General features: G+C 37.9%; 3 protein-coding genes across 7 annotated transcripts; all 3 read right to left on the bottom strand.

Moving 5' to 3' along the window:
• Nucleotides 1-48,587: 48,587 nt before the first annotated feature.
• Vgll1 (vestigial like family member 1) lies at nucleotides 48,588-70,400 on the bottom strand. 2 transcript variants are annotated; one of them, XM_046468161.2, is made up of 5 exons: nucleotides 70,253-70,400; nucleotides 66,165-66,450; nucleotides 54,842-55,261; nucleotides 52,970-53,029; nucleotides 48,588-50,123 (listed from the first exon to the last, which is right to left on the bottom strand). In XM_046468161.2, exons 2-5 carry the CDS (start codon nucleotides 66,427-66,429, stop codon nucleotides 50,080-50,082), a joined length of 789 nt encoding a protein of 262 aa, XP_046324117.1. In that variant the 5' UTR covers nucleotides 66,430-66,450; nucleotides 70,253-70,400; the 3' UTR covers nucleotides 48,588-50,079. The 2 variants fall into 2 exon arrangements, with proteins under 2 accessions (XP_046324117.1, XP_046324118.1); XM_046468162.2 differs by having other exon boundaries at nucleotides 66,216-66,450.
• A 21,785-nt stretch (nucleotides 70,401-92,185) lies between these two features.
• Htatsf1 (HIV-1 Tat specific factor 1) lies at nucleotides 92,186-109,133 on the bottom strand. Of its 4 annotated transcripts, none has more exons than XM_046468151.1 (10): nucleotides 109,016-109,133; nucleotides 108,485-108,702; nucleotides 106,856-107,036; nucleotides 106,444-106,491; nucleotides 105,456-105,610; nucleotides 103,153-103,316; nucleotides 101,550-101,649; nucleotides 95,891-95,980; nucleotides 94,870-95,007; nucleotides 92,186-94,329 (listed from the first exon to the last, which is right to left on the bottom strand). In XM_046468151.1, exons 2-10 carry the CDS (start codon nucleotides 108,668-108,670, stop codon nucleotides 93,076-93,078), a joined length of 2,316 nt encoding a protein of 771 aa, XP_046324107.1. In that variant the 5' UTR covers nucleotides 108,671-108,702; nucleotides 109,016-109,133; the 3' UTR covers nucleotides 92,186-93,075. The 4 variants fall into 4 exon arrangements, with proteins under 4 accessions (XP_046324107.1, XP_046324109.1, XP_046324106.1 ...); XM_046468153.2 differs by having other exon boundaries at nucleotides 108,485-108,679; nucleotides 108,926-109,121; XM_046468150.2 differs by having other exon boundaries at nucleotides 108,926-109,077.
• Nucleotides 109,134-113,683: 4,550 nt separating this feature from the next.
• Nucleotides 113,684-118,269, bottom strand: Brs3 (bombesin receptor subtype 3). The gene is made up of 3 exons (XM_046468122.2): nucleotides 117,836-118,269; nucleotides 115,920-116,271; nucleotides 113,684-114,402 (listed from the first exon to the last, which is right to left on the bottom strand). Exons 1-3 carry the CDS (start codon nucleotides 118,267-118,269, stop codon nucleotides 113,983-113,985), a joined length of 1,206 nt encoding a protein of 401 aa, XP_046324078.1. The 3' UTR covers nucleotides 113,684-113,982.
• Nucleotides 118,270-144,179: the final 25,910 nt, after the last annotated feature.

Genomic DNA, 144,179 nt, shown 5'->3' with positions numbered 1-144,179 from the left:
TCTCCAGAACAACTAAGGGGCCCAAACTTTTATCATGATAACATTTTGATTTTTCATTACCCTTACCTTACTTGAGACCTTTGACGTACTTTTCCCCAGAAACACCAGTATGTTTTCCTTATTTCAAAGATAAAATCAGTGGCTTTGTTCTTCTTTAGCTCTGCAGTTACAAATCTTCACTGTGAATGAAGTCCTGCAAATTTCCTAGGTGGTCCCTTCTTCTGGTCACAAGATGGGGACACTTTGGAATTTGTAGTTTCTTCAGAGAATCCACCATTGGCTGGTTGTGAGCTGCAGGATTCATAAGGGTTCTCACCAATGGCCATGAGAGTAAGATGGACATACGTTCTCCTTGAATTGTGTCAATAATTGGTAAATATTTTCTTCATGATATTTGATTTGCTCTTACTCAAATTGATGATATCAGCTATATTTTCCTTGAAATTACAATGATCACCTGGTTGACATTCACAGAACCCAGTTGGTATGAAAATATGTACCTTGGCAGAGGCTAGGAAGGGTGGCAATACCAAGACCTCTTGAGAATGGAGCAGTTCAATCCAGTAAAAGTCTGGGGCCAAGAAGGTTCCAGTCATTATAAGTACTAATAAGAAGCTGTCAACAATTCTAAACTTCGTATTTTCCAAGAAACTGAGAGTTTACAAATAGCAATCAAAAGCATTCCACTTGGATTCTGCTATTGCCTACATTGCCTTCATAATATGAATTTTGTAAATAAAAATAATAATTTTGGTTTATCTGCTTTGATCTAAGAAGAAAAATTTAGAGTGTCTAACATCTTAAAAAACACCTATTTTGTGGGCCACCATAATGATGCTGGTGTTATATCCTAATATACTGGGTTGGATAGTGTTCTCCCAAAACACATGTCCTCTCAAAAACCTCAGAACACAATTTTATTTGGAAATGGGTCATTGCAGTTCTAATTAGTTAAATTAAGATGATATATATTGGATTAAAGTGGGCCCTAAATCCAATGACTGATATCCTTATAAGAAAGTCATGTAAAGACACAGAAACATACACAAATTCCCCTTAGCACCTACAAAGGAATTATACTTTGATTTCTGACTCCTGATCTCCAGAACTGTAAGATAACCAATTTCTGTTGTTGCAAGTCACCCAGTTTGTGGTAATTTGTTAACTGCAGCTTTAGGAATCTAATGCAAAAGGTGAGATCTTTTGGGGGAGAATACAAATGCCATTTCAACATTACCCAGATACCTTTCCTGCACTCATCTGATATTTGGCCTTTAATAATTTGACCTTCAATACTTCTGTAGACCACCAAACATTCATTATCCATTGAGGGCCTCCCAGCTAGGCAACTTTGTTTTGGAATTTCTATTGATTCTATAACTGTCCAGAGTTCCATGGACAGTCTGATTTCTACAACTCCTCCAAGTAGAGGATCATACTCCCTTGATGTCCTGGTCATTACATGTGCATAAGACAAAGAAGTAGAACAATGTCAAGGAACCTTGCATTCTTATTGCACGTGTCTCAGAATAAACAAAGCCATTTGTTCAGCTGGAACTTCAATATCCTCTTCTGCTGCTCCACTCATACTGTTGAGATTGATTTATCCCTTACACAAGTAACCCTATGTCTCCTCCAAATTAAAGCAAAACTGTAGCCTTCCTGGTGGGGGAGATTACTCAATTGCCATTACATTTTTTTTTAAAGACATCATGAGGATCCACACCCAGATTCACCCTCTAAAAAATTATGAGGACTGAAATTAAGAATAACAGGATGTGATATTCAATTAAAGAGATGAATTTTAGCATAATACCATCATGCTTTGTTGATTGATTTATATATACATATATATATATATATATATATATACATATATATATATTTTTTTTTGAATGATGAAGAAGGAAGAGTTTAAAAAAGGCTAAGACTTTGAGTTTCCTTAGCTAAGGTGCCTGAGATGACAGTGATATGTTCAGACATGAACTGTACAAGAGGAGGAGCAAGTAGTTGGGAAGGACCAGAGATGTATTTAGAATGTCTTGGTTTTCAATTAAGCACATATTTAATAAAGCACATAGTTCCTTGCTTTCTTCATTTTGTTGCAAACACAACGATGGTACTACTTTCAAAAGAACTTTGTGAAATCTATAAAAAAATTTCACAGGAATTATTTTTGACACTTCAGATCTAAAATGTATAGTGAATGTTTGTCTAGTTGATTTTGTTAGAGCTGCTGAGTCTGCAAAATCCAGACTTTATTTTTTTTTTTTAATTTTTATGTTTTGCTTTTAAATGTATCACTGAATGACTATATGATCCCCGGAGGGAGAAAGTGCACAGTGGAAAGTAACTGCCACTCACTCTGGAGGCAGCAAATGCTCTGGCCATAGCATTGGGATGATTCAAGTTCAAAACCCAGTGTTGGCAAAAGTCTATGTTACTTCACATCTCTCAGCCTCAGTTTCACCATATGTCAACTGGAAATGATGTATTATTGACCTTATTACATTATTATGAGAATTTAGTATAATTATAGTGGGTTGAAATTTATCAGGGCCCTAAGCAACTTAGTCAGACGCTGTCTCAAAATACCAATAAATAAATAAATAAAAAGGCTGGGGATGTGGCTCAGTGGTTAAACACCCTTGGGTTCAATCCCCAGTACCACCACCACCACCACCAATAATAATAATAATAATAGGTTCAACCTTCTGAAATTCTCATTTCTGTATATAAAAGCCAATTGAATATCAGCAAATTTTTATGCTTTGACCTACACATATGAAACACAGTACACTTAATAAACCTCAGAAACAATTATGCAGGAGATGTGGGTTACATTTCCAGCTCTGTGGAACAGTGTGTTATTCCAGTCCTCTGGATCCAAACCATTTGTTCTAGCCCTGAAGAAGGTTGAACTACCCTCAAGACTCTTTCATGCTTTCACTTAAGGACGTTAATTTCCTCTAACACAGAGTGTGGATTCGTGCCTTGAGAGATCTTTGTCTTGTTAATTGCTGTTTCCTTAGTGCTTAGTACAGTCAGTGCCTTGCACCTAGGAAGGGCTCCCTTAAGTCTTTGAGGGTGAATGACCAAATGCAGGCAAAGTCCAGAAGCAAGGCAATTCGTCTTGATAACTTGGGTACATTTTGGCCTTTCCTCCCCGCCAACCTGTTGAGATCAAGTTGAGATGAAGTGTTCTAGATTGTCAACAGTGAATACTGATTGACTTCTCAAGATGATTACTCCTTCTCCACCTCATTTTCGTTTAGGAGATACCCAGAGTTTTTATTTCCACAGAGGGGTCAGGTGCTCAACTTCTTTCCTGACTTAAGTATTTAAAGGGAAAGGTTGAAATGATGATTGAATCACTGGTTGGAAATGTGAAGATGGCGTGCCATCAAGTCTTTTGAAAAAAATTGTAGGAAAAAAGAGAATTTCCTATAAAGATAGGAAAATAATTTTTTTTTATGTGTAGAAAAAAAGATAGCGTTTTTAAGAAAAAATCTGAGTTACATTTTGAGAACAATTTAAATGTTATTTTCATAGTACTACATTTTTAGAAAGGTTATAAAATATTTTGACAAGCATTCAGTTTCTACATTTCCTTGGGGGAAGAGGCTGATAGTAAAATATTGAATTCAAAATAAGAAATGAGTATTCTTGCTATCGCACAGATCCCCAAACCATTATTTGGCATGTTTTGACTCACTAGGCTATTAAAGAATTAAACATAACAGAAGCTTTTTTAAAAATGACATCTGTTGATTTTTTAGCACAATAAAAATGTTTAAAAAAATTTCAGATTATATAGATTTTAGTTCAAATATAATTCCTTTATAAATCAAACAGAAAACAAACCAGTTTTGGATCTATTATCCTACAGCAGTGGACTACCATTTGAATTGTTTTGTATTTATTTCTATGAGTAATACGGGGCAGGACAACTTCCTAAATCCAGATTGAAATCAGATAGTACAATGGGAGAGGGGAGAAGAAGGTAATAGAAGATGTTACCAGGCAGGGACCAGGACTCATCTATCCCCTTCCTCCCCCAGAACCACCATCTGCAAACATTAGTTTAAAAGGATTTTCAAGGACAGATAGCATTTTTGTTCATTTACTGACATGATTTATTTTTAAAATATTTTAAAATTTATATATAATATTGTAATTATTTATAAGGCACAATATTGTAATTCAATGTACATGTAAAATGTGTAATGATCAAATTAGGGTAATAAGCATTTCCATCTCCTTGAATATTATCATTTCTATGTGTTAGGAACCCTCAAACTCTTCTCTAGTTATTTTGAAATGCACAATGAATTATTCTAGATCAGAGTTGCCCTACTGGGCTTCACTACTCCAATTATATTTTGATACCCATTTTCCACTCTCTGGCTCTCTCCTTTTTCCTTCCTTTCCTAGCCTCTAATGACCTGTATTGTACTCTCCTTTTCTATATGATCAACTCTTTTTGGCTTTCACTAATGAGTGAAAATGTGAGGATTTTGTCGTTCTCTTCCTGGTTTATTTTACTTAACATAATTTCATTCAGTTCCATCCATGTTGTCACAAATGACAGGATCTCATCCTTTTTATAACTGAATACTGTTGTGTTGTACATATGTACACTTTTTTTTTTTTTGGTAAGCAGCAAAGAGGTGTTTATTGCGAGCTAGCTCAGTCCTCTGCGTGCACACAGCAACTGGTGACACTGAGAGGCCCCGAGCCCAGGGTTTGCAGCAGTTTTGTACACTCTTTGGAGAAGGCAGGGACCCCCACATACATCATAGCATCTCTTAGCAAATCATCACACACCGGGGGAAAATCATAAAACAACTCTGAAACATGATTAGCACATTCACTGGTGGGAACAAGTTGGGTAAAGAGAGGTATGTATACTTTTTATCCATTCATGCATTGATGGACACCTCAGTTGATTCCATATTTTGGTGATAGTGTATAGTGCGACAATAAACATTGAGAATGCAGATTTTTTTGATGTAATGGTCTTATTTCTTTTAGATATATTCCTAGTAGTATGGTTGCTGGATCACACAGTAGTTCTATTTTTATTTTTTTGAGGAACTCCAAACTGTTTTCTTCAATGGCTATACTAATTACATTCCTACCAACTGTGTATAAAGTTTCCCTTTTCTCCCCACCCTTGCCAACCCTTGTCAACATTTTTAAAAAATCTTTTTGATAATAGTCATTTTTATTGGACTGGGGGTAATATATTATTCTTGTTTTGATTTGTAGGAACAACTTTTTTGGGGGTACTAGGGATTGAACCCAGAGATACTTAACCACTGAGCTACATTCCTTACCCTGTTTACTTTTTTTTTAATTTTTTTATTGTTGGTTGTTCAAAACATTACATAGTTCTTGATATATCATATTTCACACTTTGATTCAAGTGGGTTATGAACTCCCATTTTTTTTAAAAAAGTTTTTGAAATACAGTCTTCCTAAGTTGATTAGGGCCTCACCAAGTTGCTGAGGCTGGCCTTGAACTTGCAATCCTCCTGCTTCAACCTCCCAAGTTGTTGGAACTGCAGGCATGCACCACTACACCTGTCATGTTGAACATTTTTTTGTATACTCCTTGGCTATTTGTATATCTTCTTTTGAGAAATGACACTTCAGATCATTTGTCAATTTTTATTTTTTTTTGTTTTGCTATTGAATTGTCTGAGTTATTTATGTATTCTGGATACTAACCCCTTATAACATGAATAATATGAATAGTTTACAAATATTTTTCTCAATCTGTAATCTGTCTCTTGACTCTATTACTTGCTCCTTCGCTGTGCAGAAGCTTCTTAGTTTGATATAATTCCATTTCAGTTTTGTTTTTGTTTCCTATGCTTTTTAGGTCTTATCCAAAAAATCTTTTATCCCAATGTCTTGAAGTGTTTGCCCTATGTCCAGAAGTATAATAGACTCAGGTCTTACATTTGGGTCCTTGATCCATTTTGAGCTGATTTTTCTATAAGATATGCCAGTAATGAAATGCTGAAATGAAATTTAAAAGTAATACCATTCACACTATCTACCCCAAATTAAAGTATCTAGGAATAAATTTAATCAAGGAAATGAAAAATCTCTACAATGAAAATTACAAAACACTGATGAAATAAATATAGAGAGCACAAAAATGAAAAAGACATCCTATGTTGATTGATTGGCAGAATTGATATTATCAAAATATCTACACTGCCCCAAATGATATACAGATTCATTGAAATCCATCATCAAAATACCAATTGCATCCTTAACATAACTAGAAAAACTAATCAGAGAATTCATATGGAAGCAAAAAAGACCCAGAATAGCCAAAGGGATTCTGAATGATCACAAAGCTGGAGGCATCAAAATCCTAACTTCAAAGCATACTAGAAAGCTATGGTAATCAAATAACGTGGCATAAAAATAGATGAATAGACCAATGGGATATGATAGAAAATCCAGAAATTAACACTATATTAATATGCAACTGATTTTCAACCAAGGCACCACCCAAAACACACATTGGAAAAGGACAGTCACTTCAACAAATGGTTTTGAGAAAATCAAGGGTAGTTTGGATGGAAGAAAGAATTTACCGAAAGATGAGAATAGTTGAGGGATGGGGAAGGAACAGTCAGTACTCAGGAGCTGGAGTTAACAGTGCATGTGTTGATTAAGTGTATTTATAGGTCTCAGAGTTTTGCCTTTTAACTGTGGTTGTGCCTTCTCTTCCATCTTACTGAGTGGCAGCCTGTAGATTTGCTCTTTGTTGATAGGGATATAGAGGCCCAATCCAGACACAGTCGAGTGCTTACTCTTGGACTTTCTCACCTCCAAGTTTTCCTTTCTAGCAGAGCCTTGATTCTCTCCAGCCATTATCATCACTGGTTCATTCTCCTTGGCATCTTTTTTTTCTTTTCTTTTTTCTTTCTTCCTTTCCTTTCTTTTTTTTTTGTAGTTGTAGATGGATACAATAGCTTTATTTATCTATCTATCTATTTATTTATTTATTTTTATGTGGTGCTGAGGATCAAACCCAGTGCCTCACACATGCCGGGCAGGAACTCTACCACTGAGCCACAACCCCAGCCCATCTTCTTGCCATCTTTATGGAGGCTGTGTGCCTCTTTGTGGGCAAATGAGACAATAAAAGTCCACTGGGGAGCTTATGGGAAATATTTTTCTCTTTAATCATAGAGAGAGGCAATGAAATTCTCTTCTCTTCACCCATTTCCTGCTCTTCAAAGTCCTCAGGTGATATGATGCTTGGAGCTGTCAAGTACCCTTTAGACCCCAAGGAAGATATTGCCAACCCATGGAAGTGGGCAGAGTGGAAAGATATAACTGGGGACTTAAGCTGTGGTCCCTTCCCTGGAGGGTGCCTATTTTGGACTTTGTATTACAAGAGAAAATGTATGCATTGTTGAAAGTAGGAACCAGGCAGAGTAGTGCACACCTGTAATTTCAGCGGTTCTGTAAGCTGAGGCAGAAGGATCACAAGTTAAAAGCCAGCCTCAGCAACTTAGTGAGGCCCTAAGTAACTTAGAGAGAACCTGTCTCTAAATAAAATATTTTTAAAAGAGCTGGGGATGTTTCTCAGTGGTTAAGCACCTCTAGGTTCAATCCGGGGCACCAAAACATAAAAATAAAATTGAATTAAAAAAATAATGTAGGGCTGGGGCTGTGGCTCAGTGGTAGAGCACTTGCCTAGCATGTGTGAGGCACTGGGTTCAATCCTCAGCACCACATAAAAATAAATAAAATAAAGATCCATCAACATCTAAAAAATAAAAAATAATAATGTAGTGTTGAATCAGTTACTATATTATTTGCAAAAAAAAAAAAAAAAAAAACAGCCTAATTGCTACAGAATACAAGTAAACTAAATAGCACTTCCAGGAGCACTGGGGTTGTTGTCAGCACAAGGGCTAGATTTGGAGTGAATATGGAGTTTGGAGTTCAATAGACCCATGTTTGAATCACTAGCTTTCTGTGCTGACAAGTTATTTCACATCTCTGTGCCTCTTCTATCCTCTGTAAAATGGGAATGACACAAGTACCTACCTCCTGCAATTGTTGTGCTGGTTAAAAGAGACCATGTAATGTGCCTGATAAATAATGGATGTTATCTCTCTTCTTCTCTGACTTTGCTTCCGCTGCAGTCTTCTTTTTTTATTTTTAAAAAATGCATTGATTTTTAGAAACTTAACTTTAAATTTTTTTTTTTTTTTTTTTAAAGAGAGAGTGGGGGGAGAGAGAGAGAGAGAGAGAGAGAGAGAGAGAATTTTTTAATATTTATTTTTTAGTTCTCGGCTGACACAACATCTTTGTTTGTACGTGGTGCTGAGGATCGAACCCGGGCCGCACGCATGCCAGGCGAGCGCGCTACCGCTTGAGCCACATCCCCAGCCCCAACTTTAAATTTTTAATGAAGCATTTTAATGCAGTGAAAAATTTAAAACCTATTTAATTTTTTTTTACAAAAAACCATATAATCTTTTGAAACCATATAATCTTTTAACTTTGTTTTCCTTTAGATCCATATTAGTGGTTGGATGTTGATGGCAAAAAAAATAGTTGCAATTTCAGGATCCCTAGAGAATTTATTTGATTGTATTGTAAATGTTTTTCCATATTTAGAAAGCACCTTTTCTTTGAACCCCCCCCCCCAAACAGTAGATTGCTTAAGACTTTAGTAACTGGAAGAGCAACTACCGAAGATCTATAATTCTCTTGCTCTGAGAAACAATGAGACTTCCTGAAATTTGATATATCATCTCAAAAATCTTTAAGTGTTTCTTAAAAGTAATCCTTAAATTTCTGTTTTTAATGCTATTTTCAGACACAACAAAAGCAGATAAAAATAGAGTGGCTCAGTTTTTCCTACCTGTAGAAATTGGAAAACAAAATGACGTTTCCATAACAGTAACTAATAAAGTTGTCATAATAGTTCTACAGCACAAATGCTAACAACTTCACAAAAGGTTAAATACTGCTTTGAGCTGGACCCTGTGCTAGTTCTTTCCAGTCATCATCTCATTAAATCATGTCAAGACCCCATGTGTTACACTCTTTTTTAAAATAGTTTTATAGTTTTCAGGTTGTGTTTATTTTTATTTATTTATTTTGTAGTTGTAGATGGACAGGATGTCTTTATTTTGTTTGTTTATGTGTGGTGCTGAAGATTGAGCCCAGTGCCTCACACATGCTAGGCAAGCTCTCTGCCACTGAGCCCCAGCCCTATCCCCGCCCCATGTGTTACAATCTTATTCCCATTTGAGAGAAAAGAAGATTGAGAATTGAGAAGTTCAGTAATCTAGCCAAGTTCACTCAGTGAATTAAAGTGATACAACTGGTATTCAACCCAAGTTCTATTAGACTTGGGAGCCCATGCTAGTTAATTTCTACACTGGACTGCTTCCTAAAGGATCTGCTAAAACTTTCTGAGTTGACACACTTTCCTATACAACTGGACCTAAACATATATCGGTCATTCATTATAATGCTAGTTGCATTTATTGAGTGATAACATTTAATTATCAGAACAACTCTGAAAAATAGATATTATTGCTGTTACTATTATTTCAACTTAGAGATGAAGAAAGTGAGGGACTCTTGTGGGCTGGAATTTCTCTGGGTCTGCACAATTTGTATTGAATATTCAAAGTCATGAAAGTGTTGCTCCGAAGCCCATGTCCATTTTATTTTACTATGTAACTTCCTGTTATAACAAAAGTGAAGCAACAGGAAAGCTGTTGCACATATTTTAAGTGCTTCCAGGGCAATGCATTTCTTTAGCCCTTGAACAACTAGAATCATACTAGGTACTTAACTAGTACTCTATAAAAATTGATTAATTGACTGATTGATAACAAGTAATAATATCTTACTTGCATACATTTCTTCCAAAGAAATATTCAAGGGCCTGACAATGACATAAGTCAGATCATGATTTCCAAAATACACATATATATGCACAATGTTTGCAGGATGATTTCACAACAATGACAATTTCATCAGTTTGTGGAAGTCTCAAGGACACAATTGTCAAAATGAAAGCTGGTCACATCATTTTTAAAAAGGCAAATATAGTAGTAGTTTTCCAAGAAGAAAATCAAAAAGGCTGGAGACCTGACTTTCCTTTAGAAAACTGAGAATTAGATATGAATCAAAATAGCTTGTAGAACTAAAATTTTATGTGTCAATCATCATAACCCTCAAGCAGATATATATATATATATATATATATATATATATATATATATATATATATATATATATAAAATCTTGAAATTCATGGCACTTTATATACTCATTGTCCGAAAGGGATAGAACAAATGAGGGTAGAGTTAATGTGTATTTCATTAGCAAAATAAAGTCCAGTGTTTAAAAAACGCATTGTTATTTTATTTATATAATTTCAGATTGGAAGCTGTGGGAAAACTGTGGGAACTGTGGGAAACTAGTGTGTTAGAAGAAATCAGGAGAATTGGAATCTAGTTCTGACTATGTTGCTAACTTACTGTGTGACTTGGGGAGCATACTATTCTTTTCCGTCTTTGAAGCTGCATTTCCCCAACTATGCAAAGAAAGTTTGATAAAATGATCTGAAAAGTCCCTTTCATGTACAAGTACCGGAGGATATCAACCCATTGTTTTTCTTTCGATTTCCAGGTCATTGCCATGGGAGAAAATGGATGTTCTTGAGAAAAGTCCCTTTGATAGAAGAAATTCTGTCTTGAGCTGAAAGAACTTAGAGACTATAAGGCTCTGCATTCATTTCCAGAGCTAATAGCATGCTCCATGGGTATATCAGTCAAGATTCTTGTGATTTCCAGTGACTGAAACTAGACTGGAACTTTGCTTAGGACAAACAAAAAAGGAAAAAAAAGAAAAAGGAGACTTATTCTTCCACACAATCAAGCCATGGGAAGAACAAGGACAACTGAACAAAAGATGCAAGTAACTGAAAGGATTCTCTGTTGTTCGTTTTTCTCTCTCCCTCCCTCTTTCCTTCTTCCTTCCAGTCCTCTTCTTTTTCTGTCTCTCATCTTTGCTTCTGAGTATCAGCTTCATTGTCTTGGACTTCTTCCACACAGCTGCACTCATGGCAGCTGGTTAGATCTGTACTCGTACTTCCCAGAGTTGCTGACAAGGAGGAATTTCTACTTACTCCTTTTAATCACAAGTATTAAAAGTCCCTGGAAGGAATCTGATTCACCCAGCTTGTATCAGGTGCCCAATCACTGTGTCCAGGCATCAGATTTCTGTAAGAACATAGCAACATAGCAGTTGTCTTTCAAAGGGTCATTTCCCACAAGGAGAGTGTTTAGATTAGACTAGATCTGAGTGCGGTGGTGCATACTTGTAATCCCATCAGTTCAGGAGGTTGAGGCAGGAGGATCATGAGTTCAAAGGTAGCCTCAGCAACAGTGAGGCTCTAAGCAACTCAGTGAGACCCTATCTCTAAATAAAATATGAAAAATAGCTGGAGATGGGGCTTAGTGGTTAAGTGCCTCTGGGTTCAATCCCTGGTACAAGAGAGAGAGAGAGAGAGAGAGAGAGAGAGAGAGAGATTAGATAACCACTGCAGTGTGATTTTATTGTGTGTGATAGAAGACTGCTGAGCACACTCACAATGGCCACAAAAGACTCTATGGCATTTTTGCAATCAGGAGAGTCTTGGAAAATCAAATATTTTTATGTTGAATCCAAAAGACCAAAGGGTTGAATATATTCTATTACTCTCATTTCTATAATGCAGATTCCCTGTGGTTTGGCAAGAGACATCTATTTTCTATGTCACTCGAGGAGTAAGCAACAGAAACTTCATTCCTTTTTATTATTCATAACAATACCTGATACTTACATACTATGGCATTTTCATCAAAGCATCTTAGAATATACAATTAACAAGTATTAGTCAATTTTCAGATGGGAAGTCACAGATGCTGAGAAGACAAAGCCAGGCACCGTGAGTCTGCCTGGGATGATAAACTTCTGGAAAGTACCTTTTCTAACCCTGGCCTAGTCAGTCAGCCAGAGTTCCAGGGTGAAATACCCTCCAGTCCAGAAACCTGGTTCCAGTGAAGGTATGTTTACCATGTACTTTAAGGGGTCTTAGCACTTCTAGGGTCATAGATTGATTAGAATCTAATGAAAGATTAGGGGCCTCATCCCCTAAAGGTATGCATGATCATACATGCAAAGCACACCCATATCTTGCCCATAACTTCGCTTACCATGTCATGGAAGCTCTAAAGCCCATTCATGAAATCATTCACTCAGTACCCTAAGGGAATTAGAGGTCAGAAGCCGACACTGTGTTGTTAGGTGCTGGAGACAGGATAGTGTTATTTTGAAGTCCTAACACCCAGTTATCTCAAAATGTAACCTTATTTGGAAATAAGATCTTTAAAGAGGCAACCAATTTAGAATTAGGTTATAGAGAAAGCTCTATGTCAACATAGCAAATGTTCTTGTTAAAAGAAGAGATTTAGAATCAGAGGCTCACATACAAGGAGGCACCTGTAAACACAAAAGCATGGATCAAGGGGATACATCCACAAGCCATGAAACCCCAAAGATGGCCAGCAAACCATTAGAAGCTAGTATAGATGCAGGGGACAGATTCTTCCTTAGAGCCCTCGGAAGGAACCAAACCCTCTGACACTTTAATCTTGGACTTCTGGACTCTGAAACCATGAACAATGCATTTCTGTTGTTTAAGCTACCCAGTATGTGGCATTTGTTGACAAAATAACACAAACAGTAAACAGAGAAAAATTAAGTTCTATCCTTATGGAGCATGTACTTTTGCAAGGAAGAGAAATAATTGAAAGGTACAAAACTGTATGCTGTGTATTTTGCGAGCAAGACTCCAAAGGTTGATGGGAATATATAGAGGAGACCTAATTTAATATAAGATCAGAAAAAATACGTAAAAAATATCAAGGATGAGCAGAAGTAACACATATCACAAGGGTGATGGGGTAGGAAGTGGGTTATGAGAGGAGAAAATATCCATATGCAAAGGCTTAGAGGTGAGAAAAAGCATGATGCATCTCAGGAACAGAAAGAAGCTCACTATGACTGAGTCTAATGTGTAAAGAAGAGAAAGGTCAGAGAAGAGGATGTACATGTGGAGTTAGATTTTGGAGAGTCTTATAGACCAAATTAAAGTACTCAGACTCTAGTGTAAGCACAATAAGAATCCACTAAAGAGTTTAAAGCAGTGGACTCAAGATCATATTTATATTTGAGAAAGATGATAATGGATACAGGGTAGAGGATGGATTTGAGAACACCAAAAGTGGAAAGAGAGACCAAGTTAAGAGACTATTATGGTAGTACAGGGACAAATTTTGATGGCTTGGATCAAAGTGGAAGTGGTGAGTGTAGAGATAAGTAAATGGATTTGAGGAATAAGTTTGAGTCAGATCCAATAGAATGGGAGGATTTGGGGTTGAGGAAGAGATGGGAATGTAGATGATTTTTAGATTTGGGGTTTGGACAAGTGAGTGGATGGAAAAAATAAGCAAGACTGGAGAGGAACAACTTTGGGGAGAACTCTCTTTTGCAGGTAGGCACTGGAGGCCCATAGACACCAAGTTAAGAACTTCTGCTGTATGAAATAAGGGAAGGGAAAACACTGAGAACTTAAGCAGACTGAATGAGCTGAATTAATTGTCGGATTTGAAAGATTACTCCAGCAGCTGACTAAGGGTAGATTAGAAGTGAGAATTTACACCAGGCCCAGTGGTGCATCCCTGTGATACCAGAGGTTCAGGAGGCTAAGGCAGGAGGACCATGAGTTCAAAGCCAGTCTCAAAAAAAGCTTCACACTCAGCAAGTCAGTGTGACCCTGTCTCTAAATAAAATACAAAATAGGGCTGGGGATGTGGCTCAGTGGTTAAGTGCCTGTGAGTTCAAGCCCCGGTAGCATGCCCCTCCTCGCAAAAAAGAAGTGGGAAATTAGAGACCAAGATCCAACTTTAGAAAACTGTTGCAACAGTATAATTTAAAAAAAAATACGAGCATCTGAAATAGAGCAGTGCTCGTGAGAACGTAGAGAAAGGGGACATATTTGAAAACTCTTGAGAAAGTAAAAATGACAGAATTTATTGATATTTTAGAAAGGGGAGTGATGGGAGCTGGAGTCTAGGATGATTCATATATTTCTTAAGCATGGAGACAGAATCTGTTGAATTATAAAATTCAGAAGAAGATCTTAGTGGTAGGGATATAATAAATTATGTTTGGGATACATTATGGGATTAATAGGACCCTCAGGTAGAGTAGTTGGAAATATCTGTGCCTCAAGTCCATCAATATACAAATAGGGGGACTGGGGATGTGGCTCAAGCGGTAGCGCGCTCGCCTGGCATGTGCGCGGCCCGGGTTCGATCCTCAGCACCACATACAAAGATGTTGTGTCCGGCGAAAACTAAAAAATAAATATTAAAATTCTCTCTCTCGCTCTCTCTCTCTCTCAAAAAAAAACCAAAACAAAACATACAAATAGACTCTAATGCCTCCTACCTTAAAACACATACTTTTTGATCTTACATACCTTTCCAGCCACTTCCTCTCAAAGAATTTCCTGCACCTTATTTACTTTTTAATTTCCCATTCATTATTTTTAAATATCAATTTTATTGAGATATAATTTGCACAACATGTAATTCACCTATTTAAAGTGTACAGTGGTTTTATGATATCACAGAACTGTGCAACTATTGCTACATCAATTTAGAAGCATTTCTCCCATTTCCAAACTACCCTTTAACTATCATCCCTATCCCCTCAACACTCCCACAAACCCTCAGCAACCACCAATTTACTTTCTGTCTCTATAGAATTACTGACTCTGTACAGTTTTTTATATATGGAATTGTATAATATGTGCTCTTTTGCAACTATCTTCTTTCACTTAGTATAATGTTTTAACGTTCTTCAATTTTGCAGCATTTATCACTGTGATTCTTTTTTGTGGTGGAATAATATTACATTATATTACTATGCCCCATTTTGTTGATTCATTCATCAGTTGACCCGCCTTCACTCTTCAACCTTTTCCAACTGGCTTTTATCTTCACCAAGCCACTATAAATGCATTTGTCAAAGTCACCAATGACTTCTACATTGCTTATATTTTATTTATTTATTTATTTATTTATTTGTTACTGGGGTTTGAACTCAGGGGCACTCAACTACTGAAACACATCCCCAGCTCTATGCTTTTGCTGAGGCTGGCTTTGAACTTGCAATCCTCCTGTCTCAGCTTCCCAAGTCGCTGGGATTACAGGCGTGCACCACTGTGCCTGGCTGCACATTGCTTATTTTAATACTTCTCTATTTTATATTATTCAGCCTTGTGAAGATTCAACATGTCTAACCACTCATTCTTCCCTGAAATACTTTCCTCTATGGGTTTCAGTGATACCATATTTTTCCTACACAACCATTGGCTCATTTCAATTTCTTTGCTGGTTTCTCCCCTTCTATCCCACCTCTAAATATTGAAGTGCTCTAGATTTTGATCTAGAATAATGCCTATTCCCATTAAATGATTTCCTCCAATTCAATGGCATCATCTATTATCTATGTATACTGATAGCTCCAAAGTTTTTATCTTCAGTCTAGATCCCTTCTTTGAGCTCCACATTCATGTATTCTACCTCCCACTTAACTGCTTCCCTTAAACGTATAATAGACACCTCAAATTTAATAAGACCAAAGCAAAACATCTAGCTCCCTACCTCCTACACCACTTTCACAAACCTGTTCCCCCTGAGTCTTCTTCCCCTCAATGAATTGTTCAATAGTGGCTCAAATAAAAACCTAGAATTCACTCTTAACTCTCCCCTTTTTCTTCATCTATTTTACCCAATTCTTGAAACATTTCAATGGAATTTATCTACAAATTATATCTGAATTTGGCCGTCTATTACTACCTCCACCATTACCCATCTAATTTAAGTCTGATGCAGAGAGACTAGTGATCTCTTGCTTGGACCACTAGAATATCATCCTCACTTCTCTCCCTGATTCTTCTTTTGGCCCCATTTTATTCCATTCTGTACATAACAGCCAGAGTGATCATTCTAAAATATAAATCAAAGCATGTGTTTCAAAATCCTTTTAAAAATACTCCTTGCTACATAAATGGAATCTTCTAGACTACAATTCAAAGTTCTGAGTATAATTTATAAAGCCCTATGAGACCAGCTCTTGTCTAATTTCATCTGCTACTTGCCACCTTGCTCATGGTATTATAGCCTCACTGATTTGTTGTTCTGAAGCACATGTGGTATATTAGCATTTCAGGGCCTTTGCACTTCTATTTCTTTGCCTCAGAGGCTATTCTCCCAGATGTATAGCTAGATTATTATTGTATCATCTCAGCTCAAATGTTACACTCTTTTGAGGTGTCCTTCTCTGACTACTCTACTTAAAATCAAACCCACCATTTTGTTCATAATAGTGAAATGATTCAAATAATTTTCTTAAAATGGAAAGTTATATTGCATTGCTCCTCTTAGGTCATCAGGAAGATTATCCTTTAAAATTTTTGGAATTAAATGTATTTGTTTAAAATAAATATCCCAGTTGAATTAGCATCATAGCATGAAATTGACGGAGGAAAGAACTTTTTCCAGAGAAAACTCTGCAAAAAAGTCTCTTAGTAAAGAAAAGGAATATGCATATTTTTAGAAAGGTATAATTTATAGCATAGACCGTTTTAAGTAGAAAATATAAAAACATCATTATTGACCATTGTAAAAGCATTGTCTTTAGTGTACATAATGTACCAAAATATTGGTCACTGTAGTAACATAACAGTGGTTTAGAGCTACATCTATATTTTCTTGGAAAGTTCTGGTTCCGTAGAAACCCCTGGGATTTCATAACAGTTTGGAACACTATAATCAGCTTCCTTTAGAGATCGCTAAAATTTTCAAAGATGACCTAAACTCAGAGCAGATGCCAATAGCATGATAGCTTCCAAGGGTTAAGAAAACTTATTTTTTTCATTGGAACTAAAGTCTACATGTATAGGTCAGAACATGCAAACTAAATCTAAACCAGGCAACTACCCTCTAAAATATAAGATTTAAATAAAATTAAGAGTCTACTTATATAATAAAATTCATAAGATATAATTTTAAAAATTACCTGTCTTACCAAAAGCCAGGAAAATCACTGCCTGAGAAAAAATAATCAACTGACTACAATACTGGGATGAATCATAAGTTGGAATTATCTGATAAAGGTTTTAAATCACATGTCATAAAAATGCTTCAACAATCTATTATAAATCCTATTGAATTTATTGACTTTTTTTGATATTAGGCAGGTATGGTGCAGCTGGAGGAGGTGGACTGTGGAAGGTGTGCCTTAGGAGTTTACATTTTGTGAGCTGAGCTTAGCCTCTCTGCTTCCTGGTGCAATGTCTTGAGCTGCTTTCCTCGGCCACACTCATCTGCCATGATGTTCCGCCTCACCTCAAGCATAGAGCAATGGAGTCTGCTGTCTATGGACTGAGACCTCTGAAACCATGAGTCCCAAAATAAACTTTTCTTCCTCTAAAATTGTTCTGGTCAGCTCTTTTGGTCACAGCAGTGGCGAAAGGCAGTTCTCTAAACACAAAGGAAATTTTAAAAGAAGAAGTCATGGACCTTCTGGAAGTAAAGAAGAATAATGGAATGGTTTCAAATAGAAGTAAATATAATAGACTATCTTTCATCTCGTGAGTTTCTTTAATCATATTTTATAGTTGAAACAAATGTCATAACACTATCTAATGTGGAGTTCCATGATTATAGAGAAAATATTTAAGATAATTATATTTTAAACATGGGGATGGCAAAGGGACCTAAATGGATTTAAGTTCCATCTTTCACTCAAAGTGGTAAAATGTTAAATGTAGGTTGTGATATTATGTCTCTGTGTGGTAATACCTGTAATAACCACTAAGAAAACTATTTGAAGCAATATACTCAAAAGTTTTATAAATAAATAAAATGGAACTCTAAAAATTATCTGAGCACCATATAAGAAAGCAAGAAAAAAGAAACAGAAAATAAACAAAAATAAATATTAAAATGGAAGATGTAAACTCTGGAAACTCAATAATTACTTTAAATGTAAATTGTCTAAATTCATCAGTTAAAAGATATTGGAAAAGTACATTTAAAAAATGTGACCTAATCATATACTGTCTATAAGCAAAATATTTCAAAAATAACAAGATAGTTTGAAAGTAAATGGGTAGAAAAAGACCATGCAAGCAATCAATACAAAACAACAATGACAATGTTAATATCAGTTAAAGTAGGCTTCAGAGCAAAGAAAATTACCAAAGCCAGAGAGGGATGATACATAATGATAAAATAATCCATTTCAAAGACACCAAAGATAAAACTGGAAAATGTGTGAGCAAAACCTACAGAGTGAAAAGGAGAAATAAATCCACAATAATACTGGGAGACTCCAACACCTTACTCTTAGTTATTGATAAGAGTTGTTAGATAGAGAATCAGGAAGGATATATCAGAACTTAACACAAGCAACCACCAGGATTTAATAGGTTTACATAGAATGTTTCACCCAAACACAATGGAATACTCAGTTTTTTCAAGTGCTCATTCATTAATATAACTATGTCCTAGATCCTAAAATAAACTATAACAAATTTTTTTACAAAATGTAAGTCATACAAAATGTGTTATTTAGCCAAGATGGAATCAAATTAGAAATCAATAGCAGAAAGATAAAAGGGGAGTGTCCAAACACTTGGAAACTAAATACACACTTAATTATCTATAAGACAAAGAGACAGTCTCAAAGGAAATTTAAAAATACATAGGACTGAACGAAAATGAGAATTCATCATATTGAAATATATGTGGAGATACTTAAACAGTGCTTAGAGAGAAATTTATAACAGTGAATACTTACATTAGAAAATGGGGAAAATCTCAAATCAATAAGCTCACACATTTGTACCACGAAAAAGAACACAATAAATCCAAAGAAAGCAGAAGGAAGGAAATAATAAAGATGAGGACAGAAATCAATGACACTGAAAACATGGAATCAACAGGGAAAAAAGAATAGAATAAAAAGCTGGTTCTGTGAAATAGCTCAATAAAATTTATAAATCATTAGGAAGTTTGACAAAGGGAAAAAGAGAGAATACAAATCACTAATATGAAGAACAAAATAAGGATATCATAGCAGATCCTGCAACCAATAAAAGGATAAAAAAGGAACACTATAAACAACTTTATGTTCATAAATTTGTATTCAGGAACCTGTACAGAAATGTTCAAAACATTTTTATTTGTAACAACCCCAAACTAGAAAATATCCAAGTGCCCTTCAATGGGTAAATGGTTAAACAAACCATGGCACATGTGTACCATAGAATCTTACTCAACAAAACAAAGGAATGGACTGCCAATCTACGCAACAACTTGGATGAATGTCAAGGGAATTATGGTGAGGGAGGGGGAAAAGGTTTTAAAATTATACAGACTGTATGGGTCCAGTTATATAGCATTCTCAAAATGGAAAAACTATAATGATGAAGGGCAAATATTTTTTCTCAGGGATAAGAAAGAGTGGCTTGGTATGGTTTTCCAAAGGTAACACAAGAGAGTTTCATGGTGATGGTACAATTAAGTATCTTGATTGTGGTGGTGATGATTATACATATCTTCATCACGCGATAAAATTGGAAAGACACAACACACACACACACACACACACACACACACACTGGCATATAATTGGCAGAATTTGAGTAGTCTCATTTGCTCATCTATAAAGTGGGGGTCATATCATGCCTACCCCAGAGGGTTGTTGGAATGAAATATGAGATAAAAAATGCTTGGCAGGTCACCTCCTGACTTACTGTTAATGGTAGTTATTATTACTAACACCTACCTTTAGTGGCAGGCAGCCAATGTCTAGAACCTATGGTTTTAGACTTCACTCCTTATTAAAATTGTGAATGAGTTTTGTCCTTTCTATCTGTACCATCTTAAAAGATTTTGAGAAAATCTCCAGGTTTCAAATAAACCTTTACTTATGTGGGGTCTACACTGTGGTTTTGACTGAGTTTCATGCTGAGATATGGGTTCAGTCAAAGGTAGCGTTCAAAGTGAAATTTCAAGGGGAAGGGCTTTTATGCAACTACAATGGAAGAAGATTCGCAAAATGGAAACTGCAGAGTTTGCACAAATCTTAGGTCAGTTTGCTTTCTTAGGCCAGAAAACTCTGTCTACACTGGTGCAACCATAAGACCAAAGGAGAGAAGTGGGTGTGAGAACAGAAGAGGCCCCTTCCTGTATCCAGTAGCTACCCTGGGTACAAAGGAGAGATGGGTTTAAGAAAGGTAAGGCAGGATCCTGTCCAGCAGCTGTATCTTTTGATGTATCAAGTCACCTTCAGGTGATTTCTCCTTGTCAGAGGCACAGTGAGGCTGTGGGTAGGCAAAGGTCAATGCAGATGCCTTTCCCTAACTCTCAGATGGGAAGTAGCTGTGGAAACACAAGCATAATTACATTTCATGAATATATGATTATGTCAAAACAAGCCCCAATATTATGTATGACTATAATGCACTAATAAAAATGCCAAAAAAGCACATGAAATCTTCTGTGTAAAGTAGAAAACATGAGCCAACAGGGTAATCACTTCTATAGCAGTGGGAAAATAATTGGTCTTGAAGATAGAGCATTATAACTCAATAATGTCTTGTTTACATGCTTATATAATCAGCACTCCCACAATATTTTAATCTTATCCTACTCGTGACTAAGGTCACACGTTTACCAATGAAAGTGACTTTCCAGGGTGTCTTCTGAGTACATGTGTCCAGATGTTATGCATCTTTTAAAAGTCATGCTAAATAACAATTTTGTCAGGAGTAGCCAAGAAATAAACCCCTGGGAACATGGAAGCTGGGAACATCTGTTCAGGGAAAAAACTGAGCATGCGGGTCCAAGGAACCTGCAAGTATAAAATAGTTTTGGAGGGCTAATTTTCTACATTTTTTCTCAGTTTTTGTGCAGATTTTGTGCTGCATTGCCTGATAAGGAAATTAGGAAGAAAGGAACGTATCAAATAATGTCTCCTTCAACCCATCTAAAGGCATCCTCCTGAGTTTTTCCAAATATACTTCTCCAGGGAAGTCTTCTCTGACCTTTCTTCCAGTCCCATTAGGGAAAAGCCCACTTTCATCTCCCTGCTGCTCACCCCTTGCCTTCAAAGTGAACATTACACTTAAAATTAAATTACAAGTTGTGTAATTAATAGCTAGACATGGTGACAAACACCATGTAATCTCAGTGGTTTGGGAGGCTGAGACAGGAGGATTGCGAGTGAGATCCTGTCTCTAAATAAAATACTAAATAGTGCTCGGGATGTGGTTCAGTGGTCAAATGCCCCTGAGTTCAATCCCTGATTACACCCTCCCCAAAGTGTGTAATTAATATTTTTGTGTTCATATTTTTTTCTGTTAGATGGTACATCCTATGAGAACAGGACTATGTCCACTTTAGTTGCTGCTTACCAGGGACTCCTAGCTCAGAACTTCAATTTCCCCACCCATCCTTTATCTGAACTTACTTGATGGGTTTCTGTTATTTGTAAACATGAAACTTCAGTAGAAGGCAAAGGAATAACTGAAAATTCAAAGTCTCTGAAAAGTTCAGTCCAAGTTTCTCCCCAAGAGTTTACCTGCAAACAGATTATTTCTGGGTCCACATTTCAACCTTGACTGCTTGGATGACTAGATCTGCACCCTCTTCTTAGTGTTCATTCTAGTTTCATTTTTAGGTTGCTAATCTGACCTTTAGGGTATTTTTAAAGGCAATGAATGCAAAGAGAAAGTAGGTATTTTCCCCAAGAGTTATTACAAAAGTGAGACCGCATCATTTCTTAGATTCTCTGTACATAGGGACCTGTCAGCAGTTCAAGTTCCCAGTTCCTCACACTTATGCCAAAAAGTAATCCATCCTTATTCCACCATAAGTTTTTCTAGGAAATATTAGGCTGTGGTATTTATCGAGCATTTATTATTCTCTTAATGATGTGGTTTATGGCTTGTCCACTAAGCCCAAACATTTAGCAAACACCCCTAGACTTTTTTATTTGTTCTTTTTTAGATATACATAACATTAGAATGTATTTTGAAATAGCATACATACATGGAGTATAACTTCCTATTCTTATGGTTGTACATGAGTGGAATTACACTGGTCATGTATTCATATATGAACATAGGTCAGTTATGTCCAATTCAGTCTGCTGTCTTTCCTATTCCCATCCCCCTCCCTTCCCTTCATTCCTCTCTGTCTAATCCAGTGAATTTCTTCCTGCACCCCCCTCACTTATTGTGTATTCATCCACATATCAGGGAGAACATTCAGCCTTTGGTTTTGGGGGGATGGGCTTATTTCACTTAGCATGATAGTCTCCAGTTCCATCCATTTACCAGCAAATGCCATAATTTTTTCTCTTTTAATGCTGAGTAATATTCCATTGTGTATATATATATATATATATATATATATATATATATCACATTTTCTCTATCTATTCATCTGTTGAAGGGCACCTTGGTTGGTTCCATAGCTTGACTATTGTGAATTGAGCTGCTGAACATTGATGTGGCTGCATCACTGTAGTATGCTGATATTAAGTCCTTTGGGTATATACTAAGGAGTTGGATAACTGGGTCAAATGGTGGTTCCATTCCAAGTTTTCTGAGGAATCTCATACTATTTTCTAGAGTGGTTACACCAATTTACAATCCCACCAGCAATGTAAGAGTGTACCTTTCCCCCCACATCCTCACCAAAATTTATTGTTACTTGTATTCTTGATAATTGGCATTCTGACCCCTAGACTTTTGAATATAGGATTCAGTAGTCCCCCCTCCAAATGAACTCTTTCTTTCATTTAGTTCATAATTAAACAAATGCACTCCATTTTTCTTCTCCCCCAGTCCCCACACCTACAGTATTCAGGCAGACCTTGGAAGCCCTCATCAGCACTGTTGGAAAGCAAATCCCCATACTTAGTGGGAGGCTTCAACAAAAACTAAGCCCCTCACCTACTCACAAGGCAAGATTTCAAGGACTATATAAGTTCTCAAATAGAGTGAGGCACTTCTTGAAAATTCCTTTCAAAAGCACTGATTACTCTAATGCTTAATATGTTGGCAATGTATTTTAATATATAAGCAGACATTACTTTTCTATCTCTATTTTCAAGAGACGCTACTTCTAGGTCTTTCTTTCTTTCTTTTTTCTTTTTTTTTTTTTTTTTTGGTATCAGGGATTGAACCCAGGCATGCTTAACCACTGAATCACATCCCCAGCCATTTTTTTGTATTTCATTTAGAGACAGGGTCTCACTGAGTTGCTTAGTGCCTTGCTAAGTTGCTGAGGCTGGCTTTGAACTTGTGATCCTCCTGCCTCAGCCTCCTCAATCCTAGTCCTCTTTTGATCTTAGCATGAGATGCCACATCCCCTACTCCCACATTCTCTTCCAATACATCAGCACAGTATTCTCTTCTGTGTTTCTGTCACAGCCTTAGAAGACCACTTAAGCTATTGGTCCTTGCACATTCTTCTACCTATTTCCCACTAGACTGAGAGTCCCTGAGAGAAAAGACTACATCTTTTATATTCAATCAATTCTGCCCTATGCTGCTTCTGGGCCTTAACTCCTAATTACCTGTCAGAATTTTGCTCAATCACTTCCCCTTATGTGAAGCCTTTCTCAATGCTTTCCCACACTGCTTCACCCTAAACTAAAATCCCATAGCTATGTGGTCCACTGCATTTACTGTAATCATCTATTTGGTAGTCTATCTCTAGTGGTGTGCTGGTAAATGTTTAATAACTGGTTTTATGAAAGGAAAAATAGCTTCCTAGTTCGTACTGATTGCCAATTTCCATGACCTCACCATAGCTAATTTCAATATAATGACATGAGGTCACACAACATTGAGTTGAAGAGAAGTGGCCAAGCAGCAGCACATTATTATATTGTATAGAATTTCCATCATATTGGTTCAATAAATGCAGATAACCTCAAAAGCACAGATAGTCATTAAAGGCAGCAAAATAATTAGGCATTGAGAAATTTTGAGTATTTGTGAACTCTGTTTTAAATATATTTTATTTATCTGCCAGTTTATTTAGTTGTCCCTCAAAATCCAGAACAAATTGGTTCTAGGTCTCCCCTCAGATAACAAAAGTTGAAGATGCTCAAGTCCCTTATATAAAATGATATAGTATTTGCATATAACCTATGCATACCCTCCTATATACTGTAAATCATCTCTAGATTATTATTTTTTTACAGTGCTGATGATTGAATACAGGGTCTTGCATATACTACACAAGTGCTCTACTACTGAGCTATGCCCCCAGTCCCTAGGTTACTTATCATAGCTAATACAATGTAAATTATATGTGAATAGCTGGGTTTTTTTGCATTGCTTGGGGACTAATTACAAGAAAAAAAATCTGTATATGTTCAGTAAAGGTGCTTTTTTTTTTTTTTGCCAAACATGGTGGTGCATGCCTGTAATCCCAGCTGCTCAGGAGACTGAGGCAGGAAGATTGTGAGATCAAAGCCAGCCTCAGCATCAGTGAGGTGCTAAGCAACTCAGTGAGACCCTATCTCTAAATAAAACACAAAATATTGCTGTGGATGTGGCTCAGTGGTCAAGTACCCCTGAATTCAATCCCCAGTACCCCCCGCCCAAAAATGCAATTTTTAAAAAAAGTATTTTTGATTCACAATTGGTTAAATGCACAGTTTGTGGAACCCAGAGATACAGAAGACTGATGGTATAACTTATTTTTTTTAAAAAAAACTATGTGTTTAACAACTGGTTTGTAAGATTTCTAATCATCTACCAACTTTCATCAGCCTGTAGGCCCTGACTCTATCACACTACTCTCCCTCAGTAGACTGTGAACTTGAGAACTGAGATAGCCTTTCTCGCTCCTCTCTGCACCTCCAGCATCTGGCACAGAGGAGGCACTTGCTAATGTTCATTGGAAGCAGCCAGGCATATCCATCGTTTTGTTCTCAGTTTTAAAAGGCTTGAGAATCCAGTGTGTTTTTAACCACAAAGGCCACTTGGTAAATACTCTACAGGAAGTCACACAAACCTCAGCTAAGAACAAGGTCAGATCTCCACTATATATTGCACTTCACTTCTAGCTTCCTCCATGTTAAGCTAATGTGCCACTCCCCACTGAGAAACTGAATGAGGCTCTGCTATGTGCCATCCTCCCCTTTAGAGACTAGAGCCAGCTTTTCTCCTGAAGAAGCAAGCAACATAGTACAGGTTCTTAATGCCAAATTCACAACAAATTCCATGCAGAAAAAGAGAATTCTTGTCTATCCAAGCCTTACATACCCAATTATGCCAAGATCCATTAGAGCTAACTAGATTCCAGCCCAATAGGAGTGTTTGAATATTTTCCGAAGGTTTCTTGTAATGATTTTGATTGCCCTGGAGCACCAGGTTAGTCACCAAGAGGATAGAACCACAGTCACATTATGTTTGAGGCCAAATCCCAACCATAGTGAGCCTACCTTTCAGCTATAGGAGGGACTCCTGGAAGAGAATTCTAGTACTCATAACAGCTGATAAATGCAATAAGTTCTTCCTACTTCTGTGTCCAGATCATGTGAGGTTATCCTCGTAGAATAATTAATAAGGCCTCACATAAAGTACTCAACATCATTTGTCAGTTTGCTGGGGTTCTTGCCAATCCAATAAGACAAGACTGTGGTTGGGATCGAAAGGTTCTGCTTCATAAAGCATTGGGGAAAATTTCAGGGTTCTCTAAGAAATCACAGTTGGGGGAAACGTCTTCCCTCAGTGACTATTTTACTTCTTGCGTAGATGATGCCATTCAAACTGGCAGGAGATGTGGCTTTCTCAATGAGTGTGCCCAAGTTACCTTGAAACACTCCATTGAGAAGAATGGCAGGAGGTGATTCCACAGGCTCAGCTTTGTCCTTCTCTGACATCCATTCAGAGAATTGAAATCCATTGGCTTTTCAGGGTAATGGGTGACACTATCCACAAGTCCCCTACAAACCTTCAATGAGTTGACATTTCAAATCATTTGATAAATCAAAGTGACAAAGATACCGTAAATTGCTGAGTAGGGAAGATGATTATGGAGAGTGAAAAAGACATTTTCATTTTCTTGCTGATGAGCAAAATAAGCAAATTTTGAAAAGGAAGTGGGACACTTCGTGAGGGGAACCTTCTCAGAGAGAGGGCTTGCAGTGGTATCTGTCTTGGCCAGTAATATACTGGTGGGAAAATGTTTCAAAACTATCCATACTGTGTACCCTAAAAACCTCTTATTGAAAACAAGAGACCTCCTGATTTGGTAATCCCTGACCCTGGAATACAAGCTGTCAATTTCACCTAAAGAAGTGTATCCAGTTTTCTGTAAGTGAAACTTGAACTTTGGTCCTCCATGGCTGTTCACCTTGATCTTTTCCCACAAAAGACCATTGGTAGAAACACAAGCTTAGGTGCTATTCTATTTGTTTGCAGAAACATCCTAAGTCTACTTTCAAGATGCTTCATTGAAAATGTGTTTCAAAGACTTGGTGAATGGTGGTGGGGGTGGGAGCAAGCAAACAAACAAAAAACCTAATCTGATCTGCAATTTAAGGTCACAATTTGGAAAATATAGTTGTGAGACCTAATTCAGGAAGGAAGCTCTTTTTCAAGTTAATCAATACTAATTATAAAATAGGTGATAGCAGGCATTGTGAGGAACTAAAAAGCAGGGGGTGGGGGCGATGCTACTTCATAATTTAGTCACCCTTGATTGGAAAGTGGGCGTTGTAAGATTTTGCACCAAACCCCAGCGAGTCACTCTGTAATGTGGGTTTCTCTCACTTTGGGCTTTCAGTTTGAACACAGAAAGAGCAAGCCAAAAATAAGAGCCAACAGGGACGATTTTAAAAGGCCAGCCTGCACAAAAAGAGTTCTAGGCTCTTTTGCCGATGAAGGTGGCATAATGAATATAAACTCTCAAAGCCAGAAGGGAAGAAAACACAGGGAGAGGGCTAGCTGTTGTTCTCAAATATTGTCCTTAGAGTAGTCTCTAAGATCCTGGGCAAAAGAAGGAGTGAGGGAGAGCACTAAAACCACTCTAAGACCAAGTCATAACATCACCATTGTGAAGTTTCTAGAACCAAGTCAGGGAAGTGTGTTCGGGGCTTAGAAAGGAGACCTAAGGCAGTGGTCTCAATCCTTCCAATATATTATAATCAGCTGGTGCACTTTTAAAAACCTTGATGCCAGAGAAGTTCTCCAAACAAATTAAATCATAATGTCTGGAAGTGAGCTCAGGAATAAGCAGTTTATTTATTAAATTTAATTAAGTAACTTCATTGATTGATTTACTTATAGTTGTTGGTATTTTTAAAAAATTCCCTAGGTAATTCCAATGCGTAGCCAAGGTTAAGAACCATGAATTAAAAAACAATAAAGCATACCAGAAATGATAAAGGACCCTCATGTCTATATAGCCTTGTGTTTCTTCAAACAGTTCTTTCTCTTATAGCTAACATGCAATAATACACTAAGTATTAGTGCTAGTATTTTTCTTAATTTAATAAGACTACTGTAACAATATCATAGAGTAGGAGGCTTATAAACAAAATACATTTATTTCTCACAGTTCTGGATGCTGTGAAGCCCAAAATCAAAGTGTCAGCAGATTCATTGTCTGATGAGGTGCTACTTCCTAGTTCATAGACAGCTACTTTCTCAAGGGTCTTCCCCTGGCAGAAGGCACAATTGAGCTCTCTGGGAACTCTTTTACTAGGGCACTTATTCCATTCATGAGGGCTGCACTCTTATGACCTAATAACCTTCCAAAAATCTCACATCCTAATATACCATCTTGAAGATTAGGTTTCATCATATGAATTTTTTGGCAGACAAGCATTCAGTCTTTGGCAATGTTACTACGTCATTTTAGCATTGAGATAAATATAGAGAAAACACCTAATCAAGGATTCAAGGCTGGGCCTTGATATAGACATTCTAAGTGAAGACCTTCTTAGAGATATGGGCTTCTGAGAGCTCATGCATGGGCTTTCCACTTGGTGTGGCTGGCTTATAAGTTGCTACCAGGTGATCAAGATGGAGTTAAGATATGAGAGTCACGTAGGCAGGTTTAGACTGATCAGAGCAAGACTTCTCTGAGATTCAAGGTTAAGATAAGTCAGAGAGATATACATATGGAAGCCCCACTGATGAGATGGAAACTGGCATGGGCTCAAGGAGGGAGAATTTTTCAATCTGCCCCACACTAGAATCCTTTATTCAACTTCAAGTGGTACCTCCCTTTTGCAGTTTTAGGAGAAGGATCTACTATGTTCTGTGCTTCATATTAGGTCCTACTTTATTTCATGCTTAGTGTACTGTAGTCAAGGGTCATCTTCTTTGGTTGAGCTCAAAGTCTGGTGGCACCTTAAGATTTTCCTGTCTGGGGGAATCTGTGTAATGGTGTGACCAGGCCATTTCTGCACATTTGAAGTCCTTGTCTACTCTGGCCCAGTTGCCTTCAGGGTCTCACTGTTTGTTAAGATAGCACCTAACAAAATGCTGTGTTGCAACTCTTCTGGGGCCTTTCATTCATGCAGTAGCACTTCATACAATGCATGATAAAATTTCAGATGGTGGTGATAAATGAAGAAACCAGCTAAGTTGGGAAGAGTGTCTCAGTCTTCTGGGGAAGACAATTCCAACAGGGCTGAAGGAGTACACAGGCCAAAAAAGAAACGATAAGGGAAGAGTTTCTCAAGGATCACCCTAAGTAAAGTAGAGCTGGGAAAGAAATCCAAGACAGAGGAGACAGGGAAGGAAAAATAGATTTCTGTTGGAGATAATGCATAAATTAGTGTGGCTAGGGGGTAAATATGAGGCAGGGTCGGGTATGAGATGTACATGAAGAAGTAAGCAGTGTTCAGATGATGAAGGACCCATGGACCATGATAGGGAGTTTTAACTTTATTTTATGACACTTTAGAGCAATTAAAGCAGTGTCTCTGGTTTTGGCTACACATTGGAATCACCTAGAGCACTTTCAGAATACTGATGCCTGGACACCACCTCCAGAGATTCTGATTTAACTGGCTTGGGGTACAGACTGGGCATCAGGATATTTGAAATCTGTCCAAGTGTTTATTCTAGGCGAGCACGCCTACCGCTTGAGCCACATCCCCAGCCCTAAGTGTTTATTCTAGACAGCCAAGGTTGAGAGTCACTGCAGACCAATGATATTTTCAAGTGCCTGTTTTAGAAAGCTCACTCTGATAACAGAGGAACAGACAGAGGCAAGAATAAGTTTGGAGGCTATTGCAATAGTTTAGGTGAGAAATGATGTAGAACTGTCCAATAGCAGCAGTGATAGGACTAGAGAACAAGGAATGGTTTTCAGAGGTGTTTAGTATGTTAAATTGGCAAGACTTGGGTCATTGATTAACTGTGTACTGAGGGAAAGATGGAATTAAGAATGACTCTCAAAGAAAATTAAACCTTCATACATTGCTGTGAAGTTATAAAATGGTGCATTAACTTTGGAAAATAGTTTAGCAGTCATCTCTCATCTTGAAAATGCCTGCATTCTCCCTTGAACGGGCATTACTTGCTTTACTCTTATAGGCCTCTTTCTTAATATTACCCTCATTCTTCCTTGGATATGTATCTACTTTCCCAAATAAACTATCTATGCCTTTGAAAAAAAGAACAGTTTAATGGTTCCTCACAAGTTTAAACCGATTTACCAAGTAACCCAGCAACTTCAATCCTAAGTGTACACTCAAGGGAATTGAAAACATATGACCACACAAAAACTTGACTGTAGATATTCACAGCAGCATTATTCATAATAGCCAAAAACTAGAAATAACCCAAATGCCTGTCAAATGATAAATGGATAAACAGAATGTGGTATGTTTATATAATGGAATTTTCCAGCCATAAAGAAATGAAGAAGAAGGGTATGGTGGTGCATGCTTCTAATTCCAGGGACATGGGAGATTGAGGCAAGAGGATCACAAATACAAAAGCAGCCTTGATAGCTTAGTGAGAACTTGTATCAAAATAAAAAATAAAAAGGGTTAGGGATGTGGCTCAGTGGCAAAGCATCCCTAGGTTTAATTTCAAGGACAAAAGCAAGAAGATGAGGAGGAGGAGGAAGAGGAGGAGGAGGAAGAGGAGGAAAAATGAAAAAGAAGAAGAGGAGGAGGAGTAAGAAAGGATTTGCATACTATAACCTGGATGAACTTGTAAATATTAATGCTAAGTGAAAGAATCCAGTCACAAATCATTCCATAAAGTGTGATTATATTTATATTGAAATATCCAGAATAAGTAAATCCTACCAGACAGACAGAATGCACATTAGTTGTTTCTAGGGACTGGTGGAGGGATAGAGAAAGATTGCTAAATGATAAGATGAATATTTTTGTAAGTGAAAAAGTGTTCTAAACCTGAGTTTGGGGGCCTCTTGGGAAACTAAGTGAATTTACTAAAAAGCGCTAAATTGTACATGGTAAAAGGGTAACTATTATGGTATGTGAATTATGTCTCAATAAAACATGGAATTTATTTCCAAGTTCTTATCTTGCTTGGCTGGGTTAATGATGTTGTCATTAAACGATTCAGAAAATGCAGGAGTAGGAACATACTTGGCAGGGACTGATGATTGAGGGGCCTCTGGGAACTGGTGGCCAGTAGACAGGTGGATGATGAGTCTGGAGTCTAAAGAGAGATCTTGAGAACAGACAGAGATTTTGGAGCCATCAATGTAGAGATAGATGGCCATTAATGTTAATGGAAAGGATGTGATCACTTGGGAGAAGGATATAGTGTGTGAGGATAGTAGGCCAAAGAAAGATCCCTAGGGAACACTAATATTTAAGGGGTGATTAAGAAAGAAGAGCTCACAAAGGAGTTAAAAGAGAACATATCAGGAATATTTAAGGAGAAGCAGCAAAGGAGGAGAAGGAGATTTTTACAGGATCCCAGAAAGCTGTGACAGAGAGAAGATCCAATTTATTTTTTAAATTTTAATTTGTTCTAAACATGTATACATGACAGTAGAATGCATTTTGACACATTGTACACAAATGGAGCACAATGTCTCATTCATCCTGCTGTAGAGAAGGTCCGATTTAAATACTATTATAGGGGCTGGGGATGTGGCTCAAGCGGTAGCACACTCGCCTGGCTGCATGCGGCCCGGGTTCGATCCTCAGCACCACATACAAACAAAGATGTTGTGTCCGCCGAAAACTAAAAAATAAATATTAAAAATTCTCTCTCTCTCTTTAAAAATAAATAAATAAATACTATTATATAATTAAATCTCTGCCTACAAGCCCACACTGACCCTGTTTTGAAGATATTGGTAAGATGAATTTTGTTCAATGATAAATCCTCTATGACAGACTCAAAGTCTGGACCCTCTGACAGTTTCCTTCTGCCTTTTGTCCCTTCTGAGGCAAAGATCAGCTCTCCAGGGCAGAATGACTTCCTTCACTCTCTGTAGCCCCATTACTTCTGTACTCTAGGAGACAAGAAGAAGGGGTTCTGTCCCTGGAGGACTGAAAAATGAATGGACTCTACATAGAAAGCCAAAGGGTTTTTCCTGTTCACCAAGGAAGAGTAACCAATCAGATGGGACTTCTGCGGCACTCAGTGCCTTCCTTAAATTTACAGCACACTTCCTCTTCACACTTGCCCATAGTTGTTCTGCCTCATGGGTTGACAGTGACGTTAAAGCTGACATTTATTTATTGTATTGATGTTATGACTGGTATAGACTTTTACTCCTCAAAATAAACTTACAAGTTAAGTACTGTTAATTCTTCCCATTTAAAGATCAGGAAAATGAGTCACAGGAAAGTTAAGTAATTTGCCTGATGCTAGACAGTGGCAGGGCTTGGGTTTGGACCCAGGCATCTTGACTCTAGGAGCACTTGATCTTAACTGTTATCCTACTGACCTCTCAATAAGCAGACAAAGCAATGTAGTATGACATAGAGGGAGAGAACTGTTAAGTCACACCAAGTCCATGCCTCTGTAATCTAGAAACTAGCTGTGTTCCATTTGGCAACTTATGCAACCTTTCCTGGGTCTCAGTTTCCTAATCTATAACATGAAGCTATTAATATTAATCTGCCCCACAAACCTCACAGGTTTTTTGTGATGATCAAATGAGATGTGTACCAAGTGAACAGTTAAAATGATAAAGTTCTGTACTTGTTTTCCCAGAATCTCACTTGGCAGTTGACATGGAGTAGGAACTCAGTACAGTTGCACCTCCATATCACTGGGTTCTGTACCCTCAAATTCAACCAACTCTAGATGAAAAATACTTGGGAAAAATTGCAAACATGCTGAATACATACAGACTTTTTTCCAATAATTATTCCATATACGATATAGTATAACAACTATTTACACAGCACACATCATATTGGGTATTATAAGTAATCTAGAGATGAGTAAAGTATACAGAGGATGTACATTGGTTCTATGCAAATGTTCCATCTTTTTATATAAGGGTCTTAAGCATCCTCAGATTTTCGTATTCAGAGAGGGTTCTGGAATCAATCCCCTGTGGATACCAAGGGACAAATGTACTGTTGATTGAGACAGTACATGGATGCTTTTCCATTTTCTCTTTCAATACTTTATAGCAATTCTTTGACAATTTATCTTCCACATTAGACTGAGCTTTCCAAGGATAAGGACCAGGTCTTGTCATCTCTGTCTTCACAGCACCTAGCTCAGAACTTGATACTAAAAGAGCACTCAATAAATAGTACTATGTAGTGGTAGTGATAATGAAAGCCACAGTAGTAGGACAAGCCCAGCCACAGCACTTTGAATGAGCCACTTTCTTGGCAACTACAGCAATGGCCTGCGACCAGCAGAGAGCAGCAGAGACCCCAAGCATAAACCTGCCTGTAAACAAGCCCCTGGGATGGGGCCACATCTCCTTTCTTCTCTGAACCTTGCACAGCAAGTGGTCTATCTCTAAAGGGATGGAAATTGAGCGTGGTTTAACTAAAATGTGCTTCCTCAACACTTAAGCAATTTGCAAATTTCAGACCAAAACTAGGGCAACAGGAGCTATTTGAGTCACTAAGATCATTCCCAGTGTTAACTAACCTACAGCATCCATGAGGTCTGAAACTGTCCTGGGAAGGACAGTATAAAGGGTGGTTACTACTTCCTGTATAAGGAGTTAAATGCAACTGACAAAGGGGCTTATTGAATGTTGAAAGAATTCCTGGTAAAAGCTAGTGACTTCTGCTTTTTTTTTCCCCAACAGTGATTGCAAAGGTTCCATAAAGAACTGTCCAGCTACATATTATTTTGATGTTCTACAGCTTGGTAAAGAGCCAAATGAAAACTCCATATCTCTGGGCCAGGAGTCATTAAATGAGTTGAATGGATGGCAATTATTTTAGCTACCAGTGGGAACAAGGGCCTAGCATACTGGTCAAGTGGCCTGTTTACTTCTACTAACTGATGGGCCAACTTTATTATTTTTTCCATTAAACACCAAAGTGCGGTTGGAACTAATGGCCTTTTAAGGGAAGGCAAAAGCTTTTCTATTTATTTATATTATTCTTTGACTGTTACAGGTTTCTACCTTAATACCCCTTAATTACTCCACAGCAATCAAGTATAGGGGTTGAGAGTATGGGCTTTGGAGTCAGACAAAATCAGTCTTGAATCTCGGCTCGACAACTAACTGGCTGTATGGGCTGGACCAATTACCAAACCACTCCAACCTTTCATTTACTTATCTGTAAAACAGCACACTGATTATTATATTATTATAATGGTTATTGCAAAGGCTTGATGAGATGAGGCATCTCCAGCACTTAGCCTGGAGCCTGGTCCATGATGAACGCTCAGCAAAAAGTAGCCTTTCTTACTCAAACATTTTAAAAATTCTAAACACACACAGTTATGAATTCACTTTAAGGAGAGTTAATGGCAATGATAAGATTTTTTAAATAAGTCTTGATAAAGAAATGAGGTACATAGAGATGAGGTAATTGTCCAAAGTCAGAAAGGGACTGGAGATGCACATTAAGCCTTCATTTGTCCAAGTCCCAACATTAACCACAAGAAAATTAAGGCTCCTCCTGGCAACTTTGTTCTTTTTTTTTTTTTGGTACCAGGGATTGAACTCAGGGGCACTCGACCACTGAGCCACATCTCCAGCCCTATTTTGTATTTTATTTAGAGACAGGGTCTCACTGAGTTGGTTAGTGACTCACCATTGATTTGGTTGGCTTTGAACTCATGATCCTCCTACTTTAGCCTCCTGAGCTACTGGGATGTGCCCAGCCCACAATTTTGGTTTTGAGAAGCAATCTACTCTTCCCCTCCAGCTTTAGGTCTCTCTCAGAGCCCTGGTGTCAGGAAGTGTCTTGACACGCCCCTACCTTCTGCTTGAAGGTCTGTCCATGGTCCCACTCCTCTAACGGAGGCTTGCTCTCCAGAAGCTGAGTTATTTGCCTGTGGTCACACAGTTGGTTGAGCAAGGAGACTAGAGAAATAATGTTAAAACCATTATTCCTTAAAGTCAAACTTGTACTTCTGGAACATAGAGTAAAATTAATATTGTATGCATTAAGTTATTCATAAACATGGTATTACAGATGCAGTGATAGTCAGGAGAGGATTCAGATTGTAGTCTAGTAGGAAAGACAGACAAGGAAATGGTCAGCTGGGATGAACATTCTATAACTGCTTTTGGGACATGGTGTCAGGGTAACAGGAAGAGCCCAGGGAACTATGGGAGCTCAGAAGAGGAGAGCTAATTCAGCTTTGGTGTGTGGAGAAGTAGGATCTATAAAGTTCATTTTCTTCTCTTAGCTAAGCATAATATCAATTTACTAGTGGCATAAATGCTATCTTCACTTATTTATTTATTGAACAAAAATTTGCTGAACTAGGACACCATGATAGGAAGGATAGAAAACAGACATGCAGGGCTGGGGCTGAGGTTCAGCGGTAGAGCGCTCACCTAGCACGTGCAGGGCCCTGGGTTGTATCCTCAGCACCACATAAAAATAAATAGATAAAATAAAGGTATTGTGTCCTTCTACAACTAAAAAATACATTAAAAAAAGAAAGAAAACAGACATGCTTCATACATGGGTATTGCCCCTGTGAAATCTGGCTCTTTCCTTTAGGAAGTGGGAGAGAGTGATCCTTTTCAATGTGTTCAGAATTACAAACTCCATTAGCTTCAGGTAACAGGTAACAATAAGGCTGAAGAATTCACTGGTTGAGTTTTTTCTGCCTGATTAATATATCCATTAAGTATTTGTTATTTTTGTGTCATGAAGTATGTTGATTTATGAACAGGATAATGTTCCTGAATTTCTGGAACCTCCTGCATGATTATATGTTATGGGATTAGCTAATGGAATATTTTTATACATATATATGGACCTTTTTAAAAATATTTTTTAGTTGTCAATGGACCTTTATTTTATTTATATGCAATGCTGAGAATTGAACCCAGTGCCTCAGACATCCTAGGCAAGCACTATACCACTGAGCTACAACCCCAGTCCACTATATATGAATATTTATTAGAGCATTATATTTATACGCAGTACTTGGGTTTATTTTGACAAAATCACACATACAAGGAATTTGATTTCATTCCTTTCCTCCTCCCTCACCCTATTCTCCCTCCTCTACTCTACTGACCTTCCCTTCACTCCTTTATTTATTTATTTTTGATTGGTACTTTCTACATATACATAAAGGCAAAATTTCCTGTGGTATATTTATATATATGTTATACATAACATGATTTTAAATCAATTCTGCATTCCCTCTGCTTTCCCTTCATTCTTTCCTCCCTCTCTCTCAATCTCCTTCTGCTCCACTGATCTTACTTATATTTTTATGATATCTGATTCCCTCCTCTGCTGCCTTCTTTCCCTTGTTTTGCTGTAGCTTCCACATAGGAGAGAAAACATTCAACTCTGAGTCTGGCTTATTTCACCTAGCGTAATTTTCTTCACTTCCATCCACTTACCAGCAAATGCCATTATTTCATTCTTTATGACTAAGTAAAATTCCATTGAGTATGTACACCACATTTTGTTGATCCATTCATCTATTGATGGGCATCTGGGTTGATTCTATAAATTGGCTATTGTGAATTGTGTTGCTATAAACATGGAAGTGACTGTATTACTACAGTATCCTGATTTTAGTTCTTGTAGATGAATACCAAGGAGTAGGACAACTGGTCATATGGTGCTTCTACCCCTTGTTTTTTGAGGAATTTCCACACTGATTTCCAGAGTGATTATGCTAATTTGCAATTCCACCAACAACGTGTAAGTGTACCTTTTTTGCCCACATCCTTACTGGCATTTATTATTATTCATGTTCTTGATAATTGCCATTCTGACTGGAGGGAGATGAAATTTCAGTGTAGTTTTGATTTACATCAGGGGATTGCTAGAGATGTTGAAACTTTTTCATATATGGGTTGGTCATTGGTGTTTCTTCTTTTGAGAAATTTCTATTAATTCTTTTGCCCATTTATTGATTGGGTCATTTGGTTTTTATTTTGGTGTTGAGTTTTTTGAGTTCTTTATGCATTCTGGATACTAATCCACTATCAAGGGAGTAGCTGGCAAAGATTTTTTTCCCATTCTATAAGCTTATTCTTCATTCTTAATCTTTTACTTTGCTGTGCAGAAGCTTTTTAATTGGATGGAATTCCACTTATGATGCTTGGTTTTATTTCTTGAGCTTCAAGTGTCTTGTGGAGGAAGTAAGTGCCTGAACCTATATGATGGAGTGTTGACCTTCCGTTTTCTTCTAGCAGTTGCAAGGTTTTTGGTCTAACTCCTAAGTCTTTGAACCATTTGGTTTGACTTTTGTGCAAGGTGAGAGAGGAATCTAATTGCATTCTTCTACATATAGATATCCAGTTTTCCCTGAACCATTTGTTAAAAGGCTGTCTTTTCTCCAATATACATTTTTGGCACATTTGTGAAGTATCATTTGGCTGGAAGTATGTGGATTTTTCTCTGTGTCTTCTATTCTAACCTATTGGTCTTTGTGTCTACTTTGATGACAATACCATACTGGTTTTGCTACTATACCTCTGTACTATAATTTAAGATAAGGTATTGTGATGTTTCCTGAATTATTATTATTAAGAATTGCTTTGTGGGCTGGAGTTGTAGCTCAACGGTAGAGTGCTTGCTTTGCACATGTGAGGCATTGGGTTTGATTCTCAGCACTACCTATAAATAAGAAAATAAAATAAAGGTCCAACTTAAAAAAAATTTAAAAAGAATTGCTTTGGCTATCTGGGTCTCTTATTCTTCCAAATTAATTTAAAAACAGTTTTTTCTAGTTCTGTGAAGAATGTCATTGTTATTTTGATGAGGATTGCACTGAATCTGTATATTGCTTTCAGTAGTGTGGCCATTTTGACATTATTAATTCTGCCTATCTAAGAATATGCGAAGTCCTCTTCAATTTTTTTCTTCAAAGTTAAATAGTTTTAATTGCAGAGTTTTTGTTTGTTTGTTTGTTGCCTCCTTGGTTAGATTAACTATCAGGCATTTTATTTTATTTTATTTCATTGAGGTTATTGTGAAAGGGATGTTTTCCTGATTTCTTTATCAACTGAATCACTGTTGGAGTATAGAAAAGCTACCGATTTTTGAGTGTTGATCTTGTATCCTGTTGCTTTGCTGTATTCATTTGTCAACTCTAGAATTCTCCTGGTGGAATGTTTTGGGTCTTCTAGATATAGTTTCATGTCATCAACAATCAGAGATAGTTGCTAATGGAATTTTGAAGACTGACTATCCTTCACCTTTTGAGGATGAAATCAAACTCAATGTCAATGATGCAAGCAAACATGTTAGTACTGGAATTTTCTTTACCTGTCATGGTACAGAGTGCTTAGAAAATGATAAATTGTTTTTCTAGAGATCTGAAATATTTTCAGCTGTGCTTCTGGGTAAATAATGAGGAAATGTTCAAATGGTGTGCTTATTATACATTCCAGAATGTTGTATCATGGCCCTGCTTGAATATAGTTTCCTATACTTTTTTATTGGTTTGGGGAAGCATCACTACTTCCATCTATGTTTCCATTTACTTGTTCTCATGTTCATCTTTTACCGTCTCTGTCCAGATCTTTCCAAGTGTCTCCTGAATGTTTTATCCTGGAACTTCCAACCATGCATTTTCTCATATCTTTGCATCTATAATAGAAACCTGGGTTTATGAACCTTAAAGATCAGGAAACAGTCATGATTCTGATTTTCCAATGAAATACAACAGTGCTCCCAGCTAGGTCTTCATGGGTCATTTGGGGAAAAATGACAATTGGCTCAAACAGTGACTGATTCTACTCTGGGTAGATATTGGCCTTCCTGCTTGGTGAGTTATCTAGAAACTGCTCAGAGGAACTGCTCCAAGTCCTGTTGGAATTTAACCCTTTGCTAATGAATTTAATAGGCCATAGGTATTCACTCCTCTATCTAGAGAGAAATCTACAAAGCTTTTTAGCATTGAAAGGTGGATTAGTCAGCCTTCAGTTGTTGTGACAAAGTACCCGACATAAAGAATTTAAAAGAAGGGGGAAAGGTTCATTTTGGCTCACAGTTTCAGGGATTTCAGTCTATGGTAATTTGACTTCATTGTTTTTTGGCCTGTGAAAAAGACAGATCATCATGGCATGGAGCATGTGGTAGAACAAAGCTGCTTACTTCATGGCAGCCAGGAAAGGGATCGGGAATAGGGGTCTCAATGTCCCTTTCAAGGGCATACTCCCAATGATCTAACTTCTTTTAACTATGCCCCACTTCCTAAAGGTTCTACCACTTCCCAGTAATGGCACAGGCTGGCAACCCTTTGTCATAATGGGCCTTTGAGGACATTCCAGATCCAATGACAGCAGAAGGCTTTAATGACCACCTCCCGAGAAGGGCTGCACTAAATCACAGTTTTCAGCTCCAGGTCAAGGAACTAATTCAATTTCAATTCTCTCAGCTAGTCTTGAATTCTCTCATTCATTCTCTGGAAAAGCTGAAGAATATCCTTTCAAATTGGAAGACTTCAGTAATTCAGTCTTCATTGACTGAAATTACCTCTTTATTTTGGCTCTTTGCAGCTACAGTAGAGTGGAAAGAATGTTGACTTTTAAGTCAGTTCAACCAGGACTAGAGTTGAGACTGCACTACTTCCTAGCTGTGTGATGTTACACAAGTAATTTAGCCTCAATCTCTCATTAGGAAAATGAAAACAATAATAGCTCCTAACTAACAAGGTTATTGTGAAGGCTAATGAAATAATGCATGTAAAGTAATATGGTATGACCAACTGTTCCAGTTTGCCTGGGAATGGGTTTTCCTGGGACATGAGACCTTAACTGCTAAAACCAGGGCAGTCAAGGGAAATCAGGATTGTTGGTTACTACAGATGAATGTGAGCAAGATGTTCCCCTTTCTCTTTGTTACCAGTAAGATAGTCAACATTCCCAGGACAGGAGACCTTCCAAGTATACATGTGATCTACATCTCTTCCTTGATCCAAGCAATCTATTTCACTTGTATTAAAATCAAGGATTCAGCCAGGCATGGTAGCACATGCCTGTAATCCTAGCTACTCGGGATTATGAGACAGGACAATGGCAAATTTGAGGCTAGCCTCAGCAACTGAGTGAAGCCTGGTCTCAAAATAGAATTTAGAAAGGGCTAGGGGTATAGCTTAACTATTACTGTTAGTCTTTTATCTTTTGAGGAAAAAACTCATTATTAACTCATTGGTAATGAGTTAATAATTATAATTATTTTAATTAATAATTAATAAAATAATATCATCTTAAACAATAATATAAATTATAATATTTTTATATAATATAATATTATACAATATTATATAGTATAAATAAAATTATAAATAATAATAAATAAAACAATAAATATTATAATGATATTAATTATAATAATTAATAAAACTCATTATTAATATTGAGAAATATTAATATTGAGAAAATATTAATGTTATTATGTGTTTCCTTAAATTTCAATAATGACAGATCTAATGGTAGGATATACAATGACATTAAAGGAGATTCAGTATTTGTTGAGTGCCTATTCTGTGAAAGATACTATGGTAAACATCAGGAAAAGAATAATGTACTGGAGGAAATGAAATAATAAAATTATATTGTCTATTTTTGAGTAAACTTCTTCACAGTACTGGGTTGAACACAGGGCCTTCCTTGCATATGCTAGGAAAGGACTCTACCACTGAGCTACAATCCCCAGTGCTTTGGTAAATGTTTTAATGAAGTTTAACATACATATAGGAAAGGCACAAATCTTTAGTGGACAGCTTAATTGTTAGAAACAGAAAACACAGGTGTAAACATCAACCAAATCAGAATATAGAACATTACAAGCACCATTATCCTACACCCCCACTTAGCCACTACCCACTGTCCCCAAGGGAAACCTTGATTTTTGTTTTTATCTTTATTAATATCCATCCCTGTACTCCCTTTTGGTTTACCTTGTTGTTCTTTTTCTAGTTTTTCAAGTTGAGAATTTAGGGGCTGGTGTTGTGGCTCAGTGGTAGAGCGCTTGCCTGACACATGCGAGGCCCTGGGCTTGATCCTCAGCACCACATGTAAATAAATAAAATAAAGATATTGTGTCTAACTATAACTAAAAAAAAGAGAGAATTTAATTCATTTATTTTTATTTGTTTATTTCCATTGTTGTAGATAGTTAAAGCTATGAATTTTCCTCTGGCCACTGCTTTAAATGTATCTCAATGACTCTGATGCATAGTATTTTCATCACAATTATTTTCAGGAAATCTATAGTTATGATTTTTCCCCTTTCACCCCAAAATTGTTTAATATGAATTTTAAATTTTTTTCAGATGGAAGAGATTTTCATTTTTGTCTTTGTTTTCAAGTTTTAGTTTCATTCCAGAAAAAACCTTGACATTTGAGATCATAGATTTGTACTGTTTTTCAACTCTATACAAGTGGAACCCTGATGCATTCCTTTCCGAACTCGAAAACATTTCTCTTTTCAGAAAAGATAAAATATTATCAAGGTATCAAGCTCTTCTGATCTAAAATTGGAGATCGTCCTACTATAATTTCAAAATTCTGGATGTTATTGAGGTTTAGCTAGTTGGGTGGACATATCACCACTGCAACAAGATTTTAGAACACAAAAAACAAAATTTCACAATTGGGAAATTTTGGCGATATGTCTAAATTATCTTCCTTGAATATGCCTTTTCTGTCATTAGCTTAGCTGGAAGTAAACTAACAGGAAAAAGAGAATGTAATGCTATTTTATCAAGATGTTATTCTAATGTGTTTCATTTTCCAATTTCACAAATAACATATTTTAGAGTTTTTCAAATTAATACTCTGTCATTGTCTTCACAACATGACAAAACCATTATCAGAAAACTATGTTTTTGTACCATCTAGTGGTGTGTCCAAATATAGCTGACATGTAAATGTTTTTGAACAAAACAAATCTTTGAGGGCTCAAGTCATTTGGATTGTTTCACAATTAGATCATAGGTGCCAGGAGATGGTCAATGCCTTTACTCTTCACTATTACTATGAGTTCTGTGGCTTAGTTTCTCACCTGTCATGAATACAATAGATTTAGGTAAACAATCTGAACATTCTCTGTCTGCATTGGCTACAAGGGTAAAAGCAAGTCATAAATTTAACAGTGTTAGAATGAAGAAAATAGCATGCTCATCACCTCTCTCTCACTTTCATTTTTCTTTCTTGAACATTATCCAGAAATCTCCAGAACTCTCTAATAGGGTTTGTTTTTAATTTAAAGCATCAGTTTAAAAAGCACATAGCATAAAACTTATATTCTTTACCATTTTAAGTGTAAAGTTCAGGAGCATTAAGTATATTCACATTATTATACAATAGATCTCTAGAACTTTTTCATCTTGCAGTACTGAAACTCTAGACCCATTGAATATTACTTCCAGATTTCCCCCTCTGTCTTCCAATAGGATGTATCATAGAATCATTCATATACATTCCTTTATGTTCAGTGTTTTAACTAAAAGAAATTACCACAAAAATAAACTGCTTTTTCCCTGCCCACTACCATAGGAACAAAAGAATAATTCTGAAATAGTGATTTTTTTCTTAACTAAATCTCAGAATTCCTCTTTTCACATTTGCAATGATTCTTGCTCACAGGAGCTTGGGAGAGAAATTTTGAAATTATCACATGCAGGATTCTGTAAATTTCAGGGTCATATCAGGAGAATTCAAGACCCATCAGGGAAATGTTGCAGAGATCTCAACAGGCTAATGGAGAGAATACTACCCTTACAAAGGAAGTGCTGGTTTGGAATTCTGGCTCTTTCAAGTTTTGAACTATGTTTTGAGGGAACCTCTCTCAGTCTCAGTTTCCTCATCTGCAAGATGAAAAAAAATAACCCCTATATATTGTGAAGATAAAATGAACAAGTTATGCATCATAACTAGTACATAGTAGGTGCTCACTAAATGTTACTTTTTCTTCCCCTCTTTCCATTTTCACAGTATGTATGCATCTTCTTGAATCTCAGTTTACTGATCAAGGTCACTGTGAGGCTCAAATTATGACAATGTATGTAAAAGTACTTCAGAATAAACAATGAATATTTAAATTCTTTTTATTTTTTGGTACTAGGGATTGAACCCATGGGTGCACATCCATTCAACCACATCCCCAGCCCTTATTTTTTGACTTTAATGTTTTTTTCAGACAGGGTCTTGCTAAGTTGCATGGTGTCTCACTAAGTTGCTGAGGCTGGCTTTGAACTCCTGCCTCAGCCTTTTGAGCCACTGGGATTACAGGCATGCACCACTGTGCCAGGCTGAATTCATTTTTATTTCTGTAGACATTGTGACTAAACAGTAAAGAAAATAATCACTGAATACACGTAACTAGTGTTCTCCCAATGAAAGTTATTACATTTGCCTGATAAGCAATGATTTGTCCCAGATCACTTAAATAATTTATCTCTTTGAAAAGAGGGACCTGGCCTGGGTAATCTCTTGCGGCTGTATCTGCCCCCAGGTGCTGTATGATTCACTTGTAGTCTTATGAAACAAACAGGAGAAGAAAGGAGAGATAATCTGGGTTATTAGAGACGTTTCAAAAGAACAGTTTCTATTGATACTGTTGTGTGCGTCATGACCATCATGGCTTCAGAGATAGCTACTGTTTTTTTTTTGAAGATTTTCTGTTTAAGATATATCAAGACTTTGGAACCAACCCAGATGCCCTTCAATAGACGAATGGATTAAAAAAATGTGGCATTTATACACAATGGAGTATTACTCTGCATTAAAAAATGACAAAATCATAGAATTTGCAGGGAAATGGATGGCACTAGAGCAGATTATGCTAAGTGAAGCTAGCCAATCCCTAAAAAGCAAATGCCAAATGTCTCCTTTGATATAAGGAGAGTAACTAAGAACAGAGTAGGGACGAAGAGCATGAGAAGAAGATTAACATTAAACAGAGATGAGAGGTGGGAGGGAAAGGGAGAGAAAAGGGAAATTGCATGGAAATGGAAGGAGACCCTCAGGGTTATACAAAAGAACATACAAGAGGAAATGAGGGGAAAGGGAAAAATAATACAAGGGGGAGAAATGAAGGTCAATAGAGGGGGTAGAGAGAGAAGAGGGGAGGGGAGGGGAGGGGAGGGGGGATAGTAGAGGATAGGAAAGGTAGCAGAACATGACAGTCACAAGTATGGCAATATGTAAATCAATGGATGTGTGATTGATGTGATTCTGCAATCTGTATATGGGCTAAAAATGGGAGTTCATAACCCACTTGAAGCAAAGTGTGAAAGATGATATATCAAGAACTATGTAATGTTTTGAACAACCAACAATAAAAAAAAATAAAATATAAAAAAAAGGAAAAGCAAATAAAATTTATCTCAACCCAATAAAGATTCAGAATATTTGAGAAACACTAAAAAAAAAAAGATATATATTAAAGTGGTTTTCTTGTGAAAGCAACACAGGCATGTAAGGACTGAAATATCACAGAAGGACATAATGTGAAAAATAACATTTCTCTGATTACCACTACCACATACACATATATACACACACATACAAATTGTCCTCAGGCACACCCCCCAAGGAAACCACTGCTAATACGTTGTTGGCAATTATCCCAGACATTAATTATGCATTCCCTATGCATGGGAAAATGCACATACATACAGTTTATTAATATTTTATTAAGAATTTTTGCATCTGTGTTCATCAGGGATATTGTAGTTTTCTTTCCTGCTGTGTATTTATGTGGTTTGGATATCAGCATTATACTGGCTTCCTAGAATCTATTTGGGAGTGTTCCATCCCATTCTATTTGATGGAATAATTCGAGAAAGACTGGCATTTGTTCTTCTTTAAAGGTGTGGTAAAACTTGGCTGAGAATCTGGTCCTGGGCTTTTCTTTGTTGGAAGAATTTTAATAGTTACTTCAATCTTATTGCTTGATATTGGTCTGCTTAGGTTTTCTATATCATCCTGGTGCAATTTCGGCAGTTCATATGTGTCTAGAAATTTGTCAATATCTTCTAGATTTTTCAGTTTATTGGAGTATAACTTTTTAAAAAATAGTTTCTAATGATCTCTGGATTTCAGAGGCGTCTGTGGTGATATCTCCTATTTCATCTCTAATTTTGCTGATTTGGGTCTTTTTCTTTTGGTTAATTTGGATAAGGATTTATCAATTTTGTTTATCTTTTCAAAGAACCAACTCTTTGTTTTATTAATCTGGTGTATTATTTCTTTAAATTCTCATTTTTACTCATTTGGGCTCCAATCTTAATTATTTCCTATCTTCTACTTATTTTGGAATTAATTTGTGTTGTGGTATAGATATGAGATGTCCCTCAAAAGCTCGTGTGTGTCACAATGTAAAAAAGTTTAAAGGTGAAATGACTGGCTTATGAGAGCCTTAACTTAATCAGTGAATTAATCCACTGATATGCATTAACTGAGTAGTAATTGTAGGCAGGTAGAGTGTGTCTGAAGGAGGTAAGCTACTGGGGTCAGGCCTTTGGGGCTTATATCTTGTTCCTAGGAGAGCAGAGTCCTCTCTCTGCTTCCTGATTGCCAAGTCTTGAGCTGCTTTCCTCCTTCACACTCATCTGCCATGATGTTCTGCCTCATCTCTGGCCCAGAGCAGTGGAGTTGGCCATCTTTGGACTAAATCTCTGAAACCATGGTAACCAAATAAACTTTTCCTCCTTTAAAGTTGATTTTTCAGGTCTTTTGGTCACAGTGATGAAAATGTTTACTGAAACAGATTGTCCTTTCCTAGGGTCTTAAGGTGTAGCATTAGATTATTTACTAAGATAGCACAGATAACTAGAGGCATAGCTAGGATAAGAACCCAGGTGACTTAATTCTCAGTCCAGACTTGCATTAAGAAAGTCTTCTCATTTGGAAATATTGGTGAAAGGTGACAATTTTTAACCAAAAGAGTAACTGTAAATGCTGTAATAAACTAAATAGGTTAATTTGCTCCTGAGCATGCAAAATCATTAAAATGAACAATAAAATAACCAAATTTATCTTTGAGAACACTGTTCAGAAATTATTATAAACTTATAAAGAAATAGTGATAAAATAATAATTCTTAGGAAAATGCTACAGCCTAGTTCATCTCTTTAATCACCACTAATCTACAAAACTTCACAGTAACACTATTTTCAGAGGCTTGAATGCAACTTAAAATTTATTAATATATTTACATAATTTATAGTCTTTAAGCAATGGTCTCATAAATATGGACTGTAAGTTTACACATTCTTATTTTCCCTAAATAAAAAAAATTGACAGGATTTACATTAATTTCTTTACCCTCTCTTTCTTCTTTCTCATTTTTAAACTTCTGTTAATCCCTTTAGACCATATACAATTCATTTATTTCAGGAAGCTTCTCTAGGACTATCACAGTGATGCCAACAATGTGCTACATGCATGACAGGGTTAAAAGCAACCCAGGGTGAGCCAGTGACCACTGCTTTGGTGTTAGCTTTCTGTGTGTAGCTGAGGCTAACATATTCCATGGAAAGTGCTTTAGAGACAGCAAAGATGAATCTATCTCCATCTGTCCTAGACATAACCCATTTCAGCTTCAAACGGTAACTGCCATCCCTCCACTTGCAATATCCTAAAATTGCCTCCAACAATGGTAACAGGAAACCAAGGAAATAACAATATCCAGTTTTTTTCCCCTCAACGACCTGAAAGTTCTGAGTGTGGTGGCATTCACCTGTAATCCCCAGCCACTTGGGAGGTTGATGCAAGTTCAAGGCCAGCCTCAGCAAGTTAGCATGACCCTGAATCCAAAAAAAAAAAAATGCTGGGAATGCAGCTCAGTAGTTAAATGTCCCTGGTTCAATCCCCTGTATCAAAAATAAATAAGTAAGTAAATAAATAAATAAATAAATAAGAGAATAACAAAACACACAAGTGCTAACTTTCCCTTTACAAATGAGTAAGACACTACTTTAAAACCCTACCCATTGCAGGAACTGGAATGGACTAATGCATTATTACTTTATATCTTGAAAATACAAATGGTTTACAGAATTATTTTCAATTAATTATGTTAAGCTATACAAATAATTAGGGAAAGGTCAGCATTTATTATGTATCTGGGAGAAAAAAAATAACTGTTTAGTTAGCATTTATTTGTGGAGGGGTGGTTTTATTTTCAAGATTACTCATGATATTGGTTTTTAGAATAGAAAAATATTTGAATGCAAGCTTCAGTTATATCTGCAAACAACGTTTATTTGGAATTTTTAAAAATAGTCTTTACAAGAAGAGCAAATTGTCACCTGCTGTGTTGTCAGAGACAGGCATCATTAAAGCCCATTTGAAGCAATTTCAATTCTTCCAGATTGTAAATGTCAGGAACAGAAGTGGGAGGTAAGGACCAAGGCAGCTTTTGAGTAAGCCAATCAGGTCATTTGTCAGTTTCTCAAAACTATAAAGAGTGATGTGAATGAGGTTTATGGATTCTATAACCATTGGACCTTGATTTTCTGATGGGAAAAAAATGTCCCCGCCCCCCGCCACGTTCCACTCATCTAGCATTTCACAAAATCATCAACTAGAGTGTAGATGAGACAACTCACTTGGGCCAGCTACCTTACTTCTGTATGTAAAAGGTGGCACATATCTTGTGGAATGGTAGGAATATTTTTTAATTGTAAAATTCCAAAGTGGATTAAAGAAATGCTTTTTAATAAAGTTAGCTCATGGAAATAAAGCAGGAAAGCAAAATCAGGATGAATACAGGAAGATAGAAACCTAAGTCTGAGATTAAGTAGCAGTTAATCTAAGCAAGTATTTATCTGTATATGTCAGAGGAGTGGGGGATCTCTTAGCAAAAGGAGGAATTTTCTTCCTTTTACTGAAGGAGGAAAACTGACCACTGCTTTCAGCTTTATTCAAAAGAGAACTTCTAAGGATTTGTAGGTAAATGTCATCAGATCATCCAGTCTACCTAAGATACTAGCTCTTCGTGAATCATTTCTTGTTTTCCCTAAACAGCACATTAAGAATTCAATTTTGAGCTGAGTACAGTGGTGTAGCCTATAATCCCAGTGCTCAGGAGGCTGAAGCAGGAAGATCTCAAAGTCACCCTCAGCAATTTAGCCAGGCTCTAAGCAAGACCCTGTCTCAAAGTAAACAATGAAAAGGGCTGGGGATGCACATCAGTGGTTAAGTGTCTCTGGGTTTAATCCCTGGTACAAAAAATAAAGTTCAATTCTGATGATACATGTTATCTTCTAACAGATGAATCTTTATAGAATGAGCCAAGATAAACACATACATGTGTAATTATTAATCACAAGTACTAGAATTAGCTTCCACCCCCCAATTTTCCCAATCACCACCTAAAAAAGAACGAAACTTTTGAAGGTACCTAACTTTGTGGGAAAATCTACTGGCTAGGTCTTTTATCCTCTGCCTAAATGTAGGAAACATGTGCAATGCACTGGGAAAAAAACTGTTGTTGAGATAGAAGAATTGCTGTATTACTGCCTCAAATCAACAATGCACTCAGAAAAGTTGTGGTCTTTATTTACACAGCATATGGGAGCAACAAGTATCTAAGGGGCATATTGATATTAACCCTTGATAAGTATCTTATGGTGGAGAGAAAAGAGCATTGTGTTCAGACACCTGGATTTCAGTGTTGGTTCTGTTACTGACTATGTGAATTGGGTCAGGTCATTTACATTTTCTAAGCTTCAGTATCTACCTATATTAAATGAATATAATATTGTTAATCTAAAGGTTGCTGGAAATTTTGAATGAGTGTGAAAAAACTTAGAAACCAGAACAGGGTAATCTGTAAAAGTATAGCTTTATTATTATTCACCCTTTTAGCTATTACCCAAGAGCAAGTGGGGCACAAATGGAGAACATTTATGGCAGGGGATTCTAGGACTGTCACAGGGCAAACATCCAGCTCATACTAGACACAAGGCTGTCTACCAGATTGGCAATTATCATTTTATCTGGAACAATTTACAGGAAGGTTCTGCTGCTATGTCTTGGACCAAGTCTTGCCTTGCTCCTCCAACTTGACTAAAGATGTTGCGAGTATCCATGTGGTGTCAGATGCCAGAGTCCTCAACATCAGAGCCAAGGAAGACAGAAATTTACATACTGTATCCAAAAAACATTCTTGCTACAGCAACAGCAAATTCTGTTCCACTAACAGGCTCAATGTGGGACAGGGAAATTCTCTCAATTTCCAATAAGTTAGGTTCTTGGACTTCCCAACAATTCCATTTGGAATCTTTTTTTTTTTTTTGGAATTGAGGAACCAAATTTTCTAAGTGAAACCGTTTCATTCATCAAGTCCAGATGGGGAATTCTAAGCTTTTTTCCAGACTTTGGACCAGTAGAAAGCCCATAGCCTCAGCCCATTCTTGGTAGGTCTTGCCCACCTCATTTTCATTCTGCTTTTGGTAGAGGAAGGGGTGAGGTTGGCCGCAGTCTAGTGAAGACTGGAAAGCTACAGGCTGTTCTTGACACATTAATTCAGTTGGGATCATGGGACAAACCTATTGTTATGGTTTTGATTTGGTGTCCCCTGAAAGCTCACATGTGAGACAGCGCAAGAAGGTTTGGAGGAGAAATGACTGAGTTATAGCCTTAACCTTACCAATGAGTTAATCCCTGGTAGGATTAACTAAAGTGGTAGGGTGTGGCTGGAGGAGGTGGGAATTAGGTTGTGGCTTTGGTGTATATATTTATATCTGGCAAGTGGAGTCTCTCTGCTTCTTAATCTCCATGATGTAAGCTGCTTCCCACTGCCACACACTCCTCCATGATGTTCAGCCTCATCTTAGGCCCCAAGAAATGGAGCCAGCCTTCTATAGACTAAGACCTCTGAAACCATGAGTCCTCAAATAAACTTTTCCTCCTCTATAGTTGGTCTGGTCAGATCCTTTAGTCACAGCAGCGAGAAAGCTGACTAAACCACCCATAGAATAAATATCATGTGGTCAGCCTTGGTTCAAAGGTTACTGCTGGGGAGAATCAGGATGCTGTGATCTCTAAGTGCAGTGGGTATGAACAAGCAGGCGGGCCTCTGTGCCCTCCACCCTGGAACAGCTCTTCAACATGCTGGGAAATCACTTAGCAAGTTTGGAAAACCCTCTTATAGGACATAGTTACCAAGGAAGAGAAATGCACAATCTTAGGGAGGGCAGAAATGTTCTTTAGGGGCAGAAAAAGAAAAGGACAGTGAGGTCTCTAGACCCTGTGGATTCACAGTAGAAAATCATAAGCAGGTTTAGAAAGAATATTTCTCTTCTTCAAACCGCAGTTAATAATAGTACAGATCTTTTCTTCTCTCTGGAGATTGGCTTCCTGAAAAACAGGATAAGCATGATGAAAAAGAGGATACCTGTGAGGTCAGATGAGCCCAGGTTTGAGTCCTGGACTCAGCACTGCCTAGCTGTGTGACCTTAGGCCAGTTACCAAGCCTATCTGAGTCCTACTGCCCTCATGTTAAATGGAGATATTAATAACAACTTCCTAAGATTCTGGTGAGAATTGAGTCAAATGTATATGAAGCTCCCCGCTGGCACATATATGTTCAATAAATCATTATTATTTTGTTTAAGGAAGCAGTGTCTCTAAATGTGATAGAGTTGATTTATTGTGTGGTCAAGCTGCACCTTAGCTTAGTGGGTAATATCAGGCACTTTGAAGTCAGAGAAAACTGCCACTTACTCACTGGGACAAGTTACTTAACCTTCTAAAACTTCAATTTTCCCATCTGTCAATGTAGATAAAAATAGAGCCTGTACTGTAGGTGGCAACTGGGTCTCTTATTCTTTCTTCCTTTTCTTTTTTGAATTTTTATTTAAACTGATTGATTGATAGATTATTTGATCAATGCTGAGGGCCTTCAGCATCAATGGGACAGGCCCTGTGCATGATAGGCATGCTCCACATGGCTTCTACCTCATAGGTACATGAGGGGGTTAAGTCCATATGGGAGGGACAGGAGAGACTCTGCCTTTCTTCTTTTGCAGCATATTTATCTGGAGCCTCACATTGGAAATCTTTTGGAACTACAAAAATTCCTACTGAAAGGTTCATACAGGTCACTTCAAACTGAAGTTAATAAAAATACAGAAAGAGTACAATACAAGCCAATGCGACTGTGTCTCATGCCAGATCTACTCCCACAGGAAGAGGGGAGCACAATTCATGCAGATAACAAGCTTCTAGTGGATGTTAGCATTAGGCAAGATTGGGAGACTGATGTCATGCTTAAGAGCACTGGTTTTGCTGGGGTTTGTGGTCTAGGAAACTCTCCCTCTCCCCTCCCTATTCCTTGCAGCCTCCCTCTGCCCAGAGCAATAGTGGTAGGCTGTTGACATAACCAAATACCCTTTCCCTGCTTTCTCTCAAATCCTCTTTGCAAGGGAAGGTCATCCCCATACCCCTTTCCCAAGTAATATTGCTCTTTGTTCTTTTGCTTGCTTTCGGAGCTTTCTGCAGTCCTCTTCCTTTACGCTAGAACACTGTCCTAGCCACAGATGGATAGTAAACCCATGTAGAGTGAATTAGTCTCACCAGTAACTAATTTTTACTATTATGCAATATATTTAAATTGGAATTGCTTTGAGGATTGTATGACACTGTGAGAGCAAAGAGATAATATTACACCTGTCACTTGCTTCTATGTAATCTAAAGGCAAGTCTTTTCACCTCTTTGAGACTCAGTTTTTTCATCTATTAAATGGAGATATTCATTCATTCAACCATTATTTACTGAATATCGGTTGTGTGATTTACCTAGGATATACTCATATACATATCACAAGTTTGTGGTGGAAACTAAGCAGGGTGAGGTGTGTGGTATCTGGCTCACAGTCAATACCCAAAAAATGTTGTTCTTTGGGGCCTATGAACAATGGAATGCATCATTACATTATCAGCAATTTCACAACTTCTAATAAAATAATATAGGAACTATTAACAAGTACTTAGGAGATATCACAATCCTGACTTTCATAAATTAGATATCATTCCCTTGGGCCTGGAATCAGCTATGAGCCTTCCATGTAGCCCTTAATGTATCTCCTCATCTAGGCACAGCCAGTTAACCACTGAGGTTGATAGGTGGATTTGTTTTATATAACAGCCTCAAACACATGAAGTTTTACTATTTGGATGGGAATTTTCTTGCTATTTCCTTTTTAAATATTCTTTTATTGTTTCTAGCATTCATTCATTCATTCATTCAGCAAATACATATGGACTTCTGTGTCAAGCATTCCTGTAGGTATTGGGGATATGACAGTTCACCCCTCAAAGTCTCAGTCCTTGTTAAACTGACATTGAAGTGGAATATTATATATCACCCTCAACCCCTCTTCACACTGAACTGTAAAATGCCTGAAACCAGGGCTTTCGTGGTGCTTCTTCCTGTTGGTCCTCTCTGAAACACATAGCATAGAACATAGTTTGGGATACCAGGATGCCTTCCAAAAAGCCTACACATTTTGATGGCTTACTATGTGCCAGACTTTATTTTAAGCATTTGCATAGACTATTCCATTTAATGCTCATAGAAACTTCATGAGGTAAGCAATAGTTTGATGCCTATTTTCCAAATATGACAACTGAGGCATAGGGAGCTTAATAAATGTGACTGAGTTCCTGAGGCTAAAGTAATGAAGCTGGAATTTGAACCCTAAACCTAGATCATGCAGATCCTCTTTTCATTCCACCCAGATTGTTCTCATTTTGAAGTTCCTATGGATTTCATTTTCAAATTGAGTGTGGAACCCAGACTCTTTGTCTTGGGCCTGAGTCACATTTTCCTGATCACAGAGTCCTGGGGTGCCCCTATGTGCTAAGCTAAAAGCCGAACATCTGGGACAAAGCAAGCTAATCCTCATGGATTTGTTCATTATTGTGAGTCACCTTGGTTACCTCAGGTAAGTTGGGCTCAGAGACAAGGACTCAATAAAATCGCTTCTCTAGCAAAATGAGAAAATATACAAGAAATTTGACAAGATCTGAATTACTTGAGTTCCTTGAAACTACAATGAAATCAATTCTATCCATCGAAATCCCAAATAATAGAAATAAGATGCCTGTCAGCTGCTAGAGGCCCTAATGTTTATAATATAATCTCCTCAGATTTGTTCTCAGGATACAGAACCCAGCTATCAAAGGCTGAACTGGATACCTACTTTCATTTGCAAGGTTGGGACTGGAAGGTCCATGACTTGGGGAGACATATATTTTCTTACCTGAAAAAAATAAAAAAGCATGATTAACAATGAAATCTCCAGGGCTGGGTTAAAAACTGCCCAGCAGCTACCCAGGGGCACCAGATTGTCTCTCAGTGTATGGACATCTGGCCTATTTTCTCCTAATAGATACTAAAAATCAAAGGAGCTTGTTTTCTTAAGGCCCCTTAGAACTTGTTCCCATCTTACAGACAGTGTTCCTAATTAAAGGTCACTTTCTCAACAGTTCCTGGTCAGTCAGCAATGAATATGACTGATTGTCAACATTAGTAAGAATGTGTGAAGATCTCACAACAGTTGAGACTTTGATGATAAACCTTTGTTCATGAATTTTTGTCTAGAGGTTTCAGGACTAGGATAATGCCTGTATTATCAGTTTGTTTGCCAGGATGTGCCTGGCTTATAGTATAGGCTCACTAAATATTTGCTGAATTGGATCTGAAGTGTACATAGTCATTATGTTTGAAAGATGATGATTTGAGCCATGTGTGTTCTAACCAACTGTTGAATAAGGGCTCTGCTATGTGTATGCACAGGCATATATACAAACACAGTTGGTCTGACTTTCCCTCTGAATTCAGGAGGAGAATATTTTGCAAAAGAGTATAGGGTGGGAATTTTCACTGGTATCCCAAGCATGACATTTTTATGATTTACTCTCTGCATGCATTGCTAATCAAACTTTAGAAATGACACAATGGTATTTTAACAGGACATTTGTTGTGAAATATTAGGATGGAACACAGTCCTGAACTTAGGCGGACCATGCTAAACAGGCCCTTTGTGTACTATATCTTTAGTTCACAGTAAAAACTGCTTCCAGTAATATCTCTCAGGCATAGAACCATAGATATGTACAGACCAGGGAATTGCAAAAGAAAATTAATCCAGAGAACAGAATGCAGACTTGGTCACATGAATGTATAATATATATATATATATATATATATATATATATATATATATATATATATATATATATTATACTCTATTACAAGTATTTCACATGAAAGGCAAATCTTTCAAGCAGAGTAGATTACATTTTTACTGAAAGCATGGTTTATGCCAGTTCTTCCCTGTCCTTCTACAAAGCAGAAAGTCCTGTTTCTTATGGGTATTTCACATCTAGTAGACCCCAATTAAATATTTGTTGGGTGAGCGAGTGAATGATAAACTGAGTGATTCTTAAGGGAGTTTTCAGTTCAGGGGAGAGGTGACTATCAGGGGGCAATGACCCAAGGGAAACTGAGCAAGAGCAAGCCAGTGTAAAGGAGGAAGCCACAGCCAGCCATCTCCAGACAGCAATGGGGCTGCCTCTCCAGTTGCTTTGAATTTTAATGTGTGGAGCAGATGGTTGGTATAGATTGCCCTTGTTTTTGCCCAGGAGCCTGGCATCATTGCTAGTTGTCAACCTGTTTGGAGCATAACGTTTGAGCCTGTAGGTACGTCACAGAGCTCTGTTTTGCAAACAGATTATTTAATGGCTCCCAATGAGGTAGATGTGGGACCCTCCAATTTTAGGCAGCAGTCCATCATTTTTCTAGGATAAGGCCAAGTCAACAGTCTGGGTGAGTATTGAGGACCAAACCCATCTGGCTGGCCATCTATGTAACCCTTTAACCATTAAACTGTGAGTGTTAATGAAGCCTAGTGAAAATATATAGAACATTTACACAAAACATTCCACCCCCTCAGCAGAAGCCCTATGTCCAGAATGGCAGCAATTAGTCTTAGCGCCCATCTAATGCCAACTCACTCCTGACCACAACCCCTCAGAGGAAATCCTCCAATTATCTCTAAGCATTTCCTTACAGTGGACTGATCTGGAAGGTAGGTTGAAAAGCAATCCTGTGCTTCCGGCTATCTGGACAGGGTTGCGATCCTCTCTCGTGGCAAATTTCTGAGGACAGTTTAGACATCTGTCTTGCTGGAGGAGACCTAGGAGAGGCTCACATTTCCCATCAGCCCGGGGCTCTGGAACCAGGTGCCCATCCGGAAAGACATGAGAGTAGCCAGGCTCCAGGGACCTGGGGCTGGCTAGGGAGGGAAAATGCCACAGATCCCGAGGCTGAACAGAGTGGGTCTCAGGCAGAGACAGTGGATACTGATTCATAGCCAAGGGACCAGACATATTCAAGCTGCTGTTGTTGGCACTATTTGCACGCGACATTTCCAGTTGTGACTTTGTCCAAGGAGAAGAGAAACGCCACTGATTTGGAGGCATGTCACTATCTGGAAGGAAAGATTTAGGAGACATGTCAGGTGTTTACTTATAATTTTCGAAATGGAAGTAGCTTTTTTTCAGGTTAATTCATACTATATTTGTTAACTTGAAGAAAATAAAGAAAAAGTAAAATACACACACATTAATCATAGTATTCATAAACAGCCATTGTCCTCCTTTAGTTGTACTTCTTTCTAGGATTTGTTTCTATTCATATATGCATTCTCTTCACAACATGTATCATTATTAAAGCTGATTTTGCTTCATCAATATATACAAATATCCTCCCATAGCAATGAACTGAGCCAAACACCAACTTTTTAAATGGGTATACACTATTCCTATAGGAGAGAATAATGGATTAACAGATGTCATATTTGTGGGCAATTCAGTTGCTTCTGTTTTTTAAGTTATAGTAATAACATGGCAGTGAGCAACTCTGTACACACATCTTTATCCCCTTGTCAAATTACCCCCTTAATAAAACTTTTCTAGAAGCAAAAGTGGTTAATTTGTGTTTGGTTGCTGATATTGTTTAGCTCTATTTCATAGCTACTGTTCTAAATACACCTAATAGGAGGACTCCATAGAACATTAAAAAGGGTTTCACACTTGCTTGTTGTTATTCAACAGGCAACAGTTGGTCATTACAAGGTTTGTTTGTGTGTTTTTTGTTTTTTCAGAGAAATCTGAGGCACAGAGATGTTAAGAGACTGAACCAAGGGGGCAAAAAGCAGATTAGCCCAGTAGGGAACTGAACTGTAGAAATGAGTGATGGGTAAAAAAAGTAGTTGCTTGGACCTCATCTTTAAAAGCAGAATTATTAGGGAAAATCAGTTTCTTCTTGCTCACTCTGTGTGGACACACTAGAAGGGAACAAAGTCTCCTTTAGTTCCATAGACACTATGTTAATTGTGCCTATCATAACTAATAGCTAAATCTGCTATCTCCAAGATAGCTTCCAACATGGATACATGTTTTCTCCATTCTCAACACCCACTCAGACAAAAGGGGAGGAGGGAAATAACTCTGCCAGATGGTGTTAAAATCCTGGAGCCTCTCATCTATCCAAGATATTGGAGGAGGGGGACATGAGTATGGAGACAAAGGAAGATTGGCTGACAGGAGATCCTGAGACACTGGGCCCTTTTCCCTCCATGGGCACCTCTCCCAGCTCTCCTTAATGTTCAGTTTGACTGGAGTTTGTACAAGATAAAAACATTTGAGAGGCCAGTACAGTTTTACAGGAGTGGCCCCACCCATTACCTTGGCTTTCTATGTAACACAGATATTTTTAAAAAAGAAGCTTAAACCCACATGGCAGACACTCTGCTCAATATCTCATACCATTTACAATGAGCAATTGGCAATGGTGGGATTCTTCTAATGAAACCAAGGACAAGGAAATACATTAGGGTGTGTTCCCAGGGATAAATGTTATTTTTGAAAACTGATATCTCCAGGCCAGTAGCAATTCAGGGCACTGTGTGGTACAAACAGAGTGATTAAGTTGATTTCATATAATCACTGTCCATGTTTCATATTGGATGAAGGTACTGCATGTCCTAAGCACAAATTAGAAACAAAGCATAGCCTCTGAAAATGGACAGTTTCCATCTGGACTGTCCTCAGAGATCTCATACATATGACTTAGGTTCTTTCTAAATGCTTGAAATATAAAAAGCAGGACCCAGGGTGCTTTGAATATTTTTCTTAACTGCTTACCTACCAGAATTCTCTAATAGAAATGTTAAAGGGAGTAGGTAGTGTGCTATTGTTTAAGTCCTATGTGGTCACCTGGTGCTCTAGAGTATAGTCTGAATGGGAGCTTGGAGGGATGCACAGAATGTCTCAATTATGAGTTCACAGCAACCCAATAGCTATAGGTGGCTTGGAAAAACTCACTCTTCCAGACCAGGCTTGGTTGTTGGTGGCCCATGGTGTGGAGACACTACATTTGGGTTGGCCATGCTTTCTCAGGTTTCTTGAGCCAACTACTCTGGCAACCATGCCCATCTTCACTGTGGATAGAAGAGGATATCTCAAACCATATCCTTAACTTACTCAAGGTTACTGCTTACTAGAAGTGGTTCTGGTGACATTTCCACTCAACTGTCCCCTCTTAACTACCTATAGAGGTGTGTGTGTGAGTGTGTGTGTGTGTGTAGGCAGAGGAAGAAAGAGAAAGAGAATGAACACACCTCAGGGATGATATTGCAGCCTTTTCAAACCACAAACTACATTAACAGATAAACAGCATGTGAGGAACATTTTGATTCAAAGACTCTTGGGGTAGGTTGGGATTTTTCTTTCAGTAAGAATCCAGATGGCTTTCACTCCGTATACTCTGACCTTGGACATCATACCATACCTTTTGCTCCATCCATGCTTCTAGTGTGTAAGTATGTGCTCTTAACCATTTTTTAAAAAATTTTAAAAATATTTAATTTTTAGTTGTAGTTGGATGCAATACCTTTATTTATTTATTTTTATGTGGTGCTGAGGATTGAACCCAGGGCCTCGCATGTGCTAGGCAAGCGCTCTACCACTGAGCCACAACACGAGCCCTGCTCTTAACCAATTTGCATGCTGCTCTGCTCAATATGGAAAGGTTCAGCTTGAAGGGATGTGTGTATGTGTGTGTGTGCATGTGTTTGTGTATATGCATACAATTTTGCAACTATGTATTTGTGTGCAATTTTGAGTGAATATGTATGTGACTGCATATATGTGCATGCATTCATTGAAATAGCATTTAGTCATGTCTTACCACATGTCAAGAACCTGCACAAATTCTGGGGACAAGATGGTGAACAAAAGAGAAATTGATCTCTTAACGTTTACTGGGTAGAGGAGAGGGCCAATATCACATAAATGAGTAACTGAATAAATTATAGGATTACCACTATGAAGAAAGTAAAGAGGATGTAGTCACAGAAAGTAACAGGATATCAAACTTTGGACTAGAAATCCAGAGAGAGTTTTTCTGAGAGTAGTATTTAATTTTTGTATGAATAGAAATTTGTTTGGAATAGGGAGTCATAGCCATCACACGGGAGCCAGGGCCACCATGATGGGATAGAGTGGAAGATAGTCTTCTGGCATAAAGGCAAATGCTTACATGCTTCTAGAAATTTCAGGATTTTCCAGAAATATATATGGGTAATTCCTGAGGCCCTTGGTCCTAAAACCAGGCCTATGCACAGAGCACTAATCTCCATTTCTTGTTCTGCCTCTTTGGATGAAACTGGTAGGCCATTTCCCTACCTCCCAAGCACACTCAGAGACATCACTAATTCTTACCCATATATACTCTCTCTGGATTTCTAGACCAAAGATTGTTATCCTGTTACTTTCTGTGACTACATCCTTTTTACTTCCTTCATAGTGGTAATCCTATAATTTCTTCAGTTACTCATTTATTTGATATTGGCCCTCTCCTCTACTCAGTAAATGTTAAGAGAGATGAGATCATTTCTCTTTTGTTCACCATCTTTTCCCCAAAATTTGCACAGTTCTTGACATATGGTAGGACTTGACTAAATGCCATTTCAATGAATGCATACACATATATGCAGTCACATACACGCTCACACAAAATTGCACACAAATACACATAGTTGCAAAAATGTATGCATACACACAAATACATGCACTCACACATGTGCATGTGTGTGTATTTGGGGATCTGGTTCACTCTTTTATAACAACTTACTTTCATAAGAACTAACTTAGGGTCCCATGAGAACTACCTTCAAACTGAACTATCCCTTCAAACTGAACCTTTCCACATTGAGCAGAACAGCATGCAAAATTGTTAAGAGCACAGACTTTGAAGTCAGACAGGCTTGGAGTCCAGTCCCAGATCTTTCATATCCTAGTCATGTGTCACTGAGCAAGTCCCCTCCCCCTCTGAGCTTCCTGGGACTGTTGTGAGATTGGATAAAACAATCCATGCAAAAGGGCTTAGCATAGTACCTGGTATATACTAGGATCTCAATAAATAGTAGCTCTTTTATTCATATTATTAATCATTTCAGTTTATAAACCCAGTTTGGCTCTTTTTTTTTTTCTGGTTTGCAACACTCAGCATAATCAACCCAGGAAGAAACAAGATGGTAATTAAGGTATGAAGCCTAAAGAATCCACCCTGCCATTAGTTACCTAGTGCCAGAGAATGTAAAGGAAGAAAGGACTGAGCTGGGAAGCCCACAACAGCAGTAGAAGTTGCAGCACTTCAGGGCTGGAATGAAGGATACAGTAGATATTGGCTATACAGGAAAGATTTCAGAAGCCTTTGCTCAGTCTATGTCCATCCCCAGGGAATAAGATATCAGAAGTGGGCAGGAACAATTTGTAAATATAGATTAGCTTTTGTTTACTGAGCAATGACTATGGATCAGATGTTTTGCTTAGCACTCTGTATATATGAACTCATGTGATCCTCACAGTAACCAAAATGAGTAAATAGAGTCTGAGAGGTTAAAGTAACTTGTCTTAAGGCTACATGGTCGGTAAGTGAGAATGCTATCTCATTCCAAAGCTCATACTCTTACTGGCTGTGCTTCCACAATATTCCAAAGAATGCAGTAAGCTGGGTACTTTCACACACTTCAGGGACTTGAGAAGTGACAGATTGGAATAAACATCTCTGGGGAGCAATTCTCCAGCATATATTAAAATCCTAAAATTTGTGTGTACACTTTGACCCAGTGTATTGTTTTGTTCCCTCATTGTTATAGCAAAATGCTTGAGGCTGGGTAATTTGTAAACAAACAGGTTTACCCCATAGAAAATCTAAACATCATGACACCAGCTCTGGTGAAGGCTCCCAGCTGTATAACAGTATGGTGGGTGGCCTCAAGATGGGGGAATTGCAAGAAAAGAGAGATCATATGGTGAGATAAGAACCAGAGTGATTCAGGGATCTGGTTCAACTCTTTTATAACAACTTACTTTCATAAGAACTAACTTTGGGTCCCATGAGAACTACCTTAATCCCTTCTGAGGACAGTTCCCCCAATGACTGGAATCCACAACTCAAAGATTCCTCTAATTCTCATATAGCCACATTGAGAACCAAGCTACCAACATGTTATGGTTTAAATTTGGAATGTCCCCCCAAAGACTCATATGTTGAAGGCATGGTCCACAGTGTAGTAATGTTCAGGAGTGGGGCTTCTGGGAAGTGATTGGATCATAAGGACATTGATCTCAGTGGTGAATTAATCTGTTGATATCCGAATGCACTACTGGGAGGTGGTGGAAACTGTAAGTAGGTGGGGCATGGTTGAAAGATTCAGGTCACTGTGGGTGTGCCCTGGGGCGACTATATCTTGTCTCTTGCCCCTTGCTCTCTGTCTCTGCTTCCTGGATGTCATGAACTGAGAAGCTTTTCTCCACCACACCTTTCTGACATGATGTTCTGTCTTACCTTCATCCCAGAGCAATGGAGCCAGCTGACAACGTACTGAAACTGTGAGTCAATATACAGTTTTCCTCTTCTAAGTTGTTTATGACCAGTATTTTGGTCACAGTGATAAAAACTAACTTACAACAAATAAAATGTTGGGGGACACACTTAAAGCATATCCAAACCATAGCACCCAGTCATTCCACTCACCACAATTTATTTTAAAGATGTAATTAATGTAATGTAATGCAAACATTTAGCTACACGGATATTCAAAGTGATATTTATAATATAATGAAACTAACCATAACCTAAGTGTCCAAATATTTTAGTAAGTTTGATATATCTATGAAATGGAACTCTATTAAAATTTCATTGTCAAACAGACTTATTATCAAAAAAGCAGCTTATGCAAAGTGATGCTATGTAAAAATTAGCAGGTGTGATTAGATGTTCATGTGGTTTTTTCTTTCCTGAATTTGTATCTGTGTTCTCTAAATTTTCAGATATGAACACATATTATTTTTATAATTAGAAAAAGGTCATTTAAAAAATATCTTTATTTTATTTATTTATTTTTATGTGGTGCTGAGGATTGAACCCAGGGCCTCACACATGCTAGTCGAGCACTCAACCACTGAGACACAACCCCAGCCCCAGAAAAAAAGCTCATTTTTGAGACAGAATCTTACATGACATGTTGGAAACTTTGTCCCCAGTGGGGCATTGTGAGAGGTAGCAGAATCTTTAAAGAGGTAGACTCTAGTGAGAAGTCATTGAGAGCAATGCCCTGAAAAGGATTAAGCTAGATTATGTCAGTTTGCTCTGTTGCCCAGGCTGCCCTTGAACTCCTGGTCTTAAGTGATAATCCTGTCTCAGCCTCTCAAGTAGTTGGGACTAGAGGTACATACCACTGCACACAGCTAAGCTATTTTTTAAGCAAAAATTTAAGAAACCACTTGATCAGTGAATCTCCTAAAAGTGAGTTGACAGTTGTAAAGACCAATCCATAATTGCCTGATTTTCCTTCCATTCATCCTTTCTTCTTTCCCACTTCTCCTTGTGCTGTGTGTGTGTGTATGTGTGTGTGTGTGTGTGTGTGTGTGTGTAAGACTAGTCCTGATTTATGATGAAGGTTAAACCAGACACACATGTGCGCGCACGCACACACACACACACACACACACATATTTTGTCCCACAAATGTCCAAACTTTGGCTTGTCCAGTCTGTACACATTGGTGCTCCCCTCTCGGCCAGCATAGCTGGTAGCAATAATCCCTCATTCATTCACCCCAGGATCAAAGCAGGTAGTCCTTGAACTACCTGAAGTTAAAATAACACCACAAGCAGAGGGACAGCTTAGAGAAGAAAGTCCTGCTTTGGGATAACAGAAAACCCTGCTAAGTCCCAATCCCTCCTTCCTAGTCACCTCCCTGGGGTAGCTAGTGCAGATTCCTTGAAGGTAGAGGTCAAATAAAAAACATGTGCCTGTATCTTGAAAGTTGAGTGGCTAAGAGCTCAGAATATGGAATCAAGACCATCTGATGACAAACACTGTAGTCACCCCTTACTAGCTGTGGTATCTTGGACAAGTCACTTGACTCTGAGCTTCAGTTATCTCACCAGAAATATAAGCATAGAAGGAGTAATCAATAGGGTTGGTGTAAAAATTCAATGAGATAACCTATGTCATAGCCCCTAGCAAAGGGCCAGGTACACAGGAAGTACACACTAAGTGTTAACTGTTGCAAACATCTTCATGGGTATTAACCCTCTCTCTGTGGTGTTGTCAGGGTCTACAAAAGCAGGAGAGTAAAGTCAAGAGACTGGCTCTGGAGTCAAACAGACCTGGCTTTCAATCTCTATCATTCACTGGCAAGGTGACCCATCTCTGAGTACTCACCATTGCTGGGTTACAGTTTCCTCCTCTGTAAAATGAGGACAAAGTGGTTTTGTGAAATACAAGCAATGTGCAGGAAAATTCACAAATACAAGTTTTCAGCTGGAGGAACTTTCACGAACTGGATAATGAGTACCCAGACGGAAGAACAGAATGTGATTAACACTTCAGAAGGCCCACTCAGGCACTCTCTCCATCACTAACCCTGACAAACATCTTCTAACAAGACCAAATCCTGTCTTCTAAGATCATGGATTTAGTTTGCTTATCTTTGAACTTTATAAATCATAGTGGGTTTTAAGGACTGAATTAAGTGTAATAATTTTAATGTGGTGTCTGGCACCTAGTGGAGGCACAAAGTTGTCAATATTCACAGGCACCATAAACAGTCAGCATGACTATAGCTTGTCTAGATATTCACACTAAAAGAGAAATGTAGTGTTTCTTCCTACCCTGCTAATCATGGCAGATGGAAGGCAGGGAAGATCCACTGGGACCCTTTGAGACTAGTTAAAGAAGATCTCTAGGTGGTCAGGTATATAGCTTCTCTTCTCTCAACAGTTCTTGAGCATGTTAGCAGGCCTGCTCAAGACTGGGGCTGGGGGTGGTTCAGGAGGAATATGGGTTGAGAAGTACACCAAGACTGTGTCCCCCAAGAACTTGCAGTTATTGAAGCTTCCCCAATTAATGACTGAAAATTCCCAGTGTCCATCAAAATGGAAGATAATCCAAAGATACCTTCAACTTATATTTTCTTTTCTGAAGTGCAGTCCATATGAATTATGCATAAGTAAATTTAAAAATAACTTTGATTTTGGAAGGGAAGCCAGGAAATTCAATGGCTTTTCCTAGCCACACAGGTCTCTTGTGTTTGGGCTTTGCATATTTGACTTGACAGAGTGCCCTTAGAATGTGGGCAAGTCTTCGACGGGAGCCCATGAATGGGGGTCTGTTCTCCTCAGTCTGGTTTAGCTGGGGCTGACCTGCAGGGGTTAAGAGGATGCTAACTAACAGTCAGTAATGAAAGGCCACTTTATAGGTTTCCCACCATTTTCAAAGCTGTATGTGTGTCATTTAACACGTCCAATAAGAACCTCAGCAGGACTGGACTTCTTTCACGGAGCCCTCCCCTGAGGCAGCAGAGTTCGTGAGAAACTTGACTCTTAGCTATGATAAGAGGGGCCTTGAGGGAGACAGTCTTTCCTTCAGTTGCTCAATCACCAGACAAATATTTGCCTAGCCCACACCACCCTCCATGAGGGAGGCAACATCTTCAGAGTCAAGGGGTTTGTGAGATTCTCACAGGGAAAATGCAACAAGAAGATAAGGGAAGAAAACCACCTATCTGTTTGGCTTGTGAAGGCTGGCTTGGCCTAGAAACAGGGCCAAGCCCAAGCTCTCAGGCAGAAGCTTCACAGAATTCAATCAAAGTAAAGTCAGAAGGCATAGAAAACATGACAGCAGCCACACAGCAGGATTCCAAAAACCTTGGAGACTATAGGAGAGGCCTGCATTCAAAAAACATGTCAGCCTTTGGCATTATCCACACAAAAGTAATTAATACCTACATAGCATTCACTACTTGCTACCTGACACGCTTTATCTAATTGACTCCCTCAAAGCACTCTCCTATAGTTAAATATTTGATTTTAGCAGTAGGGAAACTGAGGCATAAGCAGATAAAGTAAGATGCCCAGAAATCATACTGTTAGGAAGTAGTGGAACTGTGTTCGCATCATACTACATAGTTCTAAAGCTATGTACCACACCATATCTCCTCTCTACGGTGATCCCTATGGTTTGAATATGACTTGTCCCCTCCGAAATTCATTTTAGGATTTAATGTCCTCTGTGACATATTTTGAGGGTGGGCACTTAATCTAACTATCATGCTTAGAGGTGAAACCTTTGGGAGATTATTGGGGACTAGATAAATTTATCAGGGTTGGGGCCCATGATTAAATTGTTGGTGGCTTTATGAGAAGAGGGAGAGAGACCAGAGAACACACATATGCTCTCTTAGTCTCTTGTCATGTAATATCTGCACTGTCTTGGGATTCTGGCAGCAAGACAGTCATCACCAGATGTGAGCCCTCAAACTTTGACCACAACAATCTCCTTCCTTCATAATTTACCCAGTCTGTGGCATTGTGTTACTAGCAACAGAAAATGGACTACATACCTCATCTTTAGGATCAATACCCTATCATTCAAATCATAGTTTCATTCATTCCAGCAATATTTATTAAGTGCCTCCCATAAGTCAGGCATTGAGCTATGTACTTAAAAAGCAGTAATTTACAGACTAAATCCTGCTGCCATAGAATTCAGACTAAAGGGTATGCAAAGGAGTCCAGAAGAATATATATAATGTGCTTGGTGGTGACAAATGCTGAGAAGAAAAACAAAACAGGGTAAAATGACAGAGTAGGGGTTTCTCATTTTTACCATCACCCAAACAATTCATGCCTTTCCACGTGTGTACTTAACCCACAGATTCTCTGAGAAAATCAAGTCATTTGACTGGAAAAATCATTCCTAGGAAATAAGTAAATTCTGCACACACCAGTGCTCTGTCCAGACCAAACAGCAGAACCAGAGTGATAGTATCTGGAAACAGGTGAGCTCTTTGCCCACAGGCAGAGGCCCCATGTGTCCACTTTGTACAAAGTGTCCCACTTGGAGGCCCACAGGTCCTCCAATGGAAGCAAAACATTTAACTTGTGGGCTAGGTAACTGAAATAAAAAGCTCTTAAAATCAACCAGACTTGGGTCCATTTGCACCTTTCAAAAAAGGTAAATGGGAGCCATATTGATTCTCATCTGGCAGGCAGGGGTGCCTCTATTAAGCATAAGAGGCACAGTGACTAGGGCCTGTGAATACTTGCAGCAGTCCACAGAAGTGATGTAACTTATTTCAAAATCAGAAGAAAAAGATGAATGTGATAATGATACCGATTAAAAAGGAATGAAGCTTGGTTTATCCTCATCTCATAACAGCACAGTTATAAAATGTAACTTTTAATACTTTTATGGATCAAGGGCTCCATGAAGGCAAAAGTATCTGGGGTCCATGAGAGACATATTGTGGCCCCTGCCAGCTTAAAATCATACTTTCCCCAAAATCTGCATGTTTTGATGTGCACATTGTGACATAGCTCTGTTGAGCAATATGCACCCCTGACCCGGAGAAGGGTGGGAGAAGGATGTGGCAAGACCCTTCATTAGTCTCCCTCTGGCCCCTACCCTTGCTCACCAGATTATCCACTATTGGTTGAAAGGAGGCTGAGAGCATCAACCCAGGACATATTTATCTTATCATGGATGCTTTGGTGTTCTTGCCCTCTGGCCAACAGCAAGAATAATATTACTGATTGATGGTAACAGTGAGTAGTCATGAAGCTCTTACTGTATGCTGAGCAGAGAACCTAGCACTGAATGCAGTTGAAGAAATAATGAAATAAGTGAACTAATTTGATCAGACAATGTCCATTTTTGCATTAAACTTCTAAGAAAAGGTGTGACTTCTCACTAGGCAGTGTGACTTGCTTTTAGCAAACATACACATGCAGAATGCATTAAAAACTGGGGCTTACAGTGAAAGCTTGGACAGGAAATTGCAGCCTCCTCCCTCCTGAGATGCTCACCATTCCTCAGGATCACATCTTCACTCTGGCTTGAGGAGTTCAATCCTTGGGGTCTCTTGATATTGCTCAGAGCTCTTGAGAAGTGCTCATCCACGACACTGTTGATGTCTCCTTGGAAATAAGTGAAAATGACACACTGGGAATTCCATTCCGTCTTTATGGGCTTCTGACGATCTTTGGGCTGCTGGATGTCAGTCTTGTTCATTTCTGCCATTGTCAATAACACAGGTGATGGCTGCAAACCAAATACAAAAAGTCACTGGTACTATTTCATCAAGGGGTTTGGCTGTTGTTTAGTTGAGCACCATCCCTAAGGGCAAGCAATTTCTTCCTACCAAGTACAGGCTCTCACTAGAGCCCCGGGGAGTCGCTGAGTTCCTGAAGGTCAACAACAATGCTGTGTTGGACTGTGACCAGCTGAGGAGCTCAATCTGATCAGCGTTCAGGAAACAACCTAAAGCTCTACCAACAGCTGGAGGTGGCCTTCTCTTACAAATGAGAATTGTGAAACAACAGGACTAGAAAAGCAACAGGAGATGTGTCTGGAGGACACTAAGGCCAAATAGCAATGTAATTTGCCTTCTTGTGAAGTTTCTTCTTCCCAAATGAATGAGCCAGGGTCAGCCCATAACTACTTAGAGACACAGGCTCCCCAAGAAAGGACTAAGCAATGGGTACTGGACAATTTCAGCTAGCATGGCCAACACTACTTTGCAGCATGACTATTTCAATGCAAGAGGATAAAACCCATGAAATTCTGCCCTAATCTATGTAAGATAGTGTCTTGCTTCCACCCAGACTCTGACTTAGAAACTTAACAATTATAAACAATATGAGCTCTAAGGCTTGCAGATGGATATATTCTGAGCCACATACAGATCTCAAAAAATGTGGGAATAAGTTGTAGCAACATTACTGGAAAGCTCCTGAAAGACCATAACATTGTCAATTCTGTTCACTATCATATCCTCTGTATCTGGAACCATGCCTGGAACAGAGTAGATGCTCAATAGCTGTTTGCTGAATAGATTTCAAATTGGAACCCCTTGGTGGCATCAGCTGATCCCACCTTATGAGTTCCTTGAGGACAGAGGCTGTCCATCTGCACCTAATCCAGGACCCAGAACATGGTGAACACTCAAGACATGCTGTGACCTTCTTTAACTAGGGAAGTAGCCTGTCTGAATGCCTCTTACCTGGAGCCACCCAACCTGATTTGCCCTGTGCTCTGACCAAAGATGTGTTTAGTCTATTCATTAACTCAATAATTGGGGTTGAATAAATTGTCTCCATCTCTAGTTTATGAGATCTTTGAGATTGGGAACTATTTCTTATTCATTTCTTTATCCCTAGTACCTAGCACAAAGTGGGTGATCAGTAAACAATGGCTGAATGACTGAATGTCATTTCATGCAGAGAAAGCACAACTCAAGGAAATTATAGCAGATTAGGAGTCAGAAGACCTGGGGTTTTCCTTGGCTGTGTAATTTTGGGGTAACTGCATAGCCTTTCTGTGCTTCATATTACTCTTGGGTTTGGAGAATAAATAAAGGGTTTGGAAGAGTGTGAATTCTGCAGCCTAAGAAATGTCAATAGGTCACAATGGGAACATTAGGAAGGAATCTGGCAGTGAGCAGATTTTCCAAAAAGATCTTTCAGAGTCATTCTAACCCCAGTCATAATTGGATTATGTTGTCTAGAGAAGCATTTGATTGAACATTATTGTTTTGTTTCTCTTGGTTGGTAGTCATGCTAAGCATAGCCAGTCATGACCTAAAAAAAACAATTCAATTGTATCTTTACTTCAAAAACCATGTGAACGACCACTTTGAAAAAGCAGAGTTTCTTATAAATTATACTTTTCTTACTATATGACCCAGAATTCTTACTTTTAAGTATACAGGGTCAAGATAAACAAAAGCTATGACCCCATAAAAACTTGTACATGAGTTTTCATAGTAGCTTTATTTCTAATAGCCAAATAAAGGAAATTACCCAAATGTTTACTACCAGGAGAATAAATAAACTAGCTATAATATGTTCATACAGTGGAATGAAAGCCAGCAATACAAAGAAACTAACTACCACTCCCCACAACAGCATGGATGAATCTCAAAGCACATTGAATGAAAGAAGCCAGTCATGAAAGGCCACATAGTGTATGGAACATACATTTACATGGAAGAAGCATAAATAATCTATAGTGATAGAAGTCAGAACAGTGGTTGTCTGTAGAATGGAGATTGACTAGGAAGGGGCACGAGGTTGATGGTTACTATGTGGACGTATACATTTGCCCAAATTTATCAAAATGTACACTTGCGATAGGTGTACTTCACTGTAGGTAAATTATTCCTGAATAAATAGCACAAGTATACTCAGATACTAGGGTAAAAGAAATACAGCAAAGGTGTTGTGAATAAAGTAATAAAGTATAAAGTAATGATAAATGTAGAGACAGCAGCCATTTAAAGATACAGTTTATAAAACACCTATTCTGTTCCAAAAGCTATACACATATCTTCTCCAATCTTTATAACCCTCAAAGTAGGTATTATTATTCTCATTTTATGGATAAGGAAGGTAGAGCTTAGAGAAGGTGAAATAAACTACCCAGGCCACATAGCTAGGTAATGGTAAAACTGGGATTTGAACCAAGGGTTCTCTGGCACCAATGTCTATCTGATTTTTACTACCCTTTACTGTTAACCCAATGATTGTGATAGTGTCTCCCCTTCCATGGGCCTCCTTCTCCATATCTATCAAATGTGGGGACAGGGTTGGCTTCTAATCTGTAGGGGAGCATGAGCCAGGACACTAATCCGGCCACATGGTTTCCTTCAGGGAAGGTGGGAATAAACTTTGTGCACTCCCTCATGGCTTTCCTTGAAGCCTCTGCCTCCAGCCACTAAAGACCAGCTAGGACCTCTGGAGGACTCACCCTCTTACTCTCAGAATTATAAGCATTCACTGCTCTAGGCTCAGGCTAGACCCAGTTTGCAGCCTGTCTTTGCTGACTGCCTCTGAAAGCCACACGTAAGGAGCTGGCTAGACTATTGGGACATCACGGTCAGAATCATGTTCCAAATATCCTAGGATAAAGTCCACAGAGACCACAGGCCACCTGGGCACAACCAAGAAAACTTAGAGATAAATTTGAAGGTGATGTTTCAGCATCATCACAATGGATCCTGAATAAACCACAAGGTCTACCTCTGCCTCTCTGTTCCTCTTCAAACACAGTGGTCACGCAGAAAGAAAACTGTGGGTTACTTTTGTGGATCCAGTTCCCAAGCAATTCCATGGACTGCACTCAGCCCCCAGTGGAATGAAACTGTATTTGAGAAATATTCAAATTCTGAGAATTAAGTCAGGCATGGTGGCGCACACCTTAGTCCCAGCTACTAAGGAGGCTGAGGCAGAAGGATAACTTGTGTCCAAGAGTTTGAGACCAATCTAGGAAATAGAGCAAGATCCTGGCTCAGAAAAATAATTAAATTTTTTCAAAATGAAAGAAAATTCTGAAAATTGTCATTCGATTTAATCTATGAAGAACTGCATCTTATGGCACCTGTAGAGAAACTTGAGTAGCTTTATCCTCAAATGAACTCTGTAAGGGGTCTCTATTCATGTATGAATTAGAAAGGAGGGTCTGACCTACAAGAAAGGGATTCTGCAAAGCTGCATCTAAGGGAATGTCTGTCAAAAAATATAAAGACACCAAGTGCTACAATGGTACCTACAAATGTTGCCCAAACTTTGGGGGAAAAAAAGTCTTTGAACATGGAATCTGAAACCAGCCATTTGACTTGCATTCTACCACATGGACACCGCATGGATGTTTTTACCACCTGTACCTAGCACAACAGGGGCAGGGTGGGAAGTCAGAAGGATTGGTTTTCACAATGGTCACTTGGAACTGACCCCACAGGGACCATACTGCATTTCATTGAGCAAAATGTGTAATTCCCTCCAATTCCTTCCCAGTTAAATTTCCATCCCGCTTCCCCCTCAAAAATGTCCCCAGTTTCTCTTACCTTAATTCTGGACCATCACCTGAGACAGAGCAAGAGTCTGTGGCTGGGTAAAGGTGGGCTTTGATGGCTAGAGCTGCCTGTCTGGCCTATTCTAGGGCAGCTCAGTGCTTCCGGAAGCAGGAGCTCAGGATCCTTACCCTCCCTTGGCTACTTTCTACCCCTCTAGCTGGGGCTGTGCAAGGCGTTTCCTGCTAGCTATCTATTAAGAATGCAGAAAATGCACTCCAACAAGTCAACCTGGTTGGGCACCTGCAGGAATGAGGAAAACTAATAGCTCTTTTTTTTCTTTCTTTTTGCATTAAAAAAAGTACTGTAATATTGTCTGGCCAACTTGTTGCTCAAAACCACACACGGGGTCAATAACAACTGAAACATCAGTTATGGGGCTTAGATCAAACTGATGTTATATTCCATCTTAGGAACTGAGAGTCAGTTTGGTTTATCTCTAGTTTCTCCTCTCCCCCTAGGAAAGCAAAGGGTAGTCCAGACCCCTAGATTTTCTGGACCTGTTACAGGCTTCTATGGAGTGAAGAATCCTATGAACCTGAAATATAGGAAGCCATTCAGGGATCCCAGCAGGAGATTGGAGCACGGGGATCCATTCTCTTCTCACCAAATGGCATCATCATTCAGGCCCCAAACCCCACGACTATTCCTATTCTTACTTCAACATTAATTCAACAAATATATTCCAGGAACTATTCTGGAAGGTCTGTTCTCAAGTGAACAAAACAGATCAAATCCTTACCATCACAGAATAAGTACTCACACACTGAATGTGAATATATATACACACAAATTCTATGTGTAATATCAGACTGTGAAGAAAATTAAGCAGAGAAATGGGAATCAGAAATGCTTGGGTAGGGCACTAATGTAGAGAGGGTAGTCAAAAAAGAACTCTTTGTTAAGGTCATATTTGAGCAAAACCCTGAGGGAGAAATCCCTGTAGAGACCTGCTTTCCTAATCCCTGAGGGAACATCAAATGCAAAACCTGACATCCTGGATGGTCTGTTCACAGAACAGCAGACGCCAGTGTGGTTGAAGAAGAGACAGAGTGGGCAGAGGGAGGAGGAGCCAGAACCAAGGAGACCCCATCTGCCTTTGACTTCTCCTGTACATGTAAAAGAAATACACTGGAGGGTTTGGAGGGGCACATCAAGTTCTGTAAATTCTGCCTTTCAAGTGCCTTTCAAGCCGTTCTTATTACCTTCCTGTCATTACCCTAGTTCAAGTCCACATAATTTCTCCCCAGGACCACTATAACTGGACTCCTTACTTCTACCCTTCCCCTTTTCTAATTTAATCACCCCAAGATGGTCAAGCAATCATTTTAGAACATACATAGAATCCAGGCATTCCTTGCTTAAATCCTACTTAATCTTTTTTTTTTTTTTCCCCAGCAGTATGGCCTATAAGGCCTGCCATGACCCACTCCCTACTTTAGTCTCTGTTCTTATCTCTTAAAACTCTGCTTCATTCCATTCCAAACCCACTCACTTCCTGGCTATTCCTTGAGCAAGTTAGACACCCTCTAAATTTTACCCTTTCTATTTTCTCTCCCTGGAATGCTCATCCTCGGGCATCTTTATAACTTTTTCCACTCACTTCATTCAAGTCTTTGCTCAGTCACTTCTTCTAAAAAGCCTTCTCTATCCAGAGTAGCAGCCTGTCAAACTCTCTGTCCTGTCACTCTGCTTTGTGTTTATTCAGAGCATATTTTACCTCTCTACCTCATATTTCATATTTATTTGTTTATAGTTTCTCAGCCCTATGTAAAATAATGCCTGGCTTATAGTAGGGCCTCAGTAAGTATTTGTTAAATTAATGTATGAGAAGTATGGAGAGAGAGAAATTATTTAATATTATCACTAATAAATGTACAACTGCCATAATGATGAATCAATGCCTAGTACTAGGAAAGCTTATAGTTAGGAACCCTGACTTACTCAGGGAAGACAAGTACATTCCCTATGGAAATAATGCCTTGAGTTGAGATCTCATAGGCCCAGAAAGCTGAGCAGGAATTAACTAAGCCAAGAGGAAAGAGGGGGTGCTCTAAGCTTTGGAAACAGCACATGCAAAAGTGGTGAGGTGGGAGGGGCCTGGCAAATATGAGTGACAGGAGAAAAGGAAGCAGTGTATTTGCAGTGAGAAGGAAGATGGTGCAAGTTGAGCTGGAAAGATAAACAGAGCAGAGTGAGCAGGGCTTGGTAAGCCATATTGAAAAAAATTGTCTTTTCTCTAAGAAGAATAAAAAGTTATTGAAGCATTTTACAAAAATATGTTTTGAAGAGTGTGGGGAAAGGGAAGAAAAGGGAAGTGGCATCCTTAGACTTCATTTTTAAATTATCAATCTGGCTGCACTGTGGAAAAAGGATTGCAGGAATAAATGGATGTGAATGGAGCAGTTAGAGGGCTGTCTGCTGGTGTAGGGAAGAGACAATGACAGCTTTATCTTGAGCTTTGAGCAAAGAAGGTAGAAGTAGGGAGAAGTCAATGGATTTGAGAGGTAGTTAGAAAATAAAATCAACATATTTAGTTCTGAACTGGATGTAGGAAAGAAAGGGTATCAAGGATAATCCCTAGTTTCAGGGGTTGCATAACTTTACTGATGAATGTGCCTTTCAATGAGATATGAAATATTGGATGAGTGTCATGTTTGCAAAAGAAAATAAAGACTTCATTTTGAGCATGTTAATTTTGAAGAGTCTTGGAGTTATGGAAGGAAAAAATGACAGTAGTTGGTCAGGAGAGAGGTCTGAAATAGAGATATAAATTTGGGGGCCAATATACACAGATGGCTATTGAATCCTTGAATTCTAACTTACCCAGGGAGAGTAGAGACTGAAACATAAAGAAGGACCAAGCCCCCAAGCTTTATGTGACTCCAACATTTACCAACCTAGTTGAAGTGATGAGCCCACAAACATCATGGAGAAGAAATGAGCAAGGATGTAGAATGAAAACCAGGAGGATGCTAGTATCCTAAAGTCCAAAGAAAAATGTATTTTTAAGAAGGTAGAACTAATCACCTGTGCCAAATATTACTGAAAAGTGGAAGGTTCTGACCTGAAAAATGTCTTTTGAATTTAGTAGCATTGAGGTCAGATGTGACCTTGATTAGAGGTGTTTGCTCTGGTGATAAAGCCAAATGAAACTTCACATGGGATGGGAGAAGAGTAGAAGAGCTGGTACTGACAACATGGAGAGTATTTTGCAGGTGTTTGGAAGTAGAATAGAGAGATGAAACAGAATCTGGGGTAGGAGTAGGAGGGTTGAATAAAGCTGTTTCTTTTATTTATTCATTCATTTATTTAATCTAATTTGTTATACATGACAGCAGAATGCATTTCAATTCATAGTACATAGAGAGCACAATTTTTCATGTCTCTGGTTGTACACAAAGTAGAGTTATACAATTCATGTCTTCATACATGTACTCAGGGTAATGATGTCCATCTCATTCCACCATCTTTCCTACCCCCATGCCCCCTCCCTTCTCCTCCCTCCCCTTTGCCCTTTCTAAAGTTCCTACATTCCTCCCATGCTTCCCTCTCCCAATCTCCATTGTGAATCATACCATATTTCATATCAGAGAAAACATTCGACCTTTGGTTTGTTGGGATTAATTGGTAACTTCACTTAGTACAATATTCTCCAACTCCATCCATTTACCTTCAAATGCCATGATTTTATTCTCTTTTATTGCTGACTAATATTCCATTGTGTATATATACTAGTTTCTTTACCCATTCATCTACTGAAGGACATCTAGGTTAGTTCCACAATTTACCTATTGTGAATTGTGCTGTTATAAACAGTACTGTGGCTTTGTCACTATAGTATGCTATTTTTAAGTCCTTTGGGTATAAACCAAGGAGTAGGATAGCAAAAGCCCAAGACCAGATAGGTACATAGCTGAGTTCCACAAGACCTCTAAAGAAGAACTAATACCAATACTCCTCAAATTATTCCATGAAATAGAAAAAGAGGGAATGTTTCCAAACTCATTCTATGAAACCAATATCACCCTGATTAAAAAACCAGACAAAAAAAAAAAAATAAAAAAATAAAAAACCAGACAAAGACACATCAAAGAAAGAAAACTTCAGATCAATATATCTAGTGAACATAGATGCAAAAATTCTCAATAAAATTTCTGGCAGATCAAATACAAAAATATATCAAAAAGATAGTGCATCACAATCAAGTTGTTTCTTTTTATTTTTTTATATTTCTTTTTTTATTAATTGCTCATGACAATACAATGATCTTGACATATCATACATTTGAATCAAATGGGGTATAATTTCTCATTTTTCTGAGTGTACAGGTTGCAGAATCACATTGGTTATACAGACATGTATATATATATATATATATATATATATATATATATATATATATATATACAGCAATACTAGTGTCTATTTTATTCTTCTGTCCTTCCTATTCCCCCTTTCCCTCCCGTCCCCTCCCATCACCTCTCTCTACCCAATCTAAGGTGACACATTTCTTTTCCCTCACATCATCATACATGTATTCTGTATAACAATGAGGGTCTCCTTCCATCTTCCTTGCAATTCCCCTTCTCCTTCCCATTCCCTTCTACCTCTCTTTCCTATTTAGTGGTAATCTTCTTCTCATGCTTTTCCTCCCTACCCCATTTTGAGTCACCTTCCCCCCTTATATCAGAGAAGACATTCAGCATTTGTTTTTTTAGGGATTGGCTAACTTCACTTAGCATAATCTGCTCTAATGCCATCCATTTTCCTGCAAATGCCATGATCTTGTTATTTTTTTAGTGCTGTGTAATATTCCAATGTGTATAAATGCCACATTTTGTTTATCCATTCATCTATTGAAAAGGGGCTGGGGTTGTGGCTCAGCAGTAGAGCTCTTGCTTAGCACGTGTGAAACCCTGGGTTTGAACCTCAGCAGCATATCATTATAAGTAAATAAAATAAAGGTATTGTGCCCAACTGTAACTAAAGTATAAAATATTTAAAATTTTTTTCAGAAATTTGGGTATCACAAAAACAAAGGCTGAATGTTTTCTCTGATAGGCAGATGCTAACACACAACCAGATACGGGGAGGAAGAATAGAAATTCAGTAGGTTAGACAAAGGGGAATGTAGATTTCAACATGATTAAAGGCCAATGAAAAGGGTCTATTTGAAAGCAGGAGGTTGAATATACCACAGAAATAAGGTATTATTAACAATAAAATACTTGAGAAAACAGGAGGAGAGAATGGGATCAAAGTCTAGGTAGAAGGATTGGCTTTCAATAGGAGGAGGTCCTGCTCTGTTTTAAGAGGAGAAAGGGGGTATAGGATGGGCACAGACACAGTTTGTGACCTAGGTCCATGTGGTAGATACTATTAATTTGTTGTAAGAACCTTAATCCAATCAATGAATTAATTCCTTGATTGGGATTAGCTGGGAGATAGCAATAGGCAGATACGCTGTATGACTGGAGGAGGTGGGTTCCTGCGGGAATGTCTTTGGGGTATACATTTTGTCCCTGGCGAGTAGAGTCTCTCTGTGCTTCCTGGTGCCAAGTTCCTAGCTGCTTTCTTCTGCCATGCCCTTTTGCCATGATGTTCTGCATCCCCTTCATCCCAGAGCATCAGAGTAGACCATTTATGGACTGAGACCTCTGAAACTGTGAGCCACAAAATAAACTTTTCCTCCTCTAAAATTGTTCTCTCCAGGTCTTTTGGTCACAGCAGCAACAAAGCTGACTAAAACAGAGTGCTAGAAAGCCAGAAAATGTTTCACCAACAGACCAGAAAAATATAGCTAGCCAGGTACTGTGTTAAACAATTTACATGCATGAAACCATTTAAATAATTCTACAAGGCTGGTACTATTACCAGCCAATTTTAAAAGTTGAGTAAACAGAGCCACAGAGAAGTTGAGTAGCTTGTCCAAACCAGGCAACATGACTCTAAAGTCTGCACATTAGTCTGCTATGTTATGTGACCTTCCAGTAACAGTAAGAACTTTATTGAAATTATCATACAGAACCCACACCCAGCTAAACCAGGATAAGCAGAAGAATAATAGAGAAATTATTATGAATCTTCTAAATTGAGACCCAGAAAATTCTTAGAGCTAGCAGAGGCTACGAGCTAGCGTGAGTTGAAGGTCTGCCAAAGTAACTGGGCCATGCTCCAACTCTGTGCACAGTGTCTTGCTGTAGTGCTCACCTCTGGATATAGCTGGTGAGAACAGGATCCTAAGCAAAGCTCTTCTCATGCACAGGCAGGGGAGCCTAGTATGGATTTTGTGGTTGGAAAAGAGTGGGGTGTGCCCAGGTGATTTAGGGGCCATCATAAGGATATGGTTTCAAAAGGCACCTTGGTATCACTGTTAAATTCTCTGATGCACTCTACATTCGATAAGGTACTTTCCCAAATTCTGAACTACTCGCTTCCTGGACTTCAACCAGTTTGCTATCCAAGCTTCATAAATGGAAACTCTCCTGTCCCTGTGTCCTTAACCATTCACTTGCACAACATGGTCACATTTGGAAAAGACACCTGTTGGGTGAATAGCGATCCTCACATCTGTTGAGGACCCCAAGCCAGTTACCAAAATGTAGCAATCTAGTGTTCATATGAATAACCAATCACCAGATATTTAAGGAAAATCAACAGCATGGTACAGAAATACTAAGATGATGAGACCAAACAACTGACTTACATTTTTAGAATTCTTGTTAGTGTCTTGAGAGATGTCCATGAGAGCACTGCACCCATAGGACAACATTATTCTGACATGAAAAAAAATCAGAAAACAAAAAAGTTCTTAAAAAATTGAAACCATAATTGCTGAAATAAAATAACTCAGTAAAAAAGGTAAGTTGCCATGGAAATAACTTGAAAACTCTTAGTAGTTTCAAAGCTCAAGTCATGGAATATCATTGAAAGAGTCTATGCAATAATATGAAATTCACGTGTGTGTGTGAACTTCATATTATATATTTCAAATCAGTAAGGAAAAGATAAGTTAACTGATTGCTGATATTGACACAATTGTCTATTCATTGGGAAAAGTAATAAGTTTATGGGTTAAGTTAAATCTCAGTTATCCATTTTCTCTCCTGCTTCTATTTCTTCATCTCTGCCAAATCATTCTCATCATCTTTCAAATGTCTCTCCCATCTCTAACATCTCCTCTTCCATTTCTATGTCTATTTGCAGCAAAACTTCTTGAATTTGTTGTCCATGGTTGGTCACCACCTCTATCTCTCACTGTTGAGAGCCACAGCCGAAGGGGCCCCAGCAAACTTCCAACTGCCAGCAAACAAAAAATAGTGTTAGGAGAATAAGATACATTTATCTTATTCTCCTAACACTATTCTTACTAGGTATCCTGAGGCTGTAGGATAATTAATACTCAAAGTAATAAAAGCAGCAAAGGGAGTGTTTGGAATTTCTCCCAATAAAATTATTACTCCATATACTATGGATCAAATTGATGAGTTAGCTAATGAGTTAAATACTTGGGCAATAATCATGTGCAAATCTAATGTTTCATTTGATAACCACTTACCATCTAATCCTTTATTGTCTTTTTGGTCTAAGCATCCTGTAATTTTTCCAAAAATGACAAGAAAAACACCTATTATGAATGCTCCAAATATATTCACTGATGGGTCAAATAATGGTACAGCAGCAATAGTTACACCTGATCAAACTTTTACATTTTTAGTACCCAAACAATCAGCTCAAAAGGTAGAGCTTAATGCAGTTTTACAAGCTTTTGTGATGTTTAAAGATTCTGTATTTATTTTCTGATAGTCAATATATAGTTAATGCTATTGTATCCCTTGAAGATGCTGGTAGGATTTCCCCTTCCTCTACTGTTTTCTCTTTGCTTTCCACTATACAAAGTCTAATCTGGGACAGAAAAGATCCATTATTTATAGGACATATCAGGGCACATACAGGATTGCCTGGAGCCCTTAGTTTGGGCAATGATTTAGCAGATAAAACTACACATGACATACATATTTTATCTACACTAGAAGAAGCTACAAATTTTCATAAAAAGTTCCATGTCAATGCTAATACTTTACAAAAGCATTTTAAAATAACTAAGGAACCAGCTAGACAAATAATAAAACAATGTCAAAATTGTGTGACCTTTTTACCACAAGTTAATCTTGGAGTCAATCCTAGAGGACTGATACCTAACCATATTTGGCAGATGGACGTCACACACTTGCCAGAATTTGGAAAATTAAAATATTTGCATGTTATAGTTGATACTTCTTCTGGATTTTTGATGGGCTCCCTTCATGCCGGAGAAAAAACTAAAGACATTATAGCTCATTGCTTACAAAATTTTGCCACTGTGGGCGTTCCAAAACAGTTAAAAACAGATAATGCCCCTGGTTATACTTCTACCTCTTTTAAACAATTTTGCTCATCGTTTGGCATTACTCATATAACAGGAATTCCATACAATCCACAGGGACAAGGCATAGTTGAAAGAGCTCATCAAACTATTAAAATGTACTTATTAAAGCAAAAAGAAGGAATTGGGAAGGGGTATATATTCCCCAAAGATAAACTTAAAATAACCCTTTTTACTCTAAACTTTTTAAATTTGGATTCATCAGGGCTTAGTGCTGTGGAAAGGCATATGTGTCCAAAAAATGTACATAAGCCCAAGGTACTTTGGAAGGATATTCTAACAGGACAATGGAAAGGTCCTGACCCAGTAATTGTCTGGAGTCGGGGGTCTGTTTGTATGTTTCCACAGGGAGAAGAGCAGCCGATTTGGATTCCAGAGAGATTAACTAAAGCAATTTCTACAGACCAAAAATAAGATGATTTGGCTCAAATCCATAACAGCTGATATCCAGAACTCCAGTTTGGCTACCCTTACATCTGTGACAGAACCAGGATGCTTTTTTCAATATCTATTTTATTATTGCCCTTTCCCACATCATGAAGTTCTATTTTGTTTTTTGAGCTCATACAGACCTAGGTTAATGTTTTGCTGATCAGTTCTATTTTTTGACTATAGAGTTTTTAAACATTGCAATGGAGATTTCACCTGTAAAAAGTTATAAGGCCTTTACTATTATGTTATGTGTTGTATGTATTATATTATGTGTGCACACTTGTGTTTTGTGTTATATGTTTGAATGTACGTATGTCCATATATCATATATGATAAGCACTCATGAAAAAAATGGATCCAAATTTTGTTTTCACATGATTTAAATGGTTTAATTTAAATTGGGTAAACAGCTATTGAGGATTGTTTTAATATATGAACAAAAAAGGAGGTTAACAGATCTGTTTGTTTACTTTCACCTTTCCTTTTCATTATATTTAATAATTCTGTTCAAGATAAGGTATATTGTTAAGAAAATTGTTTTCTTTTAGTGCCTTCTGGAATGTTATATAATTTTTTCTTTAGCCATTATTGCCAGAATTCCTATCTTCATCCCAGTGCCAGTGAAGACAAAGATAAAACCAATCTACAGCTTCTGCAATAGCCATCACTGAACTGCTTGCAGAACTTGCCTGGACTATGAATCACTTATGTGCATTGTGAACTCACCTGTATGCATTGTGAACTATCTGTTGGTGCAGCGACTTGTGGTAGTGTTGGGGTATTTTTGCTGATGATGTCATCGGCTCCAAAAGGAGCCGTCAATTGGCTTGGTGTATCTTCCTCCCTTCTGCTTGTCATGGTCGTTCAGCTAAAATTTGGGGGCCAACAGAGGTGAGGCAAAGAACCTCACCCCCCTGCTGGTACAAAGACCTATCCACAGGTGTGGCTGTATACTGGACGGGTAGTCAGTGACGAGTAAGATCCAATTGCAATTGTACCAACCTAAGACAGGAGGCTGACGCCTTGAGGTCAGCTCATCCGATAACCGGTAAGAACCATATGTACTATTGGACAACCTAAGGCAGGCACGGTCCCTAAGCCACATGCTTGTTGTTTAAAGAGGGGGAGATGTTGAGAGCCACATCCGAAGGGGCCCCAGCAAACTTCCAGCTGCCAGCAAACTTTCAGCTGCCAGTTAATGATTGGCTCACAGCAGCCCCAGCAAACTTCTAGCTGCCAACTGATTGGCTCCTCTGCGGTGATGCTCATTGGGCTGTTTCCCCGCCCTTTCAGACCACGGAGCTGCTCATTGAGGGACTTTTTTTGGCTCTGCCCACGCGACCCAGCCAATCAACCTCAAGAGCAGGAGGAGTGGGGGAGGTTGAGAGGCTTGTGGGAAGCCAGCGTTGGCAGTTGGGCTCTGAAGGTTTTTCCTGAGGAGCTGTTTTGTTTGGCATGTGTGGTTCTAAAAATAAAGTTTCTTTCTTTTGACAAGTGGCTCCTGAATTGTGCCCAGCCAGACTGCGGCATCTCACGTTTGTATTCATTCCTAAATTCACTTCTTTGGGGTTTCCATTTCTACCAGTGCAATGTATTTGCTCTTGGCAAGATCACAAATTGCCTTGATGTTATTAAATCCAATGACCCTGTCTTGTCCTCATCTTGTTCAGTCTCTTAGAGGTATTTGTAGAGTTGACCATTCCCTTTTATTCTTCATTCTCCTATTGGCTTCCATGGCACTGCCCTTCCCTGTTTGTCTTTGAATTCAGTAATTCTTTCCTCTCAATCTCCTTTGCTCAGCCACTAAATTGCCTCAGGGATTTACTGGTTATGGGCTTCCTCCACTGATTCTAGAATCCCTCTTTTGATCATTCTAGCTCAGACTTTAATATCTTTGCCAGCCCCCTCCTCAAATAGGCATTTCAAACATAATATGTCTAAACCTGAACTCTTAATTCACTTCTAATCTGTTTGTCATACTGTATACAAACAGATATATCATTAAGATCAAAGATATAAACATAAACATTAGGCTACTAAGCTAATAAAAGAATATATGGAAACATACATACAGAAAATACATTAAGGAGGGAATGGCCTTTCGAAGCCTGATATAAAGCTCATAAGTCATAAAGAGAACAATTTACCAACTGGCACACACACACACACACAAAAAAAAAAAACGTGTGTGGGCCAACCCACCAAGTTCCAAGACAAACGGCAGACTGAGAGAACCTACTTGAGATCCTATCAATAATGGTTGCTATCCATAATATTTCAAAGAATTTCTACAAATAAAAAGGCAAATAAGCTCATGGAAAACTCATCGAAGAATACAAACAACCAAATCAGAGGAAGAAATGCCAAGTCAACCTGTATAAGAATCAATGCTTAACTTCACAAGTTATTAGGGAAGAATAAACTGAGATATCATTTTCAACTATCACATTGGCAAAAGCTTGAAAAACCAATAACATTCAGTGTTAACAAAATTATAGGAACAGCGTCTTCTAATATGCTTCTCATGAATACAAATTAGATCAATGTTGCTAGAGGTAAATTTGGTCACATTTATCAAAATATAACATATATATAATTTATGATGTAGCAAACCACTATATGAAATCTATTTTAAGAACTACTATTTCTCTAAATACAATAGATATTTAAAAAGAAATGTGCATTTAATGAAAACACATTTCTGATTTTATAATAATATAACTGTAAGCAAACTACAAAGTCTCATGTTCATCTGCACAAACCTGCAGAAAGACTAATACCACTGTTGGTCTTCACTTAATTTAAAAACTAAACTGAGCCAAACTAAAGAATGCCAGTCTGTAGAGAGGTAGAGTAAAGCTGCCTCTTTATCAGATAGGTGGAGCCTGAAGCTATTAACTCAACAAAGGTTTCTTGTTAGGGGGGGCAGGGATAGTAGATATTTTTCTGAAATGTTGATTAATAATCTATTTTATTATAGAAAATAAAACACACCTGTGTTCCTCTTTCTTTCTTTGTAAGTGAATTATGATTCACAGAATCTAAATTCACAGTACAAAAATAGCCAAGCATTGTTCAATTTTTCCCCATCATATTTATTTGGTAAAACTAATACATTCATTAAGATTGCATTACCTAAATCAGTATTTCCTTGGAATAGCTGGCAGCACAGCAGATGTGTTTGTTATAGTTTTGTCAACAGTATAAATGGATCATCACATGATCCACTTAGCTTAAACTGCCACTAAAAGAAACAAATAAGGACCCTGTCTCTGTTCCTCTTGCTGGCCTGCCTAACATTTATGCATGTCTGCAGCTCACATTCCTCTCCTATTTACCTTTTCCTGATTTTTCCTATCAGAAAAGAGTCAGTCCCTTCTCTGCCCATGGTTCCTGAAGTATGGTCTCTGGTCCAGCATCATCCACATCCCCTAGGATAGTATGAGAAATGTAGAATCTCAGGGTCCACCCCTAAACCTACTAAGTTACAATCTCTGGGGGGTGGGCCCTATGTTCTAACTAGTCTTTTGGGGTTTGCATGCTAAAATTTTAAGAACAACTGACCTAAGGGCACTGTATCAGAACATCATCAATTGCTGGGTACCAATGAAGCCACAATCGCACCAGTGCCTAGATGTTACCAGGTCCCTTGATCACCTACATTTGCAGGATTCTCAAATGCTTTCAAGTTCTATTCTATTCCTCTAAAGTATTTCTGGGAGTCCCTAGGGCATGTTCAAATCTTGAATCGGTAATGGGTTTTGTTAATTTCTTCCATGCCTTATCCCCACTGTTGTTCAATAGGTGACTTTTAAGTGGATAGTTATAATGAATCCAGTCACCCCAACTAGACAAAAATACAAGGTGTGATGACTTGATGGAGTGAGATATGGAAGCCATTGGACATAATGCAGGACCAAATGATGAAGGCCACCACCCTACAAGTTGCATTGATAAAAGTGAATTGCCCACACAAAAGAAAGTTGATGACATCTCTCCAATTGAAATAGCCTGATCCGGGATTTCTACCCTGTTATTGTCCTCTCCTCTATTGCACATGTATTTCTCTCTCCTTCAGTTTCCCCTTTTCACACAACCTGATTTAATAAAACCCATTAAAAAAAAAGCTTCCTTCCAGAATCTGCTCCATTCTCTATTCTCTTTCATGACAAAACTACTCAAAGTAGTTACCTATAGTTGCTGCCTCCACATTCTTCCCACACATTCTCTTCTCACCACCCCTAATTTGGGTTTAATCCTGAACACTCTACTGAAATGGCTCTTAATAAAGATCACCATCAGCTTCCAGATTGACAAATGAAATGGCCCACTTTCTAATCTCATCTCAACTTCTAGCAATATTTGGTACAGTTGGCTACTCCTTACATCAGGAAATATTTCATGTCTGTTTCCAGAAACCCACATTCTCCTCTCTTTTATATCACTGTCTATTTCTTTTTCTGTCCCCTCTTTTTCTGTCTTGCCTACAAATGCTCAAGTGTATGAGGGGTTCATCAAGTCTCAGCCTCTTTTCTCTCTATACTCTTTCCTGAAGGCAGCTCATCTAGTTCCTTCCTTTAAATATCATCTTTTTCCTGATGTCACCAAGTTTATATCTCCAGTTCTTACTTCATCCTCAAGTTTCTGACTCATATATCTAATTGTCTACTTGACATATCCCATTGAATTTCTTATAGATGACTAAAACTTAACACAATGAAGACAGAAACCTTCAGCTGCTTCACTCCTCAAGGGTACTTGTTTTCCTGTTATCACCTACCAAAATTAATATAGCACCACCAGCCAGTCACTCAGTTGCTCAGGCCAAAATCCTAGAACGTAATCCTTGATTTCTTTCCCTGAATCCCCACATCCAATCCATCAGAAAATGCTATCCTTTGACCACCAAGATATAAACAGAATGAATCCTGTCATTTCTCACCATCTTTCCTAATAGCCTAGTTTGAGCCACCATCACCTCTCACTTGAACTACTACAACAGTCCCTTAAGGGCACCCTTTGCCGCCAGCCCATAGTTTGTCCTGCTTTTAGCAGTCAGAATGATCTTTCTGAAGCATAATCCAGATCACACAACTCCATTTAAAAGCTCCATAGTCTGTCTGTTGCAGTGTGTGTGTGTGTGTGTGTGTGTATTTCTTTGCTGGTAATTACTTAAGTAATTGGGGAATAATGTTGGTATAAAGAAGTGGCATTGGTTGTACAATACACTCTACTGTCATGTATATCTAAAAAGAACAAAACAAGAACAAGATCCTAAATAGAATAAGATGTACTCCATGTATGTATATGTCAAAATACACTCTACTTAAAAAGAACAAATATTTAAAAATGGCATCATTCACATGCCATTTTTCTAGCACATTAATATTTTCAAGCTGTGACCAACTTTTATACTACTAAATAGGAGGCCTTAGCAGTACATGAAGACCTTTAGCATAATGCAGAACTCTACAGAGAGACCCTCCTTGGTACTAGGGTAAGCAGTTAAATGATTAAAATATTTGCTGTTTTTTTCCTATGTTAAGCTATCTGATAAAACTGAGTACTGATGAAGATGATGCAAAAGTAATGTGAAAAGGACTATGTCCCAGATCACTTTTAAATTTTGGTTAAAATTCCTCACTATTAGAAGTGAATGTCCTGTAGGACTTATATCTTGAAGGAGGAAGCTGAGCTGGATTTAAGGGTTAGCAAAAGATTAACTAACTGGGTTATGGGATGCAAATGGTATCAGAGATAAACTCCACTATTTCTATCACTGGACTTGGTATTGTGCTTCTGAATGTTCTACTTACTAAGTTCCATGGATTTTGAATGATTTGCCCTAACCCTGCATCTCCCATAAGCCCTATTATTTTTAGCACACATCGTTGCATTGTGTGAAGCATTCAGAGGTGCCATTACACTAGAAACATCTGTACTTACTGTAAAACCCAAAATACAAACTTCTTGACATCTTCTCCCCCACTTTTATATCTACCACCAAAATATATCCTAAATCCAATCACTTTTCACTATTTGCATAGATATCACCATCTTTTGCTTGATTGAGCTACTGAAAAACCCTCCTAATTTTCTAGTTCTGTTTCCTTGATGCAGCTAAAAAAGCTCCCTTTAAAACACAAATCAGATGGAATCACTGCTTTGTTTAAAAATCAATGTTCTAATGCCTTTCTATATGCTCCAAATAAAATCCACCTTCTTTCCAGGGCTCTCAAGTCCCTCTCTTTTCCAATCTGGCCCCACAACCTTTCCAGCCTCATCCACCACTCCCTCCCTTGCTCATTCTACTCCAGACATACTGAACTTTTTTTGGATTTTGGACATGTCAAGTTTATTCTTGCCTCAGGGTCTTTTCATTTGCTGTTTCTGCTGCCTGGAACCATCTTACCCCATTTCTTTACCTGGCAAGACCTTTTCATTGTTTGAGTATTGGCTTTAATGTCACCTCCTCAGCAACCTTCACTCCTTATCACCCTGGCTAAAGAATCATCTCCACAATAAAAGAGAATAAAATCATGGCATTTGCAGGTAAATGGATGGAGTTAGAGAAGATAATGCTAAGTGAAGTTAGCCAATCCCAAAAAACCAAATGCCTAAAGTCTTCTCTGATATAAGGAGGCTGATTCATAGTGGGATAGGGAGTGGTAGCATGGGAGGAATAGAAGAACTATAGATAAGGGAGAGGGGTTGGAGGGGAAGGGAGGGGGTAGGGGGTATTTAATGATGGTGGAATGTGATGATCATTACTATCCAAAGTACATGTATGAAGACAGGAATCGGTGTGAATATACTATGTATACAACCAGAGATATGAAAAAATGTGCTCTATATGTGTAATAAGAACTGTAATGCATTCTGCTGTCATATATAAATAAATAAACAACTAATTTATGTTCCAGAACTTCCACTAATTCAGATTGACAAATCTTTCCAATAACCCTTATTTGTGAAGTTTTCCTTTAAGTAAAATACCTGAATAGCATTATTTTTGTTTCTCAATTAATATTTAATGAGAAAAATGGGTAAGGTTTTACCAAGTTATATTTTACCCCTGTAAAAGAAATGTATCTACAAAATGTCAAAAGAAAGAGAGAGAGAGAGAAAAAAAAGAATCATCTCCCCGGGCCAAGTTGTCTCTAGTACATTCTCCTGATTTAATTTGTTCCCAGCATCTATCATCAGATTTATCTTTCCCTAATTCCCCCTTGTTAGTGAATGGTGGGTTTAATAGTGGCATATTTGTACATATATAAAAATGTAGTTTGATTATATTCCCCACACCTAGACCAATGTCTGGCTCATGGTCTGTATTTATTGTGTGAATGGAGAGTATAATTAGCACTTCTGGAACTTTTATAAGCAAACTCCCATTGTATGGAACTTTGGTGTAAAAAGGCTAAGATTCTCAGGGCTGTTCTTATATTCAATGGATATTCTTACATACTTTCACTCATTCATTGTAAATAGCTTATTGATTCACCATTCTCCCTGTCATCCTTCCTGGTGATTTGAATATAAAGTGGAGCTAGAAGTGAAGCTTAGTGCCTTAATATTAAGAAGACTAAATTTGTAACAGAAACATTGGTAAGTACATAAATGAAAAATTGTCTTATTGCCAAATGGCCCAAATTCCTTTATTTCTACAGTGATACTGGAATTGGGCTCTCATTTCTTTACTGTAATAATAAAGGAATAAGATACTTCTAGTGACTAGAGATAATACACGTCATCAAGCTGAAAGAGATCCAAACAAATTTGTAAACACACAATAATTTTTGGTCAAATTGCTGGTTATCTGCAGAACAGATGCAGAAACTAAAATAACAGGGAAGAAGAGTGTAGGGAAATCAGAACTAAATTTTAGAGATCGACTCAAGGGGTGTCTCAAAGGAAATTTCACATAGTTCATTTTTTAGCATGTTATGCTATCCTTTTTTGTGTGTGTGGTGCTGGGGATTGAACCCAGGGCCTTGTGCATGCTATACATGTTTTTGTTTTATTTTTTATTGGTACAGATTAATTATATAGAAATGTGGGTTTCATTGTGGTGTATTTGTGTGTGTGTGTGTGTGTGTGTGTGTATATATATATATATATATATATATATATATATATATATATATGGTAATTTGATCAATTTCACTCCCCAATACTTCCCCTACACTCTTCTCCCTCCCCCTATCAAAAAAAAAAATACAGAGATTCCTTTTCTACTATCACGGCATCCTTTTTCTCCTGATTGGTTGTCTGTTTCCTTCTAACTTCTGCATACGAGAGAAAATATATGGTACATTTCTCACTGAGTCTTACTTATATTGCTCAAAATTATATTCTCCAGTTCCATCCATTTTCCTGCAAATGACATAATTTTATTCATCTTTATGGCTGAGTAATATTCCATTGTGTATATGTACCACATTTCCTTTATCTATTCATCTGTCAATGGACACCTAGGCTGATTCCATAACTTGACTATCGTGAATTGTACTGTGGTAAGCTTCTATCTGTAAGTATGCTGACTTTAAATCTTTTGAATAAATACCAAGGTGTGGTATATTTGGATCATATGATAGTTCTATCTTTAGCTTTTTGAGGAAACTTCAAATGGGTTTCCATTGTGGTTGTACTAACACTCTCACCAAGAGTATGCAATAGTTCCCTTTCCTGCATGCTCCCCAGCATTTATTGTTATTTGAATTGTTGATGATTGCCATTATAACTGGAGTCAGAGAATTTCAGTGTAGTTTTAATGATAAAAATGAACAGTGTAAGCCAGGCATGGTGGCGCAAGCCTGTAATCCCAGTGTTCAGGAGGCTGACAGAAGGATCATGAGTTCAAAGCCAGCCTCAGCAACAACAAGGTGCTAAGCAACTCAGTGAGACCCTGTCTCTAAATAAAATACAAAATAGAGTTGGGGAGGTGGCTCAGTGGTCGAGTGCCCCCGAGTTCAATCCTTGCTACTCCCAAAAATAAAATAAAAAATAAACAGTGTAGTTGTGATGCTAGAAATAAAATGATTTGTGGTTCACTGATGGCTAAAAGTGATGTTGAACATTTTTCCATAAAATTGTTGACAATTTCTACTTCTTTTGGGAAATGTCTGTCGAGTTCATTTGTTTATATATTGATTGGGTTATTTGTTTTATAATGTTGTCTACTTTTAGTTCTTTATTCTGGACATTAATTCTCTTTCAGAAGAGTATCTGACAAAGATCTTCTCCATTTCTGTAGGCTTTCTCTTCACCTGGGAAATTGCTGGTAAGATTACATGTTGGAAGACTGAAGGATATGGGGTCCAAAGTCCATGGGTAATGGTAGCAGCCACGGATGCATCAACTCAAGAAAAATCAAGCATGCATCCAATACAGCTTCCTCCTCCCATTTTTTTTTATCCCATCTGGGCTCCCAGTCTATTGAACAGTGTCACCATTCAGGGAAAGTGTTCCCCCTCAATTTGCTGTCCCTCATGCCAATTGTCTCTGGAACTACCCTCATAGACATATCCAGAAGTCTTTTAATCCTAAGCATCTTTAAATCCAATCAAGTTTATAATTCTGATTAACCATCTCAAATGCCAATTGTATGTGGGGCTTTTTTTTTTTTTTTGGCTGTCTTATCTCCATATAGACACTACACCTACCATCTAAGGAAGTATCCATTTTTAATTTTCCCTTTATTCCTCACTGCCTCACCTCACCTAGCATATTATTGGGCACACACTAGCCCAGTTCATACTTGCTTTCTATCATTATAACAAAATACCTAACATAAACAAAAGGAGGAAAGGTTTATTTTGGCTCATAGTTTAACAGGTTTCAGTCCATGGTCACTTGGTTCTACTTTTTTTTTTTTTAGCACCAGGGACCCCATGGGTGCTTAACCACTGAGGCACATCCCCAGCCCTCTTATATTTTGAGACAAGGTCATGCTAAATTACTTAGGGCCTAAATTTCTGAGGCCAGCTTTGAACTTGTAATCCTCCTACCTCAGCCTCCTGAGCTGCTGGGATTATAGGCATGTGCCACTGCACCCCAGCTGGCTCTATCATTTCTGCACCCATTGTAAGGCAGAATATCATGGCAAGGAGTATTTGGTGAGGAAAAGTTGTTTACCTCATGGCAGCCAGGAAGAAGAGACAGAGGGAGGAAGGGACAAGGAACAAAATATGCTGTTCTAGGGCATGCTCCCAGTAGCCTACTTCCTCCAAATAGGCCCCATCTCTTATAATTTCCACCAACTCCCAATAATGCAATCAAATTATTAATCTATTGATGAATTAATCCCTTGATGAGATTAAAGCAATCATGAGCCAATCACTTTCCTAAAAGCCCCATCTCTGAGTACTGCTGCTTAGAGGAACAAGCCTTCAGCATGTGAGACTTTGGGTGAGATTCCAGACTCAAACCATAACATAGATGCTACAGTGAGTCTAAATACTCTAAATCAATAGTTTAACATTACAACCATCTCAAATTGACCCACATAGTCCCAGTACATAGTGGTACAAAAAACATTGAAATGCCATACAAAATTTGATTGACCTAATCTATTATTTCTTCAGAATTACCTAAAACCTAAAGATTTCATTATTTAAAAGGTAGTATAAAACACCTAGAAAAAAAGAAAGTCAATCATATTTTCAAATCTGAAAATCAGACACATAGTTGACTGGACATTTATACATTTAGATGTTGTGGATTATCATTATTACTTAAGTTGAATTACTGTGATAAACCTGGAAAACAGCAAAACAAAGGCTGTTTTATACTTTGATTCTGCCTTCTAATGTTATCATTACTATCTCAGCAGAAACGCTGAGAAGTAGTGCCAGCAGTGGAATAATGGCAGTGAAAAAGCCATCTTTGTGCTGTTACTGCTGTCCTGTCTTTGTTTAGCTTTGTACAGCCAGCACATCTTAATATCACAAACTTCGAGTTCTACAAGGTAACTAAAATATGAACACAAGGCCACCTGGTTATGGTTTCTAATTGAGGGCAATACTTGTGATCTATCATATAACCTCAGTATCTTCTTGGTTTCTAATGGAAAATAAAACCATCATGGCAAAATCTGAACACCTAAAAAGTCAACTTTACATGATGAATCATGTAAAGTACAACTCCCAATAATGCAATCAAATTATGAATCCATCGATTAATCAATCCCTTGATGAGATTAAAGCGATCATGAGCCAATCACTTTCCTAAAAGCCCCATCTCTGAGTACTGCTGTTTAGAGGAACAAGCCTTCAGCTTGTTTTTTTTTTTTTTTTCTCAAGCAGTTATTCCCTACGCTAATGGGTTTCCAAGAGTTAGGCTATTTGTAATAGCAACTTGTGATTTTAGAAAGGAATATATATTTTTTCCTTTTTCTAACATCAGGGAGGTATTTTACTGAGAGATATAAACAAAGCCAGTAAATGAAGTGTGGTAACAGGCAAAAAGTATGTGAGCAAACTGACTTTAAATGAAGTGATTGTCTAAAGAAAGGTTGCAACTTGTATCAGAAAGAGATTCAATAAGGAAAATATCCTTAAGAATATTGACAAATATTCACAAAGGGCAAATTTATAGGCGTTCTCCCATTCGCCAAAGTATGGCTTTTTTTCAAACTAATTAAAAACATTTCTATTACATAAAAATGTTAAGCTTACTTTTTAAAAAGTTTGCATTATTATTTGAGAAAAGCATAATCCAAATACTAGCTAATTCCTAACTTCTCTCCAAGACTTAGAAATAATCAAGGAACTTACATCAGGAAAACAGATCGAACAGGAAGAAGTAGCGCTTTCCAAATGGACTGGATTTTTCTCCTCTGGGCTCCAGAAAGAACGTACTTATGACTGCTTAAGAAAGGAGAATAGATACTTGGAATAACTTACTCCTATTTTTCCCTTATCGTTTCTCCTGTAGAAAGCAGTAACAACTTCAATACTTCATTAATATTGCCCAAGATAAGTAATATTTTTTATCTAATATGAAGTTTCAAGTTTCTTGTTCAAGATAGGCGTGGGCTCAGAGAACAGGGCAATCATGCCATTCAAAGGCATGCCTGAAGCCATTTGTGGTTCATACATTCAAGGTTGAATGCAATACAGTATGAAATATCTTGTGCAAATTAACTAGTCTGAAGGAACATTCAATTTAGGAATTGTCAGGCAATTGTTGAGCATTGTTGTACTTAGAATCCACCCCCATATTTTCTTTTCTTCTGATAATAGGATGTATTGTTGCCTCACAATAAACTCAGTTTTTAGGACCAATGAAACCTGATTACTTAGTACACAGGTGGCTATGTGTGTGTGCTGTGTGGCTGTTAATTTATATTCTCATGACCATTTTACAGCTATCTTTCACTTCTAGTGTGTTTATATGAAAAAATGTTCATATTGTAGATGGGAACCTGTCAGGGTTTGCAATGTTTTGTTTAGATGATGCAGTCCCCCAAATAGTGAAAGTTTACTACATTCTTTTTAATATTCTTAGTTGTAGATGGACACAATCTTTATTTTTATGTGGTGCTGAGGATTGAACCCAGTGCCTCACATGTGTGAGGTGAGCACTCTACCACTTAAATTAGCCCCCATCCAATTACTACATTCTCCACTCTTATAAATGGTAATATTTAGTAAGCAAAGGTTAATATCTGAAACAACAGATGAAATGTACAGTCTTGCAGATTTGGGATCTTCAAAGTTACAATTTTAATGTAAAGAATGAAGTGGCCCCTCTCATGATCATAGAGCTAACTTCCATTGTAATGTGTCCCAACCTCTGTTTACAGAGGGTAAAGCATTCTTTTCCTTTTATTTAGAAAACCAATTCTACAATACATCAGTGTTTAAATGACTCTAAATCTTTGAAGGGAACAGTTTGGGTTTGCAATATTCCTATATGTAACTTTTTTACTGACTCATCCCTGGTAAAATCCTGAAGATTTTAAGAAATCCCACACATGGACTAAAAAATCCTCAGAACAAAATGGGCTTCAAGTATAGGAACTCTTTGCTGTTTAAGGAAGATAATGATTACAGACGCTATAATGAAAGAGCACCAATGCAGTTTATTTTAATGCTTCTAATTTATGAGAATAATTTCTTACTGCTACATCATTAGTAATCAATACTGAAGTTGGAAAGCATAGTTAAGACCCACAACTGTATTGGACTACACAACTTCACACAATACTAGGCACCATTATTCTAAAACAAAAACTGAAGTATGCATGACAAAGTTCTTAATCTTCAGGGGATCCATGAACCACCCCCCAAAACTGTACAGAAGTTGTATAGTATGCATGCATAAAATTTTCTGGGGAGCAGTCTCATTAAATCTACTTTTAAAGGGGTGCAAGGAGGCTAAGAAACAGTACATGAAAGAATGCTAGTCTCCCCTATATTTTCAATGGTGGAAGGACTGGGCAGGGAAAAACTCTGAAGTGGTGTTTGCTTTATGAGTTCAGGAACATGTTCTGATTTAGAATGGAGAAATTGGGACACAAGTGGTAACATGAGCTGGAAACAAGGACACTCCCAAGAGATTTTGTATGAATAAAGCAATAGTATGAATTTAAGATACAATTTAACTCCAGTACAATTTTTAGTTTCTGCATATTATCAGCTTATTTTTATTTCTGAATATCACAAACTTCAATCAGAATACTTTTAAAAATATTATTTTGCATGCATTTAACAAATCTGACAAAAAGGACAGTATCCAGTTTATTTGCGTTATTAACTATGAGGTTTTAACTCGACAGCCAATTAACAGATATTTAAAATAATTAGGTACAGGTAACAATGGAAAAACTTCAATGCATTAATCAGATGGCACCCTATCACTATGCATATGTTCATATAACACTACTAGTAATGACCCTGAAGCACAGGCAAATGGAGATGGAGGACTCTCCCTAAAAAGCAAGTTTAAGGGATTAAATATCATCATCATCATCATCATCATCATCATCATCATCATCACTACTAAGGACAAAGCTGCTGCCTGTGGACAGTGCATCTTCTTTCACATTCCCCAAAGTCCCCCTGTCATCAGAATCCTCAAACACCTTGTCATTGGAACACTCCTCCTCATCAAACTTCTCACTGGAATTGCCATCTTCAAATACCTTTTCATCTACATCTTCATCTTCCTTTATGTCTGCATCTTCTTCATCTTCCTTTTCATCTGAGTCTTCAAACAGCTTTTCATCGGCATCCTCCTCTTCCTCTTTCTCTTTCTCATTAGCATCTTCCCGCTCTTTTTCATTGGCAAAATCTTCATCCTCTTTCTCATCAGACTCATCATCAAAAACCTTTTCATATATATCTTCTTCTTCTTCCTTTTCATCTGAATCTTCATCAAACTCTCTCTCAGAACCTTCCTCGTCATCTAACACTCTCTCAGAGCCTTCATCAAATTCTGATTTGTCGGTGTCATTTTCTTCTAACTCTTTGTCAAGAATGTTTTCAGGAAACTCTTTGTCAGAGCCCTCCTCATCAAAATCATTTTCAAGGCCATTTTCTTCAAATTCTTTTTCGGAGCCTTCTTCTGACTGCTTTTCAGAACCATCTTCATCAGATTCTCTCTCTGAGTCATCCTCTCCGGATTCTTTTTTGGGGCTATCCTCCTCTTCAGACTCCTTTTCAGGGTCATCATCTTCAGACTCTTTGGCAACACCGTTCTCTTCATAATCACGTTTGAGTTTCTTCTTTTTAGATTCTCTCTCAGGGCCATTCTCTTTCAACTCCTTCTTAGGACTACCCCCTTCAAAATCTTTTTCAGAACAGCCTTCTTCATATTCTCTTTTGGGACAGCCTCCCTCACACTCTTTCTCAAGGCAGCTCTCTTCAGACTCTTTTTCAGGGCAGCCTTCTTTGACCTCTTCTTCAGGCCCACCTTCTTTAGCATCTTTTCCAGAAGCCTCTCCTTCAACTTCTTCCACATCTTCTGCTTTTTCAAACTTCTTCTCATCAATAGGTTCTTCAAATGCCACTCCAGTTGCAGCTTCTTGAGCATTCATTTTAGATGTGCTTGGGTGCTCTGAAAAATGCCTTATTCTAGAAGGCCCTGCCCTTTCTGAAGCACAGACAGAATTTGAACGCTGAAGGCCTCTGTTGGCCTCCGGAGCATTGAGAAATGCCTCCCATCCTCTCAGCCTTTCCTCTCTTTCTCTTGAGGTCTCCTCCACCTGTGGATGAGTAGAAATTGCCATTAAAATGAGTTTTAGGCGACAAGAACAATTTCTCTGAGTGTTTCTAATTCTGATGAAAATACCCTGATTTTATAAGGCAGCTCCCCTCAGGAAATCCTAGTAATATCTGTCTTCAGTTTTCAAACACTTTACATTTTGATTTACTGACTTTAAATAATAGCCAAACTTAAATAGGATCATTTAACTAAATGAAAATACCACAGTACTGCAGAAATGTTTCATGTCTTAAAAGTTAGTATTTGAGTTCTGTCTGGACACAACAACACAGAAAGGAAAAGAAATGTTTTGGTTTAATGTGTTCTTTTCTTATCACTATTCTGGGCAAGTCTCAAAATTTCAGACTTACAAACTGCAACATTTTTTCTTTCCATCCTCTGAATGTAAAGTATTATTTAAAAGAAGTGTTGTTACACTAAACAGATTAAACCAAACCCAAAACTTCATCCTAAAAGACTGCTTGATCAATATTTGTTGGTAATAAAACAATCTGTGTGCCTTGATAACTGTAGAATTTACCTGATAATCTGTAGTCCCATCCCATGCTTGGGCGGTGATCTGTCGACCACCAAACCATCTTCCATCAAGGGTCTGAATACAATGATCAGCTTCCTCGGGATCCCTAAAGGACACAGAGGCCACACCATCTGGGTGCCTCTAGAAAGACAAGAATGAACAAAAAATAATGAACAATAAGATTAAAAGCAAAACACATTTGATAAAGTATGTAAGGTATAGTATTCTCTTTGATACTTCAAGGTAGAAGACTTTAAGAAGTCTTTCTCCCTTTTATCCCCAAAACGGCATGCATTCAGCTATTTCTTTAGCTACATCTTATCTAGCAAGAGCCAGAAATATTTCTGCAAAAAATATTGTTTAATGAGAGATAAGACAGAGTAATTGTTAAGACTATGAACACTGAAGTGAGATTCACTCTGGGATTAAATCCTGGCTGTTAGTTACCAGCTGAATAAACCCTGGGCACGGTGCTCCAACTGAAAAGTTTTAGTTTTCTCATCTGTAAAGTGGGTAGAATAGGACTTACCTACCTTGGAAGGGTTGTTGAGGGCTAAATGAGATAACACGTAAAGGAGCTAATAGTACAACAAAAATAAATGGTGACTTTAAATTACTGTGTCAATTTTGGAAGTAAAAGAAGGATGAAAAGGGGAAATACACAGTAGAATATTTTCCCCAATTGATCCAAATATAGAGAAGAATAATTTAGAGAGGGGAAAATGTGGGCAAATAGGGAAAAATAAAGTTTTGTACATTTTTCTTGCAGTTTCTTTCACCTGATCACATCCTCTAAGAGGGATGAAGAGAAATGAACAAGACATACCAAGTCTATCAAAGCCTTGACTTGTAAAAATAAAAAATGTCTATCTAGTTATTGTTGATAGATGACTACCATCAGATAGCAAACTTACTATATTAAAATATTAATCTAAAATTTAGGAGCTTACTGATGTTCAATAATCATATATTAAGCTAGAAAAATAATTGTTTTAGGATTCATTTTTCCAAGCCATGAACTTACATCAAAGAGAAGGAGCTTCCTAATTTGTCCAAACTTGGAGCACTCTACTCGAAGATCTTCTCTGATCTCATTCAGCACCAATGGATCGTCCTGTAAAAATTAACATAATTAAAATTTTTTTCTGTTTCTTCAACTATAATTCCTGAGAATCAAATTTATTGCTCTGACAAACCCACAAATAAAAAAAGTTTTGCTTAAGTTTGACTGTGTCTATAGTCTACAAAATTAAAAAAAAAAAATCAAATGAAGTTAGACCACTGCAGACAATGCTACTAGTATATGTCTACCCTGCTTTAAGACAGAGGAAATGGACAAGCACGGCAAAGAGAAGAGGGGGGCCTACAGTGACAAAGGAAAAAGGAAGGGAAGTGGGACTGGAAATTCCAAATTAACAGCAGCAGTAAAGGAAGAAACCCTGTGACACACTTTTAGTCACAGACTGGTAATTCCTGTACTGCATAGGCATCATAGTAATACTGATGAGTCCTTTGCTCTGATTTTCAGATAGATTCCTATTTACAGAAATGTTGCAAAGGAGAAAGAGATATCACTTTTATTGACTAAATTTTCTAAAACCTTTTTTGTGTGTGTGCTTTCAAGATTCTAGTTTAACTCACAAGGTAAACCTTAGGAGGATTCTTGTTTATCTTATCTTCTGCTGTGTTATAACAAGACAACACAGCACACAAGGTATAAAGCAAACATTAAGACATATTCTTACTGTTGCTCTTACAACAACCAAGTGTACGGAGAACATTTGAGCATTGCTATTTCTAGTAGTCAAGTTCAGGTGTACTTTCCTCCTCATATCAAAAGGATTTTTAATATTCCAATGGGAATATTTCTCTAAGTTTCAATGCATGAAAAGGGCTCAGAAAAAGCTATGTTTATAAACTTGAATTTCAACTACAAATATAAATGAAGATATGCTATCTAAGAATTTCTATTGAAGTCCATTTACACTAAAACATTTGAATGCATCTACCTTTCTCACAGGGTTTTATTTTTCTTACCAACTAAAAAGGAACTACGATGAAGTACCAAAAAGTAGCTTTTCTCCCTTAAAGTTCTCTCAAAAAGCAAAAATAAATTGGGAAGCAGTTACTGAAATCAGATTTAAAAGAAAAAATGTAAAACCCAATTTGCACAAATCTGCAGCTTCGAAAAGTATAGCTGGCAGATTGAATTTCCCTATTTATAAAACCTTATTTTGGAGAAGAAAACCTAATTTTGCAGAACTATCAGATCTGAAAATGGTGCAATGGAACATAAACATCTTTTGATAAAGTCACGCAGTGGCCATTGGTGATGCATGTGTCTAATCAGCTCCTATGGGATCATGTGCTTGCAGAAGGCAGGAATCTTGTTTCACTGAGTTTTGTAAACAGTACAGAATTTTATATACAGCCAATAATCAATAAAATATTTTTCAGAGTTTGACAAACTGTTCCTAATCTCTCTCTTATTCACCAAGAAAAATCAGGGTTATATAAAAAAACAAAAACAAAAAAGTTTCTAAATATTTAACAAATTTTGAATTTAAATGTGATTCCATTAGGGTGGGGGACACCATTATTTCTACATCAATTTCTCAGTATTCTTCCTATAAGATAGGTATCAATTCTGAGCCTAAGTCTTGCCAGACCTTTGTTTTCATTTATACCAACTTGAAAAACTAATACATTATCATTGCTGTACAGTATCCTGATGCTCCATGATAATGTTCTCCTCCTTTAGGAAGACTCTTTAACCTAGTGAGCTACACATGGAAATTTTCTGAAGACGGCACTTTGCAAGCAATAGGCCTGTGACTATAATTGGCCTCACGCACTACAACTTTCTACCATTAATTCTCAGAATTTATTTCCCCCATGATGGTGTTTCGTTTTGTATAGAAGAAATAAATGATATTTCTCATGCCTTTACAATATAAAATTACACTGGCTAAGACAGTGGACACTGATCACACAGGGTTACGAACATTTGAAATGTGGCTAGTCCAACTCAAGGTACTCTAGGTGTAAAACGTACACTACACTTTGAAAATTTAGTACCAAAAGGAAAAAAAGGAGTATACCTCACTAATATTTTTATACTCACTACATGTCAAAACTGTAATATGCTAGATATGCTGGATTAAATTAAAATTCACAAAAATTTAATTTCCTTAGTTTCACAATATATTTTTATTTGGATTATGAAAAAATTTAAAGTTCACATGGGGCTTACCTTATACTTCTATTGGACATTGCTGATACACACAAAGAGAAACATACCTTTGCATTTGAATTTTCACTCCTCATCTCTTGGGATTCTAATTTGCCAGACATTACATTTTTAAATAAGGCTGAATCAAATACTGCAGACCCTCTGAAGTGACATTAAAAACATTAGGCTTCACTGTTTACCCTGCTGCCAAAGAGTATTTTTAGATATGCTGCTTCTAACATTGGTCAACTGTTTAGAATACAAATATATTACACTCCCAGAATCTTGACTTATTTCTGATAACTTGAAGTAACTTGACAATTCAATGTTTTGTTTCCCACTAAAAAGCTCAATGCTAATGTCTGTTCTTTAGGGTCACAAGAAGTCTTCAGTCAAATCAAACAATCCCAAAATTATGTAATGAAAGCAGGCTTTCCTGTTAAACCCTTCTATTCATTGTCACATAACGTCTATACCAGTATTGTCTAATACTTTTTATGATGATAGGAAATTTGCATATCTGCATTATTCAATTTGGTAGCTATTAATTGCATATATAGCTCGTACAGTTGAAGAACTGAACTTTTTATTTAGTTTTAATTAAACTATACATATGTGGCTAGAATCTACAATATCAGATAGTATAGGTCTACACTACACATTCTGAAGTTCAAGACCACAGAGATAGTGAACAAAAACCAAGACTGTTCTCTCTCTTGCTAACAGGCTCTTGTCAATCTAGTTGAACCACTTGAAACTAGGTTGGTGCACAAACAAGGAGAGGGCCAAGGATTTCTTTGCTTGGGAGTTCTGAAGCCTACCACTGCCAGCACAGACTGTCCTGCCACCCTCTGAAGCATAGCATCTGAGAAGAAAATTGCTTTCATTTACAAAGATGTAAAGCAGAAATATTTTATCCATTGCATGAATGCAGAAACTCTGGCTTGGAAGTAATAGGGATTTCATTCATTCTTTCAATTATTCTTCATATAAATAATAGGGCAGGGGCTGGGAGTATAGCTCAGTGCTAGAACATGTGCTCAGCACACACTAGTCTCTGGGTTCAATTGCAGAACCATAAAATAAATATAGGGAGGGCCTAATAATAAATACATATTTAGGGTCTACAATTCTATTCCCTGGGACTACAGCAGCAAACAGAGTAGGCAAAGTCCTGGTCTTCATGGAACTCATATTCTAGCAGAAGAGATAAAATTATTTCAGATAATAATAAATGACACAAGTGAAACAAAACAGGGTAATATAAAGGCTCTGTAACTCCAAAGTAAAGTTTACACTAAACCAAGAAGTATTTGTTTTTAAAGAATCAGAAATTTATAAGTAGATCTGTAAGAGTTAAGATGGAATAAATGTAGCTTGGAGGGGATAATATTTATAAAGCTAAGTCAGCTCAGGGTGACAGTTACACATAAATAGGGTCTCTCAATAAGCAAGGCAGGAGGCAGAAACAAGAACATATAATTTAAATGCTTTAAATTAAGTTTGCAATTACATTCACATTTGAATGTCAGGAGTTTGATATATGTGAATCAAGGACTTCAAGTAACATAAATAAATATGCCACCTAAGCAACAAACCACTTATTCACCAGGGAGATAAAATTCGATGAATCACAGGAAATTCTAGAGTTGTACCTAGTAGACTAGATACTGTGATTTACCTATGAATTGCTTTTAAAGTCGAACCCAGCAAGGACAGCACTTCAAAAAGCAACTACAGATGCTATGCAACTTACAATGGGGTCACGTCCCAACAAACCCATCAGAAATTGAAAGTATACTAAGTACAAAATGCATTTAGTACACTTAACCTACTGAACACCAGACCTTAGCCTAGACTCCCTTAAATATGCTCAGAACATTTAAATTAGCCCATAGTTGGGCAAAAACATCTATTTTATAATAAAGATTTGAATATTGGATGTAGTTTAGTGAACACTGTATATACACTGTAGAGTACTGGTTGTTCATCCTCACGATTGCTAGCCTGGGAAAAAATCAAAATCCAAAATTTGAAACACCATTTCTACTGAACACATATTGTTCTTGCACCATCATAGAGTCAAAAATGTGTTCAGTCAAACCCAGGTAAAGTCAGAGACCTTCTGTAGTGTGCTTGTATACATGTGTGTTTTTAAGTCATACTTCATTATTACTGCAAGTCTACAATAGCTCTGTAATATTTCAAGGTTCTTCTGGATTTCTGGTCAGCAGAGACACCATGCAACTTTACAAATATACCACATGCATCTATCCAATGACTTTGAAAGATGTCCAGACTCCACAGGTGGACAGTAAGTCCTATTGCATCACTGTTCAGAGATGGAGCTCAATTGTCCATCTTGGGAACCTTTCTAATGCAACTAAAATGATACTGCATTTTGACACTGTTTACAAACCATGCACAGAACAACAAGAATGAGCACTGATTGCACCTACCACATTTGTAAACCTGGAATTTTACATTATGAATAGTTTCTTCATGTATAACTTGCTATAATTCCAGAACCAGACAGAGAATAGAGTTGCTTTGCCAGTAATGATAGTGTCAATCTACATCAGAAAAAATTAGAAGCAGAATGCAGCACAAGATACCTTGACAACAAGTAGTATTCCTCAAACCTCTTCAGTACTAGAAAACTTCCTTTATTCATTTCTTTCCTGTTCTTAAGAATTTTACATGGACATTAAATATTATAACCTTCTCCTAGTAGCCACTGAAGGGTTTTGTAAAACTGAGATTCTGAAAAAAACAACACCCGTTATTTAAAACATTGGGGGCTGAATTTCATTATACTAAGGATTAAACTTTTAGTAGCAAAGTGAGTTTTCATTTGCAAGTGTGCAACTGGTACTCTCCACCAAATCAGCCCATACTTGTTGGACTGCACTCAAAATCCACAAACTATCCTCATTGATCTTTAAATGATGATATTTCTTAACAATTTCCCATACCAAGAGGTTGTTATTTGGGGCCACAATAAGAGTATTAAGCTGAGAAGAAGTTCACTGGACTAGACAAAGGGGAATGAAGAAAAGGAAAGGGAGATGGGACTAGGAAAGACAATGGAATGAATCAGATATAACTTTCCTATGTTCATATACATACAACCACAAGAATGGGAAGTTATAATCCATATGTGTTTGATATGTCAAAATATATTCTACTATCCTGTATAACTAAAAAGAACAAATTAAAAAATTTAAAAAATAAAAAATAAAATAAACAGTTTTACTGGGATACAATTAAAAGAACATGGTGCCAAACAAAGACAAATCCAAAACATCAGATTGATTCTTGGCTCCATTTTTCTGCCTTATCCACTACCTGAACATGTAGGATGTGACATGACAAAGATGGAAGATGACCTTTGGGCTCCCTTGAAAGAAAACGTATCAGAATTCCTATTCATTAGAACACCATTTCCTACCTCAAAATCCATAGGGTGAAACATATTTTTGATGATGACAACTCGCTCATGGCGCATCCGGGATGGCCCAGCTCTCCTCTCAGGTCTCCAATCCAACTGCCTAAATATCATAATATAGTAGAAAGAAAATGAATTTTGTTTCAGACTTGTTGGATAGAAAATGAGTTACTAATATAACCCTTTGAATATTTAATAATGATAATTATTTGATTCTAAAACAATGTATATTTCTGTCACAATTCCATTCACAGAATTTTCTGAAAAAAAAAAAAAAAAAAAACACTGGGCAGGGGTAAAAATAAACCTGGTACCTGAAACCCTCAGCATATATAAGCAACTCATCTCATACAAACATTCCAATGGGACTCCTAAAATTCCTAATTATTTACTACTTATTATTCTCTAGGAAGATATGTAGTTGTTCCTCAGCATATATGGGTGACTGGTTCCAGGACCCACCTTGGATACAAAACCCATACTCAAGTCTTTTATATAAAATAGCACAGTATTTGCATAGAACCTACACATATCCTCCTGTATACTTTACGTCAACCTCTACATTACTTATCATATGATATAAATGCTACATAAATAGTTGTTATACTATATTGCTTAGGGAATAACAAGAAAAAGTTTCTCCATGTTCATTACAGATGTAATTTTTTCTCCAAATATTTTCAATTCAGAGTACACTGAGTCCACAGATATAGAACACACGGATATGAAAAGTTGACTGTATTTTGAGGTTAAAAAAATGTTTTGCGTTAGTTTTTAGGCACTTTATCATTATAAAGAACAAGCTGCACAGAAATATATAAAACTACTCACTTTGTTACAGTCTTAAATTCTACTAATACCATTTACAAAATTTGTAGTATCTTTTTAAACTAATCTTGTAAAAACTATGGGACAGTACAACTAAACACTTTTATTATTATTTTAACATCAGGGAAAGTATCCTTTTCTTAAAACTAGCATACTTCAGTCTGTTTAATAATATATTAATAAAAACCTGACAACATTACATATATGCTACATGTAACTATACAGAAAATACAGTAATAAAGCTTATCATTTCTAATTTCTACTAACAAACCTGTATATAAAAATTTAGCTCCTGGTATAACTGATTTCAATTCACATTGAAAATAAACCAAAAGTTCTGGTATATAAGCCTAAACTATCTTGCTAATTTAATGTTCAACATTTTCAAAAAATGATTTTTCTTGGGGCTGGGGTTGTGGCTCAGTGGCAAAACATTTGTCTAGCATGTGTGAGGTACTGGGTTTGATTCTCAGCACCACATATAAATAAATAAAATAAAGGTCTATTGACAACTAAAAAATATTTTTTTTAAAAAAATTGATTTTTCTTAGTTCAGTTAATTACCATTATATTATAAATAAATACTGCAGAAAGAAAAAATACCACCATTGCCAAACCAGCCCATCAACTAGATTACCAAAGATCCCTGGTGAACTAATGAAATTCTTTAAAAATGATCTGTAGACATTTTTGATGAAACAAAACTAAGTGGCTACTATCAAAAATATACTTTAGGATATTTATATGGAACCTTTCAAAAAGAAAAAAAAATACAAACTTCTGTTGCAGAGACAGCTTCTTCTTATAGTCTTTGCACTTCTTTTTCTTCTTTGAGGCGTCATATTCCCCCTTCAGCTGAAACTTTGCTACCTCGACATGTAATTTGTAGCCTCTAATTTCATCTTCATCCAAAAGTTTTAATGCAAGTTCCACAGATTCCCTCTTTATAAAGGTAAAATAAAATACAGTCAATAAGTTACACACTGAAAATTTGAGAAGTCTTTTAGAAAGGAATGATGACAACTACCTACTTTGAGATAAAGAACTCTAGAATGTAAATAAGGAAACTTGCTTTGGAGACACAGCTGCCCCTAACCAGCTGTGTGAACTTGGGCCCCTTACTTAAACTCTGAGCCCCAATTTCTTCCTTTGTAAAATGGAATAGTACTATCTTCATCACAGGGCTCCTTATGAAATGAAATAGTTCACGCAAAGGGTAGGAACTAGCAGACAGTTAAATATTCAATAAATTAATTACTGGGTTAATTTTGCCTCTTGGAATGTCAACTGCACATCTACAAAATAAGGTGAATGGACTTGCATAATGGAAGGTTGATTCTAGTTTTAAAATCCTATTGTACTCCCACCTGAAAGGCTAGATGACTCAAGGAACTGGGAATAAGATTTCCAGCCTTTAATTTTTTGCTTCAACAACTAAAATACTGGTCTGCAATACACTAATAAGTAGAAGATATCTAGCGGCATATTCATGAAATACATTTATAGAATGTGGGTCCTATATAAGGTGGGCAGTTATCAGATCCAAAGAGTCTAAGACCTGAAGGTCTGAGGAAAACAAAACTGAACTCAGCTGCTCAAATCAAATATGGATCTTAAAATAATTACCCAAATTTTTCTGGAACTCAATTTACTGGTTTGATAATCTTGTGCTTTTATGGGCCCTAAATTATATATATGAAGTTTCATAAACTCCATTTTTAAATATCCAATCAAACCCCCTTAAAGAAGCAGTTCACAGATGTTTAATAATCCTTGATGAATTATAAAACTTACAAATCTCCTTACATTTAAACACTACAAAAGTACTTCCCTCAAATGGTCATGCTTATATCCCACATCCACCTTGTTTAAGAACAAGGTTAAAAACCTACCTACCAAAAAGCTGTCAGCTTAATCCTTCCCTCTTCTGGTCTTACTGAAATACAGCAGATTCACAACGCACTTGTAGTGCTTGCACTGCTGTTGTACCATTTTTATTTTACTTTATAATTACTGTCAGGTTCTATGACAAATGTACATTTCATTATCATGTACATTTTGTACCCAGCAATAACACATAATACTCGTTCCTAAGGTGGCAGGTGTTGTTGCCTTTGGCACTGAGCTACCTCTGTGCAATTTATGGTACCAAGACTACACAAAACATCTGCAAATTTCTGTTAATATCATTCTCTTTTCTCCTATTCAAAAATATTTTAAAGCAATAAGCATAAGCTATCATGTCCTTTATAATCTAATTCCAGGGTCAGAAAAGTCATTTTGTAAACAGCCATTTAGTAAGCAGTTTAGGCTTTGTGGGCCATGAGGCCTATGCTCAAATATGCAACTCTGATGAAACACAAAAGCAGTCTCAGACAAATGCATAGATGAATGAGTATGGCTGTGCTCCAATAAAGCTTTATTTACAAAAACAGGTGGCAGGCTGGAGTTTGCAAAACCCTAGTCTAATTCATTGCAACAGGCCAAAAAAATGTTTCTGGCTTTCATTTTTCTTCTCAGATTTTTAAACCATTTTCCCAACTGATTACACACATTGATGAACAGATCTTTGCACTGAGAATTTTAAGACAAAAGAAGCACTTCAGGCACATACTTATATACTTTCAAAACACGTGAAAACCTTACCAAAGTGATACACACAGGTACCACCTGAAATTTCAGTTTTCTTTATACCCTGTTTTGAATACTTCTTGGTTTAAGTTATCACCTTTTATAGTCCTGGGCTGGGATTGTGGCTCAGTGGCAGAGCATTTGCCTTGCACGTGCGAGGCACTGGGTTTGATCCTCAGCACTACATAAAAATAAGTAAATAAAATAAAGGTATTGTGTCCACCTACAACTAAAAAAAATTTTAAAAAATGATTATAGTCCTGGCTCCTGAGGTAAAAATGGTGATACAAAGGCCAGGTGCAATGAATCATGCCTTTAGTCCCAGCTACTTAGGAGGATGAAGCAAGAGGATCATTTGAGCCCTCGAGTTCAAGATCAGCCTGAGCAACAGAGTGAGACCTCTATTAAAAAAAATGGAAATACAAGAACTTATTTGATCATATAACTAACCTTCAAATAACAGCAAAGCCCATCTCCTTTAAGATTTCCTTGATTATCTTTGTAAAGTTTGACCTTAAATTCTTCTGTCTGAGGATCCCTCATAATAATACCAAATTTAGACATAAGCTGTATAAATTCATCCACTGTAATGTCAGGAGGTAAACCTGTAAAATCAAAAAAATTTTCCAAAATATTTATAAAGGTGAAAGTTACTTAGCATTCGATCAATTAGAAATTTACAACTTAGGTGAATGCAAAACTGATTTTCCAAGTGAATGCAAAAATCTTACGTCTATCAAACTAAGGAACATTCACATATTTATGTATTCGAATATATATTAAAATTATTTTTGCTTAGCCCTCACTGAATCTGAAGAGGGCAAACTGTCATCAATTAGCTAACGCAGGTAAAATGGATGGTATATGCAAAGTTACATACACTTAATTTTTCTTAGACCTGTAATAAGCAAATTCCTCATTAGTGTAAACAAGTGAACAAACAAGTCTACAATGAGCCGGGCATAGTGGCACACATCTGTAATACCAGCAACTTGGAAAGCCGAGGAAGGAGGATCTCAAATTTGAGGACAGCCTAAGCAACTTGACAAGACCCTCTCAAAATGAAAAAAAAAAAAAAAGTCTGAGAATGCAGCTCAAAGGCAAAGCACCCCTGGGTTCTATCCCCTATACCAAAAAATATATACACATATACACATAAAATACAAACATATATATACATCCATCCACAAAGATTTTAAAAATGGACTTCAGAGGAACTAAAACTAAAAATCATTTTGAAAAAATCTCAACATCAAATATTTTCAATCCTGGGCTGGAGTGTGGCTCAGTGATAAAGCACTTGCCTCAGATATGTAAGGCACTGGGTTCGATTCTCAGCACTGCATATAAATATGAATAAAATAAAGATCCATTAACAACTAAAAAAATTTTTTTTTAAATTGTTCAATCTTAAGTTTGTTTTAAAAGGTATACATACCAGACACATATACATTTGTATTTCTGTCTTCTTCAACATGAAACCACCCTAAAAATCAAAAAGAAATACATAAAATACTTAAAAGCCAAGATAAGAATTACATTATGAAATTTTGACAATGTGACAGTTTCTTAAAATCTCTACGAACTTTCTCTTACCTTTAGAAGACTAATAAACTAACTCAAATCACTGCCTACCTTTCAAATATTTGAACCTTTTGACAGATTTGTTTTCAAGCCCTGGCTAAAAGAGAAGATGGTCATTTTATCTTGATTCTTTATGACTCAGACATCTTAAAGAAAAAAACTCATTCCTTCAGAGCTATTATAATTCCCCCAAAACTAACTATATATGTTTACACACTCACATTTTAAATTTTTATGCTCATGTTTTGCAAGGTACAACCACTTGCCTGATTCAGCCTTTCTTTTTTCTCCCTTCTTTCTAGGATCAGAAGGTTCAGGGGTTTTTCTTTGTGGCGGTTCCTCTGCAGTCCTAGTGTTGGCATCTTGGACATTTGCAGTAGAACTAGATGCGCCATCATTAGAGAAGCCATAATTGGCTTGATAGGTAGCAATGAAATCTTCAGTGATCTGGACAAGAAAGTCAAAATGCATACACAAAAATTCAAAGTTATTTCCACCCATAAAAAGTTTAAATTTCTGCAGATTAACACTTATAGTAATTAAACTGTAAATGCATAAAATACCAAAGCATTTAAAGAAATATTGGCTCCTTTTCTAATTGTTTCATTTGTAAATTATTACTTCCCTACCATACCCTTGACTAAGGCTACAAATACATAAAATAAAGGAAATAGCAGCTAACAATAATGCAGAACACCAAATGTCATTTAATAATCTATTATAGAAACCAATTTCTTACTGTATAGATGCAATATACGTATACAATAAATACTCACACTTCTGAATATGAGAGCATATGGCATGCAACTCTTGATGTTTTGTATGAAGAATGAGGCTAACAATTGTAAAACAAAATGTTCATATTGACTCTATCACTAATTAAATTACACTATCATTCAATATCAAAACAAATTAAGGACAAGTCCAAATCATATGTGTATTCCTTGTTTTTTGGAATTAATAACATAAAAAGAGAGTTACAAATTAATCCCTTACCAAATAATTGATAAGTACTCAGAAGGAAAAAGAAAACAAATCTGCACTCAAGCTGGTATCACTATACATAAGTAAAGTCTATTTTAACAATTTGGAGAGATTGGAATATATACAACACAAAATGGAAAAGAAAAACACTAAAGTTTTAAAATAACCATCCAATCACACAATGGAGACATATTTGGTTATTATCAGCTTGCAAGTTACTGTGTTGTTAATATCCTTTGATACTGATGCTCATATGAGTCTTAAGATTATCAGGGAACATTTACCACAAGTTTAGAGAACCAAGTTTAACACTAGTTATTTTACTTCCAAGCTGAAATAAAACAATTAACAAACTCTGAGTACTCCAAACAAATGTACACAGATCATTTCCATCCATCTTCTGTGCATCTTTAGTCACAGTCCTGTGGTTAAACGGTTCAAAGACATATGCCCAGGGACAAAATTTTGTAGGAAAATAAAGCAAAGGGCAAAGAAAAGTTCAAACAATAAAGATATATAAATGGCTATTTTTTTAAAAAAATCAACATGCTTCACACAGTACATAAGCTTAACATCTGAATTCCCAGGATATATCACCTTGACTATCTTAAGATCAAACGTTACTAAATCTAGTGTTTTTCCTCTTTGCAATAAAAATCAGTCATCAATGTAATAACCAGCTGTGACCTTCACAGACAAAATTAATAAGGCATACAAAAGGCATTTAAGACACTACCTAAAGATTTACGTTTCTCTACACATAGGTTCTGCAACAGACGCAACAAAAAGACGCGTCATGACCAGACATGGGGGGCTAGGATCATGGTCCTTGGCAAAGCAAACGTAACAGGAGTACCAGCAAGGCTGGCCAGGCGGCCCTCTCCGCAGTGGCGCCGGTGCCTCTATCTTACCTTGGGGAACCATGCCTTCTTGTCCAGGTCCCACTCATAGGGGGTGTCGGCCGGCTGCTGCTCAAAAGAATCGGCTTCTCCGCTGGGATCATTCTGGGTGTCACCGTCCTTGGTGTCTCCGTACAATTCTTGCATTCGCAACTGCTCATCAAACTCATCGTTCGCATCCAAGTTGTTGCCGCTCATGTTTCCTACCTAGCCCACCGGCAGGGTTTAGACTAGAGAAAAGGCCCAGATGACGCCGGAAGGGAGCAGAGAAAGGGAGGTCCGCTGTGCTCAGCTCGAGCCCCGCCGCCCCCCGGCCCGCCTCCCCACTGCGCCCCAGCAGTCCCCGGGAAGTCAGGGCAGTTCTGCCGCCGCACCGCCCCCGGCTCCGCCCGCCCGCCAGCCGCACACGCGCGCGCGCATGGCTACTCTGAGCTCGGTCGCGCCGCCGCCCACCTGGCTCACTTCACAGGGCTGCGGTGCCGCTGCTCGGTCCGGGACGCAGCAGTAGCGCGCACGCGCGCCGCCGCCGCCGCTGCCGCCTACCGGGTCTGAGACGATCGCGGCTCCCGCGGCAATGTCAGGAAATGATTTAAAAACGAAGCCCCACAGAGCCTGACGCAGTCGCCATTGCCGCCGCGTCGCGACGTCGCGAATCGCGCCGACACGCCCACAGTAGCGTCAGAAGGCGCCGACGCGGGCTTGCGGCTCGCGAATCGGGGGCGGGGCCCCAGGGGGTGCGTAGCTGTCTCGTGTCAACGCCCACCAGAGCCCTCCCGGAAACGGGACGTGGCCCGCTGGGACCCGCAACCCCTTAGGAACCTGAGGCTCAGCGGAGTCTCCCACGGGTTGGGCGAGGTTGGGCTCCGGGGGTGTCCCGAAGGAAGGCGTGGGAATATTCCCATGCAGCGGGCGCCGGGCGGTATCGCGGCAGGCGCCATCTTGGGAAAGTGGGTGGGGCGGGCAGAACTTTCTTTTGCTTAGAGAAAATGACGCGCCTCCTTCTCCCGGTAGCCCCTCCCCTGCGCAGGAAAGGTCTTTTACTTATTTTTTAATGATTGCTGTAGGATAGGCATCGGCTGTAGTTCAACGTGGCCGCCTAAGTACCTGACGCGGGGTCTGGTGTCTAGTGCGGAGTGAGTGTATGAATGAATGAACGAACGATGGGATGAAAGTGGCAACCTTTTCCTAGACTTATCTCCCTCCTATATTGATCTGGTACTTTCCTCAGGCTGTAGTTCGATTCTATTGGAAGGAAAGATGGGCGGCGCCCGTATACTCTAGTACTCAGAGGTACTCAAGGTCCAAACTTGAAGCTCAATTGTAAACATTCCAGTGTAAATGCCAGTTTCACTGGTTGACTGTTTATTTTATAAATACACAACACGTTTCTTTTTTAAATATATTTTTTTCAAAAATTGTACACATTGCTGAAAGTGAAGGGGTCCATATTTTTTAATTGGGTGGATATTTATTGAACTACTAAGTGCCAAGCATTATACCAGGCTCTGGCGGCAACAGTGAATAAGACAGGCACAGTTCAAGGGAGAAAGACTTGGAAAAGCTGGTAAATGATATGGTAGGAGAAGTACAGGATGTTGAAGAACAGCATACTTAAACTTTTGGGTCTCTGCACCCCTTTACACTCAAAAACTATTGGAGACCCCAGAGAGCTTTTTTAATAGATGGATTATGTTTATCAATATTTGTTGCTCTAGTATTAAAAATTCCATTTAAAAACTATTAATTCGTTTAAAATAATACATTATGTGTAAACATGAGTATAATAACCCAGACTTCAGAGTGGGGAAAAGCTTCCCAGAATAAATTATTTCTACTATTCCAGTGACCTTTGCTTATAAACAGAGGTTGTGTGTAGATTCTAGAAAACCCTGGTTCCACACATACCAGCAATGTGAATCTAATTTCAATCATAATAGTGTTTTTAAAATAGTAGTTTGGGGAGCTGGGACTATAGCTCAGTGGTAGAGCACTTGCCTCGTGAGGTGTGAGGCACTGGGTTCGATCCTCAGCACCACATAAAAATAAATAAATAAAAAGATACTATGTCCATCTGTAACTAAAAAAAAAATTAAAAAAATAGTAGTTTGGGTTTGTTTTTGTTTTCAATTACATTTTTTTTTTTTTGTATCATGAAACTTTTCTGGTGAGAACAATTAGTGAACTGAATTTCCATGCATTTTATATGGGTTTTCTTAGACTCCTTTAAATATTGCTAAAGGTTTCTTCCTGTATCCAAAAATTGTATATAGCTGTTTCTAGCAGTGTTATTGGGCTCCTGTTTCATTCCTGAATTTATAGTATAGGTGATTATATGCTCCTTACCCTGCTGCACATGACAGTGAGTGCCTGCTGTACCTACAAGCCCTTCACAAGCAGGCGAATATTCCTTATGCCTAAGTCCCATGTCACCCAGCCACCCTGGCCCAAAGACTGCCCAGAGGTCTGTGGGGTGACCTGGCAGGTTGGGTAGCAATGTGTTGTAGACTGGGTTCGGTCGTCAATAAGAGCTTCCCCCAGGAAGATTGAGTATAGAACACATGGGTGTCAGACTAGAGCAGAAGCAAGGAGACTCAGAAGGTAAAAGGAGCAACTGAAGCAGCATTAGTTACTGATAACTGATAATAATTGAGCAGTGGAATTGGGAGCTAAGCACGTTTGTACCTATGATGCCATTCTCTTTCCTGACAGTTGCTGTGGTCTATGAGCCCAGGTTCCTCTTTGTGCTTTTTCTTTTTATATTTGTACAGAATAACTCCTAGTAACAGGTGATCTGGAAACATCTCTCTTTGCAACCTGTATTTTTTTTAAAAAAAAAATTGTTTTGGCAAGTCACAGAAACACTCAAAGTAACAAGTAAAACGGGAGTCTATGAAGATAGGTGGTAGCTCCTGAAACTCCAGAGCACAATGGACATGGGTCACATAGATACTGCTGGGCTTAGGAAGAGGAATCTAAATAGCCAGCTTCTCTCTGAATAGTTGCTTCATCCTCCTCTCTCTGACCTCTGAAAGGGGTGATCGTGTGGTACTCCTGGCCTAATAGAACACAGCCTTTGTGGTAAATAGAAATACATGAATTTACCAAAATAGAGAATCCTTGGCCAGAGAAGTCATCTCTCTAGCCTAGGAACTCTTTCTGGAAAGTTAAGGAACTATATCAAACTATATTTTGTAAAAATAGCCTCTTCAAGGCCATTCTGTTCAGGAATGTTCTTGTCCCCATACCCTGTAATCTCAAGACTTAGTAGAAATAAAAAGACTTCCTTCTGACAGATTGATGGATCCTTGACCTAAGATGGTTCAAATTGCAGAAATTCTTTAAACTCAAATTTGCTATTTGCAGCAGGCACACCAGTGTTAAATGTAACACTTTGAACTTTTATGACAGATTTTCTTGATGAACATTATTTTGGTTATACCTAATTTTGGACTATGTTTTCATGCTTTATAGTGTATTATTATAGTCCATATCCTAGATCTTGGGTGAGGGAAGACTGAGCAAAATTGAAACATACATGAAGTTTGTTGGGCACATGTCCCACTTCTCCACTATCTAGGGCTCTCTCCAAAGAAATGAAATCTTCCATAGGAACATTTATGGTATGATAAGCAGTAGTGTGAAAGAAATTGTGGATATTGTGGCCTACTTGTAAGGTTACCTCTGACAAAATCTGTTAAAAGAGAGACTACCCGCTCTGAAAAAAAAATCAAAACAAAGCGATGAATTTTAACTCCAATTCTCCAGATAGGGATAGGAGGAGGTTGGCCCCCTATAAAACCATTTAGGAAATTATTTTGTATCAGATACTAACTCACTTGGGGATTACTAAGAATGAAAATAAAGAAATTTCTGTGATCTCTGGTTTTATGAACTACTAAAATGTTCTCTTGGCTTTTGTAACCTGGTACTTTTATTGTTTCTAAAATGTTATGCTTAGTAAAGATGTAACTTTTACTCAAAGTGAGGAAAATGGTAATATTTTGGAGTTATGTGACTTGAAAATAGCATAGATCTTGGAGTTAAAATGTGTTCTTAGTTATATTCTGCCAGAAATGCTATTTTTAAAATATGAATTACACAAAGTCATTTCAAACTTTTATTTCATATTTGTTTCCCCCCGCTGATTACAATGTCAACTTTAAAACAATATTAATACAATATCAGCACCCCCACTTTAAGTAAACCAGTTTTACAGAAATTTAGTCTATTGTTGATATATATCCCCTTTTTGAGCCACATCATTAGCAAAAGTTCACAACTACACAAGCCATTTAAAGAAAGCTCAAAACTACCGAAAGCACACTCAAAATTCGAGTTTTTTAAAATACAAATTTAACTATCTATAGTGACAAACATAAGCTTTAATTTACTTCTGAGAATACATTTTCTGAAACCACAAATCTACACCTGACAAATCTATTGACAACAGTTTTTAAAATGACAGTAACAAGCTTATTGTGGTAGCAAGTAAGAGCAGAGGATAGAAGATCAGATTCTTCCATCTGATTTCCAGGGACACAGATTAATTATGTCATACTCTTACAGGACTTAGGCACCCATTGAGTTTAATAAAATCAAGCAAGAAAATGATCTGATGATGGTTGCACATCCAGGTGTTAGGGATTTCTGTGTGGTACTTCTACATGTTTTTAGAAAGAGGGCACTGCTTACCAGAAGGAAATCAGTTTCCTTAAAGGAAGAATTTCAGACACTGGCAGGATTGCAGATGTTTTGACAGGGTCCCTTAATGACACCATAAAACATGTCCATTTATTCTTCTGCCTGTGAATAAGGTTAATTCTTCAAAATACTTGTGGAAAATAACTTTGCCCAGTTATTAATCGATGATAGTTGTAAGTAGAACCACAGTCAGTTAAGTGTTGACCCAGTAAAGCAATCATCGGCTCCAGACCCTTACTCAGTATTCACCTCCAAGCATTTGCATGTCAATTGCACAGATTTATAATGAGATAGAGACTAATGGAAAAGGGCAGTCACTCTGTGAAGATTTTTTTTTTAAGAAAACTGCTTAAGAGACATTTTATCTCTTTTAGATCTCCTTTTCATACACAAATTACAATTGTAGTTGCTATGTTTATACCACATTATAAACACAAACACAATTTTATGACAATCACATATGAGTGTGAGAAATTCTAAGCATCAGAGAAGCAGTGGAAACAGTGGGTTTTTAAAGTTTGGTCTTGTTTCTTTTGCCTTCCCTCCTGTTCAGCCTCCCTTACATTCACTGGCATATGCAAAAGCATTTTTTCTATACTTAACTGTCTTCATTTTATTTAGACAGGCCAAAGGCGTTACTGTTTGTACTCTGAAGAAAATCATGGTTTGTCTCTCATTAATAGGAATCCTTCACTCCTAAGATTCCAACACAATTCACAAACAACAAAAATCTGGACACCATACACCTATTCACAGCTTAGAGTTGGATACACACTTTGGGAGGAAAAACACCATTTTTAATTGAAAAGCTAGACTGTGTCCTCTTCCTTCTTCATGCTGCACCCACTGAACAGGGCCACACTAATTTCAGACACCTGTGTGCTCCCAGTGCCAGGAACTGGGACCCTTCCCATCACAGCCAGATTGTTAAGAGGGGTAGCAGCAGGAGAAGGTTCAGACAGCTCTGGCTTGCAACAGAAAAGCTGAGCTTTAAAATGCTTCTGGAAGGTTTTGCTCAGCCAGTAGAGAGCAAAGGGGTTTACACAAGAATTGCTAAAAGCCAGCACCCGAGAGAAAATGGTGACAATAAAATGGATGGCAGAGGGATCTACATAGTTTTGGTAAGTGAATGAGTGGTAGAGATACAGTAGGTGATTCGGCAACCAGCAGAGAGCAAACAGAGCTACCAGCACCAGTACCGTTTTGGCAATTCTCTTCCGGGATTCAATCTACGGGGGCGGGAGAGAAAAATGACACACAAAAGAATCATTTAGCTGGCAGAGATTTTTTTTCAAGCCAGTCTCTATAGATTTACACAGAAATTTACAATTAACAAACTGGTCTCCCTCTGAACATGTGGTGTGAGCTAACTGTCTGGGATGTGCCAGAAGTCAGCCTGTGGCTACAGAATACTGGCAAGTTAATTGGCATGTTTACCCGTGATCTTGGTCTCATTAACTCTATTTCAGAGACCTCCCACTGGCCCCTGATTTAAAGATACTCTAGGACGTCTCCATTTAACTCAAGGAGTGTGGTGGAATTCCCAGCAATTTTATTTAATTAAAACCCAGGAAAGACACTATACAAAACTGCTTATGCTACATCAGCAGAGGCTGACAAGGTTAGAATAATCTTCTAGGATTCATGAATGTTGTCATGTTGGTATCCAAAAAGTCTCTAAGGGCTGGTGGTATGGCTCAATGGTAGAGTGCTTTGCTAGCATATGCAAAGCCCCAGATTTGATCCCCAGTACCAACATGGGGGGGTGTTATTTGTCTATATGGAAGTCTAACCATATAATCAAAGGACTAAAACCAAATGTGCCAGCTTTAATATATAATAATAATAATAATAATACTATGCACATTTATTTAAAAGAGAAGTGAACCAGATTAAGTGAAGTTAACCCTTTGGTCACAGTCAGAACAAAGTTAACTGTTTCACAAAGCATTAAAATGCAATTTAAGCCTCTGAGCACCACTGTATAACTAACTGAATGAACTAGCTCCCCAAAAAGGCACAACTCTCCTCATATAGATCAGAAGGTAAATGGAATTACCTCCCTGTGTCCCAAGGATAGAAACCCTATGAAACTATATTTTGGCAGTATCTATTTTCTTCTGTCCATATTTATATGAGGAGACTACACCTGGCTCTGGCAAAATGATTTTAATTAAGCTTCTGTGAGTCACTGTGTTCTCTTGCCACTGCCTTTTCATCCAGCTGCCCCCCACCCCACCCCACTGCAGTTTGCTCATCTGTGTATAAATGGTTTGCATTGAATAATGTTATGGGTTCTTGCCAGTTCTACAATTCTGTGCATTTCTATTATTCTATTACATTGTCTAAAACAAAATATGCTTTTCTTTATAATCTCACCTTATGTGATGTTCCTCATTATTCCATGGGGTTTTAGCTCTTCACAAATTTCAGCTGTCCCCTCTCTATTAATAATAATAATTCCACCATTTATTTAATTCATACTCTGCACAAGTAGCTATGCTAAGTGTTTCGTCCATATCATCTAGTCCTTGTTTACTTTTTACAGATAAGGAAATCAAAGCTCAGAGATGTTAAGTAGCTTGCTCAAGATTACTCAGCTAATATGTGATAGGGTTAGTATTAAAACCACAGTCATAACAAAAATACTGCTACTGAATTTATGCACAGGTAAATACACAGTTGCAGAAGGAGGAATTTTGCATATAAATTCAAACTATTTGTATGACTGCCAATTAATACATACCTGTTTGCGGGCATGGCTTTGTTCCTCAGTAGGTATGTTCAAGGTGCTTTTGTAAAGAGTCCTAGCAATCAAAGAATAATAGACAGAGATAATCGAGAGTGGAATAATGTAGAACACTAAGAAGCACAACAGAGAATGTATTTCTTGCAGGAGCCTTTCAGAGACAGGGTAAGAGGCACATGATTCATATGTTATATTTTTGTCAGGATCTCGAAAAGTATACACATTTGAAAAGATAGCCTCTGGTAAAGCAAATATCATAGACACGATCCAGATGCAGCCAGCTTTTGCACAAGTCTTCAGGATGGCATTGGAGGGCTGTCGCTCAAGTGGCTTCACAACTGCTTTGTATCTAGAAACACATAAGCAAAAGCAAGGGTTAACATAAACACCAACATTATAAACTCTTAGGGTTAGAAGTGACCTTAGCAGTCATCCAGTTCTACTGTGTAAACAAATCAACATTAACTGACTAGAATTGGTTACGGTTTCAAAGACACATAATACACCCCAGGATTTTATTTTTATGCTAATCAGCTATTCCCTTATTCACTCCTATGAGATATTGCAGATTTGCAATTTTACATCTAGACTCTCTATTTAGAACAAATATTTTCCACTATGATTTTATGTGTGATTGAGAATAATTCACTACCTCTGTATTGCCTTAAGTGTTCTAAAAGCATTCCTTCTTTATAAGTGACTCATGTTAAACTGAATTAACTCTTTTCTTCGTGAGTGAGCAGTCTTCAGTCTCTCTAGAAAAGAATTCCAGGGACTTACAGCAGTAAAGAGGTGAGGGTTAATTTCTTCTCCATTCATAAGTGCTACTTTGTTGCCTAAACTGATGGATGGAGTGGGGAGATTTAGGACAAGGAAAGAGTGAAATCCGAAGACCTGTGCCTGTACAAATGCCTCCTCATTGGGAAAATCCACTATAAAATATATAGCCTTTATGTGAGTCTGCCCTCAAACAGAATATAAGACTAGTCAAAGCAAAAATCCAAAAAAGACTCGGAGGAAAGCTTTTCCTCCTCTCAGATGCCAGAATCGGAAGACGCTATTCCTTCTGGTACTGCCAGGCATTGGTTACTTACAGGCTTCTTGCAGGCTTTTTAAACACCACTTTTAACATTTGGAGACTCAATTTTTTTTCATGCTTTCACAGTTATCATTCTACAATAGGAACACAGAAAAACACAGTACTTAGACTGAAAACATCCTAACACAAGAGTCCAAACACCCTGATGGTGAGAGGTTCTCACACACTCTCTCCATAAAGCTCCGAAAGTCAATCAGGATTAATTTATTTCTCTGGAAATGAAAATGTCACTGAATGCCTATGGAGAAAACAAATAGAATTAAGTGATGACATTACACTGAGTTATCAGGGAGTTGAAAACCTCACCGTTTTTCTGTCACTAGCTAGTTTGTTGAATTTCAAATAAATTAGCTGCATGTTATCTCTTTACCTTCCTTCCGGTATACAGTAATGCATATGTGGTGGATTTCACACCTATGCCGATGTTTTCATGTTGCCTATATTGTACCACTAGGCTGCACTAATGTATAAAGCATGGATTTTTTTCTTTTACACCTGCAACAATTTGCCTTACTTAAAAGCCGGAGGAAAATAAAAACACTATTCCGTATTCTTTCAAGCAAATAATTACACTTCAAAGAAAATAAATTCCCCTGAAGCATATATTTTCATCGTCTCCCCAGATGCTAATGCCGGAATGTTAACATTTTTACACCAACTTTCATTTAAAATGCCACCAGATTTTCCAATCTTACATCCAGGTTACAGAGCGTGAGAAAAGCAGAATAAAAGCTAGTAAATGCTAAGCACAGGCTTTTCTTTCTTTTTACCTAAATCCACATCCTTGTAAATAAAACAGAGAAAAGAAACTCACCTGTCAGCGCTGAGAATTGTTAATGTGAACACCGACACACCAACAGAAGTGAGCCGGATGAAAGAGAGCACCTTACAACCAATTCTTCCGAACAGCCATCCCTCTGCAAGGTAGTGGGTTGCATCCACTGGCACACAAGTCAGCAGAAGTAAAAGATCTCCAAAAGCCAGGCTGGTGATGAAAATATTTGGAACTGTTTGCATAGATTTGGTCTTGAAAAAGACTTTGATGAGAATAGCATTTCCAAGGATGCCCACTGAAATGATCACAGCATAAGTGATATAGATGGCACACAGTGCTTCTATTCCTGGAGAGTTGTCTCCGGTCCGTGCTTTATTTGTGGTATCGTTGGAAACGACAGAGCTTGATGATTCTGTGTCATTTGTGATTGAAATTAAAGTCTCATTAGGTGACTGAGGCTGCCTTTGAGACATTTCTCCTGGAGACTGGCTGTGTCTTCAATATTTCATCTGCTCAGTTCAAATGTAGTTGATTGTCATGCCCAGTGCCTACCTACGTCTAGCAATGAGGTGGTATTAGGAGAACAGAACAGAACAGAATGGAAAGAAAATCCAAGACATCCGGATACTCCTTCCCTTCAGTTGTTCTGTGACTCCCAGCATGCTTGGCTAAGCGCTTACCAATCTGGCACTAGAGAGTGGGAGGTGGAGGATGGAGGAGTCTTATTGGTGTTCCTGTGACATAAGGGGAGGGAGGGGGCTGAGGAAATGCTCTGCAGTTGCTTATTCCTCCTTGTTGGGTAATCCTTTGATTAATTAGCTTAATTAAGTCATCTTATTGTTTATTAGACTCACCCTGACCTTATATCTAACCACCAGGTCTATATTGACCTTGGCGATTTTTTCCTAAAAAAAACCATCACTTACCCCTCTACAAGTACGTGGTAGTCTAATGCATTTTGTTTTACATGAAAAATAAGTGTAGGAGTCCCCCTGAATCACAAACTTGAACCCACTCTGCAAGATTTAATGTCAGAGAGATGCTCAAGCAACAAATCCTTCATACCTTGGCAAGGCTTATAACACCTCCAAGAAGCAATAATTCAGGTAACCCAAGCTTCATACCTAGCTCTGACATATGGTAATTCCCAACCTTGCATATTTCCTGGCTGTGTTGCACCATTTTAAGGCAATCTTTAAAAGATGAAAAATCTAGACAAACTACCAGTTGCTTTGTTGCTAAATGTCCTAATAGAAAAAATTTTACCATTTGTTTTAATACCACATTTCAAAAAAGAACTGTTTAGGGATTCTCTCTCTTAAAATGGTTAAAATTACCTGGACTTATTCCCAAACGAAATAATACAGAACACCACCACTTGAGATCCTGATACAATAGGATTTGTTAGAATGAAAATCATTATTTTCAGACAAGGATATGCCATAGATTACTCCAGAGATGAGGGGCAGGTATGTGATGTTTACATCAATTGAAGGAAGTAGAAAATTAAGCCCCAGCAAGAAAAGCCTCCTTTTACAGAAAATGGGGGGGGGGGGTGCTTGGGAATTAGATGCCAGCAGTTTGAAGGCAGCTAATAATAAAACCTGCCACAAAATATTCTCTGAAACTATAAAACTCAATGGATATTGTTTTAGTTAGAAGAAACTTGGCATAGTAAGGTATTTATAAGTATAACCATATTAGAAATTAATCTAGAAAGTGCAATGAAAAGCAACAAATTATTTAGCTAGCTGATGAAGGGGGGAAGCAAACAGGCTGTTCTTTATACTAATGAATTCGGTTCAATAAATTGTACTAAGCAAAATGGATGAATTATATAGATGACCTAGTTAATTTGAGACCCTAAACCATACCTATCCTCCTCCCTTTAAAGAATTATCTCCACAGTTCAAATTACTCAGCTAAATATGTGCTTTTGATGAGAATGGGGTAAGGGAATGTTTGCATAAGCCCCAATCCCCATGCTTTTCAGTACATATGCTCAAGAAGTTTTATGCCCTGAGCAGGCTCTTTAAGATTATCTCTACCCATCCCCTCCCCCAAGAAAGGATCTCTAGAGTTCACATCTTATTCTCACTAAACTAATGATGAATTTCCTCCAGGATTCCTGCATATCATTTAGCAAAGAGTGAACAGTATCTCCCAATTCACACCACAGCTGATATTCACACAGCACTGTTTTCTAAGGAACAAATGCTGGCATGTGATTTCTGAAATCATCTGAATTCCCAAGATCTCAGTGATGCTCTTAGCAGGTCGCAGCCATCAAGGTCCTTTGCCTTCCCCTTCTTCCTCTGATCAGGCAGAGGTCAGGAGAGAGCTGCAGTATTGAAGTGGTGGGGTGTGTGTCTTGGATGTATGGGGTGTGTGTCTTGGATCCCTGGAATTCCAGATTTTCAAAATATCAGAAATGGAAGTGATCTTAGGGATGATGAAAGCAAATTCTCTCATTTTGCAGAGACAGAAATGAGGTACAAAGTGGGAAAGCATCTGATCCAAGGTCTCATGCACATTCTGTATTGGATTTTCTTTCCATTGTGTTCTGTTCTGTTCTCCTATTTATCTCTGGCTTCTAAATGGTTAAAAATCAGTGACAGGAGCTAAAAACACTCAGTTCTTGTCAAAGAGACATATTTTCTCATTTGGCATCATAGACTTAGATTTTCTGCATGTTTTATTAACCCAAGAACCAAAGATTTCCAAGCTAATCAGACATTCATGATAGATAACTCACCCCAAAACTTAACTACACCTAGTTAATCATTTGTAATTAAGATTGTGGAGTACTTAGGCTATACAAAATGATGAAGTCCTTTTTTTTTAATTTTAGAACATAACTGGTCAACATTATCATCCAGGCTTTTCAAAACCAACAACTTGGTTACAGATTAAACAATTGAAAAACAATCCTAATGTAGCTTTTAACTCAAAGACATATTGCATTTTGAACAAATAAATTAGTAGTTTCCTGAAGTTGGATTTCCTGGTTTTTCCTAGTTTAGTCAGTTCATGTTGTCAAAATCTTTTTTTGAATTTCCAGGGAGCTAGGGTCATAGAGGTGCTGAAATAGCCTTCTCTACTTCCAAGACAGTGGAAAGAACAGTTATAAAGTGAGCTAGAGAGAGGTTACAAATCTGGCTCCAAGTTTCTCAGCCAACAGTTAAAAAGGAGAAATTTTAGCTTCCATCAGAATTACTAGGAAGGCTTATCAAAACACGGATTGCTGAGTCCTGTATCCGGAGTTTCTAATTTGGTAGGTCTGGAGTGGGACCAAACTTTTACATTTCCCACAAATTCCCAGGTGATGTTGCTGCTGCTGGTCAGGAACCAAACTCTGAGAACCACTTATTTAGGATCAAAGTAATCCAGTTTGTGCAAGAGAATTATACTTTCTCTATATATTAGGTTGAAGGAATATTTCTATGGATCTTCATTGAAGAAAAACACATTGTATGAGGTGATCAATGTGCCAAAAATCTTCTAGGAGGTGACCCTCCTCTATGGATCTCCATCCCTGGTAAGCCAGATTTGCTGAACTCTTGGGTAGCTCTGCTCAAATGGATGAGGGAGGCTTGGAGTGATCTTCCTAATGGGAAAAGATGAACAGGATAAACCTTTTGCCTCTGACACAAGCACAGAAACTTTTTGTATATTTGAGACTGAAAAAAATAACTAGAATTCTCAGTTTCTAAGACTCTCATTATAGAGGTTCCTTCTTTTATACTCTTTTGCTGGGAAACAGGATGAATTTTCATAAAATCAACTGGGTTTTATTAATTTTAAGAGGATATAATTTGACTTGTGGGTGTATTTGGATCTATGTAATAGTGATTCCTATTGTCACAGAGTTCTGTTCTCCTTCATAATTTCTTGCCCCCAAATTTCTTGCTTTATTAGTACAGTTTCATATACTGACATTACTATTCAGAATGGTCTCTACAGAGAACAAGTAAAATAAATACAAATTGCAATGGTGGGTGTTGAGGGCCACAGCCGAGTAGGGATGATGCATGGCATTTTTGTCAGAAGTAGCGGTTGAGAGGTGACGCCAGCGAGCCATTAAGATGATGACTTTTGAGTTCTCGCAGAGTTCCCGTTGAGCTCTCCTGGGGATTTCCTGAAGAGTTAGCGTTGGTTGGTGAAGTTCCGGTGGGGAGATTTCCAGTTGGTGGTTCCTGGAGGAGCTGCGTGTCATTCGAGAGAGTTCCCTGGGAGCGTGTGTGGAGTGTGCTGGTGGAGTTCAGAAATAAAGTTTGTTCCTGCTTGAGTGGCTCATGATTTGTGCCCAGCCAGACTGCGGCAGGTGAGCTGTACTAGGAATGGAAATTCCAATTGAATCCTTTAAGTGGATTTTTTTGTTGAAGGCAAATTCTTACCATGATTAAACCTAAGGTTTCCTGAAAGTGGACATTCATGTAGGCTATTCCTAGATTTAGGTGACTGATAGATGCCTTTATCTCCACCTTTGTCCACCTCCACATACCTAATCTTACATACTGTGATTAATGTGAAATTCTATGATTATAACAGGTTGTTAGAATTTTGAATTAGATAAAATGTTTAGACTTTTTGAATATTGAGGTACAAATTATGAAGTAGATGAATTCATCTCTTAATGCATTTCGGTCTCTCTTCTCATTAATCTTCTTTCTTTTCCAGAATTTTTTTCTCACACACTCAATCATGTTTTCCATTCCCACATGAATTACTTTCAGCCTAATACTTGTTAAAACCATTAAGATGCTTCAAACCAATGAAGAAAAGAATTTAACGTGTGGTTCCATGATTCCACTCCTAGACATCTATCTATCCCAAATAAATGAAAGCATATGTTGACACAAAGACTAGTATACAGATGGATATGGAAGTGTTCTTCATAAAAACAAATTGTAAGTAACCCAAAAGTCCATCAGTTAGAAAATAAATATACAAAATATTTATTAAGACTGGAATACTATACAGCCATAAAAATGACAAATTTGCTATGTGTTACCATATGGATGCATCCTAAGCATATGCAATGAAAGACATCAGACCTACTATATGATTCCTTAATATAATATTTCTAGAAAAGACAGAACCGTAAGTGATTGATAGCATATCAGCGGTTACTTGGGTCTGCAGTTTGGGGCAGGGATGACTGCTAGGGTGGACAGGGAAAATTTAAGGATGATGGAAGTACTCTCAAGCTATGTAGTTTGTTGATGGGTGCATAATTGTATACATTTATTAAAATTCACACTCTACACTTAAAGTAGGTGAATTCATGATATGTAAATTATACGTCAATGAAGCTGAAAAAATGTGGGAAAATGTAAGCTGGGGACCAGGTGCCACTGGGGGATAGAGGTAAGACATAGCAGTATCACAGAATTCTGTCAGGAATAGAATCCATGCTCTTCAGAGAAAGATGAGAAGACTTTTAGCACCTGCTCTCAAAGATCTTAATGAAGGAGAAAAGGAAAGGACACAAACAACCATAAAATATGAATTTCTCTGGCTTCAGCACACACTTGTTCACATGGGGTGTTTAGCTTCTTGTCAATCCTTGTCTGTAGTTTTGGGCTAAAGTTTTATTAGGGTCAGTGGCAATTATTGAATGCTTAGGGTTCTGTCATAGGGTTTCCCCTGTGATGATAAGCAAAGGTATTCCTCCCTGCACTGTTGCTGTTCCACTGGGAGCCCTACACTCTGCCCTATAGTCTCCATGTCACTCTGCCAGGTCTAATAGCTTTTTCCCACTATTTCACCAAGCATAGCAGTTCCTCTCCACTGGTCTTCTGGGCACTTCCAGTATGACAAAGTATTATAAGGCTGCAAGTTAAAAATTAGTTCTTTTATCCATCAATATCCAAATTACAACAGCATTGAGGGCCCCTCTTAGGGTTTGGTTGTGAGATGTCCCCCAAAAGCTCACATGTGAGACAATGCAAGAAGATTTGGAGGAGAAATTATGGTGTCATAGCCTTAACCTAATCAGTGAATCAATTCCTGATAGGATTAACTGTGTGGTAACTGGAGGCAGGCGGGGTGTGGCTGGAGGAGGTGGGCATTGGGGGTGTGGCTATGACGTAGACATTTTGTATCTGGGGAGTGGAGTCTCCTGATCATCATGTGAGCTGCTTCCCTCTGCCACACTCTTCCACCATGATGTTCTGCTTCATCTTGAGCCCTGAGGAATAGCATACAAAATATTTATAAGACACTGGAATAGTATACAGCCATAAGACACTGGAATAGTACACAGTCTATGGACTAAGACCTCTGAAACTATGAGCCTACAAATAAAGGTTTCCTCCTCTACAATTGTGCTAGCCAGATCTTTTAGTCACAGCAGCAAAAATGATGACTAAAACAACCCCCTCCCCTATTTTTTTCCTAGAAAGAATTATAATGATGCTCGTCTTTAAACAGAACCAAGAATCTCTAGGGTTACTTCCACATATCCACATAATCATAACTCGTCCTGTGATTTGTTTAATTCAAATCTACTGAGTGATTGGCAACTTAGTCTTTCTTCTTGAAATGGACTTCACAATTGCTGACATCAAGGAGGTCCCACTTATTGTTCTCAGTTGACTGACTCTATTATTGCCATTTATATAAATGAAGAAGCTAAAGTACAGAGCAAATCAAGTTATCAAGTTCTAGGAGTTTGGGCTCCTAACTACTACCACAACCAAGCCACTAGCTTTGACTATTTCCCGCATAGAATGCCATATTAATCCATCTTCAAGATGGTTTCTCAAGATGTAATCTGGTATTCTGTCAGATTCAGGCCACAGATATCCTAAAGATAAACTACTCAGATCCATGAGTACCCTGACTCTTCAGTGGCTTAGATACAGCTCTTGCCTTGGAGAGCATCCACCAGGAGTCCAAAATGAAAGCATGTACCTCCTTCCAATGAACTGAACTGCTTCTATCTCTGAGGAAAGTATCCTCTTAGAGTAGCACACTTGTGCCTTTTCTACAATTTGGCCCCATTGGGACCACCCTGGGCCTTTAGACATCATTTATACTGTTGAATTCAGTGATCAATTTTGGGAAGAGAAGGGTGGGATGCCATCTATTTTGCTGCCATGAGACTTCTTCATCGATGTGATTATATACCCTAATGGAGCACAGGCATACATCCAAGGAGGCTAGGCTGGAGCCAGATTCAGGTAATAGTCACCATATTGTGCTACAAATGGCTGCTTCCTATTGTAGACTTGGGTTGTGTCTGATTCACCTCCCCTTAGGAGACTTTGTCATTACCTCCCTCTTAGGAGCCTTTTTCTCTTGGGAGGCCCTCACTCCCACCATTCCCTTAGTGTTTCTAAATCTGGACAAGGGCCACAACCTAGGCTCCAGCTAGAATCCATGCCATAAACAAGATGGAAATGAAATTCTTTTTTTGTGCTTCAAAAGAAGTTAACACCAAGTAGGAGGAGGGTTGAGGGTTCAGGAAAGGATTCCTGGTAGGGTCCATTTTTTTTAGAGGAACTGTGAAGGATTTAAGTGGGGGCCAGAGAAGAAATCAAAAGTAAAAATAAATAGAAAAGACACAAATGTGGGAGTCTATGGGGTTTGTTTAGGAAATGACAATCCAGTTTTGCTAAAAGTGTGGGTGTGAATAGGGAAACAAGGTGAAATAATCTTGGCAAAGTAGATTTAGGTTGCCTTGTGGAAAATATACGAATGTTATGGGATGAGTTTGTACCTCATTCAACATGCAATAAATTATTTCAAATATTTTAGCAGGACAGTGAGTGATCTGGACCCTGTCTTTGCAACCTCAGACCAGATATCCAGGGAGCATTCTCATATATTTTGATTGACAATTTAGGGGTACAAATTGCCACACTTACTTACACTTGTGGTTGGGCTATGTACTTCAGTGAATTAAAGTGATGCCCAGGTCAGCTTGGCTACTACAAAAGCATACAGGGAACACTATGTCCCTTAAGAAATGTGCTAGGGTCTGGGGTTAAAGCTTAGTGATACAGCACTTGCCTGGCATGTACAAAGTCCTGGGTACTATCATCAATAATACATCTACACACATACAAAAGTACACTGAACCATACCTAAGAGGTACCTCATTATAGACTGACAATGTTCCTGGAATGATTTCTGAGCATCACTTTAACCTGCCCATACCTCATCTTATTTTTTTTAATTAATTAATTAATTAATTAACATTTGTGGTGCTGAGGATTGAACCCAGTGCCTCACATATGCTAGGCAAGTGCTCTACCACTGAGCCACAGCCACAGCATCCCCACATCTCCTCTTTGACCACACTATCTCCAAATCTTACTTAGTTTTGAGACCTGATCCTGTTTTGCTTTTCTGTCCCATTATTGTCCTGTCTGGCCCAGTATAAGCAGTGTTTATTGGAATATAGTGAGGAACTAGATGAGGAGGGGCTTCAGAAAAAGGTTCGTAGGGCCCAGTTGTGATTAAAAGTTCTGTATCAAATATTTGAAAAAAAATCCTATCATTATGTATGACTATAATGCACCAATAAATATGTGGAAAGAGGGGAAAACTGGTCTGTTTTCTAGAGCTATCTGCTGGGGGAGATAGTCCACTTGGTTGTGAAGGGAAATGTCCTTGCTAAAATAAATTAGTAGCTAAGTTCAAATATGAAAAGCATTAAATTAACTTTTCTTTGTCCTCTTCTTAGATCACACAAGTCTTACATTTAGGAGGAATAGGTACTACCTCAATGGCCTGACTTGAGGTAGAATAACAGCTACCAGATATTGAGTACCTACTATACGCTGGGTGATATGTATTCTTTAATTTAATTTGGAGACATCTCTGACAGGTAAATTACATTCTTTTTGCATTTTAGAGGCAAAGGATATACGGTTCAGAAGGCAAAAGGATTTGCTTAAGGTCAGACACATCTGTAAGTGGAAGAGTCAGAATTCAAATCCAGAGCTTTTTAGTATCAAGCTCCATTTTGTTTTTATTCATCTACAAGACCAGACAGAAAAGGAGGAACCATAAAGACAAACTGGAAGCAGAACAAAATCAGATACAAATAATAAAAGCTGCTAATGAGTCAGTTCTGGAGCAGCCCTTTTCTGTGGAGGCACCTCATGCACAATTTAGGAACAGGTGTGGCTGTTCCATTCTCAAGGACCCTGACCTTTCTGGATGATCTTAAACTAAGATTCCTTTGAAACTACTTTGGAACCTTCCAGGACCTGGTGGGCACTTCTGACTGGCTGGATCTGGCCTGGTTGCTATAAGTGAGTCCTATATTGAGGAGGGCATTAGACAATATGGCTAAGCAACTAGAGCTTCTATACTGACTCCAGGAGGAAATAGAAGAATATAAATTGGACAGTATGGAATATATGGCATGGGAAGCATGAAGATCAATGACCCTTAGTTGCTTCAAGGGATTCTTCCAGAACCTCACAGTAACACTCCTCCCTATGTTTTATCCAACACTAGTTTCCAACAACTCCCCATCTTGAGAGGGAGATAAAGTATATTTTGTAAATTATCAGAAGAAGGACTTGGGTCCAAGTTCAGAAAAGCTTAAAAAATAGGGCTTATCATCTAAAATTAAATGCAAAGACAGAGTCACAAAAGTAAGAAAGGTAGTTTAACCTGAGCCCAGAATACCAACCTAGACCTCCTCATACGTCCCTTTTCAAAAAGCCAAGACTGGTCATATGGACTTGAGGGTGGGACCAAATACATAGGTGGGAAACCTGTGGTCCTATAAATGGAGACAAGATTCCATAGTTTCAGATATGACAGCATCAACACTGACTCTCTTCCAGGTCATGCAAAGCCTTTACAGTCTGGTACAAGAGAAGAATGAATTTCCTGGGCTTTGTTTACCTCCAGGACAGTTGTTTCTTGGAAGACAGACTTCCAAATTCTAGGGATCATGTCCATGGTGTTTTCATTACTAAGTGTTATTTAGGTGTCTAAAACATATTTCTAGCAAAACTGCAGAGGACCTGAATAATAAAACATCATACACCATGAAACACAAACGAAATATCATCCATAGAAAAATAACCATGTAGATGAGCTGAGCTAAGAGTTGTGACTAATAAATGCAGTTTAAAGCTCTGGAGATGCACAAAAATAATAAGTGGACCATGGATTCCTGACAAGCAAAACAAATGACTGTGACACTGTGAATTTGTAATTAAGCTTGAGTTCACATTTTCTTTTTCTTGTATTGCTTTCAGGATGCCTTGGTTTTCACCCTCTATGCTCTCCTTCCAGCCCAGTGATGTGGTGAATAGCTCTCTGCATTGCCTAGCACATGGAAAGCAAAGAGGCAAGCCCCTGTCTGTCCTCCGTGGGGAGGATATATATGGCCTCGGCCCCAGCAAGGGGCAGTCAGGGAGAGGGAGGACTAAGAGTCCACTGCCCAACCAAAGCCACCCTCACCAGGACATGGCTTCCCAGTGGAGTGCTGTTAGAAACCCCCAGGCTTTCCATCCTTCTTCCTGCTTGGACTCAAGTGTTCAAGAGGTATAAGGCCCAGCAGGCAGCTCTGTTCCAGAAGTGCATAGCATACAGTCAGGAGGGTGTGTGGACATTGTTGCCAGCATGAGTCCCTTGGTGCTTAGTTAAGCGGGGTCCACAGTGGACCTGAGGCTGGGGAATGAACTTCCCAGATGAACCTGAGGTTGGCTAATAGGCAGAGTGAGGAAAAAGCTGCCAAACAACACCCTCCCACACCCCGTTCCAATTCCCCTTGGCTTTTAAAAGAATGTATAACAAGGTTTTGTACAAGGACAATGAAATGAACTTTTTTATCTCTCATACACCATATATTTGATTGCACATCAGTATGCAAAGTTACTTACATAATCTCAAAGATGATCTCTTGGAAGATCTTGAAAAGGATATATGATCACAGTAACCATGGTACTAAAGGGGGATAAGTTGGTGAAGCTGGAATGAAAATTTGCCACTATAGCCATTCTAGAGTTTTCTAGAGTCTAGCTTCCACTTGTCCCAGGACTGGTACTTGGAGGTGTCTGCTTCACACCATTCTTTAACTCTTGTTTGCATAAAAGTAGCTATGTTTGGCCTTACATGGAGTATGGTATGCAATTTAAATAATGTCTTACTCTTTCTGCCATGTCTACTACGGACAAGGGGACAAAAATCTTTGTTTCTAAAATGATTAAGCCAAGACTAATCCTTGAATCGTTGTCCATGACTCAATGGCATGCGGTAATGAAGACTTGAAAAGGATTTGTGGGCATGACTTTGAGAAGTATAAAGCAGAAACTGGAAAACAAATATTCAAACTTTTCCTAAATTAATTCATCCTCTTTACAAAAGGATGAATATACTCTTTCCACACTCCTTTACTCTATTTTCTTCTCTCTGCCCTAAATCTAGAATATCAGACTATTCAGACCTTTCATTCTCTCTTGCATAGAAAGGGCAGCTGAATTTGTGCCTTTGCAGAGGCCAAAATACCATCAATTTTTCCATTTGTCTAGAGCCCCATCTACTTCCAGTAGAAGCAGTTGTGCACCAATAAGTCAAAAATCATCTCCCCTTACTGGCTGATCAACAAAGAAACCCAAAGGGAGACTTAGAGGGAGCTGGGGTCTAGAGAATGCAAGAAGTGGTAGAAGAAATATTGCTACCTTGTAGGGTCTAGAATCTAGTTCACAGGCCTCTACTACTTTGTGGTCTCTGCAGATTTCTTCTTTCTGAGGGCCTGAGATTGAACAGCTGTGTTAGGGTCTCTACAGAGGCTGAGAACTGTACATACCCTCAGCTTTTCCATTTTCCCAGACATTTATCTATTTTCAATAGAAGTAACTGTGCACTGATTAAAAGGGGTTTTGATCAAGAGATCTTCTCCCTTGCTGAGTGTCTAGGAGGAATCCCAGAGGGATAATGGGTTGAATGACCAAGACAGAGAGGTTTGGTATTAGTTTATGAGACAGTAGGAATAGCAGACAAAGTTGTTGCCCTGTCCACATTAGATTCCCCTTCATAGGGATCCTCTGCTCTGTCATGGGAGGGCACTTAGTATGAAGACCAGACAGCAATCTCTGACACTGATTCTCTGTAGCATAGCAGAAACCGTGGAGAACATGTTTGGTCTTGAACACATGATATAGGAGATCCCTTTTCTGGGATACAGCAACTGTGTTTTTGCCTGTACAGAGGCATGTGCCTGGAATTACAGCTTTTCTGTCATCCTTAAGCTTTATCTATGTATAAGGAATAAGGGTGGGTGGTAATTTGTGGTAGAAAAATGTGCATCAGTAGTGATTCTTGCCTTGTGCTCTGGACTGAAAGATAGCTCTGAAGGTGTTATGCCAAAATGGTGTAGACCTGTTTAGGGATTTCTGAAATCATTCTGTGGATTGGTAGGAACAGTAGTGAAAAACTTGTTGCCTTTTCCCCTGTGCCCCCCCCCTTTCCATATTTTCATTTTTCATGAGCCCCACAAATTATGTAGCCAGTCCTGTGGAGCTGCTATGGCCTGGGCCCTGAGGTCAAGGAGGAAACTGTACACAATGCATTTCCTCCCTGCTAAACCAGGTTCCATTTGGGATATGATATACATTCTTTGGGACTTGATTTAGCCATGCCCACCCATCTGACTGGTCAGCCACAGCCCCTTCTCCAGTGCCCCTTGCCCTCTCCTTGCTTTACCAGGGACTCCACTCAGACTCCCCATTCTTGGGCTTTTTCAATGTAGACCTTGTCCTCAGCTCTTTACAGATTTCTGTACATGCCTTAGGTCAGCAGGTGGCATTTCCTGGTTGGATGAGATGAATGTGCCTTATTGCTAACTATGAGGTTCATTGAAAGACTGACCCACTCGAGAAGCAGCAGGAATCAGGCAAGGTATTTCTGCATGATGATTTGTGATGAACAAGCAACGCTTGGCTCAGATTCCTTGGATTTTGTGGACCTGCTTTGCACTGTGTGTTCCCAGCCATGTTTCTGTGCAGCAAAGCAGGGATGATGAATCAACACTTCCCTGGGGTTCTGCTGGCACTGAGAAGAAGAACCACAGGCAGGATATGGCCCAGCCCCTGAAGTGCTTAGAAAGACTGATTCAGGAGGCTTTAGCCCTCTGTGTCTGCTTGGGAATAGGGGAGTAGAGGTCATGGTGTAAGTCCAACATTCTATTCTATTCTATTCTTTGAAATATATATATAATTTTTAAGTTGTTCATAGACCTTTATTTTACTAATTTATATGTGATGCTGAGGATCAAATCCAATGCCTCACAAATGCTAGAAAAGCACTCTACTACTGAGCTACAACCCCAGCCCTCTCTTTTCCTTTCTTTCCTTATATCATTCCATTCTTCCTTTTTTTCCAGTCCATCATCCTTCCACCTATCCTTCCTTCCCTTTTCTTTAGGTCTGTGAAATTGACTTGGCCTCTAGAACACAAACCTATAACTCAGGATTAGGTACTCTGGAACCTTGCTAAGGGACCAATAATCAGCCTCCAGGAAAGTAATGACTTTCCCTGGTAGGGGTGGCATGTATAAACTGTCTTTGGTTTTGTTAGCTGTGGCTGGTGCTCTGGTCACATTGACCCAGAGCCAGATACTCTGATTAGGTGGGGCCTCTATGCTTTAAAGGGAACACTATTCTAGAACATTCTCCATACATGGTCTTTGTGCTGAAGCAATAGGGAATCTTGGTGGGCTGACTTCTGGGCTGTGATTTAGCTGCTCTGGGCTATGGTGGCGGAGGAGCATCACAAGAGAGACACAGTGGGATCAGGTAGGTCTGGGGATACTTGGTGACACTTGGGTGTGTTCTGCTTTTCTTTACTTCAGACCTGGAGTGGAACCAGAGCAGCAGGCAGAGTATGACTGCAACAGGCAATTGGTATGTAGGTAGTGGAGTCAATGTCTGTGCCAGAGGATATTGGAGGCTCTGAAGGAGGGAGAGAGGAGGGGTGCTGGGGCAACAAAGAACCTGGTGAGATACAGGAGAAGTCTAGATAGATTGACAGGAAACTGTGAACAGATATCAAAATTTTGAAATAAAATTTTGTTCCCTGGCAGACAAGTCAGCAAGAGTAAGGCGGGTATTATGATGTCACAACAGAAGGACACAGTCCATGTCTTGCTCTTGGCTCATTAGCTAGAAAAGTATAGTGACCTAAAAGATTTGGAACAACTCTCTTGACTGCCGGTGAATGCTGACCCTTGCTTGTGCCACATTCTATTTACTTGTGTTTTACCTGAATTGTAGGATCCCTGAGCATGAAGGCATGGCCTCTCTATAGACACCCTTTTCAGAATGAAGTAGTATAATGTTCCACATAATCCCCAGTTTCCTCCTAATAGTTGCCCTGTCTGCAGTGACTCCCCTGAGGCAAACTGCCCACAGAGAGGGCTGACATGGCTATGGTAGGCTGAGGTCCATATTCACTTATGAGGATAACTACAGAAGTCTGAAGAAATCCTAAGAACTTATGCTGTTATGTCTGCCTCTGTCTCTGTCACAAAGACCCAGATCTTCCTGGGTTTAGTGAGACCTATCCTTGGTGTCCTGTGGCAAAATGTTTGATATAGTCTAGTCCTTCACCTCTAAAGAGGCCACAGGACATCTGTGCCTATTATAATGCAAAACTGACTGCACAGGAGCCAGAGAATTGTTATGGCTCCAGCATCCCATGCTTGGGCCCTGGTTACATTTAAGACAAAATTACCTTACCTAGATGCCATTGCAAAATTGAAAGCTAAGGAAGGCAGTGCTGCTTCAGAAGACATAGGCTGGAACTCCCTGGGAGAGAAAGCCTACCGCTGTAAGCAAGAAGAAGGGGAAATTCCAGAGGCTTACCCCCTAACCAACCACAAAATGGCAAATAAAGGGTAAGAAGTACAAAATGAAACTTAAGTTCTGACCTTGTTGGAAATTCACAATTCAATTAAGGCTTACATGCAAGGGAAGAACAAAAAAAATGTGCTGATTGTCTATTATATCTCTTCAACAATGACATGACAATCAAAGTCCTAGGTATGAGAACAGGCTCAAGGGAGAGACATAGATCCAATGACTGGAACAGATGTTCAAGGAAGCCCTGGTTCTTGGGATGGGGTATGTGTAGAGTGGTAAAGATCAGAAATTTGCAGTCTTTCCACTTACTCAGAGCAACCAGCAGGTGCCAGGTGCAGGTACAGTGCTAGGTGCTGGGTCTATAGTAATGACTAATACAGCACGATCCCAGCTGTATAGTCTACTCATTCTGGCTTCCATAGCAAAACACCATAGACTGGGTAGCTTAAATAGACATTTTCTCACAGTTCTGGAGGCTAGTAGTCTCAGATCAAGGTGCAATAGGATTGGTTCCTGATAAGGGCCCTCTTTCTAGCTAGTGAACAGTTATTTTCCGACTATGCCTCCACATAGTAGAGAGACAGTGGGGGGATGAGCTTTCTCTTGTCACTTTTTGTAAGGACACTACTATCAAATCAAGGCCCCAGACTTATGACTCATTTAACCTTAATTGCTTCCACATAGGCCCTGTCTCCATAATAACATTGGGGTTTAGAGTGTCAATGTATGAATTTTGGAGGAACATAATCTAGTTCATTGTACTAGCAATTGTAAAGTTGATGAATAGAAATTGCTTGAACTCTAATATTAATTGTGTAACTTTGGGCAAATCATTCAATTCTTTGATTTGGTTTTCTCAACTTCAAAATGGAGATGATAATATTTATCTTCCTGGATTGTTTTGAGGAAGTGGGAGCTCCTGGGTTTCCAAATAAGAATGATTTAAACACAGTCAAGTTGGAGGGAATAGCCAGCGGAGTTTATCTTGAGTATTGTGGCAAATAGTGTGCTTCTTCATTCTGGATATATTTATTTGGAGTTATTTTCAAGGATCTTATGGAGATAGTAGAGAAGGAGTAAAATCCCCATCCCTCAAACCACCCCTTGAGTCAAACATTTTGTAAAAATAACACAAAAATGACATGTGTGAAGATCTTAATTCCAGTGCCTGGCACATAGTAAGTAGAACCTTAACAAAATCTAATTCAACAATTAAATCCACAAGACTGGACTTATACAACCTTGATCAGTAGGTTGGGCTAGATTTATAGTGGTTCTTAGTCCTCACTAAATATCAAATTATCTGAGATCTTTTAAGAGGTGTCTATGCCTGGCTCTAGCCCCAGAGGCCCCGAATCAATTAATTGGTCTGGTGAGGGTCTTTAACATCAGGACATTTTAAATCTCTAGAGGCGATTCTTGATGTGCAGCAAGGGTTACAACCTGGAAATAGGTCTAGTCTGTATTGGGGGTCAAATTAATATTGCCTGGTTAAAAAAAAAGAAGGCCTGCATATTCTAGGAATGAGTTGGGGCCTTCAAAGTATGGTTGGGGGGGGTGATAAATGACCATAGTGATACAATGACTGGGCAGGTAATTGCTCCCTTTCCCTTTTTTCATGTGAAGATACAGCATAATATCAATAGAACTATAACCACCACAACCAAAGTGTTCTTTTTCATGCTTTTTCCCAGTGGAAATGCCACATCATAAGATACTTTTGGAGCTCACTGGCTAATGGAATGAATAATTCAATCTTCAGGAAATTAGAAGCAGCACAAACATCCTTTTTTTTCATTTCTGCTTTGAGCTCAAGATGTTGCTTGGCAGATAAATCTGAGAATATTCCTATCTTGTTTATTTCTGGGCACACAGTATCTATTCCAGTGGCTTATATGGAGTAGGTTCTTAGTAATTATTTGTTGAATGAATGAATGAATAAAACGAACATGGTTCTCCACACAGATCGATGGAAATGAGCTGAACTTCCAGATAGATTCTAGTTTAGTGACGTATGCATAATAAGGCGAACTTCTTGTCTTTATATTAGTGGGTTAATGTTAATTTTAAAATAAATTATAATTAAAATTCTCATTTATGCTGCCACGTTACAAAACTAAAGTGAATGAAGAACAGATAGAACAATGACACTGAGTTTATCTATCAGTAGTTTTTATACTTCTTCATTCAATATGACCACTAGACCTGTACAAGTTTTCATCTTAATTGTTGAAAAAAATAGCTGAGTCATGGTACTTAATCTCATTGTGATCAGGCATTTACCCTATATAATCTGAGAGGGAGGTTGGGTTGGTGATAAAATGGGCACTTCCCAACCTACTTACTTGGGTTTATCTAACTTTATTACTTTTGTGCTCACATTTGTTACTCTAGTTATAATTTGGAAAGAGCTTTAAAGTATCAGCAAAAATTGTTCCCTTAATGGACTCTTAGAGGCAGGCACATAAGCTAAACCAATCCACAATCTCTTATCCAAAACCCTTGGGGGCCAGATACATTTCAGAATTCAGAAAATGTTAGATTTTAGAAAGATAATATCGTACATATACTCTATATTTCTTAACATCCCTAATGGGGTCTGGAGTAATATCTCACAGGAAAATACATTAGTATTTCTGCAGTGAAATGGATATATATTCACATTAAGTGCAATAAATAAAGATCATAAATAGTCTAATGCCATTTCAGGACAGGTTTTACCAACAAATGAATTTATAAACAAAGTTTCCAAGGCCTTTTGTAGTTTTGACTTATGAATAAGAGATTACAAACTTATAATATGTGTTCCTTAATGGAATGTGCTTAGAATAGTGCCTGGGGTTAGTAAGCATTACTTAACTGTTAGTTTTGTTGTCATTATTACCCACACCAATGTATCTGTACTGCCACATTTAAAAGAAATGCAACTGAGCAGGGTCAAATACATCACTCCTTCCACCAAGCTATGGTATATACTTACAAGTTTAGGAGCATAAACAAGTGGTCTCATAGGAAGGTTTGACTTCTGAATCTGGTCAAAATGGAATATCCCATTTCTTCCAGGGCTTCCCCCTCACAATTAAAAAATACTGGACATATTACAACAAACAAGCATTGAAAGATTTGGAAACGTGGAAAGAACAGAAAATGCTGAATAGAAGCAGATAGCATTCTGATTCCACTGCCAGTGCTCTATTAGCAGAGGCCAGCAAGGAACTGAATCTTCTTCTTTTACCAAGCATCAATGAAACTAAACAAGCTGAGCAGTTGGTCCAGAGGGTCCAGCCTACATTCTGATTTGCTACCCACTTTAGGGCCAGTGAGACCCAGTGGATAGATCAATCCCCACCTACATCCAACATCAATAGGTAGAATAAGGTAATGTGAGACAGTGATTTGCTTTCCCCATAGAATCAGGAAGTAGGGCTGAACTTTCACCTCAGTCATCTGCAATGAGGCAGTGGAAATGATTTCTCACTTTTGCTGGGTACAGGGGGAGATGAATATCCACCCTCATAAGGACCTATACACCATACCTAAACAAAATGACTGCCTACTAACAAAGAATATTAAGTAAGAATCAGACTTTCCTAACATAGTGGCCAAAATGTTCGAGATACAATAGAAAACCATTCATCACTTCAAGAACCATGACAATTTCAGCTGAATGAGAACAATCAGTAGATGCCAACATTGAGATGACTCAGATGTTGGAATTATCTGAATTGTTTTAAAACAGCTATCACAAAATGTTTCAACAATCAATTATAAATTATCTTGAAATGAATGACAAAAGAAAAATTTCAGCAAGGGAATAAATTCTATAAAAAGATGTGAATGGAAATTATAGAACAAATACAAATAAAAATTAAAATCTCTTGGGCTGGGGATGTGGCTCAAGCGGTAGAGCGCTTGCCTGGCATGCGTGCGGCCCGGGTTCGATCCTCAGCACCACATACCAACAAAGATGTTGTGTCCGCCGAGAACTAAAAAATAAATATTAAAAAATTATCTCTCTCTCTCTCTCTCTCTCTCTCTCTCTCTCTCTTTAAAAAAAATAAAATCTCACTAGACAGGGTCAATAAAGGTTGGAAATAACAGAGTAAAAAGTCAATGAAATGAGAGTCAGAGCACTAGAAATTTATCTGAACAACAGAGAGAAATGGGGAGGGGAGCAAACAGAGAATCAAGGACCTGTAGGATAATAATGAAAGAGCTAACATTTGTTATCATTGGATTTCCAGAAGAAGAGAGTATGGGATTAAAAATTTTGTTTAAATAAATAATGACTGAAATTTCCTCAAATTTATAGAAAGACACAGTCTTCTAGATCAAGAAGCTATGCAAATCCCAAATACAACAGAACCAAAGAAATACATGAAAAGACACATCATAATGAAACTCCTGAAAACTAAAGACAAGGAAAAAAATCTTGAAGGCAGACAGAGAAAAATGAGACATTACAGGATCAACAATTCAAATGACAGTGTATTTGTCACTTGAAATTATGGAAGTCAGAAATTGTTTTGGGGAAACTGGTTCCTTGAAAAGATAACAAAATTAGTAAACTTCTAGGAAGACTGATAAAGATAAAGAACTGTCTAGTCACCAAAATCAGAAAAGTAAAAGATACTGCTATAGATCCTATAGCCATGAAGAGGAAAATAAGGGGATAACACAAAAAAATAACTCTACACACATAAATTTGACAATTTGAATTAAATGGATCAATACTTTGAAAAACACAAACTATCAAAACTTATCCAACATGAAAAAGATAATCTGACTTGTTATATTACTATGAATAAATTGAATCCATCATTTAAAAACTTATGAAAAGTCTTCATTTCTTTATAATTTCACTGGTGATTTTGTCAAATATTTAACAAAGAAGTAATATCAGGAGCTGGGATTGTAGCTCAGCAGTAGAGCACTCACCTCGCATGTGCCAGGCACTGGGTTTGATCCTCAGCACCACATAAAAAAATGAATAAATAAAATAAAGGTAGTGTGTCCAACTACACCTAAAAATAAATATTAAAAAAGCAATATAAATTCTCACAATCTCCAGAAAATTGAAGAAGACAAAACATTTCCCAATTGACTATATGCAGTTCCTAATAGAAAATCCAGAAGCAGTATGGAAACAAGGAAGAAAGGAAGGAAACTACACTGTATTTAATCCATTTAGAGTTGATTTTTCTAACTGGTGAGAGATGGGGATCTAGTTTCATTATTCTATATGTAGATAGCCAAATTTCCCAGCACTGTTTATTTAAAGCCTGCCTTTTCTCCAACGTGTGTTCTTAACACTGTCAAAAATCAATTGGCTTTAGATGCATAGGTTTACTTCTAGACTCTATTATCTTCCATTGGTCTATGCTAATTCCATGCTATATTGTGCAGAATATTTTGAAGTCAGGCAGTGTAATATTTCCTGCTTTATTCTCTTTGCTCAGGATTGTTTGGGCTATTTTGTGTGTGGGTGTGTTTTTTCTAGTTCAGTGAAGAAAACTATTGGTATTTTTATAGGGATCACACTGAATCTATAGATCACTTTGGGTAGTATGGACATTTTAACAACACTTATTCTTTCAACCCCTCAACACAGAATGTTTTTGTATCCTGTTTAATTTCTTTCATCAATGTTTTGTGGTCATCATTGTACAAATTCTCTCATGTCACTGGTTTAACTTATTGCCAGGTATATTTGTTGTAGCTATTGTAAATTTTTCTTTATTTTTATTTCAGATAATTGGCTATTGGATATAACAATGCTACTGGTTTTCTGTGTAGATTTTGTATCCTCCAACAACCGAAGTATCAATCAACCAAATCAAGAATAGATAAAGAAAATGTGGTTCATATACATGATGGAATATTATTCATCCATAAAAAGATAAAATCCTGTCATTTGCAGCAACATGGATGGAACTGGAGACCATTATATCAAGTAAACTCAGCCAAGCACAGAAATAACAGTAACAGATAATATCATTCTTTTTTTACTACTATAATTTTATTTATTTATTTTAAAATTTATTCTAATTTATTATATATGGCAGCAGAATGCATTTCAATTAATAGTACACATAGCACATTTTTTCATGTCTCTGGTTGTACACAAAGTAGAGTCACACCATTCATGTTTTCATACATGTACTTAGGGTAATGATGTCAATCTCATTCCACCATCTTTCCTACCCCCATGCCCCCTCCCTTCTCCTCCCTCCCCTTTGCCCTATCTAAAGTTTCTCCATTCTTCCCTTGTGCTCCCCGCTCATCCCTATTATGAATCAGCATCCACATATCAGAGAAAACATCCAGCATTTGGTTTCTTGGGATTTGCTTACTTCACTTAGCATAATATTCTCAAACTCCATCCATTTACCTGCAAATGCCATGATTTTATTCTCTTTTAATACTGAGTAATATTCCATTGTGTATATATATATATATATATATATATATATATATATATATATATCACATTTTATTTATCCATTTATCTACTGAAGGACATCTAACTTGATTCCACAGTTTAGCGACTGTGAATTGTGCTGCTATAAACATTGATGTGGCTGTACCCTGTAGTATAGATGGAGGAGTGGGATAGCTGGGTCAAATGGTGGTTCCATCCCAAGTTTTCCAAGGAATCTCCATATTGCTTTCCATATTGGTTGCACCAATTTGCAGTCCCACCAGCAATGTATGAGTGTGCCTTTTCCCCACATCCTCACCAACACTTATTGTTGCTTGTATTTTTGATAACTGCCATTCTGACTGGTGTGACATAAAATCTTAGAGTAGTTTTGGTTTGCATTTTTCTAAGTACTAAAAATGTTGAACATTTTATCATATATTTGTTGATTGATTGTATATCATCTTCTGAGCCATGTCTGTTCAGTTCCTTGGCCTGATTGGGTTGTTTATTTTTTTGGTGTTAAAGTTTTTGAGTTCTTTATATACCCTAGAGATTAGTGTTCTATCTGATGTGCATGTAGTAAAAATTTGCTCCCCTTCTGTAGGCTCTCTATTCACTTCACTGATTGTTTCTCTTGCTGAGAAGAAACTTTTGAGTTTGAATCCCGGATAATATAATTCTTATTTGGAATCAACTAATGCTGATCTCATACAAGTTGAGAAAAGAATGATGGTTATTGGAGTTTGAGAAGAGTAGGAGAGGGAAAGACATTCAGGTGTTCTGTTGCACAGTAGAGTGACAACAGATAATAAAAATGTACTGTATATTTTTATAAAAAAAAGCTAGAAGAAAGGATTTTGGATGTTTTCAACATAAAAAAATGATAAATGGCTGGGCATGGTGGCACATGCCTGTAATCTCAGCAGCTTAGGCACCTGAGGCAGGAGAATTGTGAGTTCAAAGCCAGTCTCAGCAATTTAGTGAGGCACTTAGCAGCTCAGTGAGACCCTGTCTCTAAATAAAATGCACAAAAGGGCTGTGCATGTGTCTCAGTGGTTAAGCGCCCCTGGGCCCAATCCTCAGTAACAAAAATAATAATAATAATAAATGTTTGAGGAGATGGATATGTTTAACCTTATTAAAATATCACACAAGTATATACATCAAAAGATTACATGGTACCCCATAAATTGTACAATTTTTACATTTTTATGTATCAGATAAATTTAATTTCATAAAAAGGAAAACCACAGACCAATTATTTTTGTGAGTGTTATGCAAAAATACTCAACAAAATACTAGCAATAGAACTCAGCAATATATACAATGAATCATACACATAACCAAGTGGGGATTATTTCAGGAGTGCAAGACTAGTTTAATATTTGAAAATCACTCAATGTAATCCACCATATTAACAGGATATAAAGGGAAATCTCATGATTGTATCAATTGATATGCAAAATACATTTGAAAAATAAAAGATGTATTCAGAATTTTAAAAAGAACAAATTGAGAATAAAGGAGAACTTCTTCAACTTGATAAATAATGTCTACAGAAAAAAAAAACCCTATAGCTACCATCATACATAATGGCAAAAGAGTGAATGCTTTTCCTCAAAGATTGTCAATAAAGTAATAAAAATCCACTCTCACAATTCCTGGAAGTTCTAATCACCGCTTTAAGACAACAAAAGTAAAGGCATAAAGATAAGAAATAAAGGCATAAAGAAAGGAAAAATCCCTGTTGAAGATGGGATGGATGTCTTGTAGAAAATATAAAAGATTTTTTTTTTGCTCCCTTGCTTTCTTTATTTTATTTTATTTGGTACTGGGGATTGAACCCAGGGTTGCTTAACCACTGAGCCACATCCCCAGCCCTTTTTATTTTTTGTTTTGAGACAGGTTGTTTTGAGACTGACTTGCTTAGGGTTTCACTAAATTGCTCAGATTGGCTTCAAACTCAAGCTCCTCCTGCTTCAGCCTCCTGAGTCACTGGGATAACAGAAGTGCACCACGATGCCTGGCCAAAAGAATCTTTTTAATAGTCTATAAAATTGATAGTTGAATAGAAGACACCATCAAAAGTCTACCAACCAAGAAAAGCCTGGGCCCAGACGGATTCATAGCTGAGTCCTACAAGACTACAAAGAAGAATCAATATCAATACTCTTCAATTTATTCCATGAAATAGAAAAGGAGGGAACCCTTCCAAACTCATTCTATGAAGCTAGTATTATCCTGATACCAAAACCAGGCAGAGACACATCAAGGAAAGAAAATTTCAGACCAATATCCCTGATTAACATAGATGCAAAAACTCTCAATAAAATTCTGGCAAATTGCATTTAAAAACATATTTAAAAATAGTGCACCATGATCAAGTGGGGTTCATTCCAGGAATGCAAGTTTGGTTCACCATATGGAAATCAATAAATATAATTCATCACATCAATAGTCTTAAAGATAAGAATCACATGATTATATCAATTAATGCAGAGAAAGCATTTGACAAAATATAGCACCCCTACATGTTCAAAACACTAGAAAAACTAGGGATAGTAGGAACATATTGTAAAAGCTCTCTGTGCTAAACCCAAAGCCAACATCATTCTAAATTGAGAAAACTTGGAAGCATTCTCTCTAGAAACTGGAACAAGACAGGGATGCCCTCTTTCACCACTTTTATTCAACATAGACTTTAAAACTCTAGCCAGAGCAATTAGACATACGAAAGAAATTAAAGGGATATGAATAGGAAAATAAGAACTCAAACTATCATTATTTGCTAACGACATGATTCTATAATTAAAGGATCCAAAAACTCCACTAGATAATTTCTAGAACTAATAAATGAATTCAGCAAAGTAACAGGATATAAAATCAATACCCATAAATCAAATGCATTTCTATACATCAGCAATGAATCCTCTGAAAGAGAAATTAGGAAAACTACCCCATTCACAATAGCCTCAAAAAAATTAAAACACTTGGGAATCAACTTAACAAAAGAGGTGAAAGACCTCTACAATGAAAAGCTAAAGAAAGAAATTGAAGAAGACCTTAGAAGATGGAAAGAGCTCTTGGATAGGCAAAATTAATATTGTCATAATGGCCATACTACCCAAAGTGCTATTACAGATTCAATGTGATTCCAATTAAAATCCCAATGTCATTCCTTATAGAAATAGAAAAAGCAATCATGAAATTCATTTGGAAAGAGACCTAGAATAGCCAAAGCAATCCTTAGCAAGAAGAGTGAAGCAGGAGGCATCACAACACCAGTTCTTAAACTATGCTACAAAGCTATAGTAACAAAAACAGCATGGTATTGCACCAAAATAGACATGTAGACCAAGGTACAGGATAGAAGACACAGAGACAAACCCACATATATACAATTATCTCGTATTAGACAAAGGCGCCAAAAATTAAAATTGGAGGAAAAAATAGCCTCTTCAACAAATGGTACTGGGAAAGCTGGAAATCCATATGTAGCAAAATGGAACTACAACCCTCTCTTTCACCATGCACAAAACTCAACTCAAAGTGGATCAAGGACCTAGGAATTATAGCAGAGACCCTGAGCTTAATAGAGGGAAAAAGTAGGCCCAAATCTTCATCATGTTGGATTAGGCCCTGACTTCATTAACAAGACCCCTAAAATTCAAGAAATAAAATCAAGAATCAATAAATGGGATGGATTCAAACTAAAAAGCTTTTTCTCAGCAAGAGAAACAGTCAATGAGGTGAAGAGAGAGCCTATATTTTTGGAGCAAATTTTTTGCCACATGCCCTTCAGACAGAGTGCTAATATCCAGGATATATAAAGAACTCAAAAAACTTAACACCAAAAACAAACAACCCAACCAATAAATGGGCTAAGGAGCTGGACAGACACTTCTTAGAAGAAGATACACAATAAATCAACAAATATATGAAAAAATGTTCAACATCTTTAGTAATTAGAGAAATGCAAACCAAAACTACTCTAAGATTTTATCTCACACCAGTCAGAATGTCAGAAGGGCAGTTATCAAGAATACAAACAACAATAAGTATTGGTGAGGATGTGAGGGAAAGGCACATTCATACATTACTGGTGAGACTGCAAATTGGTGCAACCAATCTGGAAAACAGTATGGAGATTCATTCGAAAACTTAAAATGGAACCACCATTTGACCCAGCTATCCCACTCCTCCATCTATACCCAAAGGACTTAAAATCAGCATACTACAGGGACACAGCCACATCAATGTTTATAGCAGCTCAATTGAATATTACTCAGCATTAAAAGAGAATAAAATTATGGTATTTGCAGGTAAATGGAGGGAGTTGGAGAATATCTTGCTAAGTGAAGTAAGCCAATCCCAATAAACCAAAAGGGGAGGGAGGGGAGGGAGGGGGCATGGGGGCAGGAAAGATGGTGGAATGAGATGGACATCATTTCTCTAGGTACATGTATGACTGCACATATGGTGTGACGATATATCATATATAACCAGAGAAATGAAAAGTTGTGCTATAATTGTGTACAATGAATCAAAATGCATTCTGCTGACATATATACCTAGTTAGAATAAATAAATAAACAAAAAAAATAATAATTATCACCCCCCTAAAAAATTGATAGTTGAGGGGCTGGGGTTGTGGCTCAGCGGTAGAGTGCTCGCCTAGCATGTGTGAGGCCCTGGGTTCGATTCTCAGCACCACATAAAAATAAGTAAACAAAATAAAGGTATTGTGTCCAACTAACATGCAAAATTCAATCACATTCCTATAGACCAGAAACAAATATGTGGAAGGGGAAATTAAAAACACAGTACTACTTTTAATCACTCTAAAGAAAATGTAGTAATTAGGTACAAATCTCACAAAAACACAAATAAGATTTTCATGCTGGAAATTATACAATACTGATGCATGAAATTAAAGATCTGGATAAATGGAGGATCACACATTATTCATGGGTTGGAAGATTCCATAGAGTAAAGATGTCAACTCTCCCAAACCCATCTATAAGGTTTAATGCATTTCTTATCGAGATATCAGCAAGATGTTTTTTTAGATATAAATAAGATTCTTTGAAATATATTTGGAAAATCAAAAGAACTAGAATAA

This window comes from Marmota monax, unplaced genomic scaffold (assembly GCF_021218885.2).
Source record: "Marmota monax isolate L192 unplaced genomic scaffold, Marmota_monax_Labrador192_F-V1.1 WCK01_AAM20220418_F8-fsc00333, whole genome shotgun sequence".
In the NCBI taxonomy this organism is placed as follows: domain Eukaryota; kingdom Metazoa; phylum Chordata; class Mammalia; order Rodentia; family Sciuridae; genus Marmota; species Marmota monax.
This window is presented reverse-complemented; position numbering and strand designations above follow the sequence as displayed.

Bases quoted from the DNA above. Each gene is read 5' to 3' on its own strand.
- Vgll1 (XM_046468161.2), bottom strand. From the start codon at position 66,429: ATGGCAGAAATGAACAAGACTGACATCCAGCAGCCCAAAGATCGTCAG. The intron at 53,030-54,841 runs GTAAGGAAATGC...TATTTTTTTCAG, and splicing joins ACCTTCCAGATCAGTCCACT to GTAAGAAAATATATGTCTCC. The intron at 50,124-52,969 runs GTAGGTATCCAG...CCTGTTTTTCAG, and splicing joins TCCCAACCTTGCAAATGAAA to GAAGCCAATCTCCAGAGAGA.
- Htatsf1 (XM_046468151.1), bottom strand. From the start codon at position 108,670: ATGAGCGGCAACAACTTGGATGCGAACGATGAGTTTGATGAGCAGTTG. The intron at 107,037-108,484 runs GTAAGATAGAGG...TTTCTTGTCCAG, and splicing joins AGAAGGCATGGTTCCCCAAG to ATCACTGAAGATTTCATTGC. The intron at 103,317-105,455 runs GTTAGTTATATG...ACCTTTATAAAG, and splicing joins GGCTTTGCTGTTATTTGAAG to AGGGAATCTGTGGAACTTGC.
- Brs3 (XM_046468122.2), bottom strand. From the start codon at position 118,269: ATGTCTCAAAGGCAGCCTCAGTCACCTAATGAGACTTTAATTTCAATC. The intron at 116,272-117,835 runs GTGAGTTTCTTT...ATGTGTTTCTAG, and splicing joins ACAATTCTCAGCGCTGACAG to ATACAAAGCAGTTGTGAAGC. The intron at 114,403-115,919 runs GTATGTATTAAT...CCGCCCCCGTAG, and splicing joins AAAGCCATGCCCGCAAACAG to ATTGAATCCCGGAAGAGAAT.